The 144,179-nt window shown below is 44.6% G+C and overlaps 2 long non-coding RNA genes across 3 annotated transcripts; one reads left to right on the top strand and one right to left on the bottom strand.

The window, feature by feature from the left end:
* The first annotated feature begins 36,894 nt into the window (after positions 1 to 36,894).
* On the top strand, positions 36,895 to 102,150 carry LOC140191017 (uncharacterized). Of its 2 annotated transcripts, XR_011883744.1 has the most exons (5): positions 36,895 to 37,370; positions 46,891 to 47,164; positions 94,924 to 95,139; positions 101,715 to 101,909; positions 102,068 to 102,150. It is a non-coding gene; the product is annotated as an uncharacterized lncRNA (long non-coding RNA). The 2 variants fall into 2 exon arrangements; XR_011883745.1 differs by lacking the exon at positions 94,924 to 95,139.
* A 29,144-nt stretch (positions 102,151 to 131,294) lies between these two features.
* Positions 131,295 to 138,078, bottom strand: LOC140191218 (uncharacterized). The gene is made up of 3 exons (XR_011883789.1): positions 137,934 to 138,078; positions 133,466 to 133,562; positions 131,295 to 131,616 (listed from the first exon to the last, which is right to left on the bottom strand). It is a non-coding gene; the product is annotated as an uncharacterized lncRNA (long non-coding RNA).
* Between the last annotated feature and the right edge of the window lie 6,101 nt (positions 138,079 to 144,179).

The raw sequence follows: 144,179 nt of genomic DNA, 5'->3' as shown, positions 1-144,179 counted from the left end.
CATTTTATTAGAAGTTTTCAGGATGTTGCCAGGTAGATGGAGTGGAAACCATTTCCACTGGTTGGCAGACTTGGACTTCAGGGCAAGGTCTAAAATATTGTGCCTTGCCGTCAGCTCGAACCAGTCGGTCCATTCTCTTCTGATCTCTCTCATTAATAAGGCATTTTTGCCCACATAACCACAGCTCACTGGAACTTTTAGTTTGTTTTTTGCTTCATTCTCTGTAAACTCTAGATTCTGCTGTGCACGAAAATCCCAGGAGATCAGCGGTTTCTGAGATACTCAAACCACCCTATCTGACACCAACAGTTGTTCCATTGTTAAAGTCATTTAGATCACATTTCATCCCCATTCTGATGTTTGATCTGAACAACAACTGAACCTCTTGACCATGTCTGCATGCTTTTATGCATTGAGTTGCTGCCACATGATTGGCTGATTAGATATTTGCATTAACAAGTGGGGGTAAAGGAGGTACCTAATAGAGTAACATTGAGTGTAAATTGCTGAGATTCAAACTCATGCCCCTGGATTGACAGACTAAAACTTTTGCTTTTGTCCAACTATTTAACTACTATCAATCAGTATTCAATGAGGTTGTTTGATCAATAGGGACACCATGCTGGAGGACCTCAGCAGGTCAGGCAGCATCTGTGGAGGGAAATAAACAGTTGCCATTTCTGGTTGAGGCCCTTCATCAGGACTGGAAAGGAAGGGAGCAGAAGCTAGAAAAAAGGGGTACAAGCTGGGAGGTGAGAGTTCAGACCAGGTGAGGGGGACGGTGTGTGGATGGGGGAGGGGAGAATGAAGTAGGAAGCTGGGAGGTGATAGTTGGAAAAGATAAAGGGCTGAAGAAGAAGAACACTAATAGGAGGGGGCCATGGAAGAAAAGGCAGGAGGAGGGGAACCAGAGAAAGGAGATGGGCAGGCCAGGAAGGAGAAGAGAAGGGGCGAGAGTGTAAGCAGAATGGGAAATGGAAAAAGAAACAGATTGGTGGGTGGTGCTGGGGAAACAGAGAGGAACGCTCACTGGAAGTTAGAGAAATCAGTGTTCATCATATCGGGTTGGAGACCGTCCAAATGAAATAAGATGTTATGCTCCTCCAGCCTAAGGACTACCCTTGAAGACACTTGTGAGGGTAGTGTTTGGAAGGGTATCTGACTAACAGATGCCAGAAAATGAATGATGCCTGTACTAGTCCTGAGTGTAGTTGTGAAATAATCTGCGATTTGAGATTATAGGAGGGACCCGAGCACCCTCCCTGCCCTTTGCTAATCTCCACACAGGGTCCAATGTCCAAACTTGCTGCATGGTTTGCACGCAGTTTTCCAGTGAACAGTATTTACGTTCTTGCTTTGGCGTTGCTTGCTGTTGTGCTCTCAAATCTTCAGATTCCTCCCAACAACATATCAAATTCAGGTTCAAGTTTGTTGTTATTCGACTATATACACGTATACAGCTAAACGAAACAATATTGCTCAGGGACCAAGGTGCAAAATACAGTACATATATCACATATAGCATGTAACATAATATTAACACAATAATATTAGTGGATAAAAATGTCCATGTACAGGTTGATATAAAGTACATATTCAACATAGGGTTAAATATGCAACAATATACTGCTACTGGCACTGTAATAAGGAGTGTGTACTGGGTGTTCGGAAGTCTCAAAGCCTGGGGGAGAAAGCTGTTACCCAGTCTAACTGCTCTTGTTCTTATACTGCGGTACCTCCTGTCTGATGGTAGGAGGTCAAAGAGGTTGTAGTCTGTCGGGAGGGGTCTTTGACAATGCTGAGGGCTTGGCAAACGCTCTGCGAACACAGTGCTTTTGACACTTTATTATGTCAATTAGAAGGCAGCCTTTACACTCTGCAAATATAGCAGAGTAAATTTTGCATTATAACTCAGTCCAACACCCTGATTTGAACCACGCCCTTGTAACCATGCTGATGCAGTTCAGCATGATATCCACAGCTGCACTCTGTGGCGTCACTAATTGTGTATTATTGTATTGTTTCCATAGAGCAAATTTTGTGGTGAATTGCAACAGAAAACTGAACCATGTTATCTAGAGTCATAGAACACTACAGCACAGAAACATGTCCTTCCACCCATCTAGTCCATGCAGAACTATTATTCTCCCTAACCCCATTGACCTGTGTGGACCATAGGCCCTCATAGCTCTCCCATCCATGTACTTATCCAAATTTCCCTTAACTGTCAAAATCAAACCCATGTTCACAAATTCTGCTGGCAGCTCATTCCACATTTTCATCACCCTCAGAGTGAAGAAATTCCCCCTCATGTTCCCCTTAAGCATTTCACTTTTCACTCTTAATCCTTGACCTCTAGTTCCAATTTCACCCAAACTCAGTGGAAAAAGCCTGCTTGCATTTACCCTATTTATACCCCTCATAATACCTCCATGAAATCGTCCCTCATCCTCCTACGCTCTGGGAAATAAAGCTTTATCCTACTTAACCTTTCCCTATAACTCAGGTCCTCAATTCCTGGCAACATCCTTGTAAATTTGCCCTGCACTCTTTCAATCTTATTGATACCTTCCCTGTAGGTAGCTGACAAGAACTGCACACAATACTCGAAATTAGTCCTCACCAACGTTTTATGCAACATCAGCATAACATCCCAAATCCTGTACTCAATACTTTGATTTAAAAAGGTCACTGTGCTGGAACGTCTCTTTAGCTACCTGTGACACCACTTTCAAGGAATTATGGACCTGTATTGTCAGGACTCGGCCTGAAACATCGACTGCACCGCTTCCTAGAGATGCTGCCTGGCCTGCTGCGTTCACCAGCAACTTTGATGCGTGCCACCTTGTAGCAAAATCGATTTCACCAAGTCAGGCAGCACCTATGGAGGGAGATAAACAGTCAACATTTTGGGCTGAGACCCTTCATTCAGACTGGAAAGGAAGGAGCCAGAAGCCGGAATAAGGTGTGTGGAGGGGAAAGAGTACAGGCTGGCAGGTGATAGGTGAGACTAGGTGTGGGGGAAGGAGGGTGTGTCGGGGAGGGTAGATAATGTGAGAAGCTGGGAGAGGGCAGGTGGAAGAGGTAAGGGGCTGAAGAAGAAGGAATCTAATTGGAGAGGACAGTTGACCATGCAATAAAGGGAAGGAGGAAGGGAACTAAAGGGTTGTGATGGGCAGGTGTAGAGAAGCAAAGGGGTGAAAACCAGACTGGGGAATGGAAAAAGAGAAGGTCAGGTAGCTTTGAGGAAGCAGGGATTCTGCAGAAAGTCTTAGGCCGATTGGGAAATTGGGCAAAGAAGTGGTGGATGGAATATAGTCCAGGGAAGTGTATGGTCATACAGTTTGGTAGAAGGAATAAAGGCATGGACTATTTTATAAATGATGAGAAAGTTCATAAACCAGAGATGCAAAAGGACATGAGAGGATTCTCTAAAGGTTAACCCGCAGGTTGAGTCACTGTTTGCGTTCATTTTGAGAGGAGTAGAATATAAGAGTAAGGATGTAATGTTGAGGCTTCATCAGACATTGGTCAGACTACACTTGAGTATTATGAGCAGTTTTGGGCCTCTATCTTTGGAGAGAGTTCAGAGGAGGTTCATGAGAATGATTCTGAGAATGAAACGACTAACATATAAGGAGTGTTTGATGACTTTAGGTCTGTACTTGTTGGAGTTTAGAAGGACAAAGGGGGTGAGGCATCTCATTGAAACCAATTGAATACTGAAAGGCCTAGATAGAGTGGATGTGGAAAGGATGTTTCCTACAGTGGGTGAGTCTAGAACCAGAAGCCATAGCCTCAGAATAGAGATGAGGAGGAATTTCTTTAGCCAGTGGGTCATGAATCTGTGGATTTCATTGCCACGGGTGTCTATGGAGGGCAAGTCATTGAGCACAAGTTCTTGACTAGTCAGGGTGTCAGAGGTTACAGGTAGAAGGCAGAAGAATGGAACTGAGAGGGATAATAAATCATCCATAATGGAATAGCAGAGCAAACTTGATGGGCTGAATGGCCTATTTCTGCTCCTATGTCTTATGGTCTTATTAAGAAATGATACCATGATAAGACATGATCACACTGAACAGCACAGCAGAAATGAAGGGCCAAATAGCCTATTCCTGTTGCTATTTCTTATGCTCTTGCGTTAACTTACAGCAATTGGGACCATAAAGCGAACGAGCTAAATTGATCAGAAATCCAAGGCAATTGTGACCGTATAGCCTGTGTTTTTTTTGTAACATGATGTAGTATTCCAATTGGAATAATCTGATTTCTTTAGATAAAGCAGATGGCTTACGGACAAGGGGAACAGATTTAAAAGCTACAGCAAAGACGGATGTGAGAAGGATCATTTTATAAACAGTGTGGTTATGATCTGGAACTTACTGCTGAAGTGAATAGGCACTCAATAAAAATTATTTTCATTAAATTGGGGAAAGAGCAGGAAATGTTACAGTTTGGATTGTTCTGTTATGATCCAGCATGGATGTGATGGAGCAATTGTTTCTGCTGTATGCTGTAGCAATTCTAGGATTCTATGGTTAAAAAAAAAGGAACATCAAATGCCATGCTGAACACTGGTAATGGTATTTTTTGATGTACTATATAATAGCAACTAGTGTCTTAACTGGAATCAAGTTCTTGTTACATCATCTCTTGGCTCCCAGAACAGTTTTTATTTCCAACTTCCCATGCTCATTTTCAAACTGGCCATTGTCCTAATCTCTGTACCAGCCACAATCAAAGCTTGGAGTCAAAGTTCAAATAAATTTATTTTCAAATTACTTGTATGTCACCATATACTACCTTGAGATTCATTTTCTTGCAGGCATTCACAGTGGAACAAAGAAATACAACATAAAACATTGAGTGTGGGACTTCAGGCTCCTGTAGAGAGGAAATTAAGAACCTGGCGGCATGTTGCGAAGACAATAACCTATCCCTCAACGTCAGCAAGACAAAGGAATTGGTTGTTGACTTCAGAAGGAGTAGCGGACCGCACGACCCAATTTACATCGGTAGTGCGCAAGTGGAACAGGTCAAAGCATTAAGTTCCTCGGGGTCAATATCACAAATGACCTGACTTGGTCCAACCAAGCAGAGTTCACTGCCAAGAAGGCCCACCAGTGCCTTTACTTCCTGAGAAAACTAAAGAAATTTGGCCTGTCCCCTAAAACCCTCACTAATTTTTTATACACATCAAGGTTGCTGGTGAATGCAGCAGGCCAGGCAGCATCTCTAGGAAGAGGTACAGTCGACATTTCAGCCCAAAACGTTGACCGTACCTCTTCCTAGAGATGCTGCCTGGCCTGCTGCATTCACCAGCAACTTTGATGTGTGTAGCTTGAATTTCCAGCATCTGCAGAATTCCTCCTGTTTGCTAATTTTTTATAGATACACCGTAGAAAACATTCTTCTAGGGTGCATCACAACTTGGTATGGAAGTTGTCCTGTCCAAGACCAAAAGAAGCTAAAGAAGATCGTGAACACAGCCCAGCACATCACACAAACCAATCTTCCGTCCTTGGACTCACTTTACACCGCACGCTCTCGGAGCAGTGCTGCCAGGATAATCAAGGACACGACCCACCCAGCCAACACACTTTTTGTCCCTCTTCCCTCCGGGAGAAGGCTCAGGAGCTTGAAGACTCGTACGGCCAGATTTGGGAACAGCTTCTTTCCAACTGTGATAAGACTGCTGAACGGATCCTGACCTGGACCTGGGCCATACCCTCCAAATATCCAGACCTGCCTCTCGGTTTTTTTGCACTACCTTACTTTCCATTTTTCTATTTTCTATTTATGATTTATAATATAAATTTTTAATATTTACTAATTTTTTTTACTATTCTTAATATTTAATATTTATAATCCAGGGAGCGGGAAGCGCAGAATCAAATATTGCTGTGATGCTTGTACATTCTAGTATCAATTGTTTGGCGACAATAAAGTATAAAGTATAAACTACCTTCTCCCTGATGGTAGTAATGAGAAGAGGGCACATCCTGAGTGATGGATGCTGCTTTCTTGAGATGCCACCTGTTGAAAGTGTCCTTGATGGTGTGGAGGGTTGTGCCCATGACAGAACTGGCAGAGTCTATAGCCCCTGCGAGCTTCTTCAATCCTGCACACTGGCACCTTACCGGGCTGCAATGCACCAAGTTGGAATGCTCTCCACGTTACATCTATAGAAACTTGCAAGAGTCTTTAGTGACATAACAAACCTCCTCAAACTCCTAATGAGGTATATCAGCTGGCATGCCTTGTGATTGCAGCAATATATTGGGTCCAAGACAGAACCGCCGAGATGTTGATACCCTGGAACTTGAAGCTCCTCACACTTCCCACCACTGAACACTCAATGAGTGCTGGTATGTGTTCAGTTGACTTCCTTTTCCTGAAATCCACAATCAAATCTTCAGTTTTGCAACACCACTCAACCAGCCAATCTACCTAATTCCTGTATGTCTCCTTGCCACTCAGATTTTGCCAGTAACGGTGCTGTCATTGGTTTAAGCTGTGTCTAGTAACACAGTCATGAATCTAGAGAGGGTAAAGCAGTGGGCTGAGCACACATCTTTGAGATGCCACTGTATCGATTGTCAGCGAGGAGGAGATCTTTTTCCCGATCCATACTGACTGTGGTCTCCCAGTGAGGATGTTGAGGATCCATTTGCAGGGTGAAGTATAGGGGCATAAGTTTTGAAGTTTGTAGATTCGTACTGAGGAGATTGTGGTCGAATGCCGAGCTGTAATTAATAAACCACAGCCTGACCTAAGCTCTGCTGTTTTCAAGGTGCTCCAGGTCTGAGTGGACAGCCAGTGAGGGAGCATACACCTAGACCTCTTGTGGTGGTCCCAGGTCGTTCCTCAGGCGAGAGTTAATTCCAGGTTGGTCTTTTTTAAATAGAATGATCGCCTCTCAAAGTACTGTCATATGTTGAAAGATTGGAGCGACTGGGGTTGTATACACTGGAATGTAGAAGGATGAGAGGGGATCTGATTGAAACATATAAGATTATTAAGGGATTGGACACGCTAGAGGCAGGAAACATGTTCCCGATGTTGGGGGAGTTCAGAACCAGAGGCCATAGTTTAAGAATAAGGTGTAGACAATTTAGAACGAAGTTGAGGAAAAACTTTTTCACACAGAGGGTTATGGTTCTGTGGAATGCTCTGCCTCAAAAGGCAGTGGAGGCCAATTCTCTGGATTCTTTCAAAAAAGAGTTAGATAGAGCTCTTAAAGATAGCAGAGTGAAGGGATATGGGGAGAAGGCAGAAAAAGGGTGCTGATTGTGGATGATCAGCCATGATCACAGTGAATGGTGGTGCTGGCTCGAAGGGCTGAATGGCCTACTCCTGCACCTATTGGCTATTTACAGCAATAGAAAAGAGTGCTACCAGGCAATAGTCAGATTGTCCGGCTCTGTTGGGCACTGGTATGATTGCTGCCCTTTGGAAGCAAGTGGAAACCCTTGGCTACAGCAGTGAGGGGTGCAGGTGTCCTTGAACACTGCGGTTTTGGCACAGGTTTTCAATACCCTGTCAGTACACCTATGGAGTCTGACACCATTCCAAGGATTCACCCTCTTGAAGGATAGGGTGTTGCCAGATGCCACGGGGATTTGCACAGGTATAGTTTCATTCTCCTTTTCAAGGCCTGCAAAAATAGCAATGAGTTTATCGGCAAGAGAAGTTTCACTGCCATTTATGCTGTGTGATTCACCTTATAGGAGGTATTGGCATGCACACTCTACCACAGATGATGTGTATCCGAATGCTTCTCTCACTTCACATAGAATTGCATTTTTTTCCTCTCACGATGGCCTTCCATCAGTAATTCCTGGACTTCCAGCAGGGTTCTGGGTCGCCGCAGGTCTTGAATGCATCAGGAGGCCGCAAATCTCCTGGATCAACCAGGGCTTCTGGTTTGGGAAAAACTGATATGCCCTCAAAGGCACACACTCATCCATGCAGGTCTTAATAAAGAAGATGAATATTTATTAATAAAGAGCAAGAAGAAAATATTAAAAATTAAAAATTAGCTTTATTTATCACATTTAACCAAAGCATCAAGCATACAGTGAAAAGTATTGTTTGCATCATATCAGATCACCAAGTTTTGTGCTGGGTGGGGCCAGCCCACAACTGTTGTCATGCTTCTGGCACTAATATAGCATGCCCAAAATTTACTAACCCTAACCATACGTCTTTGGACTGTGGGAGGAACCCAGAGCACCTGGAGGAAACCCATGCAGTCACAGTGAGAACTTATAAACTCCTTACAGACAGTGCAGGAATCAAACCCTGATCAGTAAGGCCAGGTGAGGGGAAAGGTCGGTGGGAGGGAAGAATGAAATGAGAAGCTGGGAGGTACTGGGTTGAAAAGGTAAAGGGCTGGAGGAGAAAGAATCTGATAGGAGGGGAGACTTGTTTACTTATCACAACTGTACTTGCCCTGCCATTCATCAAGATTATAGCTGACCTACCTCAGCACCATTTTTCTACTCCATCCCTATAATCCTTCATTCTCTTAATGAGCAGGAAGTTCAATAACTGAATGAACTCAGTGACTCAGCCTCCATAGCTCATCCTGTGGATAAAGAAATTTCCTTAGTCTCTCCAACCTTATGTATTTCCCACATCGCATCTTCTTATTTATGGTTTTATGCTTTGTTTTTAATTTATTAAACACACTTACAATGTTACTGCAGGTCCTTGCCTCAAAGCTGCTTGTTCAGCCTGAACAGTATGATCAAACTATCCTCAAACTAACTCGCAAAGTTCTCTGTTTTTCTATGGTGCACCTTCAATTATTAATATTTTCAGGAAAAAAGAGACAGCTGGTGGGCTGGTGTCAAGAAAGAAATAAATTCATGCACTTATGTAGCATTAATCAAGCTGTTGAGAAGCTCCATTCTGTCAGGCATCCAGGACCAGACAAATGAGAGTGACGAGATTGCGATCAATATCCTTGTTGGTGATACTGTGGTTACATCTTGATACACAGGCAGCCTCAAAATAGCTGGCTTATCTTCAAGTTTAAGATGTCTTCTTGAAACCTCATTTACTGAGAATTCTGATGAATAAGATTCTGTTTGTTTCTGTTTACTTCAGTCCTTTAACCGGTAGAATTTTGGGTTTTGCTGCTTTGCAATTTTCACAGGCCAAGCTTGTTTGCTGATACTTCAGAGATCAACAGAGTGTCACTCAGAGGGCTGGACATTGATTATACAGAGACATTTAGCTAATTAAACACAGAGCTAAGCAGTCATCATTGGGGAGAGAGCAATGGTTCGATGGTTCCATTTAATATCAGAGAATGTACCACCTGAAATTCTTACTCTTTGCAGACATCCACTCAACAGAAGAAAAAGACCAAAAGATGAATGACGAGGAAAATGTTAGAACCCCAACGCCACACACCTCCCACGCACAAGCAGCAGCAAAATCTTCAGTCTGCCTCCTCCCTCCCCCTTCCCCTCCTGCCTCAGGAAAATGTTTCAGACCCCGCCCCACCCCCCCCACTACCACCACCTGCCATGCTAGGAATAGCAGAGCCCCAACGAGACCATGATCTGAAGTCCACTGTTCATCCCAATCGTTCGACATGCCATAGGCTCTCCCTCCCTCTGTCACTAACAAGAGAGAGAGAGGCATCGCTCCTGCCACAGCAAGAGGGGAGACAAGCAGCTCGCTCTTCCGATGTTACAGTCTGCGGCACTGCAGCGTACACTGCTGTCTCAATGGGTGATTTTTTAAAAAATGCTGAGTTATTACAGTTACTGGCATCCATTTAACCCATTTATGGATCTTAGAGATTGCAGCCAAGGTCAGTATTAATAGGCCATACTTAATCATTACTTGTGAAGGTGATGGGTGTGAGCTATCTGCTTAAACCATGGCTGTGTTTCTGGTGAAGATGCTTTTACGGTGTTGGGGAGGCAGTCCCGCTATTTAAACTAGTGACAAACCAAGACGGCAATCCTATTTTCACGCTTATATTTAAGATTACTGTATATTTATAGGTGAATCTTTGTCTGTACGGCCACACTCAGACTACTGCTTCTACACTGGGTTTTGCGCACAGTGGCCACCTGATTGTTAACACAAATATCTAATCAGCCTATCTTGTGGCAGCAACTCAATGCATAAAACCATGCAGGCGTGGTCTAGACGTTCAGTTGTTGTTCAGACTAACCATCCGAATGGGGAAGAATTGTCATCTACATGACTTGGACCATGGAATGAATGTTGGTGCCAGACAGGGTGGTTTGAGTATCTCAGAAGCTGCTGATCTCCTGAGATCTTCCAGCACAACAGAGTTTACAGAGAAAGGTGTGAAAAACAAAAAAAAACTTCCCGTGAGTGGCAAGTTTGTTGGAGAAAGTGCCTTGTCAATGAGAGAGGTCAGAGGAGAATGGCCAGGCTGGTTCAAGTTGACAGGAAGATGACAGTAACTCAAATAACAACGAGTTACAACAGTGGTGTGCAGAAGAGCATCCCTGACCACATAACATGTTGAACCTTGAAGTGGATGGGACACAGCAGCAGTATGAACATACACTCAATGGTCTCTTTATTAGACACAGGAGGTACCTAATAAAGTGTCCACTGTGCGTTAATTCAAGATTATATTTATAAGCTAATCTTTGGCCACGCTCAGACAGTTACTTGTACATTAACTTCTTATGTGATTGCATTTGCATTTACACTTGATTATGTTCTTATGATTGTTGTGTTTCTTTTTCTGCTGCATCGGATCCAGAGTAAGATTCATTCCATTGTCCTTTACGCTCATGTACAGAAAAATTTGAAAAAGCAGTCTTGAACCTTGAACCTCAAAGTCAGAATGGTGTGTGACTTGGAGCCTACAATTGGTGGTGTTCCCATGCATCTGCTGCCTTTGCTCTTCTTGGTGGCAGAGTTTGTGGTTTGGGAGGTGCTGCCAAAGAACATAACAAATAGATGCAGCCCATTTTCTAAATGACACACATTGCTGACAGGGTACTCTCATGGTGGTAGGATCAAACGCTTGGGGAGAGGGGATGAAGAACTAATGAAGCAGTATGATTCTTCTTGGATCATATCTAGCTTCTTTAAGTGTTCGAGTTGCTTTTGTGCAGGCAAGTGGAGTTTATTTCTTCATTTTCTGGCTTTTATTTTGTAGATGTTAGAGAAGTTTTGCAGCACACAGGATACACAGCCTCTGATCTGCTTTTATGTACACATGCTAGGAGCTGAGCCACTTAGATTAGATTAGATTAGCTTTATTCGTGGCATGTACACCAAAAATGAAACATACAAGGAAATGCATCGTTTTGTGTCAACGACCGACACAGTCCGAGGATGTGCTTGGGGAAGACCCAGAAGTGTCGCCATATGTTCTTTGTGCTAACATGCATGCCCGCAGCTCACTAGTCATAACCCGCATGTCTTTGGAGTGTGACATGAAATTGGAGCACCTGGAGGAAATTTCACGTGGCCACTGAGAGAACATTCAGAACTCCTTACAGACAGCAGAGTTTGGAGTTGGCAATGATGCTCTCGGTTGATCGCGGGAGAATTGGTAGATCTATTGTACACCGTGAAATTTGTTGCTTTGCAGCAGCAAAGCAAGACATAAAAATTGCTGTTAGTTATAAAGTTAAATAAATAGAGCAAAAGACAAATAATGAGTCATGTTTGTGGGATCGTGAACTGTTCAGAAATTTGATGGTGGAGGGGAAGAAGGTGCTCTTAAAACGTTGAGTGCAGATCCTGTACCTTCTTCCAGGGTTGGTGGTGCAAAGAGGCCATGTCTCAGATGGTGATGCTCCTTAATGATGGGTGCTACCTCTTGAACAAATATGGTACCTAGGGCAGAGTGTATCTCGGGGCTCTGCATTTCTTAATAGAATCACAGATGCATGCCATTTCTATAGTGAGCTTCCCCCCATTTTGTAACTATTTTAATTGGCAATTTGACAATTATATAATTTTTGTTAGGACCAGGAGTGGTATTACAGCTTGATGTTCAGACAGAAAATGCTGCAGGAACTTAGCAAGTCAGACAGCATCTGGTGGGACTTAAATTCTTTACTTCTTTCTTGTTTTTTATTCAGCATCAGTACAGAATAAAGCTGTTGCTATATTCCTCATCATGATGATGTAAGAAAGACCCTGCATAGCTTTAGCATACTTCAAAAACTTAGTGCACCCCAACGTCATTCGGAGTGTTGTCATTGTAATGTAGGGATGCACTTCTCTGCAGACCGTCACCTTGTCGTGCTGGAGAGGCTTATGAGTTCCTGAGATCCCAAGAGCGTTTCTGTCTGGGGCTTAGCTCCTGGTAGGGTCACCCGTGGTGGTAAGGTCAAGGAGAGAGGATCCAACCAAGACCTCACCGGTAGTGTTGGCAGGAGATGATGACACATCACAACAGCAGTGAAGGTGGAGGAAGGCCGCAGCAGTGAAGGGCCCCCAGTCGTCTTGCATTCCACACCACCAGACCCTGACCCTGACCCTGATCTCTCAAGGATCATGTGGGGCTGCCGATGCATCAGCCCTTCCATGTCAAGCAAAGTCACGCGGAACAATTCTCCATTAAGAAAATAACCCCTTAGGAGAACATCATACTTGTCTTGGGTGATCGCTCTGCTACTACTATAGGGATGCAGAAAGTACTCTGCTCATAACAATCTCCAACAGAATTGTTGTAAAGTGATACTGAGTTAAGGTCTCGCTGAATTTTCCCATTGAAACATATAGACTCTGCACTATCCTGTTGAATATTTTTAAAGTAGATACAGGGCATGTTAGATATAGAGGAAAGTCCTCTCTACATTACTGCATCAGATACTCCTGGGGTTGGTAGGGCATAGTTGCCAGCACAGATGTCACTGCACCCCCCCTCCATCGAATGTGCCAGTGGGTAGGCACTGCATAGGTGAGATATAATCTCCTTCTGCATTGCCCCATTCAAAGATTACCAGCGCAGGTATGCAATGGGCTAGGTATCATACAAAGTTCCCACTGTACTGTCCATTAAACATTCCAGCACAGATGGGTTAGATATAGTGCTAAACTCCCTCTGCGCTGTTTCATCAAACATTGCGAGGGAAAGTATAACATGGGTTACTTCCAAAGTCAGAGTCCATTTACACTGCTTCATCAAACATTGTCAGGGAATACCAGCATGGTGTTATGTACAGAGTCCAGATTCCACCACAGACTATCACACATTCCCAGGGAAGGTGCAAGATAGATTGAATCCAGAGTTGACTTTGATCTGTATTTTTTTTCAAATATTCAATATTGAAGTATAAATGGGATTACTGACATAATAAGACCATATGAGCATACAACATAAGAGCAGAATTAGGCCATTTGGTCCCTTGAGTCCATTCCACAATCTTATCATCGATTTATTTTCCCTCCGAACCTCATTCTCTTGTCTTCTCCCCATAACCTTTTGTTGGCCAGAAAAAAAGTACTGCCTACAAAACAGTGAATTCGAATGAATGGACTGTGGTAGTAGACAGGCCAATTTACTTTCTTCTGGCCAAGAGGTCGAAGGAATGGAGGCTGCTATTTTGTGAAGCTGCTCTGTGTTCTCCATTTTGTAAACTGGTTGTGCTTGGCTGAATCAGTGCTTTGAAGTAAAGACAATGATGCTCCAGGTAATCTGCTGGACTAGAAATGATTTCCAAATAAGAAGTTATACATGAGGTGTTCTTTGGTATGATGTAACATGCAGGTGGGGTCTGTGTCCGCCCTATGGGATTCGAGCTGGTTACTGGTTTGGTAGTTGATTTAGAACAAGGAGCCATAAATTACCAGTTCTCACTTGTGGAAAAGGGCAATAAACGGATGCTGGCTTGGACCAGAACCAATAAGAAGCTGACACAGGTCAGTCAGATGATCTGAGGCCAACAAGATTGAAATGCAACATTTGAACTGGTATAAAGGGAGAGGCTTCAACTGCGAGGCAGTGATAGCTCTGGAGAAGAGCCGTCGCAGGTACAGGTGTGAGCGACCCCACATCGGACACGTGAAGAGTGGATCGGGGCTACGAGGAACATTTGATCAGCGTAGTCTCTTTAGCCCGGGTGTTACCTTTTCTATTCTTTGACTATTCAGGAGAGTCAGGGAAACCCAGTGGGTATACGCACAGGTACTTAGTTTGCGCATTTATGTGCTCGTTATTTGAGACGTGAAGGTATTTGTCAGTAAATACAGATTCTCTCTGTGCCCAACTGGTTATTGTTACTTAGCCTTGTTAACACTTTGATACCCTTACTAATTAAGTATTTATCAACCTCCACTTTAAATATACCCAAAGATTTGGCCTCCACAGCCTTCAGTGGCAATTAGTTCCACAGGTTCACTACCCTCTCCCTCCTCACTTCTAAAATGACTTCCTTCTAATCTGAGGCTGTGCCTTCGGGTCCTAGACTTCCCCATTCTTGGATACATCCTCTCCACGTACGTGTTCCACTGTGGCATTCCAGCAACTTCTTCAGCAGGCACAAGCTTGGAATGGTTGACTACAGAGTAAAGCTACGCTCTCCAGTTAAATGCTCCTGGACAGGTACAGAATGAGTTAAGAGCTGCTTCCTTTATGCTGCTCAAATCATGTAACCATAGGAAAGTGCATGGAACCAAGCCATAACCATAGGAAAGCGCTCCAGAACGACTGTTCCATTTCCTGCCACTATAATTAAGAAATCACACAGCAACTGAACAAATTTGTGCCGTGGGACTACACTCGAAAACAACTGGATTTACATTTCTGCAGGACCTCATAGCCAGCAGAGGGAGAGACGTTCAGTGCATCTGCCTGAGCTGAGTTCACTGCCAGACCATGGTCAAGAAAGGGCACAGAACCCCTTATTGATCAGGAATGTTGTGCTGGGATATGATGCCATATTGAGTTCTGGTGAGGCTGCTGACAATGTTAAATCACAGAGTCGTAAAGTTGTGCCTCACCGAAGTGGGCCTTTCAACCCAGCTTGTGATGCCTCTCTTTGCTGATCCCACCTGTCTTCATCGAATTTGTTGCAGTGTCTTCACTGCGGTGGACAGGAGGGCTCTACCAACAGGTAATTAAAACTGCCCAACGCAACACCAGCGCCAGCCATAGATCTACCACCCCAAATCCTCCTGAAAGTACTGACTCTTTCTGGAATACTGTTCTTGCTGCTACAGGTGGCTCTGAACTTTTCCCTTGGGTATAGCTGCTTTGTGCAATCTCAGGTGCTTTCTTAAGGGGCCAGTTTCTTCTACCAGTCTGGACAGTCAGTGATAGCAGATGTGGAATTATAATATATGGCAACACTGTGGATGCACACACCAGATGGTGTTTGGGTTAGAAATACGGTTGTATCTGGGATGGAACCCCAAGATGCTAGTCCATGTGGATCAGTGCTACCCAGGGTATAAGATTATTCAGCGAATCATAAAGCAATAGAATAGCCATACAGTAGGCAGCTATTTGAGATGGGGTTCATGCACCAATGATTTCCTCCACTCCTCCAAGGTCCATATTTATTCTGTAGATTCACGTGTATTTTCCAGCCAGGAAACTGCCCACCATCAAGGACACCTATACAGAAGAAGGCTAGCAACATCATAAGTGATCCCACCCACCCTGCTCACAGGCTGTTTGTCCCACTCCCGTCAGGCTACGAGGCATCCAGCAAGCTCAGAAACAGTTACTTTCCCCAAGCCATCAGGCCAACCAACACCTACACCCACTAACTCACCCCACCACTCTCCCCATCACCACTACCTTATCACTTCCTGCAGGGGTCACAGCGATACTCTTGTACCTGGCCTCACTTTATGTACGCATATACAACCAGTGTATAAAGTAATCTTATCTGTTTATATTTATTGTGTTTTTTTATGCTGCATTGGATCTGGAGTAGTAATCATTTACACTTGCATACTGATGTACGACAATAAACTATCTTGAATTATCTCCATATCCCTTCACGCCTTCCCTATCTGAGTGCCTGTTCTTCTGCTTTTTAGACAGTGTAATTGCTTGTCTGTACCACCTTGTCTGGCAGCCTGTTCAATATACCCACCACCCTCTATGTGAAAAACCATGGCTAATTTGTAAGCCTCATTAATGATATTTCTTGCTCCTTATCACATTGCCACTTGGGGAGATTGCTGATGTGAAATTTGAGTCTCATTCTTGAATTGAACTGCACCTAAAAATTATCTAATTGCCTTTAAAACTCTATAGCTTGAAGTTCAAAGTGCAAAGTAAATTTATTATCAATGTACATATATGTCACCATATACCACCCTGAAGTTTATTTTCTTGCAGGAATTCACAGTAGAACAAAGAAATACAATAGAATTAATGAAAAACTACTCACAGAAACTACTCAATGTGCAAAAAGAGGCAACCTGCACAGATGCAAACGTAATAATAGCCATAATTAATTAATTAATTAATTAATCAATCAATCAATCAATCAATTAATTAATTAATTAAAAAAAAAAGAACGTAAGTTGTAGACTCCTTGAAACTGAGTGCACAGGTTGTGGAATCATACTGAGATTCAGATTCACATGTAGATTGTAACATACAGTGTCATGACTCATTTGTGTTAACAACCAACACAACCCAAGGAGTGTGCTAGGGGCTGCCCGCAAGCATCGCCTCACAAGTCTGTGCCAGCATGCCCACCACGATCAAGCAGGTCCACACAGGCAACAAGTATGACAACGACAAAAGCAAAACGAGTCCCTTTCCCATCCTCCTGTCCGGCCACCTACTCCCATGCCGACACACCTCCAACTAAGACAGGCCACCTCTGGCCCCCCACCACCAGTCCTTGGCCCCTGACTGTCAGCTCGGGGAACTTACAGTCTCTGGCCTGTAGGTAATACAGTAACTGCTTCTCTCTCTCTTAATCTACTTGCCATAGACATTTGAATCACCTGTACATCCTTGTTGGAGATATTTTGTGTGCATACTTGCCTCATCTCCTACTCTCTCTGCAGCTCTCTTCCAGAACGAGGGGTCACAGTTTGAGGATAAAGGGGAAGCCTTTTAGGACTGAGATGAGGAAAAACTTCTTCACACAGAGAGTGGTGAATCTGTGGAATTCTCTGCTACAGGAAACAGTTGAGGCCAGTTCATTGGCTATATTTAAGAGGGAGTTAGATATGGTCCTTGTGGCTACGGGGATCAGGGGGTATGGAGGGAAGGCTGGTGCAGGGTTCTGAGTTGGACGATCAGCCATGATCATAATAAATGGCGGTGCAGGCTCGAAGGGCTGAATGGCCTACTCCTGCACCTATTTTCTATGTTTCTATGTTTCTAACTCAAGACTATGCTGTTTTCTCTACAATTGGGCTCTGACTTCCTGAAACATTAACTGTTTCTCTTTCCGCGGATGCTGCTTGACTTGCCGAGCCTCTCTGATTTTATTTCAGATTCCCAGCACCTGGCGTCCTTTCATTTTCGACAGAATTGCTAAATTGGCTTTGAAGCTGAACCTCCCCTCAGGTTTCAGGCTGCAAAGATCAGCACTCAGGCAGGGGGCTGAGAAAGGAATGTCACTCCTGCGTGATACAACACATGGGAAGTCTTAACACACTGACACAGTGTGAAGTTACAAGCCTGCAACCAAAGCCAAAAGCAGCTGATTCACACTTGTTTAATTCTCTGCAGAAGTTGACTGTTGTAAACAGCCTCTGGTGTGTCAGAACCTCAATCTGTTCTCAGTCATCGTCCAGCACTGGTACTATAAATCCTAATACAACTTTTTATAAATCTTTTAAGAGCTAGAAGGCAGGTCAAAAGGACTTGTTTAAATGTTGCTAAGCTACAGTAACAAGGGGTCCAAGTACGTGAAATGGTACATGCACTCAATGGCCACTTAATTAGGTACCCCTTGTACTTAAAAGAAATTGCCACTGAGTGTACATTTGTGGTTATCTGCTGTTGTAGCTCATCCACTTCAAGGTCTGACATTTGTGCGTTCAGAGACGCTCTTCTGAGCATCGCTGTTGTAACGTGTGGTCACTTGAGTTACTGTCGCCTTCCCGTCAGCTTGAACTAGTTTGGTCAGTCTCCTCTGACCGTCCTCATTAACGAGACATTCTTACCCACAGAACTGCCACTCTCGAGATGATTTTTGTTTCTCTCGCCATTCTCTGTAAACTCTAGAAAATCCTGGAGATCAGCAGTTTCTGAGGTACTCAAACCACCTTGTCTGGCACCAACAATCATTCCACAGTCGAAGTCACTTAGATCACACTTCTTCCCCAGTCTGATGTTTAGTCTGATCAATGACTAACCCTCTTAACCATACTTTTATGCCACATGATTATCTTTTTAGACCTTTGCATGAACAAGCAGGTGTTTAGGTGCACCTAATAAAGTGTGTATTGAGCGTAACTTCGAGCCTTGTATTCAACACATCCAATCTGTTCCTTTGGTTATACTCCAGCTTTCTTCCACTCTGAACTTTAATTCATATGAGCAATGCATTCTATTCCCTTTTTCCCTCCTGTGTTTCTCCAGCATCCTCTCTGCTATTTCTCTCAACCACTCCCTGTGATACCAGTCCATCATTCTGATAACTCTTTCAGGGACGACGAGAAGGAGCAGTGTGATGCAACATAGAACACAGAACATAGGATAGCAAGCACAGTACAGGCCCTTTGCACCATAGAGTTGTGCTGACCCTTATATCTTACTCCAGATTTAACAGACCCAAATCAAAAGTTACGGATGAACCAGGAGATTCGTATTCTGCTGAGGGCTAGATCTGTAGCACTTAAGTCTGGTGATCCAAGACCATCCAAGAAGGCCATGTATGACTTCTGGAGGGCTTTCTTAAGGACTAAGGAACAATTCTGATTGGGGCTAGAGGTGGAATCGGATGCACATCAACTCTGGCAGAGTTTGCAGCCTACTACTTCCTTTGTAATCCAGGGAGTGTGAAGCGCAGATTCAAATATCGCTGTGAGGATTGTACGTTCTAGAACTAATTGTTTGGCAACAATAAAGTATAAAGTATTTAAAGTATTCAAAGCGAAACCTAATGTCTCAAATGGCAGTGATGCTTCATTCCAAGGTGAGCTCATTGCCTTTTCTGCACGCTTTGAAAGGGAGAATAAAATGACAGCTATGAAGGTACCTGCTCCAGTGAACACGTGGTCTTTGTCTCAGAGGCTGACATCGGATCCTCTTACAAGAGGGCGAGCCTGGTAGGGCTCTGAAAACCCGTGCCAACCAACTGGAGGTGTATTCAAAGACATCTTCAATCTCCCTTTGCTACAGTCAGAAGTTCCCAACTGCGTCAAAAGGGCAACAATCATATCAGTGTCCAAGAAGAGCAGGGTGATCTGCCATAATGACTACTGCCCAGTACTCTCACACCTATGATGATGAAGTTCTGTGAGAGGTTTGTCATGGCTAGTATCAACTCCAGTCTAAGCAAGCACCCACACCCACTGCAATTTGTCTATCACCACAGAAGGTTTACAGTGGACGTGCTCTCATTGGCTCTTCACGCAGCTTTGGATCACCTGGACCATACTAATACTTCTGTCAGGCTTCTGTTCATTGACTACAGCTCAGTGCTTAACACAATCGTTTCTACAGTTCTGATCAAAAAGCTGCAAAACCTGGGTCTCTGTACCTCCCTCTGAAACTGGATCCTGGATTTCCTCACTGAAAGACTATTGGAAATAACATCTCCTCCCTCCCGCTGATCAACACCGGCTCAGCTCAGGGAATTACGCTTAGCTCATGACTGTGCGTCTAGGCACAGCTCAAACAGCCAGGAAAAATTTGCTGATGACACATCTATTGTTGCCAGAATTTCAGATGGTGATGAGAAGGGGTGCAGGAGTGAGCTAGATCAGCTGGTTGAGTGGTGTTGCAGGAACAACTTGGCACTCGATGTCAGTAAGACTAAGTAATTGGTTGCAGACTTCATCCCTCGTACATTCTGATCAATCTCTGACATAACCAGATGTTATTTACAATAGGCCATTATGCCACAAGGACATATTTGGGGTGTGGGAAGAAACCAGAGGTCCCAGAAGAAGCCCAGATGGTAACAAAGACAACAAACCAACTCCACAGAGACAGGATCTGAGGTCAGGATGGAGCCATGGTCGCTAGGGCTGTGAGTTTATGTCACCAGGGGGATTTCCAGGATTTAGAGTCCGTGCTGATAACGGAACAATGCTACATTTCCACATGGAAATGGAAGAGTTCTCTGGAGAGAAACTACATATGCCTGTATTAGAACAGACACTCGCTGACTGGTCTTCTGCTGCTGTAGCCCATCCACTTCAAGGTTTGTGCCGTGCATTCATTGATGCTCTCCTGCACATCACTGTTGTAACACTTGGTTATTTGATTTTCTGTCAGCTTGACCCAATCTGGCCTTTTTTCTCCGATCTGCCTCACTGACAAGGCATTTCAGCTCGCAGAACTGCTGCTCGTCAGATGCTTTTTGTTTCTTGCGCCACTCTCTGTAAACTCTGAAGGCTGTTGTGCACGAAAGTCCCAAGAGATCAGTAGTTTCTGTGAAACTTCAGATCATCCCATCTGGCACCAACAATCATTCCATGGTCACTTAAATCACATTTCGTCTCTATTACAACGATTGGTCTGAACAGCAACGGAATCTCTTGACCATGCCCGCTTGCTTTTACGTATTGTTTTGCTGCCACAGGATTGGCTGATAAGATATTTGCATTTACAAGCAGGTACAATAAGGTGCACCACTGAGAGTGGACTATAGAGCAGTACCCTCCTACACAGCCCATAACCCTCCATTTTCCTTACATCCACCTGCCTACCTAACAGTCTCCTAAATGTCCCCAGTGTGACAGCCTTAACCATCATGAATAACGGTGAATTCTAGACACTTACCACTCTCTAAACATACCTCAGACATCTTCCATAAACGTTCCTCTACTCACCTTATAAGAGTACCCTCTGTATTCCATGTGGCCGTTGGCCTGCAACATCCAGCTGACAGCAGGTTCTGTTGATACCAGTAATGAAGGAAGATAAAGGTTTTTCATAATTTGCAAAGATTTCTTATCACATGTACATAGAACCATACAGTGAAGTGTGTTGGCTCTGTTTACAACCAGTACCACCTCAGGATGTGCGGGAGGCAGACTGCACGTGTCACCACACGTTCTGATGCCCACAGCGTTCAGCAGAACAACACAGGCAGCAACAACAAAAAGAGCAACAAAACAACAAGAACAAAACAAGCCCCTTTACTCTTCCCCCCCCCACAACCCCCCCCACAACCCCCCCCACACACACACACACGCACACACACACACACACACACACACACACACACACACACACACACGTGGGCCTCCATCCCCAGGACAGGCTGCCTCTGGGACTCTGACCTGGACTTGCAGACATTGGGCCTCCAACTTCCAGACACGCCCACCCAAAGATTTCAGACATAGGGCCTTGCTTCCAGACTTGTCGACTCCAGTCTTCGACCTTTGATGTAGATCTCAAGACTCAAAAAACACAAGACTTTGAAGACTGGTTCTTGAACTATGGATTTGCACAGACCACCAACCCCAGGCATCGCCAAGCTAGAGTGTTGCCCTGGCCCAAGCTCGCAAACTCAAAGACAATGGGCCTTTGGCCTTTGGACACGTCGACCAATAAGATGAACAAAGCTTCTACCAAGGTGAACAAAGGTATGGTGGTTTCGAATAACTGAACATGTAAAATGAAATAGAAAGAGAAAGGAAGACAGAAAATTGTGGATCATGCAAGGGACTTGGGAGTCCTTGTGCAGGATTCCCGAAAGGTTAATTTGCAGGTTGAGTCTGTGGTGAGGAAAGCAAATGCAATGTTAGCATTCATTTCAAGAGGACTGGAATATAAAAGCAAGGATGTAATGTTGAGACTTTATAACATACTGATGAGCCCTCATTTAGAGTACTGTGAATAGTTCTGAGCCTCTTATCTTAGAAAGGATGTGCTGAAACTGGAGAAGGTTCAAAGGAGGTTGACAAAAATGATTCCAGGATTGAATGGCTTGTCATATGAAGAGCATTTGATGGCTCTTGACCTGTATTCACTAAAATTCAGAAGATTGAGGGGTGGCCTCATTGAAACCTATTGAATGGTGAAAGGACTTGACAGAGTGGATGTGGAGATGATGCTTCCAATAGTGGGAGAGTCTTAGACCAGAATAGAGGGGCATTCTTTCAGAATGGAGGTGAGGAGAAATTTCTTTAGCCAGAGAATGGTTATTCTGTGGATTCTTTGCCACAGGCAGCTGTGGAGGCAAAGTCTTTACGTATATTTAAGGCAGAGGTTGATAGATTCTTGATTGGACAGGGCATGAAGATAGGAGATTGGGGCTGAGAGGACAGTTAGATAAGCCATGATGGAATAGCGGAGCAGACCCGATGGGCCAAATGGTCTAATTCTGCTCCTATATCTTATGGTCTTATGGTCTATTCCTGGTTAACGGATGGGTTCTGCTTTTACCACCCGCCCCAAGCTGATTTTGTCAGTGTGTCAGAAAATACACAAGGATCACCTGATATATCAACCGTGCCTCCAAAGTATTGTAATGAGTGCCTCATAAAAAACACATAAGACTGATAAGAAAGAACAATTGCTAGAAATGAGAGAGGGATGGTCCTCTTTCTGTTGTTTGTAGGAATGAATGTGCAGTATGTATATTTACTATATGTTGGACTTTTGAATTAATAATATTATAGCAAGTTGTTGGTAGATAGGGTGTCTGTAAATGGGGCATTCATAATCCAGGGATGGTCTGCACTGACAGCAGGTAAACTGAGTTACATTTTGTTTTCAAGGGGCTTTTAACTTTGGGCTTTGACTTCCAGACTTGTCGACTTGATACAGTTTTTCTTGATGCTCTTGGATTAATGTAAGTGTACAAAACCAGTTTTGATGAATTGCATTTGAAACTGCAGTTTTCTTTCAGTCTCACACCACATGAGCTCAAACAGGCAAAACCAGTTGAATGTCAGCACGGAAACACCCTTGACATCTCGGCAATCTGAGATTGAATGTTTGCTCAGGGGTGGAATGGCTGGAGATCTCTACGATGGCAGGAATTCAATGTTTAGGCCAATCAGCTGGCATTTCAGTTGCACACTAGGAGTTGAACTGGTCTATCTATATCCCTGACTCCTTCTATTCTTCCTCCTTCTTCCCTCTCCACTCTCAGCCTGTCAAATGTTTCGGTCCATTATATTTCCCCTTCCTATTTCCATACCAATATATCTGTAGTGCTACATGTAGGTTCAATTCAAAATTTAAGAGAAATTTGAATAGGTGCATGGATGACAAGGGTAAGGAGGGCCAGGGTTCAGGTGCAGGTTGATGGGGCTATTGATGGCAGACTAACAGTTCAGCACAGACTAGATAGGCTGCAGTGTTAACTTATTGTCTGTTGTGTTCTAGACAGTGTCCTTGGCCTCCTCCACTGCCACAGAGAGGCTAACCACAAACTGGAAGAACAGTACCGTATATTCAACTTATGCAGTATTAGAACATAGAATAGTACAGCACAGTACAGGCCCTTCAGCCCCCATTGTTGTGCCAACCCTCAAACCCTGCCTCCCATATAACCCCCACCTTAAATTCCTCCATATAACTGTCTAGTAGTCTCTTAAATTTCACTAGTGTATCTGCCTCCACCACTGACTCAGGCAGTGCATTCCACGCACCAACCACTCTCTGAGTAAAAAACCTTCCTCTAATATCCCCCATGAACTTCCCACCCCTTACCTTAAAGCCATGTCCTCTTGTATTGAGCAGTGGTGCCCTGGGGAAGAGGCGCTGGCTATCCACTCTATCTATTCCTCTTATTATCTTGTAAGCCTCTATCATGTCTCCTCTCATCCTCCTTCTCTCCAAAGCGTAACGCCCCAGCTCCCTTAATCTCTGATCATAATGCATACTCTCTAAACCAGGCAGCATCCTGGTAAATCTCCTCTGTACCCTTTCCAATGCTTCCACATCCTTCCTATAGTGAGGCAACCAGAACTGGACACAGTACTCCAAGTGTGGCCTAACCAGAGTTTTATAGAGCTGCATCATTACATCGCGACTCTTAAATTCTATCCCTCGACTTGTGAAAGCTAACACCCCATAAGCTTTCTTAACTACCCTATCTACCTGTGAGGCAACTTTCAGGGATCTGTGGACATGTACACCCAGATCCCTCTGCTCCTCCACACCACCAAGCATCCTGCCATTTACTTTGTACTCTGCCTTGGAGTTCGTCCTTCCAATATATTTCTGGTTACATGTATTCACACTATATGGGCTGGAGTGTGATCAGCAGGACCACAAGGGTAGCGGTGCTGGAAGGAAGAGGATAATGGGAACCATTAGGTGAGAGGTACGGAGCAGGTGGAACCATACGGGGAAGGGGATCCTGTGGGTGAAATATGGGGGCTGTAGGTGGGTGGGACCAGGAGAGAGAGTGGGAATGAATATAGGTGGAATGGGGTCTGGAGGGAGTGAGGGACAAGGAACAAAAACTGGAGGATCAGAAGCTGAGAGAGAAAAGGGATAAGTTACTTGGAATTGGAACATTCAATGCTCACTCCTTTGGGTTGTAGGGCTGTGTAGTAGCATGGAATATGTAGTGCTGTGCTTCTAATTTGTGTTGGATTTCCCCCTGGTAGTGGGGAAGGCCAAGGGTGGACAGGCTGGTGTGGGAATAGGACGAGCAATTGGAAGGGCAAGAAACCAGGAGCTCATAGAGTCACACATCAAAGTTGCTCGTGAATGCAGCAGGCCAGGCAGCATCTCTAGGAAGAGGTACAGTCGATGCTTCGGGCCGAGACCCTTCGTCAGGACTAACTGAAGGAAGAGCTAGTAAGAGATTTGAAAGTGGGAGGGGGAGGGGGAGATCCAAAATGATAGGAGAAGACAGGAGGGGGAGGGATGGAGCCAAGAGCTGGACAGGTGATTGGCAAAGGGGATATGAGAGGATCATGGGACAGGAGGCCCAGGGAGAAGGAAAAGGGGGAGGGGGGGGAACCCAGAGGATGGGCAAGGGGTATAGTCAGAGGGACAGAGGGAGAAAAAGGAGAGAGAGAGAAAGAATGTGTGTATATAAATAAATAACAGATGGGGTACGAGGGGGAGGTGGGGCATTAGGGAAGTTAGGGAAGTCAATGTTCATGCCATCAGGTTGGAGGCTACCCAGACGGAATATAAGGTGTTGTTCCTCCACCCTGAGTGTGGCTTCATCTTGACAGTAGAGGAGGCCGTGGATAGACATGTCAGAATGGGAATGGGACATAGAGTTATAGAGCACTGCAGCACAGAAGCAGGCCTTTTGGTCCATCTAAACCTTGCCAACTGTTTTTCTGTCTACTCCCATCGACCCACCCCTAGGTGATGGCCCTCCATAACCCTCTGATCCATGTACTTACCCAGACTGCTCAAGCTTTGCAACTGAAGCTGCGTCCACCACTTCCGCTGGCAGCTCATTGCAGACAGAATGGTGGTGCTCTGAAAATTAGATGCTCACTGTGTGCTTGTTTCTGCCGATGCAGAGGAGACCTGATCATCAGGAGATCTGAATGCACTAGATGAGGTTGAAGGAGTGGATGGAACCCCCTAGCTCTTCAGTTTAGCAGGCTCCTCTAACCTTACAGCACCCTCTAGGTCCCACATCTGCATAACAGCTGGGTTTTATGGTTGAGCGACTTGAACAGAACCTGAAGCTGTAGCTTCATCCAGGAGAAAAATGCCCCAGAGAGCCACCACAGGTCATGGGGAGAATGAAAAAATGTGGAAAATGAACTTTTTGATACCACTCACAGATCTGAACCCAAGTGAGAAAACCTGTTAGAATCTGACAAGGTTGATTGAGATGAATGGAGGCACTGACTAATATAATCATAAGGCCAGATCAGGTTAATTAAATGAACACTCACGATCCGCTGGAGGAACTCAGCAGGTCAGTCAGCACCAGTTGAAAAGATTAGTCGACGTTTCGGGCCGAAACCCTTCATCAGGACTGAAGGAAGAACTTTGGGGAGGGTTTGAAGAATGCTGGTAGTTGAAAAAAACAGTAATTTTTAAGACAAAGGGGTGGGGGAGGGGAAGCAGGGAGGTGATTGGCAGGAGAACAATAGTAGAAGGAGGCAGAACTATGAGGGAGGTGATGCGAAATAGGGATAGAGGAAGGGGGGGAGGGAATTCCCGGAAGTTGGAGAATTCTATGTTCATACCAAGGGGCTGGAGACTACCTGGACGGTATATGAGGTGTTGCTCCTCCAACCTGAGTTTAGCCTCATCATGGCAGTAGAGGAGGCCATGTATGGACATATTTGAATGGGAATGGGAAGCAGAGTTGAAGTGGGTGGCTACCGGGAGATCCTGTCTGTTGTGGCGGACGGAGCGGAGGTGCTCGACGAAGCGGTCCCCCAATCTGCGTCGGGTTTCACCGATGTAGAGGAGGCCGCACCGGGAGCACCAGATACAATAGATGACCCTAACAGACTCACAAGTGAAGTGTTGTCTCACCTGGAAGGACTGTTTGGGGCCCTGAATGGTGGCAAGAGAGGAGGTGTAGGGACAGTTGTAGCACTTACGCTTACAGGGATAAGTGCCGTGTGGGAGATCCGTGGGGATGGACGTGCGGATAAGTGAGTTGTGAAGGGATCGATCCCTGCGGAAAGTGGAGAGGGGTGGAGAGGGAAAGATGTGCTTAGTGGTGGGGTCCAGGTTAATTAAATGGCAATTATCAGATGCATATTTGTAATGTGGGTACAGTTGACTGCTTACAGAAGATGGAAGTGAATGCTAAATCTCAGTTAAACCATTGCCCATGGAAGTAATAGATGTGGGTGTATATTTTCCAACTGTGGGTGCAACTTACTTATGACAATCTCAAGCAGACGATAACTCAATTATGGTTTGTTTTTCAATTTTTCTGAGCTACTGTGGTCTATTTTCCATCTTCAGACTGGAGGGACCCATTCCTCTGTTGAGGTATCCAAATGGGTGTCCAACAGGAAATCCTGTAATTTTGCAGTGGTCAGAGTGAAGACGCTCGATGAAATGGGCCCCCAGTCTGCATCATGTCACACTGCTGGGAGCACTGGACACAATATTGAACCTGACAGCCTCACAGGTGAAGTGTTGGCTCACCTATTGCATTTTGTCTGCTGTGGATTCTCTAAAATCTTCTCACTAATCTCCAAAAGCCTCTTAATTGCCACTGTCATGCCTACTTCCATTACCACACCTAGTAGTACATTCCAGGCACCTACCACACTCCCTGTAACATTCCTGCCCTGCACATCTCCTTTAGAACTTGGAACAGAACAGTACAGACTTGGCCCTTTGACCCACAATGTTGCACCGAACTTTCAACTCACTCCACAATCAATCTTACCCTTTGCTCTTACCCCTCCATGCTTATCTCGGGGTCTCTTAAATGACCCTACTGTATCTGCCTCCGCTACCACAGTGGACACCTGTGTAAAAAAAACGTGCCCCATGACCTCTCCCCTCAACTGCCCTCCGCTCTCCTTAAACGAACATCCTCTGGTGTAGACTATTGCTGCCCTGGGAAAAAGGCTATCTCATAATCTTATACACCTCTTTCAAACACCCTCACATCTGAGACATGCCCTCTTCTCGTTACTACCATCCGGGAGGAGGGAGAGGAGCCTGGGAAACACCCTGCACGCTTTAGAAGCAGCATCTTCCCCTCCAGCATCAGATTTCTGAATGGCCCTTGTACCCTTGAACATGATCTCGCTGTTCCTCTTCTGCATTACTTAGATATATTTTCAAATTACTGTAACTCGTGAGTGACAATATACTGATTCTGATGGAGAGAAGGGCAAGTCAGAGAGGGGAGAAGGGAAGAAGGAGGGGAAACGGGACTGTGGGGATAGGACTACCGGGATCTGGCTTTGACCCAATGAGCTGAATGTAACGTAGTAAGTAAATAAACGATTTAACAAATACAGGAAGTTCAGTAAAGCAATGTAATACTGGCCAGATAATTTGTTTTTAGGAATGCTTTACTTTACTTTATTGTTGCCAAACAATTGATACTAGAACGTACAATCATCACAGCGATATTTGATTCTGCGCTTTGCGCTCCCTGGATTACAAATCGATAGTAAATATTAAAAAGTTAAATTATAAATCATAAATAGAAAATAGAAAAGGGAAAGTAAGGCAGTGCAAAAAGATACTGAGAGGCAGGTCCTGATATTTGGAGGGTACGGCCCAGATCCGGGTCTGGATCCGTTCAGCAGTCTTATCACAGTTGAAAAGAAGCTGTTCCCAAATCTGGCCGTACGAGTCTTCAAGCTCCTGAGCCTTCTCCTGGAGGGAAGAGGGACGAAAAGTGTGTTGGCTGGGTGGGTCATGTCCTTGATTATCCTGGCAGCACTGCTCCGACAGCGTGCGGTGTAAAGTGAGTCCAAGGACGGAAGATTGGTTTGTGTGATGTGCTGCTCCGTGTTACTACTGAGGGCTACTGAGGTGACTTTAAACTAGAATGGTTGGGGGGTGGGAATCAAATTAAAGAGGCTAGGCTAGAGTTCAGGGATATTCAATATTCAGGAGGGATAGACATGAAGGAAGGGGAGGTGGGGTGGCGTTGCTGATTAAAGAAGAGATTAACACAATAGAAAGGAAGGACATAAGCCGGGAAGATGTGGAATCGATATGGGTAGAGCTGCGTAACACTAAGGGGCAGAAGACACTGGTGGGAGTTGTGTACAAGCCACCTAACAGTAGTAGTGAGGTCGGAGATGGTATTAAACAGGAAATTAGAAATGTGTGCAATAAAGGAACAGCAGTTATAATGGGTGACTTCAATCTACATGTAGATTGGGTGAATCAAATTGGTAAAGGTGCTGAGGAAGAGGATTTCTTGGAATGTATGTGGGATGGTTTTTTGAACCAACATGTCGAGGAACCGACTAGAGAGCAGGCTATTCTGGACTGGGTTTTGAGCAATGAGGAAGGGTTAATTAGCAATCTTGTTGTGAGAGGCCCCTTGGGTAAGAGTGACTATAATATGGTGGAATTCTTCATTAAGATGGAGAGTGACATAGTTAATTCAGAAACAAAGGTTCTGAACTTAAAGAGGGGTAACTTTGAAGGTATGAGACGTGAATTATCTAAGATAGACTGGCAAATGACACTTAAAGGATTGACGGTGGATATGCAATGGCAAGCATTTAAAGGTTGCATGGATGAACTACAACAATTGTTCATCCCAGTTTGGCAAAAGAATAAATCAAGGAAGGTAGTGCACCCGTGGCTGACAAGAGAAATTAGGGATAGTATCAATTCCAAAGAAGAAGCATACAAATTAGCCAGAAAAAGTGGCTCACCTGAGGACTGGGAGAAATTCAGAGTTCAGCAGAGAAGGACAAAGGGCTTAATTAGGAAGGGGAAAAAAGATTATGAGAGAAAACTGGCAGGGAACATAAAAACTGACTGTAAAAGCTTTTATAGATATGTAAAAAGGAAAAGACTGGTAAAGACAAATGTAGGTCCCTTACAGACAGAAACAGGTGAATTGATTATGGGGAGCAAGGACATGGCAGACCAATTGAATAATTACTTTGGTTCTGTCTTCACTAAGGAGGACATAAATAATCTTCCAGAAATAGTAGGGGACAGAGGGTCCAGTGAGATGGAGGAACTGAGCAAAATACATGTTAGTAGGGAAGTGGTGTTAGGTAAATTGAAGGGATTGAAGGCAGATAAATCCCCAGGGCCAGATGGTCTGCATCCTAGAGTGCTTAAGGAAGTAGCCCAAGAAATAGTGGATGCATTAGTGATAATTTTTCAAAACTCGTTAGATTCTGGACTAGTTCCTGAGGATTGGAGGGTGGCTAATGTAACCCCACTTTTTAAAAGGAGGAAGAGAGAAACCGGGGAATTATAGACCGGTTAGCCTAACGTCGGTGGTGGGGAAACTGCTGGAGTCAGTTATCAAAGATGTGATAACAGCACATTTGGAAAGCGGTGAAATGATCGGACAAAGTCAGCATGGATTTGTGAAAGGAAAATCATGTCTGATGAATCTCATAGAATTTTTGGAGGATGTAACTAGTAGAGTGGATAGGGGAGAACCAGTGGATGTGATATATTTGGATTTTCAAAAGGCTTTTGACAAGGTCCCACACAGGAGATTAGTGTGCAAACTTAAAGCACACGGTATTGGGGGTAAGGTATTGATGTGGATGGAGAATTGGTTAGCAGACAGGAAGCAAAGAGTGGGAATAAACGGGACCTTTTCAGAATGGCAGGCGGTGACTAGTGGGGTACTGCAAGCCTCAGTGCTGGGACCCCAGTTGTTTACAATATATATTAATGACTTGGATGAGGGAATTAAATGCAGCATCTCCAAGTTTGCGGATGACACGAAGCTGGGTGGCAGTGTTAGCTGTGAGAAGGATGCTAAGAGGATGCAGAGTGACTTGGATAGGTTGGGTGAGCAGGCAAATTCATGGCAGATGCAATTTAATGTGGATAAATGTGAAGTTATCCACTTTGGTGGCAAAAATAGGAAAACAGATTATTATCTGAATGGTGGCCGATTAGGAAAAGGGGAGGTGCAACGAGACCTGGTTGTCATTATACACCAGTCATTGAAAGTGGGCATGTAGGTACAGCAGGCGGTGAAAAAGACGAATGGTATGCTGGCATTTATAGCGAGAGGATTTGAGTACAGGAGCAGGGAGGTACTACTGCAGTTGTACAAGGCCTTGGTGAGACCACACCTGGAGTATTGTGTGCAGTTTTGGTCCCCTAATCTGAGGAAAGACATCCTTGCCATAGAGGGAGTACAAAGAAGGTCCACCAGATTGATTCCTGGGATGGCAGGACTTTCATATGAAGAAAGACTGGATGAACTGGGCTTGTACTCGTTGGAATTTAGAAGATTGAGGGGGATCTGATTGAAACGTATAAAATCCTAAAGGGATTGGACAGGCTAGATGCAGGAAGATTGTTCCCGATGTTGGGGAAGTCCAGAACAAGGGGTCACAGTTTGAGGATAAAGGGGAAGCCTTTTAGGACCGAGATTAGGAAAAACTTCTTCACACAGAGAGTGGTGAATCTGTGGAATTCTCTGCCACAGGAAACAGTTGAGGCCAGTTCATTGGCTATACTTAAGAGGGATTTAGATATGGCCCTTGTGGCTACGGGGATCAGGGGGTATGGAGGGAAGGCTGGGGCAGGGTTCTGAGTTGGATGATCAGCCATGATCATAATAAATGGCGGTGCAGGCTCAAAGGGCCAAATGGCCTACTCCTGCACCTATTCTCTATGTTTCTATGTTTCTATGTGTTCACGATCTTCTGCAGCTTCTTTCGGTCCTGAACAGGACAACTTCCATACCAGGTTGTGATGCACCCTAGAAGAATGCTTTCTACCGTGCATCTATAAAAACTGGATGGATCATTATGTAGGATACATCATAATGTAGGATCACTACAGTCAGGGCACCACCAATAATTACTTTCTGGCAAGGCTGTTTTTTAAATGATTGTGACAACATCTCACTCGCCCCCCTCCCCACCCCATCCATCTGGAAAATACAGTAAACCAGAAAGTGCTACATCCACAGGGCCGTCAGCACTGCCAGGGACCCCTCCCAGGTGTCCCATAATCTCTTTGACCTTCTGCCATCATGCACAAGGTACAGCAGTATAGGAACAAGGACTGTTAGGCTGGGCAGCAGCTTCTTCCTCCAGGCTGCGAGACTTCTGAGCATCTTGCTACCATCTAGTACACGTTATTTATGACAGCGCCAGTAGCAGTATACTGTTGTATATTTAACTCTATGTCGCTTATGCACTTTATGTCAACTTGTACACCTACAAATGTTTTCATTGTCTGTTAGTATTATTTTATATGCTGTATGTGATATATGTACTGTGCTGTGCACCTTGGTCCCAGATGACCATTGTTTCGTTTAGCTGTATACATGTGTGTGGTTGCATGATAATAAGCTTGAACTAAAACTTGAACTACAGTACACCCAGCTGAAGGAGCAGGCAGGACTTGGTTTTCAGATCCTCACTTGAAGGTACTGTCTCTGAGAGCCCCTCAGATCTTAAGCTCTTGGTGTTAAAATTTGCTGAAAATATTCACCAGGTCAGGCAGTATCCTATGAAAGAGAAAGTTAATGTTTCAGACCAAAGTTCTGTCCTCAGCCCCCTCCTTTTATTTCAGACTTCCAATGCCTGCAGCTTTTTTTTAAATTTAATTTCCGTTTTTGTACTTGGAACAGGATTTCAACCTAGAGCCTTCTGACTCAGAGGCGACAGTGCTGCCCACTAAACCACAGTTGAAAGAAGGGGGTATTCATGGCCTTTGCTCCATCTGCTTATATTAAGCTGAACCTGATAAATCAGTCACACGGGGTAGACCTTACAAAGCAGAAGGAAGTTTCCTTTGCCACTCCAGTGTCCCAATCACTCTCCTATGTATGTTATTGGTCAGAAATAAACACTGGATTACAAGTATATAGAAACACCAGCACTGAATGTCGAAATCTATCCCTTTGTTTATGAAAGTGCAGTAAAAAAAATATTTTTCTTGTGGAATTAATTTTCTGCAATTTCTCATTGCGTTGGGGATTTTTTTTCCTGGTTTGAACACAACATCGCCAGCCTGTGAACATCTGGATATATCAGCTCAAGCTGTCAGTGCTGACTGAAGCTCTTACACATTCAGACGAGTTACTCTCTAACCACAGTAACACCAGGCATGGATCTTGCAGGCGTACCTGATCCAAACAAGGAATTCCAATGCACCAAATCACTTCCTTCCCACCCCCAATGTTGTGCACAGCATTCCAATGCCATCACATCACTTCCTATCGAGCTTCAGTGTGTAGTTATTCCGACACCAGCAGGGTCTGTCCAAGTGGTTACTCCCTGTCCAAGTGTGAGATGCTTCCTGTGAATCATATTTTCAGTTTGCATTACTTTTTGTAATTAACTCCTCCTTTTGTTCAGCACCCACCCCCTCCATTCCCCTGCCCTCCCCTGCCCTCCTCCCTCCCTCCACTTCCACCTCTCCCAGCTCATTATCTACCAGCAGGTACGCTAGCTCCTCTTCGTTTTGCGGCGGGCTGGTCTCGTAACTGTGCAGCAGGTTGGCGCCCAGAAGTGCGTCGTTGCAGCGATGGGAGTAGAACAATGCCCTGTGTGAAGCAGTTATTTTCTGATCTTATTCCTGTTTTCGCTTCTGTGTGTGTGAGATGATGCTTCCTATGGTGGAGGTTTGCGTAGTGAAGCAATGAGAGAGCAGAAGTCAATATCCCCAGTGAAAGAGTCAGAAAATCGTGCAAGCCTCATTTAATTCTGGGAGCCCTGTAGTAAAATCATAAGACATAGGCTCATGATGAGGGCATTTGGCCCATCAGGGCAGCACCACCATTCAATCATGGCTGACTTACTATCCCTATCAACCCTTTTCTCCTGCTTTCTCCCTGTAACTTTTGATGCCTTGACTAATCAAGAACCTATCAACCTCCGCTTCAAATACACCCAATGACTTGGCCTCTACAGCCATCTGTGACAATGAATTCCACGGATTCACCTCCCTCTGGCTCAGGAAATTCCTCATCTGTTTTAAAGGGCCATCTTTGTATTCTGAGTCTGCGCCCTCTGACCCTAGACTCTCCCACTATAGGAAACATCCTCACCATGTCTACCAACACACATCAAAGTTGCTGGTGAACGCAGCAGGCCAGGCAGCATCTCTAGGAAGAGGTACAGTCGACGTTTCGGGCCTGCTGCGTTCACCAGCAACTTTGATGTGTGCTGCTTGAATTTCCAGTGTCTGCAGAATTCCTCGTGCTCACTATGTCTGCTCTAGCTTTCAATACTTTTCAAGATTCAATCGGGTTTCCATTAGATCCCACCTCATTCTTCTAATCTCCAGTGAGTACAGGCCCAGATCCATCAAATACTCCTCATACTCCTCCCAATGTACAACAAGAATGTACAATAGTGCAAGTCATCCCTAAGAAACCAAGAAACCAAGCCTCCTGTGTTAATGAGACCCTATAACAGAATATCTCTTACAACAATACAAGTCTCCCGTACTGCTGCAAGCCTCTTATAATACAAAGTTGCTGAGAGAAGTGCAGGCCTTCGATAACAATCCAAGCCAATAAAAATGAAAATCCCCAATAATTGTACAGGCTTCCTTTACTGATGCCAATTTATAATATAAGACTACTTGGTAACTGTTTTTGGCTCTGATAATTATCAATATTATCATTGTGAACCAGTAATGAAAAAGTAAGCTTTTATAATGAGGGGCCCTGATATAACAGAGTAACTTCCAGTAGTACAAAGCTCCATTTATGGAGGAAGCTTTGGTAGCTTAAGTGTGACTTTCTGTTAATGGTTCTCCTCACAACAGACTTTGCTGTCAGCTGCCTTAGTTAACTGCCCAGTGAAGAAAAGAACACTCTGTTAACTACCCAGTGAAGAAAAGAACGTTCTGTTAACTGCCCAGTGAAGAAAAGAAAACTCTGTTAACTGCCCAGTGAAGAAAAGAACACTCTGTTAACTGCCCAGTGAAGAAGCTGCCTCTGTTAACTACCCAGTGAAGAAAAGAACGTTCTGTTAACTGCCCAGTGAAGAAAAGAACACTCTGTTAACTGCCCAGTGAAGAAGCTGCCTCTGTTAACTACCCAGTGAAGAAAAGAACGTTCTGTTAACTGCCCAGTGAAGAAAAGAAAACTCTGTTAACTGCCCAGTGAAGAAAAGAACACTCTGTTAACTGCCCAGTGAAGAAGCTGCCTCTGTTAACTGCCCAGTGAAGAAAAGAACATTCACCACGTAGACGCATTGCCTCACTTTCGCATTCCCATTCGCGAGTTCCAAATTTCACCCTTCATCTCTATCCTTCTCATGACTGTGATCTGCATTCCTGCAACGCTCCCAGACCTCAGCCTTCTCAAGCTCTGGCATCTCATGCAGCCCCTTTTAAATTCGCATTCCCACTGACAGGCATGAATTGGAATTCCCTTTCCCTCTCCGCCTCTCCACATAGGCCGGACTGTGGCTGCAGCCCCTTCCCTTCATCCATCTTTGTGCATAATGTGTGAGAGGGAAACCTATGTTTCATTCTTAGACAAAATGAAATTACTCAGTGTACCACAGCAATGATAGCTATGCATTAACTTAAAATATGCGAAACCTGCCCATGTTTTGGTGAACTGTGTGTGTACAAGGCTTGGAGTAAAAATTTTCTATTTTAGTTAAAATAAATAGGGAGAGGAAAATGTACCACTGGAATCTTCTGGAAATGAGTTTGGCTTTCCTTCAAGCGGTTAGGTGCCAGGAGTGAAACAGAACACATGCAAGCTTGCACTTGCACCTTGCACAGAAACAAATTGTAAGCAAGGTGCACCAGTCCCCACCTTGAGTCACCATGAAACGATGAAACACACCAGTTGTCCTGTTTTCATTGAACCAAGGTTTGCGTGCAATGCCTTGAAAACACTTTATTACTGTTGCTGGGAGTACATTTCTGCAGATTTCCCAAATCCGTCACTGACCATTTGACACAGGGAGTGTGTTCCCTAAAGATGAGCTTTTAGTGACCTAGTGTCACCAAGCTTCTGGGTGAGGTATGCAACTAAAGTTGCACTTGCTTTAATTTGAATGTATAATGTGTCACTAGGGCCGAATAGACTTGGCTGAGGCAAAATACAGTGCAGTGTAGGGAGGTGCATTATCATGCACTTGGATAGAAGGAATAAAGGCATAGACTATTTTCAAAATGGGGAGGAAATTCAGAAATCAGAGTTGCAAAGGGAATTGTGCTGGATTCAATAAAATCAATGATAGTGAAGACAAATGCAACGTTAGCCATTCCGTTTGAGAGGACTGGTCCATAAAAGCAAGGATGTAATGCTGAGGATTTATAGGGGACTGGCCCGACTGCGCTTGGAGCATTGGGAGCAGTTTTGTAGCCCTTACTGAAGAAAGGACGTGCTGCCATTGGAGAGGGTTCAGAGGAGGTTCACGGGAATGATCCCAGGAATGAAAGGGTTAACGTGAATATTTGATGGCTCTGAGTCTGCACTTGCTGGACTTTAGAGGAATGAAGGGGGTCTCAGTGAAGCTTATTGAATGGTGATAGGCCTAGATAGAGTGGATATGAAGAGAATGTTTCCTATAGGAGGAGACCAGAGGGCACAGCCTCAGAATACAAGGACATCCCTTCAGAACAGACATGAGGAGGGATTTCTTTAGCCGGAGGGTGGTGATTTGGTGGAATTCATTGCACAGATGGCTGTGGAGGCCAAGTCTTTAGGTATATTTAAAGTGGAGGTTGTTAGCTTCCTGTTTAGTCAGTGTCAAAGGTTACAGGGAAAAGGCAGGAGAATGGAGTTGAGAGGAATAATAAATCAGCCATGATGGACTGGCAGAGTAGACTCGATGGGCCAAATGGCCAAATTCTGCTCCTATGTGTTATGCTCTTATCATCTTAAAGCCAAGGTTTAGTGGCCTGGGTTAACAAATGTCACCGGGTTTCAGGGTGAGCTATGAAATTAAATTCATGCTCCCTTTAATTTGAACTTGTGTGTTGCTGAGTCCCACTAAGTACTGGCTCGGCGGCAGATCCTCTTTGCGATCTGAATTCAGGGGTAACGTAGCCACAAAGCTGCGTAAAAATATTCCGGGACTTTTCAGATTCCAGAAATACCTTCTGTGGCTCTGACTGGACGAGCCGCCCTTTCAATCCCTCTTCAGTTTTGTAGCTCCAACTGGCAGATCTTGTGGTAGATTCAGCATGTTTCTGCGAATGGAAAGGTGCCAAAGCCGAGCAGGAAACAAAGCCATAAAAGGAGAGGCCGGAGCTGCAGTGCTGAAGGGCGAGTTTCCTTCGTTCTTGCCTTGGCTTATCTCTCGCTGACAGGCAGGGAGTGGAGCTCCACACCTTAATTTCAACGGCATGCTTCCCTCTAAACCATTGCTCCCTTCCCCCGCACAGCCTCCCAGGCTTGTTCCTGCTTGTACGTACGTGGCTTTTCAATGTTGCAATAACTTTGCTGTGCTCAGTTTTCTTTTCCTCTTTAACCCTTCGCAGAGTTCATAGGCTGTTCGTTCGGCCTCTCGAGCTGAAAGCCTTCACGTAGGCCTTTAACTCCGTGCACACAGAGCGTGAAACACTACATCGCTGTAGCGTAGTGGCTAGTGCGTCACCTTGCGGCACCAGTGGCTCAGGTTCAAATCCCACCCCTGCCTGTAAGGAGTTTGTACGTCCTGTCCGTGACCGTGTGGGTTTCCTCCGGGTGCTCTGGTTCCCTCCACTGTCCACGGGTGTTAAGGTGAGTAGGTTAATTGGTCATATGGGTGTGATTGGACCGCACGGGCTCATTGAGGCGAAAGTGCCTGTGACTGTGCTGTATTTCTAAATAAATAAATAAGCCCACACCACAGGCTGTTCAGCCTGCAATGTTGTGCTGGCACTTTACCTTATCTAGCTCTTCCCTCCCACATAACTCTCCATTTTTCTATCATCCATGTGCCTAGCCTCTTAAATGTTCCAAATATATCTGCCTCTACAACCAGCCTCCAGCATTTTGTGTGTGTTGTTCCAGTATCTGTAGAATCCCTTGTGTCTGAAGTAACCCAGTCGTATTTGTCTTCACCTCTTCCCCTGGGCCTCGCTTTCCAGGTACAATAGACAATAGGTGCAGGAGTAGGCCATTTGGCCCTTCGAGCCAGCACCGCCATTCACTGTGATCATGGCTAATCATCCACAATCAGTATCCAGTTCCTGCCTTATCCCCATAACCTTTGATTCCGCTATCTTTAAGAGCTCTATCCATCTCTTTCTTGAAAGCATCCAGAGACTTGGCCTCCACAGCCTTCTGGGGCAGAGCATTCCATATATCCACCACTCTCTGGGTGAAAAGGTTTTTCCTCAACTCCATTCTAAATGGCCTACCCCTTATTGTTAAACTGTGGCCTCTGGTTCTGAGACTCACCCATCAGCGGGAACATGCTTCCTGCCTCCAGCGTGTCCAATCCCTTAATAATCTTATATATTTCAATAAGATCCCCTCTCAGCCTGCTAAATTCCAGAGTAAACAAGACCAGTCACTCCAATCTTTCGACATATGACAGTCCCGCCATCCCGGGAATTAACCTTGTGAACCTGCGCTGCACTCCCTCAATAGCAAGAATGTCCTTCCTCAAATTTGGAGGCCAAAACTGCACACAGTACTCCAGGTGTGGTTTCACCAGGGCCCTGTACAGCTGCAGAAGGACCTCTTTGCTCTTATACTCGATTCCCCTTGTTATGAAGGCCAGCATGCCATTAGCTTTCTTCACAGCCTGCTGTACTTGCATGCTTGCTTTCCGTGACTGATGTACAAGAACAGCTAGATCTTGTTGTGCTTCCCCTTTTCCTAACTTGACTCCATTTAGATAATAATCTGCCTTCCCGTTCTTACCACCAAAGTGGATAACTTCACATTTATCCACATTAAACTGCATCTGCCATGCATCTGCCCACTCACCCAACCTGTTCAAGTCACCCTGCATTCTCATAACATCCTCCTCACATTTCACACTGCCACCCAGCTTTGTGTCATTGGCAAATTTGCTAATGTTACTTTTAATTCCCTCATCTAAATCATTAATATATATTGTAAACAGCTGCAGTCCCAGCACTGAACCCTGCGGTACCCCACTGGTCACTGCCTGCCATTCCGAAAGGGACCCATTACTCGCTGCTCTTTGTTTTCTGTCAGCCAGCCAATTTTCAAACCATGTCAATCCAATTCAATCCAAGAGTACCTATCACTCTTTGTGTGAAAAAAAACTTTGCTGCTAAATCTCCTTTAAACCTTCTGCCTCTCACCTCAAGGCTAAATCCTCCAGTGTATTCAAAATGCAGAGATTGCAGTGTTCAGAAAAGATTCACGAGAATGATTCCAGGAATGAGAGGGTTACCGTATGAGGAACATCCGGCAACTCTTTGATTGTATTCCCTGGAGTTGAGGAGAATGAGGGGGGATCTCATAGAAACATTTTAAATGTTAAAAGGCCTGACAGATTAGATATGGCAAAGTTATTTCCCATGGTAGGGTATTCTAGGACAAGAGGGCAAGACTTCAGGATTGAAGGACGTCCTTTTAGAACTGAGATGCGGAGAAATTACTTTAGTCAGAGGGTGGTAAAATTGTGGAATTTGTTGCCACAAGTGGCTGTGGAGGCCACGTCATTGGGTGTATTTAAGGCAGAGAGAGATAGGTTCTTGATTAGCCAGGACATCAAAGAGTATAGGGAGAAAGCAGAGGAGTGGGGATGACTGGATGAAGTGGATCAGCCCATGATTGAATGGTGGAGCAGACTCGATGGGCAAATGGCTTACTTATGCTCCTAAATCTTATGGTCTTATGTTCTTATGGTCTGTCTAAAAGCCTCTAGAACATCCTGTTGTGTCCGCCCTGCCTCTGTGAGAGCTGCAGGGTCTTTTACAGATGGGGCATGGGACAAAGGGTGGATAGCTTGTGGGATGATGCAATATGTCAGTTGCATGCACCACACTTTTGATCCGCGGATTCAACATTCTCAGTCTAACCCTGAATTCTTCTCCAATCTGAGCAGTCAGGGGCCAGGCATTCTCAGGAGTCAGTGAGGAAGTTGCAATTTTTCAAGGATTTCCGGCATCCATGGTTAATTGATTTTAATTTCCGGTTCGAGCATCTGCCTGGAGCTCTCTCTGTTCCTCTGATGGTTCATGCAGGAACCTGCCCTGAAAAGAGTTTGAGGTGCAGTGAGGAGCCCCTGAAGCAATAAAGTCTTGTATATATGTCGCATTGTTAGCACAGCTTCACAAGGCAACAGTGAGCACGGCTGATCGGAAGGAGTAAAATTTCATAGTGTCTGCCACTATTTTTGGGTGTACAAAACCTCTTTATTATATTTATTTCAAAAATAAACCTTATTCATGAAAAATATACACCCAGAATACAAAAAGCAGTTTGTAAAACATACGAGGGGTGATTGATAAGTTTGTGGCCTAAGATAGAAGGAGTCAATTTTTGAAAGCCTAGCACATTTATTTTTCCTACATTTACACGCTTAGTCCAGCGGTCGTGGAGCATACGGATCCCTTCTTTATAGAAGTGGTCCACAAGCAGGGGTGATTGATAAATTTGTGGCCTACAGTAGATGGAGGTGAGTCATTAACTTCAAGCTTCCTGCATTTTCACTCAGAGTTGAACTGCATGTGCATGTAATGAGAACTGTATAACTTATTGTCTTCTACCTTAGGCCACGAACTTATCAATCACCCCTACTCTGGACCACTTCTACAAAGAAGGGATTCATATGCTCCACGACCACTGGACTAAGTGTGTACATGTAGGAGGGGACTATGTTGAAAAATAAGTGTGCTAGGTTTTCTAAAATTGACTCCTTCTACTCTAGGCTATGAACTTATCAATCACCCCTCATAGAACAGGCCCTCTGACTCACTTTGTTGGAACTAATTAAATTAGTAATCAAAGGCCCAACTAAACAATCAACCTGCATCGCTGGGTACGTTTTCGCCCATGCTGTCCACAGACTTGTACATTGCATACCGTCAGACTCGTCCCATCTTGTATCTCCAGGTGAACTGGAAGACAGGCAGGATAATTTCCCAGTTGGAGGAGCTGGGGGGACGGGCTACATGTGCACCAATGCAGCAGCCCTACACCTGATGACCAGGCCCTTCCCAGCATCTCTCCTACAAATTTTGCCTCACCTTGCCTGTCCGCTCCAGCCAGTTCTTGTCACACGACCCGCTCCCTCTGAATCAGATCCCCAGCAACTTCAGGTAGTCGGAACGGAAGGCGAATGGGGATGGCAGGCAGTTCAGGAAGAGAATGGCCTCACTCTTCCTGTGATTGGCTCGGTCTCCTGGTGCAAACTCATACTGGCTGACCAATTTGCAGACTGACTGTGGACCAGAGTAGAAAATGGTGACGCTGTCGACAAAACACTTTATAGTCGATGCAGTCCTTTCAAAGTGTCACTATGAGGAGTTAATAGAGGGTTGCATTGTCTGAAACAGTGCATTTGAGTCAGCATTCTAAAATGAAAGTACTGCTGCTGAATGTATGAAGATGTGAATGACAATATTCAAAGGAGAGGTTGTTTAGTCTCTATCTATGTCACAGTGAACACCATCTGAAAGATTAGCAGCTCATTGCTGTGTGCGTGATTTACTGTATGCAAATTAGCTGCTGTATCTGCATGTAAAGCAAGCGTCCTGTACTTCAAGAGTAAGCTGTCCAGAAAGAGCTTTGTGAAGGTGCGTGGATGTGAAGGATTGTCAATTCCTCATCCCTCTCCACCTCCACTGAACAAAAAAGAAATTCTTGCGTTACCATCAAAGTCCAGAGCCACTGCTTTATCAGAATTCCGGTTCACTGTTAATTTACAATTTCTTAAGGGTGGAACTCATTTGGCAACCTGGTTTGCTAATTGAACAGTTTCTTGGAATGGAGTTAGGATATTTTTAATAAAATTACAAAGAAGAGATAATCTGCAGACGCTGTAAATCCAAGGAACCCACACAAAAGGACGGAGGAACTCAGCATCTATGGAAAAGAGTACAGTTGATGTTGCTGGCCAAGGCCCTTCAGCAGGACTCAAATCTGTACCTTTATAAGATCCACAAACCTGCGTGTCCAGGTAGACCAATTGTTTCCTGCTTGTTCCTACCCTACTGAACTCTTCAGTAAAATTAGTGGTGTCAGGGACAGTGAAGAAGGTATCTAAGATACAGCAAGATCTTGATTACCTGGGGATATAGTTCAAGGAATGCCATAAAAGGGAAATGTTACGATAGTCATGAGGGATTTCAATATGCAGGTAGATTGAGAAAATCAGGTTGGTGCTGGATCCAAAGAGAGGGAATGTTTAGAAAGCCTAAGAGATGGCTTTTTAGAGCACCTTGTGGTTGAGCCCACTAGAGGAAAGGCTATTCTGGATTAGGTGTTGTGTAATGAACTGGATTGGATTAGGGAGCTTAAACTAAAGGAAACCTTAGGAGCCAGTGATCATAATATGACAGAAGTCACCTTGCAATTTGAGCAGGGCAAGCCAAAATCAGATGTATCAGTACTACAAGGGAATTATAGAGGCATGAGAGAAGAGCAAGCCAAAGTTGATTGGAAGAGTAAACTATGTGATGATGACACAACAGCAAAGAGTGTAGTTTCTAGGAGAAGCTCAGAAGGTGCATGATGGATACATCCCAAAGAAGAAGTATTCTTAAGGCAGGATGACGTAAATGTGGCTGACAAGGAAGTCAAAAACAATGTAAAACAGGGTAGCAGATACCAACAGAATCAACAAACTCATTCATAAGGCCAGTGATGTTGTGGGGATGGAACTGGACTCTCTGATGATGGTGTCTGAAAAGAGGACGCTGTCCAAGTTGCATGCCACCTTGGACAATGTCTCCCATCCACTACATAATGTACTGGGTGGGCACAGGAGTACATTCAGCCCGAGACTCATTCCACCGAGATGCAACACAGAACGTCATAGGAAGTCATTCCTGCCTGTGGCCATCAAACTTTACAACTCCTCCCTTGGAGGGTCAGACACCCTGAGCCAATAGGCTGGTCCTGGACTTATTTTCTGGCATAATTTACATATTACTATTTAATTATTTATCGTTTTATTACTATTTAATTATTTATGATGCAACTGTAACGAAAACCAATTTCCCCCGGGATCAATAAAGTATGACTATGACTACAAGCAAAAGAGAGGGCATATAATAGAGCAAAAATATTGGGAAGTTAGAGGATTGGGAAGCTTTAAAAACCACAAGGCATAAAAAAAATAAGGAGGGAAAAGATTAAATATGAAGATAAGCTTGCTAATAATATCAAAGAGGATACCAGAAGTTTTTTTTGGATATATAAAGAGTAAATGAGAAATGAGAATAGATATCAGACCACTGGAAAATGATGATGGAGAGGTAGTAATGGGTGAAGAAGGAAATGGCAGACAAATTAAATAAGTATTTTGCATCTGTCTTTGGTGTGGAAGACACTAGCAGTATGCCAGAAGTTCAAGTGTGTCAGGTGGCAGAAGTGTGTGCAATGATACTATTTCTTGAGAGAGGGTGCTTGGGAAGCTGAGAAGTCTGACGTGACCAGGACCAGATGGACTACACCCTAGGGTTGTGAAACAGGTGATTGGGAAGATTGTGGAGGCATTGGTAATGATCTTCCAAGAATTGATGGATTTGTGGCCAAGTTTGCAGATGTTACAAAGATAGGTGGAGGGACAGGTAGTGTTGAGGAAGCAGGGAGGCTGCAGAAGGACTTAGACAGATTAGGAGAATGGGCAAACAAGTGGCAGATGGAATACAGTGTTAGAAAGTGTATGGTCAGGCACTTTGGTAGGAAAAAAGATCAGACTATTTTCTAAAAGGGCAGAAAATTTAAAAATTTTAGGTGCAAAAGGGACTTGGGAGTCCTTGTGCAGGATTCCCTAAAGGTTAACTTGCAGGTTGAGTCAGTGGTGAGGAAGATGAATACCATGTTAGCATTCATTTGAAGAGGACTAAAAATATAAAAGCAAGGATGTAATGCTGAGGCTTTATAAGCATTGATGAGTCCTCAGTTGGAGTATTTTGAGAATTTTTGCACTCCTTTTCAGGTGTGCTGACATTGAAAAGGGTTTGGAGGAGATTCATGATAATGATTCCAGGAATTAAAGGGTTATCATATGGGGTGTCTGGGTCGGTACTTGCTGGAATTTAGAAGAATGGGAGGGAATCTCATTGACATCATGCCATCCTGGAGGCACCAAGTCCACCTGCAGCCGTACTCCTTAACACGTACTCTTGCAGCTTGGATGAGGCCTGTCTGAGGCTTTCCCACATGGACATCTCACTGTGCTAGAAAACCAGTAACTTTCAGACAGACCAAAGAGGGTTATTCACTGAGTTGATGATCTCAGGCATGCACTTATTGATGTTCACCAGTACAAGGTTGTCTATGGGCCAGTATTGTGTGAATGCCAGTGGGATATTTGACTGTAAACTACAATTTAGTATCTATGCAATCTATTCCTCATTTGTTTTCCATCCTCTATGCTTTCTCTCAGATCGTAGCCACTCCTTAGCCAAAGATGTTGATGCAAGATCAGATAATTTACTGATGTTTTTGTTCTTGGAAAGTCAGTCACCTTACCAACACAGCACTTTTTGCCCATCCCTTATTGACCCAAGGGGACTAAAGGAACATCTGCATTTTGTTGCAATGCAGGAAATCCAACAACCAGTTTATTCGCAGGAAACACCCATATTGCAAGAGTTTCTGCAGATGCTGGAAATCAAAAACAACATGCATAAAATGCTAAGGGAACTCAGCAGGTCAGGCAGCATCTATGGAGAGAAATAAAAAGTCGATGTTCCGGGCTGAAACCCTTCTTCAAGATTGGAAAGGAAGGAGGAAAGGAGGGGAAGGAGGGAAAGGAGGGGAAGGAGGGGAAGGGTGCAAGTTGGCAGGTGATAGGTGAGACCAGGTGAGGGGGAGCGGGGGGATGGTTGAAGTGGGAAGCTGGGAGGTGATAGATGAAAGCGGTGAAGGGTTGAAGAAGAAGGAGGCTGGTAGGAGAGGAGAGTGAACGATGGAGGAAAGAGGAGGAAAACCAGAGGGAGGCATTGATAAGAGGATGGGTAAGAGTAGAGCAAGAATGGAGACCGGAAAGGGAGAGAAGGTAGAGAGAGGAGGAATGACCTGAAGCTGGAGAAACTGATGTTCATGCTGTCAGGTTGGATGCTACCCTGATGGGATATGAGAATAGGAGCATTTGTATCGAACTGAGAAAGTAGAGTGGATATTGGTATGAGATTTCGTCTCAACAATAAAAATACTCTTTAAGCTAGGTCTTGTGCTCAGGTCTTGGCATGGAAGGTTAAGTTATGAGTATCCATTTACCTTAAGGCATGAACCTTGTCTACTGGGCTGTCATTGGTTGAAATTCACCATAAAGGTTCCAATAGCGAATGGCCTTTTGCCAGCAATAGGTCTGATCATCAAGGACCCATCGTCCAGGCCATGCTCTCTTCTCGCTGCTACCATCAGGAAGGAGGTACAGGAGCAGTATGTCCCAGACCACTAGGCTGAAGAATAGTTATTACCCTACAACAATCAGGCTCCTGAACTAATGTGGATAACTTTACTCACCTCAACTCTGAACTGACCATTGAACACAACCTTTCAACTCACTTTCAATGATTCTACAACTCATGTTCTTGATTGTATTTATTTATTGACTTACCTGTTATTTATTATTATTTATAATACTTATTCCCTTTATATTTGCACCATCTGTCAGTCTTTTTTGTGTGTAGTTTTTCATTGATCCAATTTTGCTTCTTTGTTCCACTGCGGATGCCTGTTAGAAAAGAAATCTCAGGGTAATATTTGGAGACAGAGACATACTTTGCTAATACACTTAACTTTGAACAAATAATAAAAAATTAACTTTGAACAGTAGATAGGGCCTCCTGTCTCACTGCTGGAATGTGAGGTGGGTTAAGAGGAGGTGTTGCGTGGGTGAGTGGGAGGAGGTGGCGAATGGGCTGATTTCCTCTAAGAATATGAGAGCTTCTCAGTTACACTAGTCTGGTGAACACACAGAGGAAGTAGGAGGTCCTGTCCACGACCCGTACTGCCAATACACTTGAAGACAGTAAAGAGAATGTAAGAGTGGGTGAGGTCATGGCAACATGCCCAGAGCATTTCTGGGAAAGTATTGGCAGCCTTCCCAGCACCAAGACCAACTCTGATTAGCAAAGCTGTTTGTCTTGGATTACTAATGATGTCTATACAACACGAATCCCTTTTTACACCTGATGTCTTTATATATATATATATAAACTCTCTCATGAGCCCAGTTCTTTAGATGTAAATTCAGAATATTCAATATATGTGACATACATTTACATATATGCCGTAAAATATTAAAATACCATCCAGAGGCCTTGGTCATTGATTAGAAGGCAGAAGCCCACATCTCACCATAGCAACTGAGGAACTTAAATTAATCTGGAATGATAGAGCTAAGCATCTGTAAAAGTGACTCTGAAAGTATCAGGTTGTTTAAAGACGCTCTAATTCACTAACTCCGTCTGCCATTCTTACCTGGTCTGGACTGCATGTGACTCATAACTCAGCAGCTCTGGGTTAATCCTTAATTATCTCCTGAGATCTGCTGGCAATCGGGGTGAGCAATAATAACAAAATTCTCATCTCAGTTTTGAACATTTAACAAATCAGAATGCAACCTCATTCCATTATGTTACCTATCCCAGAGGAAACAGGTTCAGAATACAAGGACAGACCCTTTAGAGCAGAATTGAGGAAAAATGTGTGTGTGATATTTACTTTTGTATATCCTAGTGAAAACATTGTATATGATATTTATATTATATTGTTTGACAAATTATGAGGGGTGTAGATAGGGTTAATGCAAGCAAGGCTTTTTCTACTGAGGTTGGGTGAAACTAGAACTAAAGGTCATAGGTTAAGAGTGAAAGGTGAAATAAGGGGAACATGAGGGGGGGGCTTCTTCACCCAGAAGGGTGGTGAGACTGTGGAACGAGCTACCAGAAGAAGTGGTGGATGAAGGGTTGATTTCAACATTTAAGAGAAATTTGGATAAGTACGTGGATGGGAGCTTTATGGAGGGCTATGGTTCAGATGTGGGTCAATTGGTCTAGGTATGGATGAGATGTGTCAAAGGACCTGTTTCTGTGTTGTAGTCCTCTGTGACTATGACAGACCTTGCAAACTAGGGATTTTCATTTCCTCCCAGAGGGCCGCTGACACATCCTACTACATCCAACAAAAGTAACATGGAAAAGTATTTCCTCTCAGAGGACCTGAGCCTATGAAAAAAGTCTGGTGGAAGCAGAGCCTTTGAATATTACTAAAGAGAGCGGAAGATAGATTCTTGATAAGCAACAGCGTGAAGCATAACCTCAAGTCAGCAGGAATGCAGAGAATGAATCCGCCATGGTCTTATTGAATGGCAGAACAGGAGTAGAAGGGCTGAGTGGCCTACTGTGCTCCAAATTTGAAATACACAGGTAACATATTCCTTTATTTAACATATCCAGTACCTGATGATATCTTTTTACACCCTGATTTTACCACCATAGTGATATATATGAAATAATGTTATTATCTTATATGTTAACTATTTTGAAATGCATATTTATTTATTTATTGACATACAGCGCAGAATAGGCCCTTCCGGCCCTGCGTGCCGCACCACCCAGCAGCCCGCCAATTTAATCCAAGCCTAATCACGGGACAACTTACAATGACCAATTAACCCACCAACTGGTACGTCTTTGGACTGTGGGAGCACCCGGAGGAAACCCACACAGTCACAGAAAGAACATACAAACTCCTTACAGGTAGTGGCAGGAATTGAACTCGGGTCGCTGGTACCGTAAAGCGTTGTGCTAACCACTGTGCTACCTTGCATATTGTATTTAGTATGTTCCCTGCTTAATTATACATTGCCACATAATTATCCAGAGGAAGATGATTTTTATAAAGTAATTTTCTGTAGACTGATGGGCTGAGAGAAAAAACTCTTGGCAACTTAATGTTTAGATTCATTCTCAGTTACTTAAATAATTGCTCATACGAAGAGATAAACAGTCTAATTCAGCCTGTTAACTTAACAGAAAGGAATTTGATCCAGTCATCAAAGACATTTTCCCTTGCAAAGGAAACCAAAACAGTAGACTGTAAATATGAGAAAGCCACTAATTACTAAAATAGGCAAGCTGACGGTCGTGCCTGAATTAAACAGTATGAGGAGAACATGCGGAGCTTGCTTGCTACTATAAGGAGTGGTCTGATCTAGACCTACTTAAGTGGAAAGCAGAGATTACTCATGGATGGCATAGTGTCACAGCTGGAGGAGCTGCTGTCTGAATCAGAATTAGGTTTATTATCAATGTCATATGTCATAAAATTTCTCTTCACCTGCCTATCACCTCTTTCCTGTGCCTCTCCTCCTTCCCTTTCTCCTAAACTTAACCCTCCTATCAGATCTTTCTTCTTCACCCTTTATCCTTTCCACCCTTCATCTCCCAGCTTCTCACTGCATCCATCCCTCCTCCACCCACCTGCCTTCCCCCTCACCTTGCCTCACCTATCAATTTCCAGCTTGTACTCCTCCCTTCCCTCACCTTCTTAACCTGGCTTCCTTTCCAGTCCTTTCCACAGATGCTACTGACCCGCCGAGTTCCTCCAGCATCTCGTATGCGTTATGTCGCGAAGCTTAGCGTTCTGCGGCAGCCCTCAAGTGCAAGATATAAAAAATATTATGTTACAATAAAAATATAAATAAACAAAAAGTGACAAAGAAATATGGCTAGGTCGTGTACGTGCACCGTTCAGAGTTCTGATGGGGAAGGAGCTGTTCCTAAAATGTTGAGTGTACGTCTTCTGGCTCCAGTAACTCTTCCCTGATGGTAGTAATGAGAGGAGGGCATGTCCTGGATTTTGGGAATCTATTGCTCAGTCCACCTACCCAGCTGATCAAGATCCCGCCGTCATTCCCGGTACTCCTTCTCACTGCCCATGTCACCACCTATTTCAGTGCCATCTGCAAGCTTACTGATTATTTTGCCAACCACTGTCAGAGTGAATGAGTACCCCCATGAAGGGTTGCACCATTTGTTGCTGCAAAAGAAAATAAAGTCTTTCTGGTCCTTTGGTGACTGTGAGTAGTTGGTGGAACTGGATACTCTTGGTGGAGACTGAAGGAAGTCAGGGGAAGGCCAGAGCACTGAGCACGACAATGATGTTATGATTCTGCAAACAACAGGAAGTCTGATATTAATCCTGAACCCTGGTTGGAAGGTCTGGTTGGCAGGTGTTAGTGATAAGAAGCTGGAACTGACAGTGTGAATGAACTATTTACGTGCTCAGAAAGTACCAGGCAATAAGAGAACCAGGGTGAATAACTTCACTTACCTCAACACAGAACTGACTCCACAATACTACTCAACTTCTCAATATTATTTATTTATTGTTCTTGCACAGTTCTTCTCTTTTGCACATTGGATGTTTTCCATTTTTGTGGGTAGTTTTTCATTAATTTGATTGTGTTTCCTTGTATCTACTGTGAATACCTACAAGAAAATGAATCTCAGGGTATTACGTGGTGACATATATGTACTTTGATAATAAATTTACTTTGAACTTTGAGGTGTTAGTGATAAGAAGCTGGGGTTTGACAGTGCAGATGAAGTGTTCAGAAAGTACCAGGCAATCAGAGAATCTTTATGACCTACTGGATTAATGCTAATATATGTGTGTGGGAAGAGGGAGTGATCCCACTTTAGATCAGTGGAAAGTGATACTTACTCTCAAACGTGCCAAACTGCATGTACTTAACTACAGGACTCAACACCCTACAGCTCAGTGCAAAGCACTGTTTCCTTGCCTCCTGGTTTGTATTGTAGAACTGTGTCTGCTGATCCATATAACCATATAACCATATAACAATTACAGCGCAGAAACAGGCCATCTTGGCCCTTGTAGTCCGTGCCGAACACTTACTCTCACCTAGTCCCACTGACCTGCACTCAGCCCATAACCCTCCATTCCTTTCCTGTCCATATAGCTATCCAATTTAACTTTAAATGACAACATCGAACCTGCCTCAACCACTTCTGCTGGAAGCTCGTTCCACACAGCTACCACTCTCTGGCTTGTGTTCTTAATCCGTTTTGATTCCAATATTCTTTACATTTACCTATAGCCTTGTTCCTCTCTGTTGCTAATAACATCATGCAAACATCTAATGTATCTGAGTTTCTAGGATTCAGAATTCCCCACAATTGTTGGCCATGGTTTCAGTTGCCAAGAATCCTTGGAACTTTCCCAGATTCTATCCCTTGCCCTTTGAAGACGATCACTTTCACTGAGTTATCCTTCTGTGTGACTCCTGTTGATTTTGTTTCCAAAGGTGTTGCTAGTAGGAGAGCTGTCTCACAGACCTAGCAACCCGTATTCAAATCTCACCTCAAGTGACAACCTCAGGTACTGACCTCAAATACTCAAGGCAAGGTGTGGAAATAAAGTGACGAGTCAGGTTCCGCAAGGGTTGCTACTTTTCACGTTACATGTTAATGATCTGGCTGGCAGAATTGGTGGCTTAGTAGCCAAATTTGCGAACGATACGAAGATAGGTGGAGAGTCAGGTGGTGTTAAGGAAGCAGGGAGTCTGAAGAAAAGACAGAGAGATTAGGAGAATGGGTGAAGATGTGGCACATGGAATGTAGCGTAGGGACATGTATGGTAATGCACTTCAGTTGAAGGAATAAAGGCATAGATTATTTTCTGAACAGGAAGGGAATTCAAAAGCTGGAAGTGCAAAGGGACTTGAATGTCCTAGTACAGAATTCCCTGAAGGTTAACTTGCAGATTGAGTCATTCATAAGGTAGGCAAATGTCACTTTAGCATTCATTTCAAGAGGACCAGAGTAGAAAAGCAAGGGTGTAATGCTGAGGCTTTATGAGGCCATATATGGAGTATTGTGAGCAGTTCTAGCCCCCTCATCTAAGAAAGAATGAACATAGAACATAGAAATTTACAGCATATTACAGGCCCTTCGGCCCACAGTGTTGTGCCAACCATGTAACTTACTCTAGAGACTGCCTAGAATTTCCCTAGCACATAGCCTTCTATTTTTCTAAGCTCCACGTACTTATCTAAGAGACTCTTAAAAGACCCTATTGGATCCACTTCCACCACTGTTGCCGGCGTGTATTCTATGCACCCACCACTATCTGTGTGAAAAACTTACTCCTGACATCCCCTCGGTACCTATTTCCAAGCACCTTAAAACTATGCCCCCTCGTGTTAGCCATTTCAGCCCTGGGAAAAAGCCTCTGACTATCTACGTGATCAATGCCCCTCATCATCTTATACACCTCTGTCAGGTCACTTCTCATCCTCCGTCGCTCCCAGGAGAAAAGGCCAAGTACACTCAACCTATTCTCATAAGGTACGCCCTCCAATCCAGACAACATCCTTGTAAATCTCCTCTGCACTCTCTCTATAGTCTCCACATCCTTCCTGTAGTGAGGTGACCAGAACTGAACACAGTACTCCAAGTGGGGTCTGACTAAGATCTTATATAGCTGTAACATTACCTCATGGCTCTTAAACTCAATCTTATGGTTGATGAATGCCAGCACACCATATGCCTTCTTAACAGCACTGTCCTGTCGACATGAACCCCAAGATCTCTCAGATCTTGCACACTGCCTAGAGTCTTACCATTTATTCTGTTTTCAAATTGGACCTACCAAAATGAACCACTTCACACTTATCTGGTTTCAAATCCATCTGCCACTTCTCAGCTCAGTTCTGCATTTTATCGATGTCCCGCTGTAACCTCTGACAATCCTCCAGACTATCCACAACACCCCCAACTTTTGTGTCATCAGAAAACTTATTAACCCACCCTTCTACTTCTTCATCCAGGTCACTTATAAAAATCACAAAAAGGAGGGGTCCCAGAACAGATCTCTGTGGAACAAATGTGCTGGCATTTGACGGGGTCCAGCCGCGTTTCACAAAAATGATCCCAGGAATAAAAGGGTTAATGTATGAGGAGCATCTGATGGCTCTGGGCTTTTCTTCACAGGAATTTAGGAGAGTGAGCGGAATCGCAATGAAACTTGTTGAATATCGAAAGGCCTAGATAGAGTAGACATGGAGTGGATGTTTCTTGCTGTGGGTGGGGGAGAGTGTAGAATGTCATGTGTGACGCCAAGCAGAGCTACCGGATGGATGATGCTAATGAGAGAGATAACGGAAGACAATGGAGAAACATTCAAAATGCTAATGAGAGAAGAGAGAGATTAATGAGAAAGAAACACAATTCAGATATTGACAGACCGTTTGCTTTGAACCTGAACTGTTTGAAGTTTGACGGACAGGTGATACCCCAGCAGGGGGATAAAAAGAGCAGGTTTGCTAAGGCACGACACACACCACGAGACCCTGGAAAGAGCAGCGTGCCCCCACAAGTTGGTGACAGTTTGGAGGACTGGTTCACGAGAATTGGTCAGAGGCTCACAGGGTGTAAAGGTACGATCGGTGGGAATCTGGGGTGTGTGTCTGCCCTTGCCTGGGTGCCAGGTTCACCGTGGAAGAATGATCATATCTGGAACGGAGGGGTCACAGTCGGTGACCACAGCGGGATCAGAAGACATCTAAAGGTCTGCCCGAAACCAACTGCATCTCTCACTCTCTCTCTCTCTCTCTCTCTCTCTCTCTCTCCAACGGTACAACAACAGCGATTACTTTGAACTGCACTAAACTGAACTGAACTCTGCTTCACTTAAGACTGATCATTTTACTCCTAGACTGCGATAGAGCTTGGTTGATTCCTATTACCCTATTTCTGTGTATATGTGTGTATAATCATTGCTAACTTGTTACATTTATATCCTTGCGATTAGTGTACTGTATTACTTATTCCTTTAATAAAACTTTATTAGTTCCTAGTAATCACAGACTCCAACGAGCGTTCCATTTCTGCTGGTTTGGCAACCCAGTTACGGGGTCTGTAACAAGAACTACAGGGCACAGCCTTGGAATTGAAGGCCATCTTTTTAAGACAGAGATGACGAGTGTTTTCTTTAGCTAGAGGGTAGTAAGTATGTGGAGGACAAGACAGTTCATATGCTTAAAGCAAAGGTTGGTAGGTTCTTGATTTGTAAGGGCGTCAAAGGTTACAGGAAGAAGGCAGAGGCTTGATATTGAGAAGGATAATAAATCAGCCAAGATTGAATAGTACAGCAGACAATGGGCTGAATGGCCTAATTCTGCTCCTGTGTCTTACGGTCTAATATCTGTGTGGAGATTGTGTGAACCCAGTGAGCTTCCTCTGGGTTCTCTAGTTTCTTCTCAAATTCCGTGGAGTTTGTAAATTGCCCCTTTGCCGGGGTTGCTCAGAAGGCGGGGAGAATGGGTTACAGAGACAATTACTGTGGAGGAGAACTGTGGTGTGAGCCAACACAGGTCATGTGGGTCTTCCTCTCTGCTGTATGATTCAGTGACATATAAAAACATGCTGGTGTTACGATCCATGTAGTTCTGCATAATATTGTTATAACTAATTGAAAGAAAGTACAATAAATCTTTTTAAAATGGCTTTGAATTTTCTCTAAAGGTTAAAGAACGATTGATCAGGATTTTAATTTTCATTTCCAAGAAACTCTGAGAAAACCCCTAGATTGTTTAGCAATGCTGCACATGAATACAAACGTGAAGAGGAAGCCAGGCTAGCCGATGTGGACTTGTTTGGATAGGCATTAGTCCACATAGTTTACATGGGACTGTGAGGGGCATGCCCAGGAACATTTTTGCCTTTGAACTTGCTGAACAAATATTTCAATAGCCTAAGCATCGAATCTCAGAAAAGAACAGCACAGAGGAGAGAGTGCATGGGCTCTGTCAAAGAGCTGTTCGTTTCCTGCCATATCCTTGATTGTGTTTCTGTCTGTTAAGGACTTACCCAAATCCCTTTTGGACATGTTTCCTTTCACAGCTTTATCACACATTGTTTGCCAAATGGAATAAGGCAGAGGGAGCCCTACAGTTCCTCAACCCTTTCCATGTTCAAAGAAGACCATGGCTGATACTCCACTCAACTTCTACTTTCCTTTCTGATCCCCATATCTCAGGATCAACCAGGAAGTGAGAAATCTGTCCATTGTAGCCTTCCAGTATATTCCAGGATATATAAATCATAGCCATATTAAAAAGAAATTAACCAGTTTATGTCATCAATAATTCATACCAGCTGAATGGATAAACTCCCTAACTTCATGCCTAAAGATCCAAAAGCTTATTCTAAGACAATGTGTTTTTGCTCATTCTAAGAAGTGCAGATTACAGGTTGTCCCAGGATAATTGAATGCATTCTGGCTTCACAGATGTTCACCTGTCAATTTTTTACTTTAAGTTGGAAAATACACAAAAATCACTTGTCTGGTAACTACACCTCCACAATATTGTAATGAAAGGCACCAAAAGCACAATAATGAATAATTACTGAAAGTGGTGGGGGAGGGGGGAGAGGGAACTACTCCTGCTGTTTGTAGGAATGAACGTATGTTGGACATTTCAATATAATACTATAATAGAAGTCTGTTAATATGTAGGACTGTCTGCATGTTGAACTTTCATTACCCAGGGACACTATGTGATCATTATTTTTTCTTAAAGAATAAATTAGGACTGTAATGATACATAAGGAGCTTATGCAGCTCATCAAGTCCATGCTAGCTCACTGTTGTCACATTTCTCATTCATTTAAGACAAATGTAGGTCCCCTACAGACAGAAACAGGTGAATTGATTATGGGGAGCAAGGACATGGCAGGCCAATTGAATAATTACTTTGGTTCTGTCTTCACTAAGGAGGACATAAATAATCTTCCAGAAATAGTAGGGGACAGAGGGTCCAGTGAGATGGAGGAACTGAGCGAAATACATGTTAGTAGGGAAGTGGTGTTAGGTAAATTGAAGGGATTAAAGGCGGATAAATCCCCAGGGCCAGATGGTCTGCATCCCAGAGTGCTTAAGGAATAGCCCGAGAAATAGTGGATGCATTAGTGATAATTTTTCAAAACTCTTTAGATTCTGGACTAGTTCCTGAGGATTGGAGGGTGGCTAACATAACCCCACTTTTTAAAAAAGGAGGGAGAGAGAAACCAGGGAATTATAGACCAGTTAGCCTAACATCGGTGGTGGGTAAACTGCTAGAGTCAGTTATCAAAGATGTGATAAAAGCACATTTGGAAAGCGGTGAAATCATCGGACAAAGTCAGCATGGATTTGTGAAAGGAAAATCATGTCTGGCAAATCTCATAGAATTTTTTGAGGATGTAGCTAGTAGAGTGGATAGGGGAGAACCAGTGGATGTGGTATATTTGGATTTTCAAAAGGCTTTTGACAAGGTCCCACACAGGAGATTAGTGTGCAAACTTAAAGCACCCGGTATTGGGGGTAAGGTATTGATGTGGATAGAGAATTGGTTGGCAGACAGGAAGCAAAGAGTGGGAATAAACGGGACCTTTTCAGAATGGCAGGCAGTGACTAGTGGGGTACTGCAAGGCTCAGTGCTGGGACCCCAGTTGTTTACAATATATATTAATGACTTGGATGAGGGAATTAAATGCAGCATCTCCAAGTTTGCGGATGACACGAAGCTGGGCGGCAGTGTTAGCTGTGAGAAGGATGCTAAGAGGATGCAGGGTGACTTGGATAGGTTAGGTGAGCGGGCAAATTCATGGCAGATGCAATTTAATGTGGATAAATGTGAAGTTATCCACTTTGGTGGCAAAAACAGGAAAACAGATTATTATCTGAATGGTGGCCGATTAGGAAAAGGGGAGGTGCAACGAGACCTGGTTGTCATTATACACCAGTCATTGAAAGTGGGCATGCAGGTACAGCAGGCGGTGAAAAAGGCGAATGGTATGCTGGCATTCATAGCAAGAAGATTTGAGTACAGGAGCAGGGAGGTACTACTGCAGTTGTACAAGGCCTTGGTGAGACCATACCTGGAGTATTGTGTGCAGTTTTGGTCCCCTAATCTGAGGAAAGACATCCTTGCCATAGAGGGAGTACAAAGAAGGTCCACCAGATTGATTCCTGGGATGGCAGGACTTTCATATGATGAAAGACTGGATGAACTAGGCTTATACTCGTTGGAATTTAGAAGATTGAGGGGGGATCTGATAGAAACGTATAAAATCCTAAAGGGATTGGACAGGCTAGATGCAGGAAGATTGTTCCCGATGTTGGGGAAGTCCAGAACGAGGGGTCACAGTTTGAGGATAAAGGGGAAACCTTTTAGGACCGAGATTAGGAAAAACTTCTTCACACAGAGAGTGGTGAATCTGTGGAATTCTCTGCCACAGGAAACAGTTGAGGCCAGTTTATTGGCTATATTTAAGAGGGAGTTAGATATGGCCCTTGTGGCTAAAGGGATCAGCGGGTATGGAGGGAAGGCTGGTCAGGGTTCTGAGTTGGATGATCAGCCATGATCATACTGAATGGCGGTGCAGGCTCAAAGGGCTGAATGGCCTACTCCTGCACCTATTTTCTATGTTTCTATGTTTCTATGATTCTCTGTTCTGGAAATACAGTTTCCTCAAATTCATGTGAGTTGTACTTTTTTCAATTCCCTGTGATTCTACTTCTGCCTCCCTTCAGCGGGCAGTTTCAAATCACAAACTACGTTCTACCCAGTGGTTTTCCTCACATTTAACCACCCCCTCCAGTCATAGTCCTGTTACCTAACTTCTCCCAATTTATCCTTTATAAAACGACCATGATCTTGTATACCTTAACCAGAGCTTATTTCTGCTTGGGAGAGAGATATGCCAGCTTCTCCATTCCAACCTAGCAAATGAAGTGACTTAGCCCTGCAGCTTTATCTGTGATCTTCACCTGCACCCTCTTTATGTCCTTCCTAAGATGTGATGGGCAGAGTGAGATGTAGCACTGCAGTTCTGGCCTTAGCTGTGGTATCTCCCTTCTGTTTCTTTTGCTGCTCAGACTTTTCTGTCCACTGTTATCAACGTTTCTACCATTGGAAACAATTCCTTTATTTTCTCTGTCTAAAGACCTTTAGCTATTATTTTCACATAATTAAAAATCCCATTATTTGCACTGCTCTGATCTTCCCCTGCACCTTATGCCACTTATTAATTGCTAAACCCTTCAAATGCTCCCTGTCATGTCAAGGAGAAAACATCCTTATTCATTTCCTGTTTCTATTTGTACAGAACAGGGTGATATTGAATGAAGACCAGAGATTTAGAGCCACTGGAGAGGCATTTAAATTAGTGTTTTCTTATTGAAAACAAGGAAGGACATTCGGCTGTTTTACTCTTCTCAAAGATTAAAGATTAGCTTTATTTGTCACATGTGCATGAAAACCTTCGGAAGTGTATAGTTTGCATTAAACCAAATGAGGGAGGATTGTGCTGGGCAGCCCACGAGTGTTGCCACGCTTTCACAGCTGACATAACATGCCTACAGCTCACTAACCATAACTGTACACCTTTAGAGTGTGGGAGAAAACTGGAGTACCTAGAGGAAGCCCATGGGCTTCATGGGGAACGTGCAGATTCCTGACAGACGGTGGCAGGAATTGAACTCCGACCTTGTAAAGCGCTGTGTTAGCCGCTGCTGTCCTGTGGATTTAAGTAAGAAGAAGGCATCTGTTAGTCTTGTGAGACCATGGATCTGCGCCTGGAAAGTCTTCACTCTCCAGGGCGCAGGCCTGGGCAGGTTGTATGGAAGACCGGCAGTCACCCATGCTGCAAGTCTCCCTCTCCACGACACCAGTGTTGTCCAAGGGAAGGACATCGGGACCCATGCAGCTTGGCACCAGTGTCGTCGCAGAGCACTGTGTGATTAAGTGCCTTGCTCAAGGACACAACACGTTCCCTGGGCTGGGGCTCAAGCTCACGACCTTCAGGTCACTAGTCCAATGCCTTAACCACTTGGCCACATGCCCATTAAGTATTTAATGGTTTATACATTGGAGCTACCTCGGAGAAAATTGTGCAGGTTGGTGGGAGGTAACCTAACCACTCTAATTTGGCACTAATGTGTGTTGCGTGAATACTACCTTGCTGTTTTGGTCTCTTTTTACAATATTCGTTCATTTATTTTCATATTTCTTATTGTAACCTACAGTAATTTTTAATGTATTGCACTGTACTATTCACTAGGACCTCCGGTCAAGATAGTGCCTGCATACAAAGCTCCTTCAGTCGACACCTTCTGGATAGATCATGAAAATATATATGCCTTTTACGTTTGTTGTTCATCTTGAATGTGATTCCGGAACCGTCAGAGCCTGCGATTTGCAGTTCAGAGATTGTTTGGATGTTTCAGCGCTCTGGCATCTCCGAGAAGACTCTGGGAGGCAGAGGCAAGGTGCGGGGACCTCGTGGTGAGGAGGCTGCAAGCTGATATTCGACTCCATTTCGCTGACTAAAGCTTCCATTGTTCGCTGATTGGAGCGATGAGGGAGATTGAAATGCCAGCTGCCTGGCTTTTTATCGGTGGTGAGATCACCCTGCTGTGGAGAGAGGAGACTGCCTTTCTATCACTGGTGAGATCACTCTGCTGTCAGAGAGGGGAGACTGCCTTTTTATTGCTGGTGAGATTGCTCTGCTATGGAGAGGGAGAATATTACCCAGGTTTTCCGCATTTTGGTTGCGGACTTGGACTGTGGATTTTTTTTCAGTCGTATGTGTTTTTGTGTTCTGTGTTTTTTGCCCAACCTTTCTCCTTTTTTTTGTGTGTGCAGGAGGGGGATTTGGTGGTTAATGTGCCTGTTCCATTTTTGTTCATTTTTTGTGGGAAGGAGGAAGGGTTTTCCAGTTGATGATTGTTCTGCATTTGCTTTTTTTTTAATTTCATGGCCATCTAGAGAAAAATTTCAGAGTTGTATACTTTGATAATAAATGAATCTTTGAACCTTTGAATAAGCTTCAGGCCGGAGACCTCAATAACTCCTTGTTGACTGGATCCTCGAATTCCTTACTTGCAGACAACAGACAGTTCAGATAGGCAACAACACCTCCTCCACAAACTCCAATGGCAGAGCTGTACCACAAGGCTGTGTGCTTAGGCCCCTGCTCTACTCACTTTATACTTATTACTGTGAGGCTAAGGTCAACTCCAGTGCCATGTCCCAATCAGTTAAGTTAGACAACCTCTCCTCCTCCACTCTCACCCTGAACACCAGCGTGCCTCAAGGCTGTGTGCTGAGCCCTCTTCTGTACTCCCTTTTCACCTATGACTGAGTTCCTGTACATGGTTCTAACTCCATAATCAGATTTGCAGACAACATCATGGTGGTTGGTCTGATCAGAGGGAATGATGAGACGGCCTACAGGGACGAGGTCCAGCACCTGGCCACGTGGTGTGCCGACAACAACCTGGCCCGTAACACCCAGAAGACCAAGGATACCATTTTGAACTTCAGGCATGCTAGGAGCCACACTCACATCCCCATCTACATCAACGAAGCTGTAGTGGAGCGTGTATCAAGCTTCAAATTCCTTGGTGTCCATATTTCCGAGGATCTCACCTGGTCCCTGAATTCCTCCATTCTGATCAAAAAGGCACAACAGAGCCTTTGTTTCCTGCGGAGCATCAAGAAAGCTCACCTCTGTCCCAGGATATTGATGGACTTTTACCGCTGTACCATTGACAGCATACTCACCAACTGCATCTCAGTGTGGCATGGCAATTGTCCCATATCGGACCACAAAGCACTCCAGCCTGTGGTGAAAACTGTCCAGCGGACTATCGGCACCCAATTGCCTACCACTGAGAACACCTACCATAAACGCTGCCTGGGCAGGGTGAAAAGCATTATCAAGGATGCATCTCTTCCTAACCATGGACTTTTTACTCTCCTCCCATCTGGTAGGCGCTACAGGAGCCTCCATTCCCACACCAGCAGGCATAGGAAGGGCTTCTTCCCTGAGGCTGTGACCCTGCTGAACTTCACATCACAGCGCTAAGCAGTATTGCACCCATATTGTACTGTCTCAGTACTTTTATATTTGTGTGCTGTAGCACTTACTTTCTATTCACAGTTATTTTGTAAATAACACTATCCTTTGCATTTCTGGTTAGATGCTAACTGCATTTCACTGGCTTTGTATCTGTACCCCGCACAATGACAATAAAGTTGAATCTAATCTAATCTAATGTTCAGGTTTGCTGATGATACCACTGTCATTGGTTGAATCAAAAGTGGTGATGAATCAGTAAGGAGGGAGTTTGAAAATCTGGTTGAGTGGTGCCACAACAACAGCCTCTCACTCAACGTCAGCAAAACCAAAGAGCTGATTATTAACTACAAGAGGAGGAAACCAAAGGTCTATGAACCTGTCCTCATTGGGGGATTCTGAGGTGGATAAGGTCAGCAACTTTAAACTCCTCAGCATTGTAATTTGAGAGGATTTGTCCTGGGAACAAGACATAAATGCCATTACAAAGAAAACACAGTAGTGCCTTTACTTTCTTAGAAGTTTGCGAAGTTTTGGCATGTCATTTAAAACTTTGGCATACTTCTATTGCCGTGTGGTGGAGAGCATCACAGGTTGCATCTGGTTACATCACAACTTGTTCTGGAAACACCAATGCACTTGAATGGAAAAGCCTACAAAAAGTATTGATAGAGCCCGGTCCATCATGGGTGAAGCCCTCCCCACCGTTCAGCATATCTACAAGGAGCATTGTTGCAACAAGGTGGCATCCATCATCAAGGACCCATACCATCCAGATCATGCCCTGGTCTCACTGCTCCCATTAGGAAAGAGATACGGAAGCCTCAAGACCCACAGCACTAGGCTGAGGAACAGTTATTGCCCCTCAACCATCAGGCTTTTGAACCAGAGGGTTAGCTTCCCTCAACTCCACTCAGCCCATTCACTGAACTATTCCCATAACTTATGGGCTCACTTTCAAGGACTCATCATCTCAGGTTCTTGTATTTATTGCTTGCTTGTTCGTTGTTTTATTTATTTATCTATCTACCTCTTTTTGTATTTGCACGGCTTGTTGTCTCGCACATTGCTGATTGTCCGTCCTGTTGGGTGAAGTTTTTCATTGAGTCTATTGTGGTATTTACTGTGAATGCCCACAAGAAAATGTATCTCAGGGTTGTATAGGGCGACATATGTCATTCTGATAATAAATTTACTGTGAGCTTTGAACTTTTCTGCCACAAACAACAAATTTCACAGCATATGTCAGTGATAATAAACCCGATTCTGACTCTGTATGGTGGAATTTGGAGAAATCTGAAGGAAATATAGTTCAAAATGCAAAGTAAATTTATTGTCAAAGTACATATATGTCACCATATACCATCCTGAGCTTTATTTTCTTGCGGGCATTCACAGTAAATACAAAGAAACACAAAGGGAGAATGACATGAGAGTAATGTAGATTTGGGATAAATGGGTACCTGATAGTTGGGACAGTCTTGGTTGACCAGAGGACGTGTTTCTATGCCTTATGACCCTAGCAGTCTATGGATCTGTAAATCTCACAGGACTGAGATCTGGGATGAAAGAGCTGACTTACGAGGAATGTTTGAGCAGTTTGGTTCTAAACTCATCTGACGTTAGGAGAATGAGATAAAAGTTGGAAGGGGCTATGATGAGCATAGGGATCAACATGGACCTGATGGAAAGAAAGGCCCACTTGTGTGAGGAATTTATTTGTAACTTAAGTGTTATTATGTTGATTGAAATAACTAAACAAGAGGAAAGCCTTATATGCAGCAAGTAATTATGTTGGGAATGGAGACATGGGAGTAACGCTGGAATGGAGCTAATTACAAAGGGCTGCAGGAACTCAGCAGGTCGGGCTATGAAGAGAAATGGAGAGTTGATGTTACGAGTTGAGATGTTTGATATGGACAGACATGATATGGAATAGACTGTTTCAAAGTGTCGTCATGCAGCTTCAGTTCAGTTGGATAATATACACTCGGTGGCCACTTTACTATGTACACCTGCATGTTAATACAAGTATCTATCCAGCCAATTATCTGGCAGTAACTCAATGTACAAAATACGCAGACGAGGTCAAGAGGTTCAGTTGTTGTTCAGATCAAACATCAGCAGAGGCAAGAAACGTGATCTATGTGAGTTTGGCTGTGTAATGATTGTTGCTACATAACCGGGTGGTCTGAGTTTCTCAGAAGCTGCTGCTGTCTTGGATTTTCACGCACAACAGTCTAGCGTTCAGAGAATGGCGTGGAAAACAAAATGTATCCAGTGAGTGGTGTTTCTGTGGGTCCCGAAGTTGAAGGACTGTCTGTGTGTGAGTGGATGTGTGGGTGGCTGGGAGAGAGGAAAGGGGATTTTTCTGCCTTTGTCATTTTGTTGCCTGTTGTTGTTCTACTGAACGTTGTGAGCATGCTATGTTGGCACTAGAATGTGTGGTGACTCTTGCGGACTGCCCCCACGGCAGACAACATTTGTATGCTAACATGTGCATGTGATAAATAAATCTGAATCTGAATGATTAATAAACTGAATGCAACATTGGCAGGTGTGTTCTGAAGCAATGAATTACGTGTAAGGGGTTTCTTCTTTTATGTTACTGTGAAGGCTAACAAAATGGCTTCTTTGTTATGTTATAATTAAAATGGCTTTTCTGTAATAATAACTGCGATGTAAGGAGTTCTCTCTCTCTCTGCTTGTTTGGGTTATATTATTGATAAGAGAGGGAACGAACCAATTGGGATAGATGTTATTCTTTCTTGTGTGTCTATAAGCTATTGTTTAGCGCGGGCTTTGAAGGAGAAGGCGCGATGGGGGCAGGGAGAGGAGACGCAATACTGTAAGCTGGGCGGCGGGACAGACCCCGAGTGGGAGTCCGAGGCCCAGGGTCTTCAGCGAGGAGAGGAGACGAAGACGGACTCGTGTGGAGCGTCTGGTCGACCACCGTAGTTGGTCCCAGGTGGTGGGTTGAGGTGGTCGGAGGGGATCGAGTGGTGGAAAGAAGATTCCATTACTTGTGCTCCAACTGTTGTGCACGAAGTGGTTGAATTTTGATTAAGTTTGGTGCCTTTTATTTTCCTTTTATATTTTATCTCTATTAATTACATAGTTCCAGTAAGATCTATAAAGTGTAATCATTTAATCGCATATGGTGTATTGTCTGTTATTTGGGCGGGGTGGGGTACATCAAACAGCATCCACACAAACTTGGTTACCCAGTTTGGCGGGGCCGAAGGCTGCTCCCCCTAGACGAAAGCGAGCTGAGTGAGCCCGAGGCTTACCAGGGGGCTACATAAGATTTAAAAAGTATCTCAGGGAAGATGCAAGTAGCAGAGGGTGTTCATAGCCACACCTGGCCACCATTGTGTTGGGGGAGTGGTGCACAAGAGTCAGAAGCTGGAGAAGGGCAAACAGATACCGGACTTGAGAACTGAAAATGATGGAAATGTCCAGAACAGCCAATAATAAGATGGGACTTCAGTTATGTATGAGGTAAAGTTCTTGGTAACACATGACAGATCAGACTTACCAGGTTGACAGATGTAAGGAAGTCTTTGATAACACTTAAAGACTAGTTTATTTGTCTCGTACCTTGAAACATACAGTGAAATGCATCATTTGACTCAATGATCAACACAGTCCAAGGATGCACTGGGGGCAGCCCACAAGTATAGATGTACATCCTGCACTAACACAGCATGCCTGCAATGTACCAAGGAGGGGGAGGGATGGAGCTAAGAGCTGGAAAGTTGATTGGCAAAAGGGATGTGAGAGGATCATGGGACGGGAGGCCTAGGGAGAAAGAAGGGGGGGAGTAGGCCCAGAGGATGGGTAAGGAGTATAGTGAGAGGGACAGAGGGAGAAAAAGGAGAGAGAGAGAAAATATATAATAATAATAATGATAAATAAACAACGGATGGGGTACAAGGGGGAGGTGGGGCATTAATGGAAGTTAGAGAAGTCAATGTTCATGCCATCAGGTTGGAGGCTACCCAGACGGAATATAAGGTGTTGTTCCTCCAATCTGAGTGTGGCTTCATCTTTACAGTAGAGGAGGCCATGGATAGACATGTCAGAATGGGAATGGGACATGGAATTAAAATGTGTGGCCACTGGGAGATCTTGCTTTCCCTGGCGGACAGAGCGTAGGCATTCAGCGAAATGGTCTCCCAGCCTGCGCTGGGTCTCGCCAATATACAGAAGGCCACATCGGGAGCACCGGATGCTGTACAATGTCTTTTCATTCTTACATTCACAGCCAATGCATTAAGTCGTGTTTTGTTACATTCCCGAAGACTGTTGTCACTCATGTGGCCCCCTGGGGTGATACACTACTGCAATAATTGTGGGGCTTCCTCACCCAACCCAGCCTCTCCCTGTTCAGTAGTGGACAAGCCCTATATTGAGCTCCCCCTCCACTGACCAGTTGTGGTGGCTGCACCAAGCATCAGTGCATCTCTGTCACGTACTCCGACAGCCTGGACTGTGCCAGTTCATCATGGACATCTCGATGTGCTGGCAGACTGACTGGCAAGTTTCGGGCAGACCAAAGGGCGTCTTTGATAGAGCTGGTGATCTTCCAGCAGCACTTGATGTCCATCTTTATGTATTCTTACGTGGGAGGGTGAGCAGCCAGAGGTCGTGGTCCATTAGGTACCAATGAAAAAGGTAGGAAAATTGACAAGTGACTTCAGGGAGTTAGATGTTAAGTTAAAGGTCAGGACCTCCAGGGTTGTGATCTCAGGATTGCTACCCATACCACATGCTAGTGAGGCCAGAACTAGGAAGAACATACAGTTCAACACGTGGCTAAGGAGTTGATGTAGGAGGGAGGGCATAAGATTTTTGTATCCTTGTCTTTTTTCCAGAGAAGATTAGCACCTGAACTGGATGGGGACAATTATCCCAGTGGGAAGGTTTGCTAGTGCCGCACGGGGGGGGCGGGGGGAGAAGGGGGAAGTTTTAAACTAGAGTTGCAGGGGGATGGGAACCAGAGTGTCAGAACAGTTAGTGGAGAAGTTGGGAAGACCTCAGACAAATTCAGGAATCAGTGACTGAGCACAGTGCAACTAATTTCCTGAGCTGCGTATATTTCAATGGAAGGAGTATTGCAGGAAATTCAGATGAGCTCAGGGCATGGATCAACACATGGGATTATCATACTGTAGCCATTAGTAAGACTTGGTTGCAGGAGGGACAGGACTGGCAGCTCAATATTCCAGGGTTCGGCTGTTTTAGACGCAACAGAGTGGGAGGGATTAAAGAGGACGGGGTGGCGTTACTAGCCTGAAAAAATGACGTGGCAGTGCTCTATCAGGAGAGACAGGAGAACTCATCTATTGAAGTTTTATGGTGGAACTAAGGAAAAAGAAAAGTATGACCATGTTAATGGGGCTATATTATAGACCATCCAAAGTCCGCGGGATTTAGTGGAAAAGATTTGTAACGAGATCACAGGCTGTTGCAAGGATCAAAGTTGTTAGAGAATGTGATGTTAACTTTTCACATATTGTCTGGGGTTTCCATACTGTAAAAGGATGAGATAGGATAGAGTTTGTCAAATGTGTTCAGCAAAGCTTCTTTATCAGTACATAGAAGTCCCAAAGAGAGAGTGTGCAATACTTGATCTCCTATAAGGGAATGAGCAGGGCAGGTGACAGAAGTTTGAGTAGGGGAACACTTTGCATTTAGTTATCATAAAGATGTACTGTGGAGTGCATTCTAACTGGCTGCATCGCTATCTAGAATGGGGAGGGGGTGGGGCTACTGCATGTGGTCAAAATATGCTGCAGAGAGCTCTAAACTTAGTTAGCTCCATCATGGGTACAAGCCTCCATGGTACCCAGTATGAATACTTTAATGTGAAAGGCCAATGTTCAAGTTGTGAAATACATTGTTGATGCCTAATTTGGAGAATTGTGTACAGTTTTGGTCACCTACCTACAGGAAAGATGTAAAAAAGAGCACAGAGAAAATTTACAAGGATGTTGCCAGGACTGAAGGACCTGGGTTATAAGGGAAGATCGAATAGGTTAGGGGCTTATTTCTTGGAATGTAGCAGATTGAGCAGATATTTGATAGAGGTTATACAAAATTACTGTATGAGATGTCTAGATAGGATAAACGCAAGCAGGCTTTTTCCACTGAGGTTGGGTGGAACTACAACTAGAAGTTATGCGTTAGGGCTGAAAGTTGAAAAGTTTAAGGGGAACATAAAGGGAAATTCCTTCTCTCAGAGGCTTGTGAGTGTGGAATGAGCTGCCAGCGCATGAAAGCTCAGTTTCAACGAGTAAGGGAAGTTTGGATGGGTACATAGATGGTAGGGGTATGGATGGCTATGATCTGGGTATAGGTCGAATGGAGTAGGCAGTTCAAAGTATCAACGGTCCAATTTAATGTCAAAGAAATGTATACAATATACGCCTTGAAAAGCTTTTTCTACACAAACATCCACGAAAACAAAGAAGTGCCCCAAAGAATGAACGACAGTTAAACCTGGTTTATACTTCTGCATAAACTGGACGCCGTAACCTACACAAGTGGCCTATGCACGTTGTGAGCATTTATACTTGTGCATTGGTGTGTCTGTGTCGCTCTGCAATTCGGGCACGTCGCGCATGCGCACTGACCTGCCTGCACAAGGCTTCATGGTCATGGTAGTCTCAGGGTAAACAAGACGCGAGCGTCTTTTTTCGTAAAAGCGAAATGTGTCCTCCATAATTTCGGAGGTCTGTAAAGCTTTATGGAAAGCATTGCAGCCGGAATTCCTTCCCTGCCCTTCAGTCGCCCAATGGGAACCTATTGCAGCGTAGGATGACATGCGATGCTACCAAGCGGGCCAATCACAGGTGTTGCGTTCTGCGTTGCCGCGACGTGCGGTTACGTCTTGGGAGAGGTGCGCGTAGCAGCAATGCAGGCTCTTGCGCAGGGTTCCGCGTCAGCTTTGTGTAGGATTTGCAGCGACGCAGACCTTGCAGCGATGCATTGATGCAGAAGTATAAACCAGGCTTTAAACGTAAGAACCCCAAAGTCCCCCCCAGCTCCTTTCTCTTCCGTGCATAAGCGGCAGCGAGCAACAATTCCCTTCCCCTCACCCCCACCGGCAAAAAAAGCAGGTATCGGCACCGCCACCGAGCACGCAAGTGTGAGCAAGGCAACAGCAAAGACACAGACTTGCAGTTACCCCAAAGACTTTGCGCTTCACCTGACATTCGACATACCACTGGCTCTCTCTCTCCCTAATAAGGGAGAAGGAGGTGTGTCCATTTTCTCAGCGAGCAGGGAGACATAGCAAACAACTTGATGGTTTATGGTGTTAAAAGTCCGTTACATCACTTTTTTCGAGCTCTGTGCCTGAAGATCGCAAAGATCCCAGGTCTTCGGGCATACAGCAGTAGATTTTACGACTCCCTCGATGACATACGGGTCTCCTGCTGTGACACCGACCCTCGATCCGCCCATCTCCAGAGCCCTGAGATGTTAGGCTTCCAAATCTGAGCTGGACTCTCAGGCCGAACCCTTGGTGTGCCAAACAATGGCCAGGCCTGAAACCCCAAGAAAGGGTGCCATTCCCGCAAAGAACTGAAGTTAGCGTATAACTCCAGGTCAGGGTCTTCAAAAGAGCCCTGAAAGGGAAAAATAAAGATATTAAAGATGTAAATAGAGCTGTTTCTGCAGATGCAAGCAAAGAAATCACCGTTTAAATGCTTCAGTGTGGACTAGATGGGCCGATGGGCTTGTTTCTGCGCTGAATTTTTCTGTGATTCAATATCTCTGGGAATAACGCATAGATCTGAAAAGTCCTCTGTCACGTAGCTGCTTGGGATCTAACCACTCTTTCGTATGGAGTGCTGGGATTATGGTGTCCTCTGATACTAGCTTTGACAGTCACTTCTGTACCTAATAAAGTGGCCTGCCAGTATATGTTTGTGCTCTTCTGCTGTCGTACCCCATCCTCTTCAAGATTCAACGTGTTGTGTTCAGAGGTGCTCTTCTGCACACCACTGTTATAATGTGTGGTTATTTAAGTTACCGTCGCCTTCCTGTCAGCTAGAACCAGTCTGGCCATTCTCCACTGACCTCTCCCACTAACAAGGCACTTTCTCCCTCAGAACTGCTGCTCGCTGGATGTTTTGTTTTCGCTTTCCACACCATTCTCTGTAAACTCTAGAGACTGTTGTGCATGGATGTCCCAGAGGGTCAGCAGTTTCTGAGATACTCAGACCACTCTGTCTGGCACCAACCATCATCTCGTGGTCAAAGTCATTTATGTCATGTTTCTACCCCGTTCTGGTGTTTGGTCTGAATGACAAAGAAACCTCTCGATAATGTCTGATTGCTTTTGTGCATTGAGTTACTACTACATGTTTGGCTGATCAGATATTTGCATTAACAAGTAGTACCCAATAAAGTAACCAATGGTTGTATATCTTCACTGAAAATGTACTCTATTATTATGATCATGAAACATACTCACACTTTTTGCATGTTTCATTTCGTTATTAATGCTACACCGCACTGTCTGGGCATTACCAGAAATGAGGCCACTATCACTTCAAGTCTCTTTGTGACTCACCTAAGGCTGTCGTACATTTAGCAATTGTGATACACCTTACTTTGTCCAATGGTGAACACTGACCCTTTGACGATATTTTGCGTGCCAGCTGCTGCCCCCCTTTTGTGTAAGTGATCACAGTCTTTGGTTTCATCGATTCCTTTTGTCGATCTTCGACTTCTGTAACTTCAGCAGGCTTTGCCCTTTCGACAAAAAAAAACTTTGCAGATGTCGTAAACCTGAAAAAAAATCAGCATGTCAGGCAGCATATGTGGGATGGAGAACATTAATGTTTCATGTTTGCAACCCTTCGGATCTAGGAAAGAAAGATGTTCATGTTAATTTTCAGTAATATTAAAAGTGTGAGGAACAAAGGGAATTTGTGTGATAGGACATCGAAAATAACTTAAATTCCATTCTCTTTGCCACTTTACCAGCACATTAGGGCTTCTTGTGTCAGGATAACATGTCGTTAATTATAAGGTGTGGGACTCCCTAGTGCGGATGTAATTAGATACAGTGAAAAACTTTGTTTTTCATGCCATCCATGCAGATAATTTCATTTCAATAGTCTATTGTGGTAATACAAGGGAAAACAGTAACAGAAAGCAGAATGAAATGTTACAGATTACAAAGTACCGTGCAGGCAGATAAAAAGACCATAAAGACGTATATTATGAGGGCAAGAGTCTATCATCTTCTGAGAAAGTGGAAAACAATAAATGCTTCAGATGCTAGACCCTTCATCATACCTGTGAAGGAGAAGAACAGATTAATGTAGGTATCAGGAAAGGTGGAGGGGGGCAATGAGTAGAAGAAATGGAATTTCTGTGATAGGGTGAGGTTATATGGGAGATAAGATCAGCCAAGGTTATATTTGGCACTATGGTTCTGCCTTACTGGAACTTGGGCCAGCAGGCATGACTGTACACAGACAGGGAAAAAAAGAGATGGTAGGCAGAAATGGTTCTTCTACAGACAGGAAAGATCGTAAGATATAGGAGCAAAATTAGGCCATTCAGCCCAGCGAGTCTGCTCCTCCATTCGATCATAATGTAAGAAAGAGCAAGTTATCCAAAATCGGAAAATCTAATAAAGAGTCCCAAACACAAGAAAATCTCTGGAAATCCAAAGCAAATGCTCGGCCCAAAACGTTGACTGTTTACTCATTGATGCTGCCTGGTGCACTGAGTTCCTTCAGCATTTTGTGTGTTTTGCTAATGGTGAGTCCTCTTGTTTTAATTTGGTTAAGCTAGATGTTGTGGATCAGTGAGTTCAGTAGTTAGGTGGCTTAACTGGATTAGTCGTAGAATGACGTACCTGTCCATGTGATTGAATCTCCCAGGGGAAGCTGGGGAATTAAACAGTTCATTAAGTAAACAAGAATGAAATAGGCAGTGTAAGTGAAAGAAAATTTATTGGAGGGGTTCATGATCATGATGGGTTTAGATAGGGGAAATAAAAACATTTTATTGGTGGATAATTTAAGGATTGGCAGACGGTGAATTAACTTGGGGAGAGTTTAATTAAATGCTTGGGCTGGAGGGATAGCGGGGTTCATTAATGAAGCCAGGGATTCTAGAGACTGGTATTGGGGCTTCAAGTGGAGGATCTCATTAAACAATCTGTTCAAATGGAAGGGTCTTAACAATGATTAGGTCATCTCCTACAGCTGACATTGGAGGATTATTGACAACTAGGTCTTCACCAATAATCGGGACATTGAGGGGGAGGTTTGTCATCAATCCTTTGGGCCTGGAAGAATGTCTCTTCCAATGACCCACTGAGGGGTTTGCCTTCACCTGTTTTAGGGAGCTTTATCAGGACCCAAAGACAAGGCCCTTCATTGAAGTAGGCCAGGAGGGGAAGGCCCCACTTAATTATATCATGCTGTGTTGAGGCCAAGGAACATAGGGCATCTCCAGGTAAATGGGCCTAATCCCATGTCCTGACGATTTTCAGCAGTAGTTATAGCTTGCAGAGTAGACTGGCTGTCAACTTATGGAACTAGAAGGATATTACCCTTCCAATAATGATTAGTACCTGGATGTTTTCACTATTGATTGAGGGGAGTAGACTGAGGCACTTTGTATCAATTCTGGGTCTGGAGAAGTTGTCCTCTGTAATGACTAGGCCTCGATGGGAGGTTATCAAGGCCCTAGGCCTGAAGGGAATTTTCTTTCTCAATGACTGGGCACCTGAAGGGAAGCCATTGGGGTGTGAAATGGGCTGTCTTATCAGTGATGTGATCTGGAGGAGGGGATCCCGCTTATGATGGTTTGGTGGGGAGTGTCCTCACCAATGATCTTTATCAATGAATGTGAAGCCTTCAGCAATGGTAGTGACCTAGACTGGGATTAGAGGAGGAAGGACAGCCATGACCTAAGCCTAGATGAGTATCCTCCATCAATGATATTGGAATGGAACAGAGATATCTATCAGCAGTTCAGAGTTTCCCTCATTCAAAAAGGCTTCATCGACGACCAAGGTGGTGGAGGGAAGACTCCCAGTTTGTAAGTTCTCTGAAGTCTTGCATCTTAATCAAGGTTCCGAGGCTGAAAAGGTTGGTCTCCATGAACAATGTGGGCTGGAAGGGAAGGGACTGCATCGATAACTGGGGCCTGGAGGTATCAGAGAGAGTGTACAAGCTCGTCAGAGACAGCAGCAGGAATCACACTCCGTTCTTACAGTTGGCACAGTAAAGTGTTGCAGTAACCTCTCCTCTACCATGCTGGCCTCAAGGTGGTTAAGGGAGAACAAAGTGGAAATAAAACAGAATGCAGAACATACTGTTACAGTTAACGTGAAAGAGCACGGCAGGTAGACAGACATATTTGCAGTGAATAGGTGAACTTGTCTACTATAACAGGCTGTCGAGGTCAAGTTATTGTTAAGGAGAAGGATCTGTAGATATTAAGGGTATGTGCAGAGAGCAGAGATATGATATAGAAATGGGGGAGTGGCCCCACTTTTGCAGAACAGGCTTGAAGGGACGTATTGCTTGCTCCTGCACCTATTTTGCTATGTTCCTACGTTGACAGATCACTTGGCAGCTATGAAAGATGCGACAAAATGCATATCTGGGTGCTGACTAAACCTTTCAGCACTTCTAGTTCTTTTCCCTGGACATCAACCATACATCACATACACGGTGTGATGTGTGATTGATCAGGTGCGGGGCATCACAGAGTGAAGAATCTTTTACCTGTTACTTATTGGAAGCTAGCTGCGGTTCTGAGGCTTAGATAGACCAAAGGTGCAAAATGCGATTTCTCTCCTCACCCACTTTGTTTCACCTTAAAAGAGATTACTCATCTTGTGGTACACTGAAGGGTTTTTCCTTCAGGGCTCAGTCTAGACAGTGACCACCAATAGCAGAAGTAGGTCACTTGGCTCTTCAAGCCTGCCCCGGTATTCATATGGCATTATCTCCTCCTCTGGTAGGACAACATAGAGGTGGTATGGTTAGTTTAATGCTATTACAGTACCAGCAATCAGGTTCAGTTTCTCCACTGTCTGTAAGGAGTTTGTATGTACTCCTGGCTGGTTTCCTCACACAGTCCAAAGGCATATGGATTATTAGGCTCCACCGTTCTAATGATCCCGAGCAGATTCAGAAACCGACTGCACCACCATCAGTGCAGATTCCAACAACCTCAGCTGCCTTCAGAGTGCTGATTGCATGACCCCCAACTCTGACTCGTGCCTTGGCCGACAGTGCTTCCAGGCCGGGACTTTATATTCTGCCGCTAGAGCCCCTGTCTCCCCTTCCCCCACCACCGCTCTGCAATCCCGTGTCTCTCAGATCTCACTGCCAGCTCTTGGGTCGTCGGAGATGCCATCTCCCTCTCATCCCACCTTCCCCTCTCCTCTAACATTACCAACTCCCTTCCCCCCTCTGATCCCAGCTCTCATCCATGCCGGGTCTTCACCATTCCTTCTGACCTTCCCCTCTCTGAGGCAGTATGTGCTGTCCTCAGAAAAGACCTCTCCTTCGTCCCCCTGTGCCCTCACCTCAGTAGAGGAGGCCATGTATGGACATATCTGAATGGGAATGTGAGGCAGAGTTGAAGTGGGTGGCAACCGGGAGATCCTGTCTGTTGTGGCGGAAGGAGCAGAGGTGCTCGATGAAGTGGTCCCCCAATCTGCGTCGGGTTTCACCGATGTAGAGGATGCAATAGATGACCCCAACAGACACACAAGTGAAGTGTTGCCTCACCTGGAAGGACTGTTTGGGGCCCTGAATGGTGGCAAGAGAGGAGGTGTAGGGACAGGTGTAGCACTTACGCTTACAGGGGTAAGTGGCGGGTGGGAGATCCGTGGGAAGGGGCGTGTGGACCTGGGAGTCGCGGAGGGAATGATCCCTGCGGAAAGCGGAGAGAGGTGGAGAGGGAAAGATGTGCTTAGTGGCAGGGCCCTGTTGAAGGTGGCAGAAGTTGCGGAGGATAATGTGCTGGATCCGGAGGCTGGCGGGGTGGAATGTGAGGACAAGAGGAACTCTGTCCCTGTTGTGGTGGCGGGAGGATGGGGTGAGGGCTGAAGTGCGGGAAATGGAGGAGATGCGGGTGAGGGCATCATTGATGACAGCAGAAGGGAAACTACGATCCTTAAAGAAAGAGGACATTTGAGACAGGATCTCCCGGTTGCCACCCACTTCAACTCTGCTTCACATTCCCATTCGGATATGTCCTTACATGGCCTCCTCTACTGCCATGATGAGACTAAACTCAGGCTGGAGGAGCAACACCTCATATACCGTCTAGGTAGTCTCCAGCTCTTTGGTATGAACATTGAATTCTCCAACTTCTGGTAATTCCCTCCCCCTCCCTTCCCCCATCCCAGTTTCACTCTGCCCCCTCCCCCAGCTGCCTAATACCTCCCTTACGGTTCCGCCTCCTTCTACTACCCATTGTGTTTTCCCCTATTCTTTCTTCACCTTTCCTGCCTATCCCCTCCCTGCCTCCCCTCCCCAACCTCTTTATCTTTCCCCTTACTGATTTTTCACCTGGAACCTACCAGCCTTCTCCTTCTCACCCTCCCTCCACCTTCTTTATAGGGCCTCTGCCCCTTCCCTCTTCAGTCCTGATGAAGGGTTCTGGCCCAAAACGTTGACGAATCTTTTCCACGGATGCTGTCCGACCTGCTGAGTTCCACCAGCGTGTTGTGAGTGTTGCTTTGACTCCAGCATCTGCAGAGTATTTTGTGTTTCTTTCTTCCATGGCTTTCTGTCCCCTCTGATGGGTCACTCCTTCTCCAGCCCTGTAGCTCTTTCACCAATCAACTTCCTGGCTCTTTACCTCACCCCTCTCCCCTTCCTGGTTTCACCTATGTCTTTTCCTCCCCTCCCCCCGCTTTCTAACTCTGACTACTCATCTTTTTCTCTTCAGTCCTGATGGTCCTGGCCCGATAAGTCTACTGTACACATTTCCATAGATGCTGCCTGGCCTGCTGAGTTTTGTGTGTGTTGCTTGGATTTCCAGTATCTGCTGATCTTCTCTTGTTTGTTATTGGATTGTTAGGCTAATTGTTCACAAGCATTTAATTTGGACAGCACAGGCTTGTTCGGCTGGAAGTACCTCTTACTGTGTTGTATCTCCAAAAAATAAATCAACAATTGAAGAAATGCTGGGGATAAAGAAAGGGAGCTTAACTTTATTGATTGGGGTGCTGAGTATCAAAGTTGGCAAGTCATTCTGCACCTGTATAAAACTCTAGTCAGGCAAAATTTGCAGCACTGTGTGTACAGGAAGGATGTGGAGGATTTGGAGAGGGTGCAGAAGTTCACCAGGATGTTCTCTGAACTAGAGAGAACTAACTATTAGGAGAGTTCAGATAAATATTGATCCTTCCCTTCCTTGGAGGCTGAAGGCATAGACAGGATATTCAGTTGGTCTTTTTACCCCCAGGTTGGAAATATCAATCACCACAGGGGCATAGCTTTTAGCCAAGAGGGGTAAAGTTTAAATGAGATTTAGGAGGTAAGTTTGCTTTATAGAGACTGGTAGATGCCTGGAATGCATGACCAGTGGTGGAGGGAGATGCAATAGCAATATCTAAAAGGAATTTGGACAGGCACGTGAATAGGCAGGGAATAGAGAGAGGACGGACCATGTGAAAGCAGATGGGGTTAGTTTGGACTGGCACCATGGTTGGCACAGCCGTTGTGGGGCAAAGGGCCTGCGGCTACACGGACTGTATTGTGCCAGTCCTCCGCAACTTCCAATTCCCTAGTCTTCCAATAAGTTATCAACTTCCTTTGTAAATACGTCAGTGATCCAGTAACCCAGGGAGGTTCTGAATTCCAAGGATACGCCATCATTTCCATTCATCATACACAGATGGACACTCCATTGACCATAAGACCATAAGACATAAAAGCAGAATTCGGCCATTTGACCCATCAAGTCTGCTCCACCATTCGATCATGGCTGATTTATTTTCCATCTCAACCCCATTCTAATGCCTTCTCCATATAACCTTTGATGCTCTTAGTAATCAAGAATCTATCGACCTCCACTTTAAATATACCCTCCACAGCTGAATGTGGAGAGGGTCAGTAAATTTCTGATTTGATGGAGAATGGACGTGAAAGCACAGAGGAACATCTGGAGAAATTTCTGAAACGCCCGTCCGCTGCTGTCGTGACTGTGTGCTCGGGAATCTTTCGGAGGGTAGGCCTCAAAATCCCCAGCCTTGCCTGCTTTTGGCGACCGAGAAAGAGGTCGAATCGCTCGGGCAGAGATGGCGCTCAGTACTTGGTGTCGGAGAGCTGATCAGAGCTGGAAGTTTTCGGATGACTCAGAGTCGGATTGTGGCCGGCATGGCAAGGAGTTTTTCTTCTTTCTCCCGTCTACGTGAGATGTGGGACATTTGAGAAACTTTGAACTTTACCGTGCTTGCAGACTTTCTTCATCAAGTTATGGTATTGTGCACTGTTGTAACTATATGTATAATTATGTGGTTTTGTCAGTTTTTTCAGTCTTGGTTTGTCCTGTGCTTTGTAATATCACACCGGAGGAAATAATGTATCATTTCTTAATGCGTGCATTACTAAATGACAATAAAAGGGGACTACGTGTCTTCATAATCTAAAAAAAAATTAATTACTGGGTGTCACTATCTCAGAGAACTTATCCTGGACCAATCATATAAATATAATTACAAAGAAAGCATGACAGCACCTCTACTTCCTCAGGAGCCTGCGTGATGGCCTGGTACGGGAACACCAATACCTTGGAGTGGAAAGTCCTACAAAAGGTAATGGATTCGGCACAGTACATCACACGTACAAGCCTCCCAATCATTGAGAACATCTAGATGAAATATTGCTGTAGAAAGACAGCACCCAGCATCAATGACCCTCACCAGCCAGGGCATGGCTCTTTTCTCGCTGCTGCCATCAGATAGAAGGTAAGAGTGCCTTAGGAGTCACACCAACAAGTTCAAGAGCAGTTATTACCCCTCAACCATCAGGCTCTTGAACAAAAAGGGGTAACTACACTTGCTTAAGGATTCTTTTATCTTGTTATTTCATGCTCATTTTTATTACTATTTATTTATATCTGCATTTGCAGTTTGTTGTCCATTGTTTACAGTTACTGTTCTATGAATTTGCTAAGTATGCCCACAGAAAAAGAATCTCAGAGTTGTATGTGGTGACATGTATATACTCTGATAATAAACTTTACTTTGAACTTTCAATTCCAAGAGATTCAGCACCCTCTGGCTAGATTATGAGGACACACAGTCCTCTTTTATTGTCATTTAGTAATGCATGTATTAAGAAATGATACAATGTTCCTCCAGTGTGATATCACAGAAACACAGGACAGACCAAGACTGAAAAACTGACAAAAACCACATAATTATAACATATAGTTACAACGGTGCAAACAATACGGTAATTTGATAGAGAACAGACCATGGGCACAGTAAAAAAAAAGTCTCAAGGTCTCTCGAAAGTCCCATTATCTCACGCAGACGGTAGAAGGAAGAAAAATCTCCTGGCCATGAGCTTCCAGCGCCGCAAACTTGCCGATGCAGCATCCTGGAAGCACCCGACCACAGCCGACTCTTGAGTCCATCCGAAAACTCCGAGCCTACGAACAGCTCTCCGACACGGTGCACCAAGCACCATCTCCGCCGAGCGCTTCGACCCCGGCCCCGGCAACAGGCAATAGGCAAAGCCGAGGATTTGGGGCCTTCCCCTCCGGAGATTCTCGATCGCACAGTAGCAGTGGCAGCGAACCGGGCATTTCAGAAGTTTCTCCAGATGTTCCTCCGTGCTTCTCACGTCTGTCTCCATCAAATCAGAATTGTGCTCGGCCCCTACTTACAAATACCGATATCATTCACCGGAGAGGCCGCGCGCGCTGTGTTGCGCCGCCATCTTCTCCTCCCTCAGGAAGAAATTCCTCCTCATTTCTGTTCTAATTTGACATCCTCTATTCTGATGCTATAACCTCTGGTCCGAGAAGCTCCCACTTTTGCAGGTTTCCTCTTAACATCAGCTCTAACATTGTCTCATTTTTGCTATGTTCTGTACCAGCAGTTATGGTTGAAATGACAATAAAAAGTGACTCAACTTGACTTGACTATCTAGGCCTTCCAATATTCGATAAGTTTCAGTGAGATCCCCTGTAAACTTTCTATGACATACAAATTGGTGACAGACATACAGCATTCAGAGGTAGGAGCACAATCATACTCTAATTTAGAAGAAACACACACAGAATGCTGGAGGAACACAACAGGTCAGACAGCATCTATGGAGGGGAATGAACAGTTAACGTTGTGGACCGTGACCCTTCATCCCTCCATGGATGCTCCCTGACCTGCTGGGCTCCTTCAGCATTTTGGGCATTTTGTTCCAGTTTTCTAGCATGTACAGAATCTCTTCAGTCTCTGTTCAGAAGAGGTATTTGACAGAACCATTTGGAATATCAGCCCATTGCTTCACTCCCTTCCTACAGCCCTGTAAAATAACTCTAATCAATAGAAATAGGGTGGTGTTTGTTCCACCATTCAGTAACATCTGTCTGGTCCAATCCACATGATATCCAAAAATATACCAATCTCAATTTTCAATTCATTCAGTGACTCAACATCTGCCACTCCTTGGGTAGGGATTTCCTTCTCTAAGAGAAGGAATTTCTTTCTTTAGCCAGAAAAATCCAGCTCACTGCTTCACCCTCTCGCTAGATGTAATACATCCCTCTGCTTCTCATAATTTCCAGGCTCCCTAGGGCCCTGTTCCAGTCTCTCCCACCCTACCAATCCGCTTGTCTCGTACACTCCTCTCATCTTCTCACCTCACTTTGAAGGAAGGGCTGACTTGGATATCAAGAGCTGACATTGAACCTTTGAAGAGGACACAACACACTTCAGGACCTGTGACGTATGCAACGATCGGAGGAACTTAGCAGGTCGGGCGGCATCTGTAGAAAGGAACAAACATTCGATATTTCAGGCTGAGATTCTTCATTAGGACTGGAAAGGAAGGGGGAAGAAGCCAGAATCTCCTGTGTTTATGACCAATGCGGTTGGAATATGGTATTGCATTGGCCAGTGGGCACAACACAAACTCCCAAAAGCAGATGTGTGACAGTAATAAATGTTTCTCTGTCTCCGCAGTTGCTGGCTGTTCCCAGACCTTTCTGTTCATAAATTTTTCCCTCGGTGTTGATATCAAATAGATGTTGGCACACTGGACTTCACCCGTCAGGGCAATGAGGATGCAGGCTGTGGTGTTATGTTGAAGTAGTACACGATATTGATGAGGTGGCATTTGGAATATTGTGTTCAGCTTTGGCCACTCTGCTACAGGCGTGAAGACGTTGTTCCATGACTGTAAGGTGGCCCAGGCCTGACCTTGTAATATCCCTTCAACCAGAGGCTGAGATCCCTTACTACTCCCTCAACATGGAGGGGGCAATGGAAAGGCAGCTAATGGGTGTAAGATGATTGCAGCTATGCTGAGATCTACAGACAATGGAGTGTGGGTAGCACTCATCTTTACCTCTGAAGACTATCGATTGAAGCTCCACTCCAGAACATCTAGTCTTATTCTTTTTCTGAGGCAGTACTGCAGAGACCATTGAGATGAACGAACCAATATTCCTGCCAGCGTTTGACCTCTTTTATGCAGAAGTGTTATATTGAAGAAGAGCAAACATTTCTTGGTAACCCAAGAGATGGCATAGACTGGAATCTGGAGCAGAATTTTTTTCCTCCAAAAATACTTTATTCAGAAATATTACAAAATAAAGTTAATTACATAAAAAACATTCATTGACTCTGAGTCCTTATTCAATAAATAAAGTTAGTTACAATAAAAATATGCGTTGACTCTCAGTCCAATGAAAGATGTTTACAATAAATCGTTCGTTGACTCTCAAACCTTAGTCAAGAATTAAGACTTATTTACAATAAAATTATTAATAATAAATAAACCAGCATTGGCTCTAATTCCTTTTCCAAAGTTCTTTAACAGTCTACACAATTCCACCCACTCCTGGGGCACCATGTTGATTCATCTGTCCACACCGCTAATGAGGGTTAGTCTCCTCCCCACCCGATCCCTCCCACTCCCACGGGTGACGAACCTTAAACTGTGGTCCTTCCCCACCGGGCCTTCGCGGTGGCCGCACCAAGCTTGAGTGCATCCCTCAGCACGTACTCCTGCAGGCGAGAGTGAGCCAGTCGGCAGCATTCAGTCACGGACATCTCCGTGTGCTGGTAGACCACCAAGTTTTGGGCAAAGCGCATCTTTCACCGAATTGATGATCTGCCAGCAGCACCGGATGTTTGTCTCCGTGTGCGTCCCTGGGAACAGCCCGTAGATCATGGAGTCCTTGGTAACGCAGCTGCTGGGCATGAATCTTAACACCGTCCCTTCCATCCTCCTCCACACCTTCTTCACGAACCCACAGTGTGCAAAGAGGTGAGCCACTGACTCCACCCCATTACAGTCCTCCTGTGGGCAGTGGGGTGCGGAGATGACATTCCGGGCATACAGGAGGGATCTGACTGGGAGGGCCCCTCTCACCGCCAGCCAGGCAAGGTCTTTGTGCCTGTTGGTGAGGTCTGGCGATGAGGCAATTTGCCAGATATACTGGACAGTCTGCTCAGGGAACCACCCCACTGTGTCCGTCACATCCTTCTCCTGCCCCGCCTGCAGGACATTACGTGTCGACCACTGTCTGATTGCCTTGTGGTCAAAGGACAGGTATGGAGGCACCAACCAGCTGACAGGGGTGTCGTGCTAGAAAGGGGCCAGACCCACCCTTCATAGCCAGGGCGACAGGTAAAACCTGGGCACACAGTGGTACTTTGTACCCAGGTATCTAGGATCCACACACAGCCTGATGCAGCCACACACGAAGCTGGCCATCAGGGTGAGGGCGACACTGGAGACGTTCTTGCCCCCACTGTCCAGGGACTTGTGCATGAAGGTCAGTGTTTCAAGTTTCTCCAAGTGATATAAGTGACATCAGTGACAACACATAATGGGGTATAGCTGTGCACAAATTAGGTCTTGTATTTCAGGTATTACGAGAGTGACTTTACTTCAGAGGGCGTATATAGTTAAGGCCTGAACTAAACCGTGGAGTGAGCTCAGGCATTTTGATACCTTAGCATTTACTCAAAGTTCAAATTTCAAAGTAAATTTATCATCAAAGTTTGTATATTGACCATATGCTACCCCAAGATTCATCACCTTTCAAGCATTTACAGCAGAACAAAGAAATATAATGGAATCAATTAAAAAAACTACACACAAAGACTGACAAACAACCAAGGTGCAAAAGAAGACAAAGAGTCAAATATCAATAGCCCTCCATTCCTTGCATGATCCTGTCTAAACGCCCCTTAAACAGTATTATTGTGTCTGCTTCCTCCAGCACAACTGACGGCATGGTCCAGATACTCATCACTCGCCTCTGTAAAAAAAATGTGCATCTTCTGCTCCCACCGTAAATACGTGTCCTCCATGTTTTTCCCTGAAAAAAAGATTCTAAGAAACTACCCCATCTACACTCTGTGGCCACTTTATTTGGTACAGTTGTACACCTGCTTGCTAATACATGTATCTAATCGGCCAATCACGTGGCAGCAACTCTTCTCACTATTACCGTCAGGAAGGGGGTACAGAAGCCTGAAGACACACACTCAGCGATTCAGGAACAGCTTCTTCCCCTCTGCCATCCGATTTCTAAATGGACATTGAACCCATGAACACTGCCTCACTTTTTTTTTAAATTATGAAGACATGCAGTCCTCTTTTACTGTAATTTAGTAATGCATGCATTAAGAAACGATACAATATTTCCTCCGGTGTGATATCGTAAAACACAGGACAGACCAAGACTGGAAAAACTAACAAAACCACATAATTATAACATATAGTTACAACAGTGCAACAATACTATAACTTGGTGAAGAACAGTCCATGAGCACAGTAAAAAAGTTCAAAGTCTCTCAAATACCCCACATCTCACGCAGACGGGAGAAGGAAGAAAAACTCTCCCTGCCATGCCCGACCACAATCCGACTCTGAGACGTCCGGAAACTTCGAGCCTCCGATCAGCCCTTTGACACCGAGTACCGAGCACCATCTCTAGCTGAGCGATTCGACCTCAATCTCAGTCACCAGCAGTAGGCAAAGCCGGGGATTTTGGGGCCTACCCTCCAGAGATTCTCAATCGTGCAGTAACAACAGCAGCAAACGGGCATTTCAGAAATTTCTCCAGATGTTCCTCTGTGTTTTCACGTCTGTCTCCATCAAATCAGAATTGTCCACGGCCCCTATTTAACGGATACGATATCATTTTCACCGTAGAGCTGCGCACGCGCGGCGCACTGTTTTCTCTCCTCCCGCCTCGATTTTATACTATTTCTGTTTTACTATTGTATTACTATGTTAAATTTAACAACTTAATATACATAAATATACTTCCTGTAATTGACTTACTTATTTTTCTATATTATCATGTATTGCCTTGTCCTGCTGCTGCTAAGTGAATGAATTTCATGACGTGTGCCAGTGATATTAAACATGATTCAGATTCTGATTCCCAAAAGCATACAGACATGGTCAATAGATTCGATTGTTGTTCAAACCCAACATCAGAATGGGGAACAAATGCGATCTATGTGACTTTGACTATAGAATGATTGTTAGTGCCAGAAGTGATATGGTTTGAGTATCTTAGAAACTGATGATCTCCTGAGATTTTCTCACACAACAGTGTCTAGAGTTTACAGAGAATGGTGCAGGAAACAGAAAAAAAAACACATCCAGTGAGCGGCAGTTCTGTAGGGTAAGACACCCTGCTAATGAGAGAGGTCAGAGGAGAATGGCCAGGATGGTTCAAGCTGACAGGAAGGCGACAGTAACTCAAATAACCACGTGTTACAACAGTGGTGTGCAGGAGAGTAGGAGAGTATCTCTAAACGCACAACACATTGAACCTTGAAGTGGATTAGCTGCAGTAGTAGAGAACCACCAACGTACACTCAGTGGCCATTTTATTAGGTACCTTGTGTGCCCAATGAGTGTATACCTCTCATAATTTAATAACCTCTGTCAGTTCTTCCTTCAGCCTCCAATATTCCCAAGTCATCGTAAAGGCCTAAATCATGGAACTTGCATTGGGTAGACTCTTGTATGTCATTGACCCTCAGTTGAGACATTTTAGGATCATGACAAGAGCTGCAAAACCCTCTTTGATCAGTCAGGCCCACTGTGTTCAAAGCTCAAATTTCAAAGTAAATTTATCATCAATGTACACATACGTCACCATATACTACCCTGAGATTCATTTTCTTGCAGGGCATTCACAGTAGAACAGGGAAACGCAGCAGAGCCAATGAAAAGCCACACACAAAGACGGGCAAACAGCCAATGTGCAAAAAAGGGCAAATGCAAAAATAAACAAATAATACAGATAAATAAGTAATTAAGTAAGACGGAGATCATGAGTTGTAGAAGACTTGAAAGTGAATCTATAGATTGTGTTCAGCTAACAGTTAAGTATTGAAATGGTGTGAAGTTATCAATGCTGGTTCAGGAGCTTTATGGTGAAGGGTAATAACTGCTCCTGAACCTGTTGTTGTGGTACCTAGTGCTCCTGTAATGGCAGTAGTGGGAAGTAAGCGTGGTCCAAACCACAAGCCCTTGCCTTCAATGCCTCCTTAACCATATAATCATATAACCATATAACAATTACAGCATGGAAACAGGCCATCGCAGCCCTTCTAGTCCGAGCCGAACTCTTACTCTCACCTAGTCCCACCGACCTGCACTCAGCCCATAACCCTCCACTCCTTTCCTGTCCATATAGCTGTCCAATTTAACTTTAAACAACGACATCGAACCTGCCTCAACCACTTCTGCTGGAAGCTTGTTCCACACAACTACCACTCTCTGAGTAAAGAAGTTCCCCCTCATGTTACCCCTGAACTTTTGCCCTTTAACTCTCAACTCATGTCCTCTTGTTTGAATCTCCCCCACTCTCTATGGAAAAAGCCTATCCACGTCAACTCTATCTATCCCCCTCATAATTTTAAATACTTCTATCGGGTCCCCCCTCAACTTTCTACGCTCCAAAGAATAAAGACCCAACTTGATCAACCTTTCTGCTTGATCAATCCTTGATTTCCTTGACCTCAGTCAGTTTGGTTTGGCAAAAACATCTTCACAATCAGCATCAGCACAGGAGGACCACAACTGTGTGACCAGCCCCTTGCTCTACTCACTTTATACTTATGGCTAAGAACAGCTTCAATGCCATATTTAAGTTTGCAGCTGGCACCCCTGTCATTGGCTAAATCTAAGGTGGTGATGAACCAACATGTAGGAGGGAGATTGAAAATCTGGCTGAGTGATGCCACAACAACATGGTCCGGATCGGGGTCTCTGTAAATTTACTTAGTTTATGTTACGATCCAGACCGTTGACTCCCTGTTTCCCTTTGGTTCCCTGTTTTCCCGTGTCCTTCGGCCTTGGCGATTAGAGGCAATTTACTCCCGGCTGAACCGGTAGTTTATGGTTTCCAGCTTTCAGCTGTTCGGGGCGAGAGCGTCTGCAAAGTCACCAAAGGTACGGCGTGTCAATGTCATCTGGCCGGAGCAAGCCTAGTCTCCGCCCAAAGCGAGTGCCGGTAATTTGCCTTTCCTCACCAGAGCACCCCTGTCAAGTTCCCTCGCCAAAGCAAGCCTGCAAAGTGTCCTCGCCGAGGTGGATCCGTCAGTTAACCTGCCGGAGGGAATCAAGAACCGCCGTCTACTGTTCCCGGGCCAAGTCGAGAGCTCGCCACTACCCAGAGGCTCCAAGTCAAGTCCTGTCCCTGGCGGCATTCAAGCACTAAGTCAAGTCCTGGTCCTGGCGGCATCCAAGTTCTGAGTCAAGTCCCGGTCCTGGCAGTCTGTTATTCCTGTCCTACCCCACTGTCTGAATCCCTTCTCTGCCCCTCTCACCTCTAGCCCTCGTCTACACCTTGGTCTTGTTCTATCGCCGGAGCTAGATAGGTACTGTCTGGTGTTCTTTCGTGTTGGTCTTGTCTTGTCCTCGCCTCCGTGGGGTAAGTCAGACCGTCTTGCCGTTGCCCCGCGGGGGGGTCATGTCTTGTCGTGTCTTGTCCTCGCATCCATGGGGTGAGTCAGGCCGTCTTGCTGTTGCCCCGCGGGAGGTCATGAGTCCTGGCCCTATGTCCTGTACCCAAGGAGAGGTCCCGACTATGTGTTCTGTGTATGTGTCCATGGTTCTATGTACCTGCTCTCCCGAGACCGAGGCTCTGTTTTTCCCTGTTCCTCCTCTCCCTAGCCCATGTCATGTCCATACCTGATTCTGGGGTCCGAGCCCAGGGCACAACCCAGGTACTGGGTCCTTGCTCAGTCTGTGGCTCGGAGTCCATACCGTGTCCTCTTCATGTCGCCGCCAGTTCTGGGATCTAATTCTGAGTCCTAGCCCAGACCCTTAGTCCCAGCCTAGTTGTAGTCCTGAGTCCTTGCCCAGTTCGCTATTCCTGCTTCTGCTTTGCTCTCCTGGTATCAAACAATAAACTCAATTCAATTAACCTCACAAGATGTGTCTTGCATTTGGGTCCACCCTTGCTCCCAATGCCCCACCACTGTGACACTCACTCAATGTCAGCAAGACCAAGGAGCTGGTTATTGACTACAAGAGGAGGAAAATGGAGGTCCTTGAGCCAGTCCTCATTGGAGGATCAGAGGTGGAGGAGACCAGCAGCTTTAAATTCCTTGGTGTTATCATTTCAGAGGATCTGTCCTGGGCCCAGCATGTAAATACCATTACAAAGAAAACAGACCAGTGTCTCTACTTCCTTAGAACTTTGTGAAGATTCAGCATAAGACTTTAACAAATTTCTATAGACGTGTCATGGAGAGTATATTGACCAGTTGCATCACAGCCTCCTATGGAAACACCAATGCCCTCGAATGGAAAATCCTACAAAAACTAATGGCTACAGCCCAGTCCTCAATGGGTAAAGCCCTCCCCACTATTGAGCACATCTACCCAGGAACGTTGTTGCAGGAATGCAGCATCCATCATCTAGGACCCCCACCATCCTGGCTATGCTCTTCTGTCGCTGCTGCCATCAGGAAGAAGGTACAGGAGCCTCAGGGCCCCACACCACCAGGTTCAGGAACAGTTGATAGCCCTCAACCATCAGGCTCTTGCACCAGAGGGGATAACTTCACCCATGTTCCCTCATCCCATCACAGAGATGTTCCCACAGCTTATGTACTCAGGTTCAAGGACTCTTTTCATTTCATCTTCTCAATATCATTTATTTACTTATTGTTGTTGTCTTTTACATATTTGTTTTTCATCCGCCCTGTTGCGTGCAGTCTTTCATTGATTGTTTTTCTTGGATATACTGGATACGCCATTAAGAAAATGAATCTCAGGGTTGTTTACATTGATATATATGCACTTTGAAAATGAATTTGCTTTGAACTTTGAACTTTGGTCTGGGCGGTGCAATACTTGATAATAGATGATACTTTTCTGTGGTGGCGCTCCTTAAAGATGCGCTTAATGGCAGGGAGAGCATTTCCTGTGATAGACTAAGCTGCATCCAACCCATTTTGTACGCCATTCGGCTCTTGGGCTTTGGTGTTTCCATACCAGGCCGTGATGCCACTAGTCAGGATGCTCTCCACTGTGTATTATAGAAGTTTGTCAAAGTTTTAGGTGAAACTCTGAATTCGCGCTAACTTCTAAGAAAGCAAACGCACTGCTGTGCATTCTTCATGAAGGGAATTATGAGCTGGTCCTAGGACAGATCTTCTGAACTACTAACAGCAAGGAATTTAAAGCTACAGACCCTCTCCACTTCTAATCCTCTAATGAGGACTGGCTCAAGGTTTTTTGGCTTCCTTCTCCTGTAGTCAATAATTTGATGCCTACAAGATTCAGCCCAGATTCTGGATCTGATAAAGTGTGTGTTCGGAGTTTAACTGATCAATGAACCACAAAATGGCATTCTAATATGTCATGTGAAAAGGTGGAGCTCCCTGCCATTCCCAGACACAGTTCCTGCCTGACCTCACAACCAGCACAAGTTTGTATTTTCATTTGCCAATGGAAACCAGTTGCCAAGGCAACAGTCTCAACAAAGAAAAGCAATCTCTTGTGTTAACCCCAAAAATAAACAGGAACTGAAAAGAAAATCTTCTACATCTATGAATTTTCCTCATGAAACATGTGGAACTTTAATGCTTTTGTGATGTTGCCGAGGAGAAATGGGACTGTCACAAAAAGGAAATGGCTGAAATGGCACAAGTAGACATCGGAAAAATCTCTGCTTGAAGGACAGAGAGATTTCAGGGTTAGGCTTCCATTCAGATTCAAATTTATTTATCACATGTGTATCAAAACATACAGTGAAATGCACTGTTTGTGTTAACAGCTAGCAGAAGCTAGGGATGTGCTGGTGACAGTCCGCAAGTGTTGCCACATGTGCCAGCACGAATGTAACACATCCACAACGTTCGGCAGAACAACACAGAACACAACAAGCAAGAAAACAACAGCAGTAAAATACACCCGTTCTTTCCTCCTACTCATCCACCCACACCGACAGTCCTCCAACCCCAGAACAGGCAGTGAGGTACAACATCTCCACAGACGCTGCCTGACCTGCTGAGTTGCTCCAACATTTTGTGCACATCAGTGAAAGTAAACCTGATTGTGGGCATGCACTTGGAAGAAGTCTAAAGCTTGGTCAAGAACACCTGATATAACAAAGGTAAATCCTAGGAATTAACATTGGATATTCACAGACAGCAACAGTGCCTTTATTTCCTGCGGAGCATCAAGAAAGCTCACCTCTGTCCCAGGTGCTGACGGACTTTTACCGCTGTACCATTGAGAGCATAACTGCATCCCAGTGTGGTATGGTAATTGTCCCGTATCGGACCGCAAAGCACTCCAGCATGTGGTGAAAACTGCCCAGCGGATTATCGGCACCCAATTGCCCGCCATTGAGAACATCTACCATAAGGCGCTGCCTGGGCAGGGCGAAAAGCATTATCAGGGATGCATCTCACCCTAACCATGGACTTTTTACTCTCCTCCTGTCCAGTAGGAGCTACAGGAACCTCTGCTCCTGCACCAGCAGGCACAGGAAGAGCTTCTTCCCTGAGGTTGTGACCCTGCTGAACCTCACATCACAGCGCTAAGCAGTATTGCACCCATATTGTACTGTCTCAGTACTTCTATATTTGTGTGCTGTAGCACTTACTTTTTGTTCACAGTTATTTTGTAAGTAACACTATTCTTTGCGTTTCTGGTTAGATGCTAACTGCATTTCACTGGCTTTGTATCTGTACTTGGCACAATGACAATAAAGTTGAATCTAATCTAATCTAATCTAATCCAATCTAATGTGCCAACTACAAACAGTCAACGCTTGCACTTCTCCACAGAGGCAACTGCTGACTACATCTGGGACTATTTCTTAACATTTGAAGAAAAAATTGGCTTGTTAACTTAAGACCTTGAAGAGGGTTATTTCTGCAGAAGTGATGCTTTGCAAATTGAGAGCACTGAATATTTCTGGGTTTAGTATGTTGTGATGCGTCTACTGTGGTAGTGTAGTTGGTAGTGCTTGTCGCTCTTGTTTTCAGCTTCCACCGCTGCTAGTGGTCTTGAGAAAAAGAGAACTGAATGTGTAAGTCTCTCCCTGCCAGCACAGAGCCTCTCTAACAACAAGCCTCGTGTGGCGCCTCCTCACTGGCGACACACGGAAACTGAACTCCTTTCTTACTCAGGCTGAACTACAGAGGACGATCAGGATGTCTGGCCCCCGCACACATAGCACGCAGGCCCACCAGAGTGTGGACACGTCTTGGTGCTCGTGAACCAGATCCCCAGTTATAGGTAAACAGCCCCACTGCCTGTGGGCAGACCCTTGGGAGAGCTACCTCCAGCAGCTCCTGCAGCCAAGCTGGTGCCAAATGTATTGCTTCACTTTTCTTTGGACTACTCCAAACCTTGATGACTCGTTTATATCTTCATATACCTCCATATCTTCTGCCCAGGCTTGGGCCATCCATAGCTCATACCCATTATCCTCCGAGAGAGATGGATGCTATTGTTATCATCATCAGTTGCAGAGAGCAGAATTATATTATTATAGGCATCCGTTAGTCTCATGAGACCATGGATTTGCGCCTTAGAAGGTTTCCAGGGCGCAGGCCTGGGCAAGGCTGTATGGAAGACCAGCAGTTGCCCATGCTGCAAGTCTCCCCTCTCCACGACACCGATGTTGTCCAAGGGAAGGGCATTAGGACCCATACAGGTTGGCACTGGTGTCGTCGCAGAGCAATGTGTGGTTACCTTGCTCAAGGACACACACGCTGCCTCAGCCAAGGCTCGAACTAGCGAACTTCAAATCACTAGACGAATGCCTTAACCACTTGGCCACGCGCCAACCCTTGAGCAGAATAAAGTTAGTAATACAGAAACATTTCAGTGAAGTAACATTTGCAATGGACCACCCAGCCTAGATCTGTAAAGGAAGTCACAAACTTGACTACAAATCTAGTGAGCGTGCCAAAGTGTTATTAGCATACAGCCAGGCCAGTCAACACATGGTGCTGAGTTTAACGTTTTCTCTCATTATGTGTGATGTTTACAAAATTGTCAGACCAGTTCCAGATCAATCATGAACACTTTGACCACACTGGAAGATCCCATCCGGGGCCAGGCAGCATAGGGGATGCGCATGCGACTGAAAGCATCCAGTCCCTGATGCCTGGTGTCCACAGCTGATAGGGGTGGTCCCACTCATCTAGTAGAGGACTATTCGAGGGCTGGAAGGCTGGCTGCTCCTGCTCTCTACTGATGGGGTGCTGCACTGACAGAGGTGCCTCTGTTAAGATGAGACATTTAAAAAAATAATGGTCTCAGATAGGCATTAAAGTTTCCATTCTTTATTTGAGAGAACATAGAGGAGTACAGCACAGTACAGGCCCTTTGGCCCTTGATATTGTACCGACTATTTAACCTACGCCAAGCTTAATCTACCCTAACCCCCTACATAGCTCTGCTATTTCCTTTCATCCGTGTCCCTATCCAACATTTTCGTAAATGTCACTAATGTATCTGCCCCTATTACCATCTCTGGCAAAGCACTTACCACTCTTCGTGTCAAAAGAGCTACCTCTAACGTTCCCCTACATTTTCCTCCAATCACCTTAAAAGTATGCTCTTTCATATTAGTCATTGCTGCCCTGGTAAAAAAAGGTGCTGGCTGTCACTCTGTCTATGTCTCTTGTAGTCTTGTACAACTCTATCAAGTTGCATTTCTAGAGCAAAAAGCCTCAGCCTGCTCAACCTTTCCTCATAAGGAGGCTTGTTAATTCAGGCAGCGCCCTGGTAAATCAAAATTAAAATCAAGTTTAATATCACCGGCATATGTCATGAAATTTGTTATCTTTGTGGCAGCAGTACAATACAATACATGATAATAGAGAGAAAAAAATAAGTAAGTCAATTATAATAAGTATATATACAATACGTATATTAAATTGTTAAATTAAAAATAGTGGAAAAAATACAAAAGAAAAGTAAAGTTGTGTTCATGGGTTCAATATTCAGTTAGGAATCAGATGGCAGAGGGGAAGAACACGATTACTTCCAGGACACCCTCAGTGCGATTTTGTTGCGGTACAGATCAACGGATATGATGAACTCTTCTCTGCACCCTCTCTGAAGCTTCCACATCTTCCCTAGAATGAGGTGACCAGAACTGAGTGCAATACTCCAAGTGTGGTCTAACAGTGGTTTTGTGGAACTGCAACATTACCTCACAGCTCTTGAATTCAATCCCCTGACTAATGAAGAGCAACACACCATACGCCTTCTTAGCAGCCCAATCAACTATGGACGTGGACCCCAAGATCCCTCTGTTGCTCCACACTGCTAAGAATCCTGCCATTAACCCAGTCTTCTGCCTTCAAGTTCAACCTTCCAAAGTGTATCACTTCACACTTCTCTGGTTTGAACTCCATTTGCCTCTTCTCGGCCCAGCTCTGCAACCTCATAACATCCCATTGTAACCTACGACAACCTTCTACACTATCCACGACACTACCATACTTTGTATCAGTTGAAAACCTACTAACCCACCCTAGGATCCTGCCATTCGTCCACACTGCTAAGAATAGCAGTTCTCACCAATGCCTTTGGGTAATATATAGTCCACAGTTAACATCATCAAAGCAGGTTGTTTGGTCCCAAACAGGTTGCTGTTTTTAGGAGCTTGTTGTGAAAGAACTAGCTGTCTCCTTTTCTAAATGAACTTAGTGACTACCAAAAATACCTTATTGATTGTTAAGTTCGGTGGGGCAAGGGGCAATTGTGAAACGTGCAAGTTTCAGATGCCCAGTGATGGTGGTCCATGTGTTTGCAACTTGTAAATTTTGTGGTTGGCTTGTGCGGACTGTTAACTTTCTCCCAGACACAGTCTTGGTTTTGTGTATTCTCGACATAAACACTATATCATCCAGGAAATGGACACATGGCGTTCTTTGAGTAACTGAATGATTTAATCACTGGTACTTTTGGAATTCAAGCCTAAAGCTTTCTCAAAATTGTTATTATACTTCCCACAACTGCAGTCTGAATTAAATTCACACCACCTACAGAAAGCCTGCACTCTGCACAGAGTTGAACGAGAATGAGAAAATGGGGCTTTTCATGGGAACTGGCAGTTTGAGGCCATTGGGCGTATCAAACAGACAGTGACGTCACAGTCATAGAGAGTGACATATGGTCAGAATGTTCTAACCAAAGAATTGTGAAAAGGGGGGAAGTGGGAAGTAAGAAGGCAGTAAGGAAGGAAATTTGAGATGACTGGCACAAACCTTGGTGCCACAGACCATAAGACCTTAAGATACTGTATAGAAGCAGAATTAGGGCACTTAGCCTATCACATCTGCTCTGCCATTCCATCGTAGCTAATTTATTATGCCCCTCAATGCTATTTTCCTGTCTTCTCCCTATAAACTATGACACCCTTAATAATTAAGACCTATTAATCTCCATTTTCAATATACCTAATGACTTGGCCTCCACAGCCATCTATGGCAACAGAATCCACAGATTCACCACCCTCTGCCTAAAGACATTCCTCCTCAACTTTGCTTGAAAAGGATGTCCTTGTATTCTGAGGCTGTTCCCTCTGGACCTGGACTCCCCACTATGCAGGAAACACCCTCTCCACATCCACTCTATCTCGGCCTTTCAGTACAGATGCCTCTGGCAATGTACTCCACAGATTCACCATCCTCTGGCTAAAGAAATTTTTCTTCATCTCTGTGATAAAGAGACACCCTTTTCTTCTGAGGCTGTGCCCTCTGGTCCTAGACTCCCTCATTATAGAAAACATCCTCTCCACTGCCACTCTAACTAGGCCTTTCAATGTTCGATAGATTTCAATGAGATTCTTCATCATTCTTCTGAACTCCAGAGAGGACAAGCCCCGAGCCAGCAAATGTTCATCCTACATTAACCCCTTCATTCCTGGGATCATTCTCATGAACCTTCTCTTGACCCTCTTCAATGCCAACCCACTCTATGGGGTGCAAAACTACTCACAAAGTGTGCTCTGACCAATGCCTTATAAAGCCCCAGCATTACAACTTTGCTTTTATAATTTAGCCTTGAAATGAATGGTAATAGAATGGATCAAGGCTTGGGCATGCGGGTAAATGGCAGACCAGTCAAAGACAGAGAGGGTAAAATGGGCAATAGTCAGAATTCAAAGAAATGGAAGTCACTTCAAGTTAGCACCAGCAGTGAAGAGAATGACCTTTGAACTACTAGATTGTGATGAAATTGTTTTCCTGGAAAGTGATTGCATTTGAGAAGGATATATTGCTGACACAGTGATGTGGCCAGTTCTTACTCTATAAATAAGCCACACATAGAAGCGTCATTTGCAAAATATATTTCAAAACACCAACTCACCTACGTGACTGGACAAAAGAAAAGCAAGACTTTAATGACTATAGTGTCTTTTGCATCTCTTTTGGATTGTGCAACAGCACCACAGATTCAGATTCAGTTATTTATAAGACCATAAGATATAGGAGCAGAAGGAGGCCATTCGGCCCTTCAAGTCTGCTCCGCCATTCAATCATGGGCTGATCCAATTCCTCCAGTCATCCCCACTCCCCTGCCCTCACCCCATACCCCTTGATGCCCTGGCTAATCAAGAACCTATCTATTTCTGCCTTAAATACACCCAATGACCTGGCCTCCACAGCCACCAGTGGCAACAAATTCCACAGATATACAACCCTCTGACTAAAGTAGTTTCTCCACATCTCAGTTCTAAATGGACGTCCTTCAATCCTGAAGTTATGCCCTCTTGTCCTAGAATCCCCTACCATGGGAAATAACTTTGCGATATCTAATCTGTTCAGGCCTTTTAACATTCGGAATGTTTCTATAAGATCCCCCCCTCATTCTCCTGAACTCCGGGGAACACAGCCCAAGAGCTGCCAGATGTTCCTCATACGGTAACCCTTTCATTCCTGGAATCATTCTTGTTAATCCTCTCTGAACCCTCTCCAATGTCAGTATATCCTTTCTAAAATAAGGAGCCCAAAACTGCACACAATACTCCAAGTATGGACTCACCAGTGCCTTATAGAGCCTCAACATCACATCACTGCTCTTATATTCTATACCTCTAGAAGTGAATGCCAACATTGCATTCACGTTCTTCACAACCAACTAAACCTGGAGGTTAACCTTTAGTGTATCTTGCACAAGGACTCCCAAGTCCCTTTGCATCTCTGCATTTTGAATTCTTTCCCCATCTAAATAATAGCCTGCCCGTTTATTTCTTCCACTAAAGTGCTTGAACATACACTTTCCAACATTGTACTTCATTTGCCGCTTCTTTGCCCATTGCCCTAAACTATCTAAGTCTCTCTGCAGGTTCTTTGTTTCCTCAGCACTACCCGCTCCTCCACCTATCTTTGTATCATCGGTAAATTTAGCCACAAATTCATTAATACCATAGTCCAAATCATTGACATACATCGTAAAAAGCAGCAGTCCCAACACCGACCACTGTGGAACTCCACTGGTAACCGGCAGCCATCCAGAGTAGGATCCCTTTATTCCCACTCTCTGTTTTCTGCCAACCAGCTGATGCTCCACCCATGCTTGTAACTTCCCCGTAGTTCCATGGGCTCTTATCTTGCTAAGCAGTCTCATGTGTGGCACCTTGTCAAAGGCCTTCTGAAAATCCAAATACACCATGTCTACTGAATCTCCTTTGTTTACCCTGCTTGTAACTTCCTCAAAGAATTGCAGTAGGCTTGTAAGACAGGATTTTCCTTTGGCCTATCTTGTCATGTGCCTCCAGGTACTCTGTAATCTCATCCTTAAAAATCGATTCCAACAACTTCCCAACCGTTGATGTCAGGCTAACAGGTCTATAGTTTCCTTTTTGCTGCCTCCCACCCTCCTGAAATAGCGGAGTAACATTGGCAATTTTCCAGTCATCCGGTACAATGCCAGAATCTATCGATTCTTGAAAGATCATCGTTAATTCCTGCGCAAACTCTACAGCTACATCCTTCAGACCCCGAGGGTGCATTCCATCAGGTCCAGGAGATTTATCCACCCTCAGACCATTAAGCTTCCTGAGCACCTTCTCAGTCATAATTTTCACTGCAGAAACTTCACTGTGAAGACTGATGCAAAATACACATTCAACTCCTCTGCCATCTCTGCATCTCTCATTACAATATCACCAGCATCATTTTGTATCACGTACATTGAAACGTACCGTGTAACGTGCCATCTGTGTTAACAACCAACACAGTCTAATAGTGCACTGGGGGCAGCCGGCAAGTATCAGCACACATTACAACGTTAACAAAGCATCTCCGCAATGTTCAGCAGAACAGCACAAGCAACAGCAACACAACAGCAGCAAAACAAACCCCTTCCTCTCTCCCAGCCACCCATCCGCTCACACACACAGTTCAGGCCACCACCCCCGTGAATGGCTACCTCCAGCCTCCAGCCTTCAGTGAACTCACAAATCGTAGACTTCTCCTGGTGGACTTGCAGACTCGCAGATAACAGGCTTTCAGCTTCTAAACACACTAACTTAGGGGCTTCAAACATTTGGCCTCAACATCCACGTTCACCAACTTCGGTCATCAACGTCTGGACTTTGATCTTCACTGTTGTCCCCAGGATATGCTGATCACAGGACCCTGAATTCTAGGCCTCAAACTCTGGACCCACATGGACATCCGACCCTGATGCCTCCTGCCATGGATCCCAGGATCCGCGGACGTGGGGATTCACCAGCCTGAATCCATGAGCGTGCCAATGTCAGCTATTTACCGTGAACGTTGTATACAGAGGGCCCAAAGCATTGTTGAGGATCCCTACCACCCATCCCACCATCTCTTTGACCCACGACCGTCAGGAAGGAGGTACAGGAGCATCAGGACTAGGACTGCCAGACTGGGTAACAGCTTCTTCCCTCAGGCTGTGAGATTAATGAACACCCTGACACCATTGAGGTCCTGTCACTGGGACAGCCAGCTGCTTATTGTTTACTGTACCGTTTAATGTTTACCTGTCCTGTGCACTTCATGTGTACTTTTGAAATACGAGGGGTGATTGATATGTTCGTGGCCTAAGGTAGAAGAAGTCTATTTTAGAAAACCTAGCACATTTATTTTTCAACATAGTCCCCTCCTACATTTACACACACAGTCCAGCAGTTGTCGAGCATACGCATCTTGGGCCTCCAGAAAGAGTCCACAGGTGGGTGATTGATAAGTTTGTGGCCTAAGGTAGAAGGAGATAAGTTATACAGCTCTTGTTACATGCACATGCAGTTCAACTCTTTGAGTGAAAATGCAGAAAGTTTGAAGTTAATAACTCATCTCCTTCTACCTTAGGCCACGAACTTATCAATCATCCCTGATGAGTTATTAACTTCAAACTTTCTGCGTAATCACTCAAAGAGTTGAACTGCATGTGCATGTAACAAGAGCTATATAACTCATCTCCTTCTGCTTTAGGCCACAAACTTATCAATCACCTCTCATGTATTTTATTACCTTACTTATGGTAATATTTTGTTTTATGTGTGTGATATATGTATTGTAGGTGTACTGTGGTCTGGAGGAACGTTGTTTCGATTGGTTGTATAAACATACCGTCAGGTGACAATAAACTTGAACCTGAAGTTAAGGGATAAACATTGGTAAAGAGAGTGTTGATGGTAACGCTCACAACACGCCGGAGGAAGTCAGCAGGTCGGAAAAGATCGCTCGACGTTTCGGGCCGGAACCCTTTGTCAGGACGGCGGTGCATGCACACAATGTATGTATATCTATTTCTCAAACGCACGCACTATCAGGCATATATCTGGACCATTGTTCACACTAAGGTAACTGAGGAATTTAAATTCAAATTAGTAGGGAAATCTGGAACATAAAATGTAAACTCCTCTCAGTAAGAGTAATCATGAATCAACAGGATTATTATAAAGCAAATACTGGCAGAAGCACACATACATGCACACAAAGTACACCAAATACAAACAGAGACAGACACACACACACACACGCACACGCACACACACACACACGCAAAGACAAATACTGAAACACACGTAAGTTAATATACAACTCCACACACATGAACACAAATAGGGGAACATGTATAAATGCATTTACACCTACACATACACACACAGACAAATACAGAAACACACATAAATTAATATACAACAACACACACAAAACACAAATACAGGAACATGTATAAATGCATACACATACACACACACACACACACACACGTACACACATACTTGCACTCACTCCTCACTCACACAAACACACACAAAATGCTGGAGGAACTCAGCAGGCCAGGCAGCATCTATGGAGAGGAATAGATGTTTGACACTTTGGGCCAACACCCTTCATCAGACAAGAAAGGAAGGGGGAAGATCGTCCAGAATACGAAGGTGTGGGAGGGGCTGCATACACACTTATAGGCGTATGCTAACACACAGTAACCACTTTACTAGGTACACCTGCTGATCAATACAAACACCTGTTCAGCCAATCATGTGGCAGCAATCAATCCATAAAAACATGCAGACCTAGTCAAGAGGTTCAGTTGTAACTTGGATTAAACATCAGAATGAGAAAGAGATGTGATCTAAATGACTGACTGTGAAATGATTGCTGGTGCCAGAAGGTGTGGTTTGACTGTCTCAGAAACTGCTGATCTCCTGGGATTTTCACCCACAACGGTTCTAGAGTTTGCAGAGAATGGTACAAAAAATATCCAGTGAGCGGTAGTTCTCTGGATATTAACGAGAGAGGTCAGAAGAGAATGACCAGACTGGAAGGAACTCAAATAACCATGCGTTACAACAGTGTGTGCAGAAGAGCATCTTTGAAAAGACTACACATTGAACCTTGAAGTGGATGGGCTACTGCAGCAGAAGACCATGAATCAAACACACAGTAGGTCAAGTGGACTAATTCTATTCCTTTGACTTATGGACTTATTACCCTTAGACTAGGTAGCTGAAAGAGGGCCTGATGATTCAACCAGACTGATTCCAGGAAGAGAGCCATGCTGGGGAAGGACAGTGGGTTCCCTTCTCTGATGTTATTGCAGGACAATTCAATGGTTTCATTGGCAGAAAAAGGATGTTCCTGCTGTCTGGGACTCTGGGAGGAGAGATCGCTGGGAAGAGCACACTTGGAGAGAGTCCAAATAGCACGGGATGGAGGAGAACAGGATACATGGAATATGACAGCGGAGTGACTGGATGGAAACTCCTGGACAGTAACAGAAAGTGAACATGGGTGGATGACTGGAAATCCAGACCAATCTTTGGAAAGGGAGCCAGGCGAGGCTTAGTGAGTTGATAAAAACTGAATTGAGAAAAATCCCAGTGACAGATTCAGTAAGTGAGATGGATGTCTGACACTGCTTTCAACCACCTACAAGGCCCCTAGAACAGTGGGAACGATGGTGCAAAACTGTTCCCCAGACAATGGCCCGAACTTCAGGTATGTTATTCACATTATTAAAACCACGGCTCGCAAGGACTGAGAACAGACAGTGTAATGGTTTGACTATGCATTCACACTCATTCTAAGGACAGATTGCATCGTTGCATTAGATTAGTTATAAAGAAACTCACAGTGAAGAGTTGTTTAGGCCACTCTCTCCCTTGCACTCTCACGGTCTGAGGTTAAAATTGTGAAAGCCTTCAATATTCAAATGAGATGCTGAAGTTATCGCCCCACATCCAAAGGATTTTTTTTATTTTCCTTTCTCCCATGGTCCACTCTCCTTTCCTATAAGATTCCTTCCTGAGGAAGGGTTTCTGCTCAAAATGGCAACTGTTTAGTCCTTTCCATAGATGCTGCCTGACCTGCAGAGTTCCTTGTTACCACACAAGTTTCCTCCAGGTGCTCTAGTTTCCCCCGACATTTCAAAGATGTACAAGTTAGGGTTAATAAACTATGGGCATGCTTTGCTGGCACTGGAAGCTTGGTGACACTCGTGGGCTGTCCAGCACAATCCTTACTGATTTGATTTGACACAAATGATGCAATTCACTGTATGTTTTGATATGTGACAAATAAAGCAAATCTATCTATCTATCTATCTATCTATCAATCGATCTATCTAACTTCACCCCACATCAGTCCACCAATCCTCTTTGTCTCCTGTATCACCACTCCCCCTCTCTTTATACCTGCCATTACCCCTCTTTACTCTCAATCCCGATGCAGGATTTTAACCTGAAACATTGATAATTCCTTTACCCTGCCTCCCCCACAGAAGCTGCTCCATCCACTATGTTCCTCATGCATATTGTTAACTGCATGTTGCAACACACACACACATACACAATCCTGGATGAGTTCACCAAGTCAGATAGCATCTTTGTAGTCCCTTGTGTCTTAATTCTGTAATCTTGCCCACCTTCCAAGTTTTCTGCATTTCTTCATCTCAAGATGTCCCTCCCCATTCTCTGTAGCAGCTCCTCTGGACCTCAGCTCTGAACGTACTTTGCTGAGCTCCTTCCTCTCTTTGACACCTGGCATAAAGTTAGCTTGTACCTTCTGCTTAACAATGTTAAATGTGTGAAAATCTTGAATATTCAAATAAAATGCTGATATTATAGTCCCACTTTCCATCCACACCCTAGGGAGTTTATTCAAAGCTCTTTTGTGCCTGTCCTACTTGGGACTACATGGGACACAAAATAAAAGGTTAGCTTTACTTGATGCATGTATATCGAAACATACAATGAAATGCATCTCTTTGTGTCAACAACCAACACAGTCAGAGGATTGTGCAGGGGCAGCCCGTAAGAGCTGGCACACTTCCTCTGCCAACGTAACATGCCCACGGTTCAGTCACCCTAACGCTAACCATAAATCTTTGGAATACGGGAGGAAATTGGAGCACCCAGAGGAAATGGGGAGAAAGTACAAGCTCCTTACAGACAGCACTGGGAATTGGTGATCCCTGGTGCAGTAAAGCGTTGTGTTAAAAATTATGCTACTGCGTTGAAGAACAAATGCTGCAGTAAATTATTGTTAATACATAATCTGACGTACGTTAAGGACACTTAGTAATCACAATAGCCCTTTGGGATTATACTGAGCTATTTCATCAGTACCAGCTCCCTGTATCCCCGCCATCATATTCTTGCAGACATGCCCATCGCTTCCCTTTGATTTGTTTGACACTTACCTCAACATGGATTAACTGATAACACCCTGTTAAAGTTGCAGAACATCTTTGGGATGTGGGAGGGAACTAGACCACTTTACATGGTCTCAGGGAAAGCATGCAAACTCCACACAGACAGTACCCAAGGCCAGGTTTGAACCTGGGACCCTGGAGCTGTGAGGCAGCTGTAAGAAATAGAAACCTAGTCTTTAGGACAGTCTAGGCACATACCTACTAAAGCGGCCACCTAATGCATGTTCATGGTCTACTCCTGCTGTCACTCATCCATTAGTTTCAGGAACTGTTGTTACCCCTCAACCTGGAACCAAAGGGGAGAACTTCACTCAAATTCACTTGCCCCATCACTGAAATGGTCCATATCCTACAGACTCACTTTCAAGCACTTTTCATCTCATGTTCTTGATACTTATTGCTTATTTATAAATTATTTTTATTTCTTTATTTTTGTATTTGCACACTGGTTGAATGCTGAAGTTGGTGTGATTTTCATTGATCCTATTATAGTTATTATTTTATTATGGATTTATTGAGTATGCCTGCAAGAAAATTAATTTCTGGGTTGTATATGGTGGTATATGCGCACTTTGATAGTAAATTCACTTTGACTTTTGAACTCGAGAGAATGCAGAACCATGAGTCACTGTTTAAAGTAAGGGATTATTCATTGAAAATAGTTAAAATGACATTTTATTTTTATTAAACTCTGTTCCTCAAAGGACTGTAGCAGTAGTGACTTTGGATAGTGTTAGAGAAAAGATAAATAAGTTATTGATAAGCAAGGGGATAAAAAGTTTATCACAGGGTAGCGAGGTGGGGATGGGTGTTGATGGTGTGTAGATTACAGGGAAGTGTCGGGGAATAGGGTGAATGGGGAATCTCTGAGAGATAGCGTCAATTTATGGGCTGAATGATCCCTACAAATTGTAGGAAAACAATGAGGAAATTTGGGTAGATAGAAATATCAGAAGAGCCAAAATGATGTTAAATTATGAGCTAGGACTGAAGGGCTGAGTGGCTTCCTCTTGTTTATATATTTATGGGCTCGGATATAAACAGGATTAGGTCTGTGAGTCTGATACTCATGTCTGATCATGTGACCCTATTGCCTAATAAGCCAAGTGGCTCTAAGTGGCTGAAAATCAACAACCGAGAATCCACGTTCCTTTTTAGGAAAGAATTCAAAAGAATAACAAATGTTTGAGAAGGGATATCTGTTCCTCTTTAATTGAGCCCATGCCCCTGAGTCAATTCCCTCCAGCCTGTTTTCTCACTCACTGTTCCTTCACACAATGATATTGGGTGTTAAATTGTACAGAAGTTGAGTGTGTTTGAAGAGATGTTGGTTGTCTAATAGAGGAAGCTCAGCAGAACATCCAAGTACCACAGAACCTAAAATATCTTCATGCCCAGCGGGTCAGGCAACACCTATGGAAGAGTACAGTCGATGTTTCATGCCGAGACCCTTCAACAGGACTGGAAGTTCCGGCCTGAAACGTCGATTGTACTTTTTTCCGTAGATGCTGCCAGGCCCTGTTGAGTTCCTTCCGCATTTCGGATTTCCAACATCTGCAGATTTTCTCTTGTTTGTGATATCTTCAAGCTCATCTTTCAACAGAATCACCCTATACATGCTTTAGCTCATCTGCTGTGAATATCTTGCCCGTGCTTTTGGTTTACCTCTTTCAAGACTCCACCTTCCCTTCAAAGATCCAAGGCTCTGCTCCCACGTGGGAGCTTCTTCTTCAGTGTTCCTTTGGGATAGAGGGTGACTCACTTCTACACCGGTTCTGTAGGTTTTGAGGTCAGTATTGAGGAACTTGACAGGGTAGGGTGGGAGGTGGTGAATTCTTTCAACCAGGATCCACATGTACGTTCAGGATCAGAATCAGGTTTGTTGTTTCTGTCTTATATGATGTGAAATTTGTTGTTTTGCAGCAGTGATACAGTGCAAATATATTAAATTACTATAAATTATGAAAGAAAGAAATATGAAAGAATTATGAAAGAAAGAAAGAAACAGAGGGAAGAAGTAGTTTCTGAATTGTTACCCCTCGTCCTGCTGACCCCCAATTAACTCTTGTTTTCCCAACCTGGTATTGCAGCCCTTCCATCTACCACAGAACCTCTTGTGATCACAGGACCTTGTTGGACGTTGTCAATGTGGAATGCTGCAGGTCTGATACACTGGTTGATTGGTGGGTGGCGTGGGAGCTGAGTGGCCTTGGTCGGGGTGAGGTCAAGGCCTCAGGCAGTGGTGTCGTCTGATAATTGCCACCCAGGAGAGCTGGTGCATTTCACCAGATTGCCGGAGGGCGTGTGGCGTTGCATCCATGTTAGAGTTGGTGCTGCCCCCAGTGTTTGCTCGTCAGAAGACAGGCCATATTGTGTTCAGCTGCAGACTGCTGCAACATTCATGGACTCGGGGACATGGATTAAATATTTTTTTTGTTTGACTGTATTTTACTGCTATCCTATATGTGCTATGTTTGCCTTGTGCTCTGTATGAATGTTGATACTGTTTTTGCACCTTGGTTCTGGAGTAACACTGATCCATTTGGTTGTATTCATTGGTGTTCATGTATGGCTGAATGACAAAAATGAACGAGCTTCAGCAACTGTCCTGTTGAGTTCTCAGAAACTCAGTGAGACCTCTGAACAGTCCAATAAGAATAGGACGGGCCTTGATTATAATGTAAAGGCTTTTAAGGAGCATGCTTAGTGGTCTCACCTTTTGAAACCTCAGTTAAAAAATATATGGAGGCAGATAGATGAAAATTTTAGCTTTTACTCATTGATTAACTGAGTTAGTAGTGGGTTGGATAATGAGTACTCCTCTCACTCCTTCTCTTCTCCTAACCCATCCTCATGACCTGCCCATCACCTCCCTCTGGTTCTTCACCTCCTGTCCTTTATTCAATGGGTCACTGTCCTTTCTTACCAGTTTCCTTCTTCTTCACCTCTTCTACTTATCACCTTCTTAGCTTCTTACTTCATCACCCCTCCCCCAACCGCCCACTTTCCCCTCACCTGATCTCACCTATCACCTGCCAACTTGTACTCCTTCCTCTCCACCGCCTTCTTATTTCAGCTTCTGCCTCTTCCTTTCCAGCCCTGATGAAAGGTCTCAGCCTGAAACGTCGACTGTTTGTCCCTCTCTGTAGGTGCTGCCTGACTTGCTGAATTCCTTGACCATCTTGTGTGCGTTGCTCAAGCTTTCCAGCGTCTGCAGAATCTCTTATGTCTCAGGAATCTCAGGTGTGTGGGTCTCGGCACAGATGTGATCTTCGTGTGCAAGGTTGGAGATCTGAAGAATCAGGTCAGAAGATCGCAGAAGCACAGAGAGAAGCTGACCACAGGTAAGTTGAGGCGAGCATGGGGGGCTGGGACTGATTCTTTTGAAAAAGGTGCTTGAAAGTATTTTTGTCTTCATGTTGATGCTCATTTCAACCTCCTGGACTAAAACCATTTCTACCCCCTCGCTCTCACTCCCCTTCCATTTGTTTGTTCCATGTAGCAACACCTGAAGACATCCTTGAAGAGACAACTGGAGAGAAAGTGGAGCCTTTGACTCAGTTAGACATCCGGATCACAATAAAGTTTAATATCAATGGCATATGTTGTGAAATTTATTGCCTTTGCATCAGCAGTACCATACAATACATAGTAACACAGAAAAAAACTGAATTAGAGTAAGTATATTAAATATTTAAATTAAATAAGTAGTGCAAGAATCAAAGTAAAAAAGTTAGTGTTCATGGGTTGAACATTCATTCAGAAATTGGATGGCAGAGGGGAGGAACCTGTTCCTGGTTCATTGAGTGTGTGCCTTCAGGCTGCTGTACTTACAACTTGATGTTAGCAATGAGAACAAGGCATGACCTGGGTGATGGGGTCCTTAATAGGAACAACAAGCACTTGGTCTTGTGCAGGTAAAGCCTCAGTCCTTTTTAGGAACTTTCCCTTTTGCAAAGAGGAGATCAGATAAATAAACCCCAGATCTTCTCCACAATTTCACATTTCAGGAGGGCTAGAATATGTACGCAAGGATGTAATGTTGAGAATTTATAAAGCACTGGTGAGGCCTCACTTGGAGTATTGTGAGCAGTTTTGGGCTCCTTATCTAAGAAAGGATGTGCTGACGTTGGAGAGGGTTCAAAGGAGGTTCATAAAAATGATTCCAGGATTGAAAGGCCTGTCCTATGAAGAGCGTTTGATGGCTCTAGGCCTGAAGAATGAGGGAGGGATGACCTCATTGAAATGCTTCGAATGTTGAAAAGTCTCAATAGAGTGGACGTGGAGAGGATGTTTCCTATGGTGGGGGAGTCTAAGACCAGAGGACACAGCCTTGGTATAGCGGGGTGTCCTTTTACAACAGAGATGAGGAGATGAGGAGGAGCATCTTTAGCCAGAGAGTGGTAAATCTGTGGTATTCTTTGCCACAGGTGACTGTGAAGGCCATCATTGAGTACATTTAAGGCAGAGGTTGTTAAGTTCTTGATTAGAGAAACACTTTCAGTACGCTGGATGAACTCAGCAAGTCGGGCAGCATCAGTTAGAAATGATGAGTCGATGTTTCGGGCCGGAACCCTTCGTCAGGACTGAAGAATGAAAGATGGGGAAGGATTTGAAGAATGCTTATAGCTTCAGTTGAAAGACCAGTAATTTGAAAGACAAAGGGGAAATTGATGTCATAGCCCTGAAAACAATGGGTGGTAAAAGAAGGAGGTGGAACCATGAGGGAGCTGGGGGAGGGGGTAGAGTGAAATAGGGATAGAGGAAGGGAGGGGGAGGGAATTACCGGAAGTTGGAGAATTCTGTGTTCATACCAGTGGGCTGGAGACTACCTAGACGGTATATGTGGTGTTGCTCCTCCGACCTGAGTTTAGTCTCATCATGGCATCTCATCCATTTATGGACATATCTGAATGGGAATGTGAAGCAGGGTTGAAGTGGGTGGCTACCGGGAGATCCTGTCTGTTGAGGAGGACGGAGTGGAGGTGCTCGATGAAGCGGTCCCCCAATCTGTGTCGGGTTTCACCGATGTAGAGGAGGCCGCACCGGGAGCACCGGATGCAATAGATGACCCCAACAGACTCACAAGTGAAGTGTTGCCTCACCTGGAAGGACTGTTTGGGGCCCTGAATGGTTGCAAGAGATGAGGCGTAGGGACAGGTGTAGCACTTACGCTTACAGGGATAAGTGTCGGGTGGGAGATCAGTGGGGATGGACGTGCGGATAAGGGAGTCGCGGAGGGACCGATCCCTGCGGAAGGCGGAGGGGTGGAGAGGGAAAGATGTGCTTAGTGGTGGGGTCCTGTTGAAGGTAGCGGAATTTGCGAAGGATAATGTGCTGGATCTGGAGGCTGGTGGGGTGGTAGGTGAGGACAAGGGGAACTCTGTCCCTGTTGTGGTTGCGGGAGGATGTGGTGAGGGCCGAAGTGCGGGAAATGGAGGAGATACGGGTGAGGGCATCATTGATGACGGTAGAAGGGAAACCACGATCCTTAAAGAAAGAGGATATTTGAGATGTCCTGGAACGGAAAACCTCATCCCCGGAGCAGATGCGGCGGAGACGGAGGAACTGGGAATAGGGAACGGCATTTTGCATGTGGTGGGGTGGGAAGAGGTAGTTATGAGAGTCAGTGGGTTTGTAGAAGATGTCGGTAGAGAGTCTGTCTCCAGAGATGGAGACCGAGGCATCGAGGAACGGGAGAGAAGTGTCCGAGATAGACCAAGTGAATTTGAGGGCTGGGTAGAAGTTCGAAGTAAAGTCAATGCGAGTTCCCATAGCTACACCCTTAGTCTGAAGAAAATGGGAAGAGCCAAAAGAGAAGTTATTAAGTTTGAGAACCAGTTCCGCCAACCAGAGGAGGGTAGTGGTGGTGAGGAACTGGTGAGATCTGTTATCCAGGGAGTAGTGGAGGGCTTTGAGGCCTTCTTGATAGGGAACGGAGGTGTATAAGGATTGGACATCCATAGTAAAAATGTATCGGCTGGGACCGGGGAATTGGAAATTATTGAAGAGGTAGAGGGCATGGGATGTATCCCGGATGTAGGTGGGGAGGGACTGAACTATGGGTGACAAAATGGAGTCCAGGTAGGCAGATACAAGTTCAGTTGGACAGGAGCAGGCAGAAACTATGGGTCTACCGGGACAGTCAGGCTTGTGTATCTTTGGGAGGAGGTACAACCTCAACATGAAGTTTGGATGCACACACATTACTTGACACAGCGACACACAAACCTCGGGGATACTTTTTCCCCCATTTCTGGGGACATGTTCATCGTAAACCATTGAACTCACTCCATGTTAGACTCTCCAGATAAACTAGAAGGCATTCCAGGTGCTTACCAACGCAGGGGAGAGGACAGGCCACACCTCTGCTCAGTACGGCACCTCTGAGGGAATATCACACCTGATGAATGAGTTCTTCACGGTTACTGACACAGAAGACCATTCCCACAGATCCAGTTTTTGTTCCACCTTCTCAGTCCGGTCCAGCCAATCTCAAGCTCTTCAGATCATCAGTGAAAATAACACCCTGCCCCACCACCACCAGCACCACCCCCACAGAGTTCCAACTTCCTGCAAAATTGACTTCCTGGTTTTTGATCCAAGTCTCGTGAAGCCTGAGGAATTCTGCTCCATCGTTCCTCATGGACACCAAGAGCTGATATCAAACAATTATGCACTTTGAATGCGCGACCTTTCGCCCAGCAACCTGCACTTGCTACGAGGTCGACAGAGAGACTTAAGCAGGTGAATAGTTAATGGTTCATTGGGCAATGGCCAATCAGAGCTGAGGTCTGAGTTTTAGTGATGACATTGACAGAGGGGGTTTATGATATGGACGTAATAGTTGGGCTGATTTGCGGGGCAGCAGGTGATATGGAGGCACAGCAGATAGTGCAGCTCCTTCACAGCTCCATCGGCTGGAACTTGTGTAACTATGGGAACTCGCATGGGACCCAGATACACCTGCCTCTTCGTTGGTTATGTGGAACAGTCTGTGCTCCAAACCTATTCTGGTACTGCTCCCCAACTTTTCCTTCGCTACATTGATGACTACATTGGTGCTGCTTCCTGCACCCATGCTGAGCTCGTCAATTTCATCGACTTTACCTCAAACTTCCACCCAGCCCTCAAATTCACTTGGTCTATCTCGGACACTTCTCTCCCCTTTCTCGACGTCTCGGTCTTAATCTCTAGGGACAGACTCTCCACTGACATCTTCTACAAACCCACTGACTCTCATAACTACCTCGTCTATACCTCTTCCCACCCCACCACATGCAAAAATGCCAATCCCTATTCCCAGTTCCTCCATCTCCGCCGCATCTGCTCCCAGGATGAGGCTTTCCGTTCCAGGACATCTCAAATGTCCTCTTTCTTTAAGGATCGTGGTTTCCCTTCTGTCGTCATCAATGATGCCCTCACCTGCATCTCCTCCATTTCCCGCACTTCGGCCCTCACCACATCCTCCCGCAACCACAACAGGGACAGAGTTCCCCTTGTCCTCACCTACCACCCGACCAGCCTCCGGATCCAGCACATTATCCTCCGCAACTTCCGCCACCTTCAACAGGACCCCACCACTAAGCACATCTTTACCTCTCCAACCCTCTCCACTTTCCGCAGGGATCCGTCCCTCCGCAACTCCCTTATCTGCATGTCTATCCCCACTGATCTCCCACCCGACACTTATCCCTGTAAGCGTAAGTGCTACACCTGTCCCTACACCTCCTCTCTTGCCACCATTCAGGGCCCCAAACAGTCCTTCCAGGTGAGGCAACAGTTCACTCTTGAGTCTGTTGGGGTCATCTATTGCACCCGGTGCTTCCGGTGCGGCCTCCTCTACATTGGTGAAACCCGACGCAGATTGGGACACTGCTTCGTCGAGCACTTCCACTCCGTGCACCACAACAGACAGGATCTCCCGGTAGCCACCCACTTCAACTCTGCTTCCCATTCCCATTCAGATATGTCCATACATGGCCTCCTCTACTGCCATGATGAGGCTAAACTCAGGTTGGAGGAGCAACACCTCATATACCGTCTAAGTAGTCTCCAGCCCCCTGGTACGAATGCAGAATTCTCCAACTTCCGGTAATTCCCTCTCCTCCCTTCCTCTATCCCTATTTCACTCTACCCCTTCCCCCAGCTCCCTCATGGTTCCACCTCCTTCTTCTACTACCTGTTGTTTTCAGGGCTATGACGTCAATGCTTCCCCTCCCCCACCCCTTTGTCTTTCAAATTACTGGTCTTTCAACTGAAGCTACAAGCATTCTTCAAATCCTTCCCCATCTTTCATTCTTCAGTCCTGACGAAGGGTTCCGGCCCGAAAAGTCGAATCATCATTTCTAACTGATGCTGCCCGACCTGCTGAGTTCATCCAGTGTACTGAAAATGTTGCTTTGATCACAGCATCTGCAGATTATTTTGTGATTAAGTTCTTGATTAGTCAGGGCATGATGGGATACGAGGAGAAGGCAGGAGATTGGGGCTGAGAGGGAAAATGGATCAGCCATGATAAAATGGTGCAGACTCGATGGGCCAAATGACCTAATTCTGCTCCTATTCTTTATGGTCATATGGGGACATACCTGAATGAATGCCATATTTCTGTACAACATAAGAAGCCATTTAGACCAAGTTATATTCTGGCCCTCAGACCCATCCCATCGATCCATTTCCCCACTTATTTCTCTATAAACTATTCTCTTTCATATGCCTATCAACCTAATTTTCCCAATCTAAGAGTGATTTACAGTCATTTACACCAGCCAGTATCTCCAGGATGTGGGAGGATACTGATTCACAATGGGAAACCTTCCTGGTCAGAGGGAGAGGATGAAAACTTCACACAGACAGCAACAGAAGTTGGAACTGAACCACAGCCGGTGCAGCTGTGAAGGAGCTGCACTACCTGCTGTGCCTCCATATCACCTGCTGCCCCGCAAATCAGCCCAGCTGTTACATCCATGTCATAAACCCCCTCTGTCAATGTCATCACTAAAACTCAGACCTCAGCCCTGATTGGCCATTGCCCAATGAACCATTAACTATTCACCTGCTTAAGTCTCTCTGTCGACCTCGTAGCAAGTGCAGGTTGCTGGGCGAAAGGTCGCGCATTCAAAGTGCATAATTGTTTGATATCAGCTCTTGGAGTCCACGAGGAACGATGGAGCAGAATTCCCCAGGCTTCACGAGAGGTGGATCAAAAACCGGGAAGTCAATTTTGCAGGAAGTTGGAACTCTGTGGGGGTGGTGTTGGTGGTGGTGGGGCAGGGTGTTATTTTCACTGATGATCTGAAGAGCTTGAGATTGGCTGGACCGGACTGAGAAGGTGGAACAAAAACTGGGTCTGTGGGAATGGTCTTCTGTGTCAGTAACCGTGAAGAACTCATTCATCAGGTGTGATATTCCCTCAGAGGTGCCGTACTGAGCAGAGGTGTGGCCTGTCCTCTCCCCTGCGTTGGTAAGCACCTGGAATGCCTTCTAGCTTATCTGGAGTCTAACATGGAGTGAGTTCAATGGTTTACGATGAACATGTCCCCAAGAATGGGGGAAAAAGTATTCCCAAGGTTTGTGTGTCGCTGTGTCAAGTAATGTGTGCATCCAAACTTCATGTTGAGGTTCTACCTGCACCAATGTTGTGGAGGATTGGTTTGGCTCTGTCACCACCCAATGGGCCAGCATCTGCACCCACCAACCTAGGGGCCTCAACCATTGGGCTTCAACCTCTGGATTTGCCATTCTCAGGGATTCAGCCTCTGGTCTTTGCCTTTGCACTTGCCAACCTCTGGGCTTTAAACCCAATATACAGCTGCAGAGTGGAAGCGATGGTCTCTTCCCCTTTGTAAACCATGGATTTGCTAAGAGAGTACAGAGACGAATACCAGGGTCTGTTAATTTGGTTCATCCCCAGCAGCTAATATCAGTGGACTCTAATTTACAGGCTACTCCATCGAGGTAGACAGCAAGTGCAGTTGGAAGGCCACGAGCTTGGTGAAAGAATCTTTTGCTCTGCCTGAAACTTGTTGGTCTACCAGCACAGAGAGATGTCCGTAAGGGAGCGCTGCTGTCTCATACAGACCAGACTGCAGAACCACGTGCTGAGGGACACACTGAAGTTTGGTGCATCCAATGCAAAGGTTCCGTGGGGAGGCTTGATGAGCTCCTGGCATTTGGGAAGGGATGTGGTTAGAGGGTTGGAGGAGGTTCACTTGGAGCATACTCCCTGGCATGGTTGGTCTCTTTGTGTCCCGTGGACACAATGGACTACTAAACAATAGCCAAGTGTCTTTAAGACCACCTGAGCTGCTCTCGTTACAAATCTTCTGCCCAGAACTTTGTTCACACTCTTTTAGCTGAGAACCAGAAAAAGAAATCAATTTAGCATCTCGCCCAGAGGCAGGCATCATGAATAGCCTGCTGCTTCATTACATTTAATTCCAGGGAGTAGTTGACTGAAACTCAATGAATCCGATGGCTAAACCTTATTAACCCAGCAAGCTGGCTGATTGCCTAGGTCTGTGCTATTTCTTAACCATGTAACTCTGTCCAAAAGTCTTTACTATATGTTGTCACCTCTATTAACACATATGGTTGCCATGGGAATCCGTTTTGTTGCATCAACAATGAATGCCATCTTTCTTTCTGTATTTCCTATTCAGACCGCAAGGCACTGGATTAAATTGCTCCCTTTGGCCTGCACTACACCTTTAAATCGTTAAATATTAATTGGCTGAAACACTGCTTGATTCCTAGCAACAGCCCATAGCAACCAAAGAGCCAGGACTGGATTCCCACAGTGTAGCAGTACCACAATCCTAAGGTGTTTTCATATCAGATGATAAAATGGTTCATCAGGCCAGGAAGTTCAAATAATTTAAACTCTTGTGTGTTATTCTGCTTTTGAAGTGGAGATTGCTATTTAAATAACTTGTCCTATCAGGGCAAATGGTTTAATTTGTGATAGGCAGATTATGAGGTCAGTTCAAGGTTAATTGCAGCTTTCTTCTTTCTAAAGATATCTTAAAATGATGTTGTACGGTCCGATGACTCTAGCTGATTCAGTCCTCTGATAACAATGATGAAACAAGTAGAACACTGTACAACAGTAGTGTGATGACTTTGGAAGTTTCGTAGTAACCACCATCCAATTATCATAAGTAACTGTGGGTACTATAAGGCCGTAAGACATGGCAGCAGAATCAGGCGATTTGGCTCATCGATTCTGCTCTGCCATTCCAACACGGCAGATACATTATCTCCTCCTCACAAGCGTATTCTCCTGTCTTCTCCCTGTAACCTTTGACATCTTTACTAATCAAGTAACTATTATCCTCTGTTTTAACTATAACCAGTCTTTGTCTCCACAGCCATCTGTGGCAATGAATTGCACAGATTCTTCACCCTCTGGCCAAAGAAATTCCTCCTCATCTCTGTTCTAAAGGAACATCTTGTTCTCTGAGGCTGTGCCCTCTGGTCCTAAACTTCTCCACTATAGGAAACATCCTCTCCACATCCACACCTATTTGACATGTTTCAGTAAGATCCATATCATTCTTCTAAACTCCAGTTCCAGAGCCATCAAACGCTCCTCATATATTAAGCTTTCCATTCCCGGAATCATTCTCATGAACCTTCTCTATAGGGTGATTATAGTTGGCCCATGGAGCATGTGATCGCTTCTTGTAACCCATCCCTTTCTGTATTATTTCCCAACCATGAAAGTTATCCTCCCTCAGATGAAAATTCAACTTCCTTTGAAAGCCCTGCTCTTCTGTCTGTTTCCAATAATCTTATCAGCATTCCATTCCATACTCCCTGTAATTTTCCTGCAGAATCTCCTTTATTCTTTGAACCATCTGCTAATGGTAATATCTTTGGGCTTTCCACACCTTACGAAAATCTCTCTTCAATTGAAGTCGAGTTTATTGCCATGTGCACAAGTACACTGAGGTACAGGTACAATAAAAAGCTTGCTTGCTGCACATCACAAGTACATAGGTACAGAGAACACACAGAATATGGATTATACATTATACAAGACAGAGAAGAGCAAAAATACCATAACATTGTCCAATATGAGATACCAATATGCAAAGTACCCAATATGAGATAAGTCCATGGTAATGTAAAAGGTAGTGTTACATTGTGAGGCCAGGTTAGGTCTTTATTCTTTGGAACGTAGAAGTTTGAGGGGGACTTGATAGAGGTATTTAAAATTATGAGGGGGATAGATAGAGTTAATGTGGATAGGCTTTTTCCATTGAGAGTGGGGGAGATTCAAACAAGAGGACATGAGTTGAGAATTAAAAGGCAAAGGTTTAGAGGTAACATGAGGGGGAACTTCTTTACTCAGAGAGTGGTAGCTGTGTGGAACGAGCTCCCAGCAGAAGTGGTTGAGGCAGGTTCGATGTTGTCGTTTAAAGTTAAATTGGACAGCTATATGGACAGGAAAGGAATGGAGGGTTATGGGGTGACTAGGTGAGAGTAGGAGTTCGGCACGGACTAGAAGGGCCGAGATGGCCTATTTCTGTGCTGTAATTGTTATATGGTTATATGGTTAGGACTGTGTGGGTCAGTTCAAGAATCTGATTGCTGTAGGAAAGTAACTGCTCCTGATCTTGGTGATGTGAGATTTTAGTCTTCTGTACCTTCTGCCTGATGATAGCAGTGAAAAGAGTTCATGAATCCAGATTGAAGATCTTATTGATGAAAGATGCTATATTCTTGAGTTAGCACCTCCTATAGGTGCAAAATGCTGGAGGAACTCAGCAGGTCAGGCAGCGTCAGTGGAGAGTTATAAACAGTTGACACTTTGGGCCAAGATTCTTCATCAGAATCTGTCCATTGATGCTCCCTGACCTGCTGAGTTTCTCTAGCATTTTGCATGTGTTGCTCTGGATTTCCAGCATCTGCAGAATCTTTTGTGCTCATCAACTCCCATCGATGCTGTGAGTGGTGTGGAGGGCTGTGCCTATGAAGGACTCAGGCAGTATCCACAACTCTCTGCAGCCACTTGCATTCCTGTGCAATGGACTTGCTTGACCAAGCCACGATATACCAACTCAAAATGCTTTCATTAGTTATTGAGAGTATTTGGTGACATGTCAAATCTCCTTAAGCTATTCATATTTTGAACAGACCGCAACTGCTTCAACCTGCTGTAGGTTTTGTGTTGGTCCACTGACTCCCCAGTGCTTTTTGATTATCGAGGCATAACTTTCCTCTCTACTAGTTTCAAGTCTGCTGCATTCTCACTCTACTTCCAGCAATATGTTGCAGCTGAATCCAAAACCCTAACATCAGTTCAGAAGGAAGTCTAACTGGGAAGAACCATACACTGCAGTCAAATTCCGAGCATGTGGGAATCAGCCAAGAACTGGATGAATGTTCCCAAAAATGAGCAGGAAGTCGGGTTATAAGAAATCCTTGCTGAAACACAGTCAGTGGCCAAACCGATGCAACTAAGCTCTTTGTGTATTGCAATAGTTTGCAGCAATCTTGTCTGGATTTCATGCGTAATGATTGGCTGACTGAGTCATCTGACTGAGGAGAATTGGTAAGACTTGGTTTGGGAATCAGAGAACAAAAAAATGGATTTATGGAAAAATATTAATGTTCAGAGACCAATACTTTAATATTCATTTGGCAGTTGTGCTCCTCAAGGCCAGTATATATTTCCTTCATTAAGTGACTTTGGTAGATAATGTTGAGAAGCTTTACATTACTTTCCATGTGCTGATAATACTCCCACTAAGGCTATTGTTGCAAAATATTGATGTTCACAAAAAAATCTTCTCACAGAGGGCGGAGAGACTCTAGATTCTCTACAACAGAGGCTAGATTTTTGGAAGGAGGGAGACACATTTTATGACAAATGAGGGAGGTTAGGGCTGTGGAGAACTGGCAGAGAGGAGGAATCAGAATGGGAATCAGGAATTAAATTCCAAAACAGTGCTGATAAGTGGCAAATATTCGCGAGCAGCTCCGGTGGGAATCATCAAATATTCCCGCTTAGGACTTCTTCAGCTGAAATCCATAGTCACAGCCGTGGCTACTGCAGTATGTAACATCATTTTCAGACGTTTAAAAAATCTGTTGATTCTCACAATCAGGTCACGAGTGCATTTCCCCTTTAAGAAAATGGAAACCGGCAATGTGCGCTGGTCTGCAGGCACAAATAAATCACAGAAGCCTTAGAGCCCCACTCCCAACTATCCTGCTGGCCAATATACAGTCTCCGGAAAATAAAACTGAAGTCTTCAGAGCGAGATTGCAGTACCGGGGGAACATCAGGGACTGCTGTATACTTTGGTTCTAGGAAACATGGCTCACCTCTGCCATTTTGGATACAGCACTGTAGCCCATGACTTCACCATCCTTTGCAAAGTCAGGTCAGTAGAGTGTTTTAAAGGTAGAGGAGTGGGAGTAAGCTTCATGATTAACTCATCACGCAGCACAGACATGACGGTTCTGTCTCAGTTCTCACCCTACCTAGAACACTTGGCAGTCAAGTACCATCTATTTTATCTGCTGAGGGAGCTTTTTGTCATCAGCCGGGTAGCAGTGTACATTCCATCTTAGGCCAATGTCAGGCAGGCACTAGAGGAGCTGAACACCATGATTAGCAGTCCACAAAACATTGCGTTCTGATGCCTTCCCTATCATTGCAGTGGAGTTCAACCAGGCCAGCTTGAAGAAGTCGCTGAACAACTGCCACCAACATATCACCTGTGGGTCAGCCAACTACTTGACCCACCATCCAGGGCATACTCACGTCTCCTTGCTGCCATCCAAAAGAAAGTAAAGGAGCTTCAGAACCCACACCACCAGGTTTAGGAACAGTTATCACCCCTCTACCAGCAGGTTCTTGACTCAGAGGGGATTTCACTTTGAGTTGATCTCATAACTTATAGACTTACTTTCAAGGTCTTGTCACCTCACATTTATTGCCTATTTATTATTATTATTATTATTAATTCTTGTTTTTTCTTTTTGTATTTGCATTTTGTTGTATTTTACACATTGGTTGTTTGTCTATGCTGCTGGGTGTGGTCTTTCATTGATGCTGTTGTGTTTCTTGTATTTACTGTGAGTGCCCACAAGAAAATGAATCTCAAGGTTGTGTATGGTGACATAAATATACATTGATAATAAATTTTCTTTGAACTTTGAACTCTGTTATACCACCATCAAGAACGTTTACCATGCCTTCCCACCCCCGCGCTTTGGGAGGTCCAGTCACCTGGCTGTACTCCTATCCCCAGTGTATTGGCAGAGACTAAAGACTGCAGCATCAGTTGTGAGGACCAAGTAGGCATGGTTATAGGAAGCAAAGGAGTGGTTACAGAACTACTTTGAGTTAGTGGATTGGACAATATTCAGAGATTCATCTTTGAATCTGAATAAACATACCACAGTTGTCACTGATTTCACCAAGACCTGTGTGGAAGGGTGTGTGCGTTCAAGAGCATACTGGATGCACCCAACCCAAAATCCATGTATGAACCAGGAAATTCGTAGTCTGCTGAGGGCTAGATCTGTGGCATTCAAGACTGCTGATTCAGAACCGTACAAGAAGTATAGGATGTAGGGGTACAGAAAGAATGTGCTGAAACAGGAGAGTGTTCAAAGGAAGGTCACAAAATGATTCTTGTCCAATGAAGAGCACTTGATGGATCTGGGCCTGTATTCACTGGACTTCAGAAGAGTGAGTGGGTGACCTCATTGAAACCTATTGAATAGCAAAAGGCCTCGATAGAGTGGATGTGGAAAGGATGCTTCCTTTGGTGGGAGAGTCTAGGACCAGAGGATGCAGACTCAGTATAGAGGAGCGTCCTTTCAGAACAGAGATGAAGAGGAATTTCTTTAGGCAGTGGATGGTGAGTCTATGGAATTCATTGCTACAGGCAGCTGTGGAGACCAAGTCTGCATGTATAAAGGCAGAGATTGATAGATTCTTGATTGGTCAGGGCATGAAGGGATGAGATTGGAGCAGAGAGGGAAAATAGAATCAGCCTTGATAAAATGCTGGAGCAGACTTGATGGGCCAAATGGCCTAATTCTGTTCCTATATCTTATGGTCTTATGGTTTACGTTCAGGTACAACTTAGGAAGGCAATTTTAAGAGTGAAAAAGACCATTCTGATTAAAGTTAGAGATGGAACTAGATGCACACCAGCTCTGTAAGAGTTTACAGGCCATTCCTTCCTATAAAGTAAAATCTAACATTGTGAATGGCTGTGATGCTCCACTCCTGGATGAGCTTCATGCCTTTTATGCACACCTTGAAAGGGAAAATAAAACTACACCTCAGTAAACTCCTGCAGCATCTGTCGCCCCTGTCTTTCCACTTGGTAGAGATTTTGGAGTTGCGCGTGTGACAGTGTGATACTGCAGGATGCAGGCCGGGTTTGGGCAGGATTCCATTCGTGAGATTTCCGTAGGCTGGAAATGAACGGCAACAGTGTTGCAGAGGATCACGAGGACAGTGGTGATAGGGAGTGAGCAGGTAGGTACAGCGGCCGTCAGCTGGCCTCTCTGACTCAACGAGTCTGCTCAGGGGTCCCCAGACCAATGTTGTTGCAGTTTGGGCGGGTGTAGGGGGTGCGGAGAAAAGGGACATGAACTGCACCATTCCCACCTGGGAGAAGGTGCCTGCAATCCATCAGCAGCCTGTAAATCCATTTCAGCCAGCTCCATCACGGGCACTGACCTACCCACTATCGAGAAGGACCACCGCCGCCCACGACATGGTCTCTTCTCATTACTATCATCAGGAAGAAGGCACAGGAATCTGAAGATACTTTGTCAGCATTTCAGGTTCTCCATCAGATTTTGAAACGATCTATGATACCATGAATACTATCTCACTACCTCACTATTTTTCTTGCTTTCAACATTACTTATAACAATGATAATCTGTACGTAGTAGAGTTCAGAAAAATGAGGGAGGAGGCATCTCATGAAAACCTATTGAATATTGAAAGGCCTTGATAGAGTAGATGTGGAGAAAATGTTTCCTATAGTGGGGGAGTCTAGCATCAGAGGGCACAGCCTCAGAATGCAAGGACTTCCCTTTAGAACAGAGATGAGGAGGAATTTCTTTAGCAAGAGGGTGGTGAATTTGTGGAATTCATTGCCGCAAATGGCCGTGGCAGCAAAGATATTGGGCACATTTAAAATGAAGGCTGGTAGTAAGGAGTTTAAAGGGTATGGGGAGAAGTAAGGGGAATGAGCTTGAGAAGGAAAATAAATCAGTAATGATTGATTGTCACAGCAGACTCGATGGGCCAAATGACCTACCTCTATTCTTTTGTCTTATGGTCCAAGGTGTTATAACAAGGGCCTCCCTACTCTCTGAATATGAAAGAGTTAATTTTATTAATGTGTAGAGAACTATGTCCACTCCCAGACCTCAACAATCCAGGTTATTCTCTCATTATCAGACTCTTACTTGCCATGTGTGATTAGATGCTGCATTCTCACATGTGCACAGGACCTAGAGGAAAAACAAACGTATCACTGCCTGTGCCTCAAACAATCAGATTCATTGACATTTTGAAACATATGTCGGGAAAAATTATCACACCTCTCAAAATTTTGAAGAGCATACCATCTCTCAATAGCCAGCTTCCAGATTTCTGCCCTCTGAAACATTGCACAGCAATCATTCCAGGAGGGGGTTAATCTAGCAGTGCTTTGGTCATGTGATTATTGAGCTATGACTACTTCAACATAGGGAAGATTCTTTTCCTTTTGGGCCTATTATAATTCTAGTGGAAAAATTCTGCAATGCCGTCTTTCCTTTGATATATCCTTTTCTTAATATACAGATTAGGATGTTGGGGGAAAATAAATGGGAAGTTTAGGGAGTTCAGAGCGTATTTGAATAGGAGAGTGTTGCGTAACAAACAAGGAACGGCTGACCACAGGCCGAAACACATCCTGCTTGCTCATACGTTGTAGTGCCGCCCACTACTAGCCTCTGAGGATTATCGTAAATTACTTCTTGTATGCTTCCTAGTTTCACAAAAGCTCTCGTTGCGGATTGCTGGCTCAAGTAAACAGTAAACCTTCGGCCTCCTCTGCTGATCAGATCTGACCCCCCTGTTTGAGAAGGATGCTTTTTTATGTCAGAGTTACTAATTTTGAAGTCAGTGATATCAATTCTTTTGGAAAGAAGAAAGCAGCTTTTTGTCTTTTTTTTAAAGGAATTTCAATGTGTTAGCTGCAGACGTCAGGTGCAGAGGCCTGGCAAATGACTATTCCTTCAGGAAGTGTTCTATTTTTGTTTTAAGATTAAGATTAGACCGTAATCTATTTTCTCCTTGTGAGCAGCTGGACTTTTGACAAAAATCGTAGATGTTGCTCCTCTCTTCCCAACAACCCCCTGCTGAGTCATCTGTCGTCATGATCAACGTACTTCAGTCCCGTCGACGGCTACTTACAGCTTCTCCACACTTTCTGTAGTACTGTCGCATTCTTTGTTCAGAGAGTCATTCAGAGCAGGACGGGACCTTCAGCCCACCAAGTCCATTCTAACCTTCTAGCACCCGTTCTTTTTCTAACCCTACCTTAACTTGATTTATTCTCCCTGCATTCCTATCATCTCCCTTCCAGATCTACCCACTTACCCACCCAACAGGGGCCATCTACAGTGGCACATTCACCCACACATTTTTTTTGGGTGTGTGTGGGGTGGGGGGGGAGAATGAGGGAGTGAACAGAACATCTGGAGGACACCTACGTAGTCACAAGGGGAGTGTGCACACTTTACATAGATGGTTCTGGGGTTGGACTCAGGTCCCTGGAGCTTTGAGGCAGCTGCACTACCACTTTAACTATACACCGTATTAAACACACAGCGGCCACTTTATAAGGTACAGCCCTACAAATATCTAGTCAGCCAATCACGTGGCAGTAACTCAATGTGTTTGGTGCGTGGCCAAGTGGTTAAGGCGTTCCTCTAGTGATTTGAAGGTCGCTAGTTCGAGCCTCAGCTGAGGCAGCATGAGTATCCTTGAGCAAGACACTTAACCACACGTTGCTCTGCGACGACACCGGTGCCAACCTGTATGGGTCCTAATGCCCTTCCCTTGGACAACGTCGGTGTCGTGGAGAGGGGAGACTTGCAGCATGGGCAACTGCTGGTCTTCCATACAACCTTGCCCAGGCCTGCGCCCTGGAAACCTTCCAAGGCACAAATCCATGGTCTCATGAGACTAACGGATGCCTAAAAAACTCAATGCAGAAAAGCATGCAGACATGGTCAAGAGGTTCAGTTGTTCCGACCAAACCTAGAATAGGGAAAAAATGTGATCCAAGTGATTTCAACTGCAGAATGACTGTGGGTGCCAGATGAGATGGTTTGTGTATCTCAGAAACTGTTGATCTCCTGGGACCTTTAGGCACAACAGTCTCTGGAATTTATAGTGAACAGTAAAAAAAAATACACACCCGGTGAGCAGCAGTTCTGCAGGCAAAAATGCCTTGTTAACGAAAGAGGTCAGAGGACAAAGGCCGGAATGGTTCAAGTTGACAGGAAGGCGACAGTAACTCAAATAACCACATTACAACTGTGGTGTGCAGACAAGTATCTCTGAACATGCAACGCAGCAAATCTTGAAGAAATGGGTGATCTAAAGGAGCAGGAGCCCATGAACAGGAGTCACCTAATTAAAAGCGGCCACTGAGTGTACATAGAATTGAGAAAAGTACAAAATAAAAATGAAGAAGCAGCAAAGGAACGATGGAGAGACAGAGGGACAAGACAGTGAGTTTGGCAGGTGGTGAAGAAATGACAATCAGGAGGCAGAGAGCAGATGGAGAACTTAAGGTAAGAAAACCCTTTGGAGACAGTGATCATAATATGGTAGAATTCACCCTGAAATTTGAGAGGGAGGAGGTAATGTCAAATGTATCAGAATTACAGTGGAGTAAAGGGAATTACAGAGGTATGAGAGGAGCTGGCCAAAGTTGATTGGAAGGAGACACTAACAAGGATGACGGCATAGCAGTTGTTTGGCTGTTTCTGGGAGCAATTTGGAATTCGGGATAGATATGTTCCAAACAAGAAGTATTCTAATGGCAGGATAATGCAACTGGGTTTGGCAAAGGAAGACAAGGCCAACATAGAAGCAAAAGGGAGAGCATATAATCTAGCAAAAATTAAATCGGAAGTTAGAGGATTGGGAAGCTTGTAAAAACCAACAGAAGGCAGCTAAAAAAGCTATGAGGAGGTTAGAGTAGATATCAGACCGCTTGAAACTATGCTGGAGAGGTAGTAACGAGGAACAAGGAAGTGGTAGATGAACTGAGTAAGTATTTTGCATCAGGATTCACCATGGAAGACGCTAGCAGTGTGTTTGAGGTACAAGAGTTTCGGGGCCAGTTGCTATTATTAGGGAGAAGGTGCTTGGGAAACTGAAAGATCTGAAGGTGGATAAGTTACCTGGACCAGATGGACTTACTCCAGGGTTCTGAAAGAGATAACTGAAGAGATTGTGGAGGCATTAAAAAGGATTTTGCAACAATCAATAGATCCTGGCATGGTTCCAGAGGACTAGAATATTGCTAATGTCACTCCACTCTTCTAGAAGTGAGGGAAGCAGAAGAAAGGAAATTATAGGCCACTCAGCTTGACCTCAGTGGTTGGGAAAACGTCGAAGCTGATTATTAAGGATGAGGTTTCCGGGTAATTGGAAGGACACGATAAAATAAGCCAAAGTCAACATGGTTTCTTACGGGAAAATCTTGCCTGACAAATCTGTTGGAATTCTTTGAGGAGATAACGAGCAGGACAGACAAACAAGAATCAGCTGATGTTGTGAAACTAGATTTTCAGAAGGCCTTCGACAAGGTGCTGAACATGAAACTGCTTTGTAAGATAAGAGCCCATGACATTACAGGAAAGATACTGGCATGGATAGATCTTTGGCTAATTGGCAGGGTGCTAAGAGTGGAAATAAAGGGAGCCTTTTCTAGCAGGCTGCTGATAACTAGTGGTGTTCTGCAGGGGTCTTTTTATGTTGTATGTCGATGATATGGATGACAGAATTGACGGCTTTGTGGCCAAATTCGCTAACAATATGAAGTTAAGTGGGGGGAGGGGCATGTACTGTCGAGGAAGCAGGGAGCCTGCAGAAGTACTGAGACAGATTAGGAGAATGGCAAAGAAGTGGCAGGTAGAATAGAGTGTTGGGAAGTGTACGGTCTTGCACTTTGATGGACAATTTTCTAAACGGGGAAAAAATTCAAAATTCTGATGTGCAAGGGGACTTGGGAGTCCTTGTGTAGGGTTCCCTAAAGGTTAACTTGCAGTTTGAGTCAGTGGTGAGGAAGGCAAATGCATTGTTAGCATTCATTTTGAGAGGACTAGAATATAAAAACAAGGATGTGATGCTAATACTTTATAAAGCTCTGGTTGGAGTACTGTGAACAGTTTTGGGCTGCTTTTCTAAGAAAGGATGTGCTGCCATTGAAAAGCATTCAAAGGAGGTTCATAAGAATAATTCCAGGAACAAAAGGTGCATTTGATGGCTCTGGGCTTGTACTCAGTGGAGTTTCGAAACCTATGGATTGTTGCAAGGCTTAGATGAAGTAGATGTGGAGAGGATGGTTCCTATAGCATGGGAGTCTAGGACCAGAGAAAACAGCCTCAGGATAGAGGGATGTCCATTTAAAGTGGAGTTGAGGAGGAATTTCTTTAGCCGGGGGGGGGCGAATCTGTGGAGTTTGTTGCCACATGCAGCTGTGGAGGCAGAGTCATTTGGTGGATTTAAGGGAGGGGCTGGTTCTTGGTTAGTCAGTGGTCAGAGTGTGCAGGGTTACAGGAAAAAGGCAGGAGAATGGGGTTGAGAGGGAAATTGATCAGTCGTGATTAAGTGTTGGAACAAACTCGAAGGGCCAAATGGCTTAATTCTGCTCCTATGTCTTATGATCTTATGATTGTGAGTCAGTGATCAATCCTGTGACAGATTGTGCAGGGTTGGTAAGGTCATCCACCAAGGATTCAGGAAATGAACCACAGTGTTTTGTTAAGAGTGGAAGAACAGGAAATGAGGAGGTGTTAAAGGACTGAATGTCAGAAACATGACCCTAAGAGCTAGTGTGTGGGTGCCTTTCCCCATCTCTTTATTTCTATATCTTATCACAACAAGAGAAAACCTGCAGATGCCGGAAAAGCAGAGATCAGTTCTGTGCAACTGCAGGATGGCTTGTGAGGCTCGGTGACCTCAGCAGCCATTATTTCCTCACCCTCTCTTTCACATGTCCTCTTTATTTATTTATTATTCAGTTATTTAGTAATACAGCACAGTAACAGGTCCTTTCAGCCCAATGAGTCCACTCTGCCCACTTACACCCATGTGAACAATTGAACTAATAACCCATAGTTCTATACAGCCTGGAATGATACTGGAGCACTTCGAGGAAGCCCATGCTGTCATGGGTAGAATCTACAAACGCCTCACAGACAGGGGTTGGAATTGAACTGGGCCACTGCCACTATAATAGATTTACATTAACTGCTTTGTTACCATATCACTATCTACTTGTTCTTTCTATTGCAACGTCGATCGTTTGACTGCCTTTGTTTCACTGATTCTGTTGTGTTTCTTTCTGTCTACTGTGAATACCCACAAGAGAATGAGTTTACTTTGAAAGTTGAGTTTTGAACTTTCTGTTTCGCCCTCTCTCTTTTCTCGAGTAACTGGAGGTGGAAAGCTCTTTGAGCCTGTTCTGTCATTCGCTCTTTCTCCAACACCATCTTCATCCCTCAATCTCAGCGTGTGTGAACCAGGATGAAAGAGTTGAATTGCCCTAATTTTGCACATATATAGTTCTGACATCTGGCTCCCCCTTCTTAAAGCTTCATTAAAAACGAATGAATAAACTCCAAGACCTTGACCTCAGTGCCTTCTCGTGTAATTGGATCCTTGATTTCCTTACTTGCACAGCCCAGTCAGTTCGGATTTCCAACGACTTCTCCTCCATAATCTCCATCACAGCCCCCTGCTCTGCTCACTTTACACTTCTGACCGTGTGGCTAAGCACAGCTTCAATACCATAGTCAGGCTTGCTGACGACACCACTGTCGTAGGCAGAAACAAAGGTGGTGATGAATCAGCATATAGGAAGGAGATTGAAAATCTGGCTGGGTGGTGCTATAACAGCCACCTCTTACACAATGTCAGCGAGACCAAGGAGCTGATTATTGACTTCAGGAAAAGGGAACCAGAGGTCCATGAGCCAGTCCTCATCGGAGGATCAGATGTGGAGAGGGTCAGCAAATTTAAATTCCTCAGTGCTATTATTTCGGAGGACCTATTCTTGGCACAGCATGTATGTGCAGTTTTGTGGAAATCATGGCAGCACCTCCGCTTCCTTAGGAGTTTGCAAAGATACGGCATGACATCTAAAACTCTGACAATTTTTTATCGATGTGTAATGGGGAATATATTGACTGGCCGCATCACAGCCTGGTATGAAAACACCAATGCCCTTGAATGGACAATCCTCACAATGCAGTGGATACAGCCCAGTCCATCAGAATCCGAATCAGGTTTATTATCACTGGATGTGTCGTGAAATTTGTTAACTTAGCAACAAAAGTAATATAGAAGAGAAAAAACAAAATAAAATAGTAATAATAATAATAATTAATAATAAGTAAATAAATAAATAAATTGCAGTATATGTACATTGAATAGATTAAAATCATGCAAAAAACAGAAATAATATAGATATAAAAAGTGAGGTAGCATTCAAGGGTTCAATGTCCATTTAGGAATCGGATGGCAGAGGGGAAGAAGCTGTTCCTGAATCGCTGAGTGTGTGCCTTCAGGTTTCTGTATCTCCTACCTGATGGTAACAGTGAGAAAAGGGCATGCCCTGGGTGCTGGAGGTCCTTAATAATGGACGCTGCCTTTCTGAGACACCGCTCTTTGAAGATGTCCTGGGTACTTTGTAGGCTAGTGCCCAAGATGGAGCTGACTAGATTTATAACCTTCTGCAGCTTCTTTCAGTCCTGTCCAGTAGCACCCCCATACCAGCCAGTGATGCAGCCTGTCAGAATGCTCTCCACGGTACATCTATAGAAGTTCTTGAGTGTATTTGTTGATATACCAAATCTCTTCAAACTCCTAATGAAGTATAGCCACTGTCCTGCTTTCTTTATCACTGCATCGATATGTTGGGACCAGGTTAGATCCTCAGAGATCTTGACACCCAGGAACTTGAAACTGCTCACTCTCTCCACTACAGATCCCTCTATGAGGATTGGTATGTGTTTGTTCATCTTATCCTTCCTGAAGTCCACAATCAGCTCTTTCATCTTACTGACGTTGAGTGCCAGGTTGTTGCTGTGACACCATTCCACTCGCTGGCATATCTCACTCCTGTAGGCCCTCTCCTCACCACCTGAGATTCTACCAACAATGGTTCTATCATCAGCAAATTTATAGATGGTATTTGAGCTATGCCTAGCCATACAGTCATGGGTATAGAGAGAGTAGAGCAGTGGGCTAAGCACACACCCCTGAGGTGCACCAGTGTTGGCAGTCAGTGAGGAGGAGATGTTATTGCCAGTCAGCACAGATTGTGGTCTTCCGATTAGGAAGTCGAGGATCCAATTGCAGAGGGAGGTACAGAGACCCAGGTTCTGCAACTTCTCAATCAGGATTGTGGGAATCATGGTATTAACTGCTGAGCTATAGTCAATGAACAGCATCCTGACATAGGTGTTTGTGTTGTCCAGGTGGTCTGAAGCTGTGCGAAGAGCCATTGAGATTGCATCTGCCGTTGACCAATTGTGGCCATAGGCAAGTTGCAATGGGTCCAGGTCTTTGCTGAGGCAGGAGTTCCGTCTAGTCATGACCAATTTCTCAAACCTCTCATGGGTACAGCTGTCCCCACGACTCAACAGATCTACATGAAACGGTGTTGCAAGAAAGCAGCATGCATCATCAGGGTCCCCCCCCAGCCAGGCCACGCTCTCTTCTAGCTGCTGCCATCAGGAAGAAGGTACAGGAGCCTCAGGATTCACACCACCAGGTTCAGGAACAATTATTACCCCTCAGCCATGAGGTTCACTCAACTTCATTTGTCCCGTCATTGAAATGTTCCCATACACTGCAAAATCCCTTTCCAGGACACTTCATCTCATGAACTTTATATTTATTGCTTAATGATTTATTCTTTTGGTATTTGCACGGTTTGTACATTGTTTGAATGCCCAAGTTAATGCGGTCTTTCATTGATTCTGTTATGATTATTATTCTATTATGGATTTATTGTGTATGCCCATACGAAAGTGAATCTCAGGGTGGTAGATGGTGACATGCATGTACTTTGATAATACATTTACTTTGAACTTTGAACTTTGAACCCAGTCACTTTGCTGTTTTAACCGGCTTTATTTTGTAGTCTATATACTCAAGTGAATGCCAATAGTTATGCAAGCTCTCTACATGATTTAAAGCCTTGAGTTTAGATCTTATTAGTGATAATAAACACAAGAGATTCTGCAAGTGCTGGCCACCCCCCCCCACCCCACCTTCTTATTCTGGCTTCTTCCCTCTCCTTTCCGGTCTTGATGAAATGTCTCGGCTCGAATCGGCAACTCTTTGTTCCTTTCCATTGATGCAGCCTGACCTGCTGAGTCCCTCTAGTCTGGGTGTTACCCTTATTAGTAATGAATGCAGACTGTTTGCATCCCAGCCCTGAGGTGTATTGTTCGAGCTTGACAGATCACTACAGTTGACCAATTCTCCGAACAGCTAAGGCGTTACTTCCACCTCCGTCCACTTTCGTCCCAAGAAGCAGCATCATTTTTTTTTCGATAGCTGATGGCACCCACACACTAGCTCTGAGGGTCATCCTTATGTACATTCAGTACTTTAACACCTCCTCAGTTCCTGATCTTCCACTCTTAACAAAACACTGCAGTTCCTTTCCTGAGTCCTTGGTGGATAGCCTTTCTGCCCTTGCACCATCTGTCATAGGACTGATCACCGACTCATAGTCATCTGCTCTCGATCTCCTGATGCCCACCTCCCGATGATCTCACTGCCCTGCTCTCTCTGTCTCCCGGCCATTTCTCTGCTGTTTCTTGTGTTACTTATTGCTTTATTTCTCACTGGCTGTCTTCATTTTTATTTTGCACTTTTCTCATTCTAAGCACACTCAGTGGCCACTTTATTAGGTACCTCCTGTGTGCGATCTTCTACCACTGTATCACATCCAATTCAAGGTTTGAGGTGTTGTGCGTTCGGAGATGATCTTCTGAACATAACTCTTGTATCACGTGATTACTGGAGTTATCTTGGCCTTCTTGTCAGCTTGAACCAATATGGCCATTCTCTTCTGACCTCTCTCATTAACAAGGCATTCTCACCCACAGAACTGCTGCTCACTGGATTTTTTTTCTTTCTCACACAATTCTCTGTAAACTCTGTTGTACATGAAGATCCCAGGAGATCAGCAGTTTCCGACATACTCAAACCACCCCATCTGGCACCAACAATCATTCCACAGTCAAAGTCACTTAGATCACATTTCTTCCCCATTCCGATATTTGGTCTGAACAACAACGGAAACTCTTGACCATTTCTGCATGCTTTTATGCATTGAGTTGCTGCCACAAGTTTGGCTGATCAGATATTTGCATTAATGAGCAGGTGTACTGATGGACCTAATAAAGTGACCGTTGAGTGTTTAAGGAAGGAATATGAACAAGAGCTGGGCACTACAGTAAGACCCTTGGGTCATTGGTGGAGCTGGGCTATTGGGTGTTAGGGTCATAGAGTCACTGAGTAACATAGCAAGTAACCAGGTCTTTGGGCTGAACTCATCCATACCAACCTAGGTGTCAATTTAAGCTATTCTTATTGACTGAGGTTTGTTCCCCATCCCTCCAATCTATGTATTATTCCATCAGTGTATTGAATTAGCATAAGGGAAAACCAATAAGAGAACGCACAGTAAAATGTTACAGGGGAAGTGCAGTGCTCTGTACATTACCATGCAAGGCCTTAATGAAGTAGGTTCCGAGTTCAGAAGTCCATCGTATCATACTGGGAAAATGTTCAGTAGCCTTATCACAGCAGGATAGAAGCTTTTCTTGAGCCAGGTGGTATGTGATTTTGGGCTCCTGCCCAACGGGAGGGTGGAGGGGAGAGAACGTCCAGGCTGGATGGGATCTTTGATTATATTGACTGCCTTTCCAAGGTTGTGAGAAGTACAAACAGAGTCCATAGATTTCCGTGATGTGCTGAGCTGTGTCCACAACTTGTTGTAGCTTCTTGTGGTCTTGGGTATCAGGCATCTGGATAGGATGCTTTCTATGGTGCATCGATAATATTATTGAAGGTCAAAGCGGACGTGCCGAATTTCTTTATATTCCTGAGGAAGTAGAGATGCTGGTGTACTTTCTTAGCTGTGGCACCTAGATGGCGGGACAAGATGGGGCCATTGCTGAGGTTTGCTCCTAGTAACCTGAAACTCTCAACCCTCTCAAGCCCAGCAACTTTGATGCGAACAGGAGCATGTACACTGTGCACTTCCTGAAGTCAATGGCCAACTCTCTTGTTTTGCTGATATTGAGGGAAAGGTTGTTGTCATGACGCCATGTCACTAGGCTCCCTATGTCCTTCCTGTACTTAGAGTCAACATTATTTAAAACCTGACCTACAACAATCTTATTGATTGAGCAGAATAATTGCCACATACATAGGTTATTTTTGTTACCTAAATGGTAAATGGTATTTGTTTTATTGAATGATTTATTATGTTTGTTTGACTAGAACAGAGTGTTTGAGAGGCAACTGACCTGCCTCTTATATACATTGGCTTAATCGTTCTGGAATTGTTTTTTTTTGGCACTATCCAGTGATAAGCATTTTGTGTATCTGTATGAGCTCCCATTTTTGTGGTTTCCTGAAGGATTTAGCGAGCTGGACTCCTGAGAATGCAGGTATGGCAGCAGTGGTCATTGCTGGAGTGGACGAGGCCAGATTGAAACTCTGAGCTGGATTGACACAGCGGGGCCTAGGCCCAAGAGCTGAAAATGAACAAATGTTTAGCTGATTTAAGCTTTGAGTCAGATTAAAGTGATCAAGGCTTCAAGGCTGAGGATGAAGGACACATTGGTGTTCAGCTCACTACTTCGCGAGGTTTACTCATTTTCAGGGCTGAACTGACTCGACAGGTATAGCCTGCAACCATTGGCACTCACCTTAGTGCTGAACTGTCTCCGGGACTGAGGCCTGCAGCCTTCGGGCTCCTGAACCGGCTTCACCCACCTCAGTGCTGAACTGTCTCCAGGACTGTGGACTGCAGACTTCAAGCTCCTGGACCGGATTTACTCACCTCAGCGCTAAACTAGCTCCGGGACTGAGGCCTGCAGCCTTCCGGCTCCTGGACCAGTTTCGCTCATCTCAGTACTGATCCTGCTCTGTGGCTGTGGACTCACTTTTGGGGAATCTGCGGCTCATGTTCTGTGTGTTATTTCTTTCTTTAATTGTTTGTACAATAAATTTGACCCATTGAGTATTGGTTGTGTAGTGATTTCGATGGGTTCTGTTGTGTTTCTTTGTTTTGTGGCTGTCTGCAAGAAGACGAATCTCAAGGTTGCCTATAGTATACAGTACATACTTTGATAGCAAATGTAAGTTGAACTCTATTGTTTTTTTGACCTAATAATGAAAGTTATAGGTCAGAAATTGGCAGTAATACATATACTGGTGGCTTACATTAGAAAGGCATAACAATAAAAATCTAAATATACTACCTCCAGCAAGAGACCTCTTCAAGTTACATCAAATCTCTCGCCAGATCCTTTCTCCTCACCAGACTAATATCCCACCCATTCTTCTGTTTAAAGTGACCACTGATTTTAAGTTGTGTAATGGCATCAAGCTTCTTGTGGTCATGGATGTCAAGCGAAACTGTCTCTTAGGCTGATGCAATAGACAACCTGGCCCAGATAATCTAGTGGGCCAGTACTGAAGGCAGCTGCACTGCGGGACTGGAGTTTGGGCCAGAGCATGTTGTCATGAGACATTGCATTTCTCTAGCGCCTTTCAGGAGGTTGCAAAGTGCATCACTGGGAAGCAGGAACTCTGCCTGACCTGACGACGAGTTTCAGGGTACAGGATAAAGGTCTCCTTCTTTCTCTAGAGAGAGAACAAACCCTGAAGAACTTACTTACTGCCTGTTAGGGCAGCTATGAAGATCCTCCATCTCTGGTGGTGTAGAGCACTTCCTTCATCACGTCAGTAGCTTCCCCTCGATTTTCACTACTGTCGGTCATGCAAGTCCCAGGTGGAGACTCAGGACTACTGTCACACTCAGCTGTAGAAGAATTCTTCATTGCTGTTTCCGTAACAGTCTTCTTTTACCAGTCAGGGTTGTTAGCCCCGAGCTGAACCCCCAAACCTGGAGGACTGGTGGACCACTCTTGGTCTGCTCTCTACCATTGGACCTGTTTGCATGGGTGAACCCACCAAGAGCCAAAGCATAAAGCCCTGACTCCAGTCAACATAGCGCTTTGAGTCATTGAGGCACACAAGCCTCCAAACCATGGCAAGGTTGTGGTCCTCTTAGAGCAAATCATGTGAGGCTGAGGGAAGAGAATAAACACCTCTTAGTGTTTAGTCCTTCTTGTGTAGTACCATCTATGGGCATTGGGTTTTGACCTGGATAAGGTCATGAGTGAATTTCCCCTCCTTCTCTCTATGACTGATTAACCTTTTACAAACAAATGCACCCAAATCTAGAAGACATTTGAAAGTCAACACTGACTTCAGTTTCGGGAAAGTGTAGTGGTGGGTGTGTCAAAGTCTGATGCAACAGGTCCATTTGAACTCTGGTAAGTGTTCAGAGCTGAACTTTGTCCCTGCTGTTTCAGCCAGTGCTTAGAGATGTGGAGTGATATCAAATGATAAATAACAGGCACAGAATAGTAAACGCACACTTAATGTGTCTGCAGAAGCCAGATTTTAGATTTCTGTACTATCATCTCAGGAAATCTCAAAGTGCTTTACAACTAATGTACTACTTCTGAACTGTCAATAGAGTCATTGCGACATAGACTAATTCAGCACAAAAACCGGTCTTTCAGTCCAACTCCCTGCAGACCAAGCCAACCTAAGCCAATCCCATTTGCTCATACTTTGCTTTTAATCTTCTAAGCTGTTCATATCCACGTACATGTCCAAGTATATTTTAAATATTGTTATTGCATGTCATCTAAAATTTTAACAAATGTCTACAGGTGTGTGTTTGAGAGTATGTTGACTGGTTGCATCTTGGCCTGGTATGAAAACACTAATGCCCCTGTACAGAAAAGCCTGCAAAATGTAAAGGATATGGCCTAGTTTATCACGGGTAAAGCTCTCCCCACCATTGAGCACATCTACGCAAGCGTGGTTGCAGGAAAGCAACATCCATCATCAGGGACCCCAGCAACCCAGGTCATGCTCTTTTCTTGCTGCTGCCGTCAGGAACAAGATACAGGAGCTTCAGAACAGCAGCTCCAGGCCCAGGAACAGTTATTACCCCTGCACCATCAGGCTCTAGAACCAGACAGGATAACTTCTCTCAACTTCAGTCACCCCATCATAGACATGTTCTCACAAACTATGGACTCACTTTCAATGGCTCTTCATCTGAGGTTCTTGATATTTATTATTTTTTCTCTCTTTCTTTTTGTATTTGTGAGTTGTTGCTTTTTTTTTGCACATTGGTTGCTGTCCATCCTGTTGGGTGCAGTCCTTCTCCTAGATGAGTTGCCAGCCACGGCAGAAGAATCCCTCTGCTTGAATCGACTGGTGCCAGTAGCCCTCACTCCCCTCCCCTTCCCTTTGCCCCTCCTCCTGTCACTGCAAATGGTTCCACTGGGCTTAGTAGATAGGCTACACATGAAGTTCAGGAGCTGACGTGGTTGTCAGAGGCTATTTGAGAGGCACGCCATTAAGAGCATTTAACAGGTGATGGGAGTTTGACCTCACTATCTGCCCCTCACCCCCACCCATCTATGACCGCCATAAGGAATCAATGACCCTTAGCCAACCTTCAAACACCCAGTTACGCAATCAGTTACTAATTCTTTGTTTTCTCTCCACATTCTGATTAATTGTCACCAGTTCCACTGCTCATCTTCACAGCAGGGTGGTTGAGTGATGGCCAAATTCACAGTGTGACATGGGAGGAAAGCAGAGCACCTGAAGGGAGCCCACATGCTCACACGGAGAACGCTCAGGTTCCGCTCCATTCACCTTCACACTGGGGGCAACTTGCAGTGGCCAATGAACCTGCCGACCCACATGTGGGAGGAGAGAAGGGCATGTGGAGAGGGAAACCCCCATGATTACAGGGGGAAAGTGGAAACTCCACACTGTGTCCATGGTCACGATTGAACCGTGGTCACCGGAGCTATGAAACAGAAACTGCTCTACAACCTGCACCACCGCCCCGCTCGCTTCGTCCAAGATTTGAAACTGTTTCTCCAAAGCTTTCTTGTGATCTGGTTGTGAGCTCTTTGGGGAGTCCCCTGCCACTTGCCCCTCAGTTCTGCTAACCTGGTTTTCTGATTATTTCATGCTGTGTTGTTGTGACGTAAATGATCAACATTTTGGCATGAGTAAATGCTTTCCAAGCTGTTTCCCTTCTTATCTTCTTGTTCTAGGTTCAAAAGCTTCCTATATAAACCCCATATATTTTACCATCTCTTCCCCTCCCTAGATTTCTGCCTGTTCCAGTCTCAGCAAGAACAATGAAGACACCAGTGAGGGCAAGAGGTGGATTCTGGAGCAATAAACAATGTGCTGGGGGAGCTCAGTGGGCAGTGTAAGGAATTAATGATATTTCAGGTCAAGACCATGCACCAGTTCCAATGCAAAGAGCTCCAGAATTCCTTTTCTCCTACAGATGTTGCTCAACTCACTGAGCTCCTCCTGAAGGTTGTTTGCTGCTTCAGTAGAATCAAATTGCATTTATATAGCATGTGTAATATATTGAAAGAATCAAAGATCCAAGATTCAAAGCAGATTTATTATCAAAGAATGTGTAAATTATGCGACCTTGAGAATTGTCTCCTTACAGGCAGCCGCGAAGCAAGAAACACAAAAGAATCCAATAAAAAAAATGAAGACCAACCCCCAATGAACCTTGGCAATTCAAGCACTCATCTGCATACCTTTTAGGCACTGTGAGAGTATGTGTCTCTACCACTGTCTCAGATAGTGCCTTCTATCTGAAAAGGTGCCAGATGCATGATCTGGGCGATAGGTATGTGTGTGTGTGTATATATATTTTTTATAGGCATCCGTTGGTCTCATGAGACCATGGATTTGTGCCTTGGAAAGTTTCTAGGGCGCAGACCTGGGCAAAGTTGTATGGAAGACCGGCAGTTGCCCATGCTGCAAGTCTCCCCTCTCCATGCCACTGATGTTGTCGAAGGGATGGGCATTGGGACTCATACAGCTTGGCACCGGTGTTGTTGCAGAGCAATGTGTGGTTAAGTGCCTTGCTCAGGGACACAACATGCTGCCTCAGCCAAGGCTCGAACTAGCAACCTTCAGATCACTAGACGAACGCCTTAACCACTTGGCCATGTGCCAACGCGCGCACACACACACACACACACACACACACACACACACACACACACACACACACATATATATATATATATATAAAATTTATACCATATCCATACTATATCCTCCATATAATTCTTTATTCTTTAGAGTTGTTGAATGTCATATGTTTGTAGCATGCAGCACCAACTCACCGCAGAAAAGCCTAAAATGTGTTAATATATGCGGCAAATAAAGTTTGTGCTTGATTGTTGATCCTTTTCAAGCATTTGTAAATTTGACCTGAGAAGCTTGTAAACATTGTTGGAACCAGAAAGCATCTGGTCTCTTGATACAACCAGCGAAGGGCTGATATACTTAAATTAACAATTACTGTTCATTACCAACATTACTTCATCTTCATACCGCTGATAGCCTTCAGCCAGGTGTGAAAACTCCCACAGGATAACTTCAAGGAAGAAGAAAGGAAAAGGAATGGTAATCATTGATAAATTCACAAGTAATGTTACTATAGGTGAATTCATGTACAGTTAGATACCACTTTATTAGCTCTACCTGTGTGAGGGCCTCCGTTGGTCAGAGTTGACCATGGATGTTGCATCCTAGCTGTCTAGATACATAAGGCTGGGCAGTACGATATGGAGAGCGCTGTTGCCCATGTAGCAAGCTTCCCCTCTCTGCACATCTGATGAACCCAAAGGAACAGCAGGGACCGATACAGTTTGCTACCAGAAGCATCACAAGAGTTGCCAGTCAACATTGAATTCAACATACGAGGAGTGATTGGTAAGTTCGTGGCCTCAGGTAGAAGGAGTCAATTTTAGAAAACCTAGCACATTTATTTTTCATCATAGTCCCCTCCTACATGTACACACTTAGTCCAGTGGTGGTGGAGCATACGGATCCCTTCTTTGTAGAAGTGGTCCACGGCAGGGGTGATTGATAAGTTCGTGGCCTGGGGTAGAAGGCAATGAATTATTAACTTCAAACTTTCTGCGTTATCACTCAAAGAGTTGAACTGCACGTGCATGCAACGAGAGCGTCCTGGACCTCCAGCTGGTCCACAGCAGGGTGTGATTGATAAGTTCGTACGTGCACATGCAGTTCAACTCTTTGTGTGAAAATGCAGAAAGTTTGAAGTTATTAACTCATCTCCTTCTACCTTAGGCCACGAATTTATCAATTACCCCAGTTGTGGACCACTTCTGGAGGTCCAAGATGCCGACTTCTACAAAGCCGTATGCTCCACGACTGCTGGACTATGTGTGTAAATGTAGGGAAAATAAATGTGTTAGGTTTTGTAAAATTGAGTCCATCTACCTTAGGCCACGAACTTATCAATCACCCCTCGTAGGACTGCCTTGGGGACTCCAGCTCTGGATGTTTCCCTCGGGGTTTACTCCCAAAGCCTTCCCCGTGAGTGGGTATAGCCGCAAGGCAGCGGAGGTTTGGGATCTGAGTTTTCCTTCTAGATGAGCTGCCAGCCATGGCTAATGAGCCCTATCTGCCTGAAGCCATTGGTTTTAAGGTACCAGTAACCTGCCTTTGCCCATTCTCCTCTCATTAGAAATTGTTCCACTAGGCTTAGTAGCTAAGCCACACATGAAGGCCAGGAGTTGGGCATGGATGTCAGAGGCTATTTGAGGTGCACACCATTGGGAGCATTTAATAGGTATACCTGCATGTTTATACAAATACCTATTCAGTCAGTCAAATGGCAGCAACTCAATGCATAAAAACATTTAGAAAGGGTCAAGAGGATCAGTTCTTGTTCAGACCAAATGACAGAATGGGGAAGAAATGTGATCTCAGTGACTTTGACCGTGGAAGGATTGTTGGTGCGCGAGTATCTCAGGAACTACTGACCTCCTATGATTTTCACACGCAGCATTCTCTATAGTTTGGTGCAAAAACACTACAACAACGAGTGGCAGTTGTGTGGTCAAAAACACCTCATTAATGAGAGAGGTCAGAGGAGAATGACCAGACTGGTTCAACCCGACAGAAAAGGCAACAATAACTTTAATAACCATCGAAGCTTGAACTGAATGAGCTTCAACATCAGAAGACCACATATACTCAGTGGCCACTTTGTTAGGTACAGGAGGTTAAAAAGAAATATGGCCACTAAGTGTATACTAAACATTGTAGTGTACGGGATTGTGCTGTGTGACCATTGTTCGCCAAATTTCCGACATATCATCACTTCATAATGACCTTATTTAGTTTCAAGTGGTTTAGAGGCTGTGAGAGGCCATCACGGATGTCCTTACTGAGAGTTGCTGAACTGGCATTACCTTTCTGTTTTCGCTTTGAGACTTTGGGCTTGAAATGCCTTGAGCCAGGACAACCACTGGTGCGTTTAGTTCACTGGCAGGAATTCCACTGCAGTTTCTAGGAATAGAAAGTGATAAGTGTTACTGCTCGCACCAATACCTGTTTCCCTTTCATTCTGAGGGTCTTATTTGAATCTAGCTCCAGTAGCGGCAGCTGTTCTGAGTCGAAGTGTGATGTAATCTCGGCATCTGGGTGATTAGTAACCAGCTCAGCTCCAAAGGCTTTTGGCAGCTTTGCATGAAAAGTAATAAAGAGTAAAATTTTAGAATATACACTCAGTGGCGACTTTATTAGGTACGGGAGCAGCAGCCGGTGTGGTCTTCTGCTGCTGTGGCTCAGCCACTCCATGTTTGATCTATTGTGTGTTCAGAGATGCTGTTCTGTACACACCACGGTTGTAATGTGTGGTTGTTTGAGTCAATGTCTCCTTCCTGTCAGCTTGAACCAGTCTGGCCATTCTCCTCCAACCTCTCTCATTTACAAGGCGTTTTCACCCACAGAGCTACAACTTGCTGATGGAGGGTCTCAGCCTGAAACCTCGACTGTTTACTCTTTTCCATAGATGCAGCTTGGCCCGCTGAGTTCCTCCAGCACTTTTGTGGGTGTTGCCACTCACTGAATGTATTTTTTGTTTCTCCCAACACCCTCTGTAAGCTCCAGAGATAGCTGCATGTGAAAATCCCAGGAGATCAGCAGTTTCTGAGATTCTCAAACCACCCTGTCTGGCACCAACAATCATTCCACGGTCAAAGTCACATAGATCTCATTTTCTCTCCATTCTGATGTTTGATCGGTACAATAAATGAACCTCTTGACCATGCCTGCATGCTTCTAAGCATTGAGTTTCTGCCACGTGATTGGCTGATTAGATATATTTGCATGAACAAGCGGGTGTAATAAGACTGCTGAACGGATCCTGACCCGGACCTGGGCCATACCCTCCAAATATCCAGACCTGCCTCTCAGTTTTTTTGCACTACCTTACTTTCCATTTTTCTATTTTCTATTTATGATTTATAATTTAAATTTTTAATATTTACTATCGATTTGTAATCCAGAAAATGGGAAACGCGGAACCAAATATCACTGTGATGGTTGTACATTCTAGTATCAATTGTTTGGGGACAATAAAGTATAAAGTACAGATGGACCAAATAAAGTGGCCACTTTTTGTATATCACATATTTTCTGATGCCAACAGAGCGATTACAAAAGACAAATAAAATTATTTACATTCAAAGTGTTTCAGAATCAGATTCATGAAAGGTTCACTTATCACTGACATATGTCGTGAAATCTGTTTTATGCAAATAGTAGAGAGGAATACATAAAATATTACTATAAGTTACAAATGGCATGTGGTGAGGTGATGTTCAGGGACTGTACAGAAAGCTAATGGTGGTGAGGACGGAGCTGTTTCAGAATCACTGAATATAGGTCTTCAGGCTCCTCTGTCCTGATGGTAGTAACAAGAAGAAAGCCCATTACAAATGTTGAGGGTCCTTAATGATGATTGCTGCCTTCTTGAGGTACTGTATTTTGAAGATGTCCTCAATGGTGGGGAGGCCAGTGCCCATGATGGAGTTGTCTGAGCCTTCAACCCTCCGCAGCTTTTTAAATCCTGTACAACGGTGCCTCCACACCACCCACTGTCTCGCCAAGATGTCCTCACTGTTGAAATGGGTTGTGCCTGTGATGGAGTTGGCTGTTTAGATCTTTCTGCAACCTCTTCCAATCCTATGGACTGAAGCCGCCATACTAGTCAGAACGCTCTCCACTGTACATCTATAAAAACTCGCTCTCCTTTGGTGACGTGCCAAAACTCCACAAGTTCCTAATGAAGAACAACCACTGGGGTCTTCCTCATGATGGCATCAATATGTTGTATCAATCACAGCCAATCAGTCATTTGTAAAGACTGATCATGACTGTATTGTCAGGAAATGTATAAGAGGCTTAACCCCAAACACAGAGAGGTGGAGAGGATTTAGCGGTGAGTGATAACATTAATAATTAACTGCAAAATAAGGAGCCATGTGGGACCACAAAATAAAAGAGAAGGGATTCATAATACAGGCGATGTAGCCATTCATGGCTTGAGTCTCAGGAGGGAGAAGGAGAACAGATGACTTCAGGGATGTGTGGTGCCCAGGAGGAGGCCAATCCCGCAGTAATGTGATTGCAGCGTGCTGGTTTCCCTTTTACTGAAGGTGATGGCTAAATCGTGGTATTTCTGGGAATTTGGTGAAGTTGAGGGTTTCCTCTGTCTCCACCGATTGACGGGGTGTGTGGGGGGGGGGGAGTGGTTTGATATCTGCTGATGTTGCATGCAGATAGCCGGGCAGGTGGACCCCCAACTCGGCAGTGAACCGGATGGCCAAGCGAAGTAAGGGTGGGGAGTGGAGACCCAAGATGAGAGGAGTCAATAAGGAGGAATTGGATGAAGTCATGGTGCTCTCTGATGCTCATGTGCACAGGCTGTACGTGTGCTCTGACCATCCTAGCCCCCAAGGAACAACCATCAACGCCCATGATGGAGAGGGGTGACAGACAAGCTTGGGGCAGAGTTCAAACTGAACACAAAGTCCGGTCCAAAAAGTTACCTACTGCACCGGATCCACCAAAGCCCCCTGCGTGCGTGGAGGAGGACAAAGAGAGAGAGGGAGTCAGGTTATGGTACTGGAATAAGAGGTGGAGGACGAACTTACCATTTAGAAGGGCCCTGGTCTCTACCTGGTGGTGTTGTTTCCAGATGCAGTGGGCATTAAAGAGTGGGTGATGAGCTGTCCGCAGAAAGTGCACAATTTGTTTTTCCACTGATGCTCAGACTCTTGAGGGGTTTGAGGGAGCTCTCCCTATCTGCATGGGTACTGGAGGCATTACCGATGAGGGCCCTGCAACCTGAAATGGTTCTGGGAACAGAGTTGGGGTTCTGGCTGGTGATCTGGAGGCTTGTTCCATAAAACACTTGTCAATACAGAAGTCCAGAGTGACAAGGCTTTCGAGGTCAGTGGGAATCTCCTGGGTCTACAGCTCATCCTTGAAGCACTCCAAGATGTCGTGCTGGTAATGGGCCCGCAGCTCTTCCGCATTCCAACTGTACCCTGCTGCTAGGGTCCTGAATTCCTCAAATAATCCAGCACCGCGAGTGTGCCTTGGTGCAGCCAAAGTGTCTGATAAACTGCCACCCTTCCACTGCTAGATGGAGGAAAGGCCTCCACACCTCAGCAGTGAATAGCTCATTTCAGAATCAGAATCAGGTTTATTATCACTGGCATGTGACATAAAATTTGTTAACAGCTGCAACAGTTCAATGCAATACATAATATAGAAGGAAAAACAAAATAATAATAATAAATAATTAAATCAATTATAGTATATGTATATTGAATAGATTAAAAATCATGCAACAAACAGAAAAATTATATGTTAAAAAAGTGAGGTAATGCCCAAAGCTTCAATGTCCATTTAGGAATCGGATGGCAGAGGGGAAGAAGCTGTTCCTGAATCGCTGAGTGTGTGCCTTCAGGCTTCTGTACCTCCTACCTGATGGTAACAGTGAGAAAAGGGCATGCCCTGGGTGCTGGAGGTCCTTAATAATGGACGCTGCCTTTCTGAGACACCGCTCCTTGAAGATGTCCTGAGTACTTTGTAGGCTAGTACCCAAGATGGAGCTGACTAGATTTACAACCTTGTGCAGCTTCTTTCTGTCCTGTGCAGTAGCAACCCCCCTCCCCATACCAGACAGTGATGCAGCCTGTCAGAATGCTCTCCATGGTACATCTATAGAAGTTTTTGAGTGTATTTGTTGACATACCAAATCTCTTCAAACTCGTAGTGAAGTATAGTCACTGTCTTGCCTTCTTCATAACCGCATCAATAAGTTGGGACAGGTTAGACCCTCAGAGATCTTGACACCCAGCATCTTGAAACTGCTCGCTCTCTCCACTTCAGATCCCTCTATGAGGATTGGTAGGTGTTCCTCCGTCTTACCCTTCCTGAAGCCCACAATCAGCTCTTTCATCTTACTGACATTGAGTGCCAGGTTGTTGCTGCGACACCACTCCACTAATTGGCATATCTCACTCCTGTGCGCCCTCTTCTCACCATTTGAGATTCTACCAACAATGGTTCTATCATCAGCAAATTTATAGATGGTATTTGAGCTGTGCCTACCCACACAGTCATGTGTATACGGAGAGTAGAGCAGTGGGCTAAGCACACACCCCTGAGGTGCACCAGTGTTGATCGTCAGCGAGGAGGAGATGTTATCACCAATCCGCACAGATTTATTGCAAATGGCAATTTTCTGTCCCAGTTAGTGGTGGCGCAGGTCAGAACTCACCCAGCAAGTGAGAGATGATGAAAGCTATCTTGGCTCAGTCTGTAAAACAGAAGAATGGTAGCAGCTCGAAGTGCAATACTCACAGGTATAGGATGTTGTGGCATTGTGTTGGTGATCCATCAGGCACTGGGATCCGGGGCTCTAACAGAGGAGGTTGACTGGTGCGGGGTCGCTGTAATGAAATGGAGAGTTGGTTGAGAGTGACCAACAGATAGCCAATGGTTTCCTGCCACTTCTGGACCATAGACTCGTTTCAGTGAACGACTTCCTTTAGGTGAGAAAACTGTTCTGGGTGAATCACTGTTTCACCCATCCTGTCAGGAAACGTAGAGGAGGTTTGACCCAAATGCAGCGTAACGGAGACAGTGTAGCAGTGGGTGATAACTCCAATAATAAACTACAAAATAACAAACCACAATAGGAAATAACAAGCCAAGAGGCAACAGATACTTAAAGTGACCAGGCAACAATGTAACAGAAGGCTTAAGCTGAAGAGGAGAAATATCTGGCGAGATTCTCAGACCTGAATACAACTCAGTGGTGCTGCAAAATTCTGCAAAATGACAAGTTTTAAGTTTGAGCAAGACAGATTAAGGCTTAGTCCTATTGTCCCTTACGGTCAAAAAAAATTCTAGCTTTGTAAGTTGAGGCAGTGGAAATTGGCCAGACCCCCTGAAGTTATACACTAGCTCAATGAGAACAGATACATCATATCTAAATAGGCAGCTGTCTCGGATGTGAGTCAGAAGTTTGTGGACTCAAGACTCCCTCCAGAGCACAAACTTTGTGCAATATTGAGGGAATCTTGCATTGTTGGAGGTGCTTTCCTGGGGTCTGACCATGTCTTCCCTTTTAATTTGTACTGTAACATTTCCAGGAAGAGTAGTGGATTTCTCCAACAATTCACGTCTACCAGTAAAAAGCAGAAGTGGACAGTGCTTCTCAATATTTCTTTAGTATTGTGATAGGTTAGTGTGCAGAATCTATACCCCAAATTTCCATTTTTAATCTTCTGGTAACTATTAACTTTTCTCAAGAGAAATGGTGATTCAATACAAGTTGTTTTGCACTTGGAGTCCTTATGCACAAGGGACTGGACTCTTTCTTCAGGGGACTTCCAGAGAGCAGGGTGGTGGAAATCCTTTTGCTTTTAACAAATAAAAGCTAAGCAAGCCTGTATTAACGAGTTCTGTAAGGAACATATAAATGTTTCAGCCTCCCCAGAAGCAGAGATGTTTCCAATTTAATTGAGACATGCCATTTTCCTGCTCATGTGCTCTGTCACAGCTTAAGGTGTTGTTAGAGCCTCTCAGTAGTCATGGCTCACTCCTGCTTTCCCTCTCTTAGGAAGAGTTTAGCCAATCCACTCTCAGTACTTTTGAGTCTCAGAATGATCTTACTTTCTAATGTGATAGACTGTAAACCATTTCTGCTGTAGCTAAATTGCACTAACTAGTCATCTGCTCAGGAATAAGATCCACAATTCGAGCTTTCATAGTTTATTTTAAAATGGATGTGATTACAATAAGCTGGAATACAATCAATGGAATCTAAGTTAATTATCCAAAACAAAACAATCGAATTTCTCCAGTGAATCCAAAGGTGAGAAGACCAGAGTCTTAGGTTCTGCACCACTAGGTTCAGGAACAGTTATTATTCTTCAACCAATAGGCTCCTGAACCAACATGGATGGCATTACTCACCTCAACACCGAACTGACTACACTGGTGGTCCAAATACACCACTGTGCAACTGGGTGTTGGGCTCCTTAACAAAAAGACTTCAGTCAGAATGCACAACCGCTCCTCCCTCCCCATTATCCTCAACGTGGGTGCCCTGCAGGGCTGAGCACTGAGCCCATTGCTGTACACTTTCATCATATATGCCTGCCCGGCCAAACGCCTGAGAAATCATATTGTCAAGTCCACTCCACACCTCCCACCACCACTACTTTCTAGTCAGTCACTTTATACACAGACAGTCCTCTGTCTAGCATCACCTTATGGACGTGCAAAGAATCTATGTATATCAGCTATCTTGTGTATTTATGCTCATTGTGTTTTTCTTTGGTGCCTCATCAGATCCAGAGTAACAATTATTTTGTTCTCCTTTACACTTACGTACTGGAAATAATCTTGAATCTTGAATCTTGAACTTATGAACTCGCTTTCAATGTCTCTACAACTTATGTTCTCAGTTTTATTTATTTACTTAATTATTACGATTAATTGTATTTTTTTGTATTTGCACAATTTGCCTTATTTTGCACACTGGTTGTCTGTCGGTCTTTGTCTGTAGTTTTTCATTGATTCTATTGTATTTCTTTGTCAATGCCTGCAAGAAAGCAAGTTGGGGTCAGTGAGTATAGTGAGTAGTGCTTGTCGCTCTCACTTTCAGCTTCCACCGCTGTCTATCAGTCTTGTGAAAAGGAGAGATGAATGTATAAGTCTTTCCTTGACTGTACATATCCTCTCCAACAGCACACCTGACGTGGTGCCTCCTCATTGGCGACCCACGGAAACTGAACTCCTTCCAGACTCAGTTTGAGGACAGGGAGGAGGTCTGACCCCTGCACACGTTGCAGTGTGTGAACGCGCCCTGGTGTTCGTGAACCAGATCCCCAGCTATGGGCAGCCTTGAGAGAGACAAAGGCTACGGGAGTAAACCCAGACAGCAAAACTGGAGTGAAGCCCCTAAGGCCGCTGGACGTCATTGAACATCTTTCCAGCAGCTCCTGCAGCCAAGCTGGTGCCAAACATATTGCTTCATAAGCTTTCCTTTGGACTACACCGGTGAGGCCAAGAGGGGGATTTTGATGACTGGGCATTTCAGGATCTCCACACCTTCAGCCCAGGCTTGTGATGATGATGATCAATACCCAATGTCTTTCAAGACAGAGGGACATCAAATACAACCACTTTGATAATAAATTGAACTTTGAACTTTGAAAATGAATTTCAGGGTGGTATATGTTGACATATACGTACTTTGATAATAAATTTACTCTGAACTTTGATTCAATATCTTTCAAACCCATTCAATTCTGTTCATCCATAACAGAATTGCAGAACTTACTTAGTGGGCTGGATGGCCTACTTCTATTCCCATGTCTTATGATCTGAATTCATGCAAAAAATAATTTGGATTCTGCATGATCTGCTGAGCTTTTGCTCACCTTATTGGAGTCACTAAGGGCACATTTTGTGACGTGACGAAGGTGAGTGATTGTTCCTCCTCCTACAATTTCTATCCGAGACCTTTGATATCAAACCTCTTCCCCTAACGTCTCTCACCAGCATCCAGCTAGCTGAGGGCACGGGAGTCGGAGAATCGCCAGTAATGGTTTCTCCTTCCTGCACCGTAACCTCCGGTGTACGTCATGTGCCAGCCCTTTGGCCCTGCTGTTCCTCATCGGCATACGGCCCCTTGACATCTGCCCAAAAGCATGGCTGTTGGTTGTCATATGTAAGCTTGCTGATGCCCAAATTCAGATTCAGGTTCATTCATTTATCACATGGACGTTGAAACGTGCAGTGAAATGAGGCATTTGCCTTCACCTGTGGATGTCCTCGGGGGGGGGGGTGGGGGCTGCCCAGTAGCATTGAATTAACTATTTCTTACACCCTTCACATATATGAGGAGTAAAAATCTTTACGTTACATCTCTGTCTAAATATGCAATGTGCAATCATAGTGATTTATAATAATTTATAATAAATAGAACAGTCAACGTAATATAGAATACACTCAGATCAGCGTGAGTTAATCAGTTTGGTGGCCTGGTGGAATAATCTGTCCCAGAACATGTTGGTTTTGGCCTTTATGCTGCCGTACTGTTTCTTGGACTGTAGCAGCTGGAGTAGATTGTGGTTGGGGTGACTCAGGTCCCCAATGATCCTCCGGGCCCTTTTTCCACACCTTTGTAAATATCCTGAATCATGGGGAGTTCACATCTACAGGTGCGCTGGGCTGTCCGCACCACTCTCTGCAGAGTTCTGCGATTAAGGGAGATACAGTTCCCATACCAGGCAGTGACGCTCTCAGTTGTGTCCCTGTAGAAAGTTCTAAGGATTTGGGGGCCCATACCAAAGTTGTTCAACTGTCTGAGGTGAAAAAGGCGCAGTTGTGCCTTTTTCACCACACAGCTGGTGTGTACAGACCACATGAGGTCCTCAGTGATGTGGATGCCGAGAAATTTAAAGCTGTTCACCCTCTCAACCCCAGATCCATTGATGTCAATAGGGGTTAGCCTGTCTCCATTCCTCCTGTAATCCACAACCAGCTCCTTTGTTTTTGTGTCATTGAAGGAGAGGTTGTTTTCTTGACACTACTGTGTTAGAGAGATGACTTCTTCCCTGTAGGCCACCTCGTTATTGTTTGAGATTAGGCCAATCTATGTAGTGTCATCAACAAATTTAATTCGCAGATTAGAGCTGTGGGTGGTGACACAGTCATGGGTATACAGGGAGTAGAGGAGGGGACTTAGTACTCAGCCCTGATGGGCTCCTGTATTGAGAGTCAGAAGGGTGGAGGTGAGGGAGCCCACTCTTACCACCTGCTGGCAATCTGACAATGCCAACATTGCATGCCCACAAGGTTTATCAGGACACTGCAGAACGCAGCAAAACAGAACACAACAAGCAACAAAACAGGAACAGCAAAACAAGCCATTCTACCTCCCTTCCTTGGGTTCACCTTAAATATTTCACCATTCACCGTTAACCTAAGACCTCTAGTTCTAGTCTCACCCAACCTCAGTGGAAAAGGGTTGGTGGTATGTAATGCTGTCAGACTTTTCTATCTTCTTGCCGAATTGGAGAAAGGAGAAGAGAGAATGACTAGGGTGGGAGGGTTGTGTTAGAGTTTCACCAGCATGTAGCTTGGAAGACAGCACCTTGGTTATGAGGAGAGACTGGATAGGCAGGGATACTGAAGGGGGATTTAATAGAGGTGCACATACATATAGCTAAGGTGTCTAAGACCTTTGCATAGTACTGTATTTGTCAACATGGAGTGGAGAGTGAGTTTGTAAATCTGGCAGGAGCAAAGGATGTCGGGAATGGCAACGGTGGGAGGGGTGTGGGGCAGTTGGCAGAGGAGTGCTGAGGCAGTGGGTGGCGCGGGTGAAGATACACCCAGCCCTGCGATACCAGGCAAGATCATTTGATTCCAAACAATTGGTTTATTGTTCATTACAGAATGTCTGTCTGGTGCTTCCTGCTCTCTCCTCTCTCCCTTCCCCTTTCACCAGCCATGGCTCCCCTTTCCCTGCCCCCCTTCCCACTCTCAGTTCTCAATACAGACCCATATCAGAATCAGGTTTATCATCACTTACAGATGCCATGAAATTTGTTTTACGTTTGCAGCAGCTGTACAGCACAATACGTAAATTACTACAGTACTATGCAAAGGTCTCGGGCACCCTAGCTGTATATATTGTAGGTGCTTTAGACTTCTGCACAGTACAGTTTCTTCCCGCATTCTGACGTTCTGTCTTGACCATGTTTGCATGCTTTTATATTGCTGCCATGTGATTGGCTGACAAGATATTTGCATTAACAGCGGGAATACCGATGTACCTAACAAAGCAGAAGACATTGAGCCAGTTACCTCACAAACAAGGTAACAATTGGCATGAATGGAAGTTTGGCTAGCAGACAATCTTTAAAAATTAACCATTAGGGATAGGAGGGTCAATTTATCAATGGCTTTGAGGAAAGAAGTGAATGTGCAGTAACCAGCTTTGCAAGAAATAAACATAGGTCGGGAGGCAAGTGGCACTGATGTAGTGGTAATAATGGTACTCTCCCATTAACTACCTGCTTGACAATTTCCTTTGTCTGTGTCTCAGTTTTTCTGTGATTAGTCCCACATGGAGTGTTTGGTGCCATATAAATGCAAGGTGTGAGGTAATTGAAAAGGGCAGGTGTGTTGACAAGGTATTTCGGAGTGTCGGCTGATTATTGTACTTTGCTTTCGTCTCTCCCTTCCACTCTCTGCTAGTTTAGTTGAGGTGTCAACCTGCTTCAACTAAATGAGCTTCAATACTGGGCCAAAAATGGCAACCCAGAGGGCTTTAACACAAGGTGTTTGTAAACAGACTACTCCAAGCTCCACACATCAAAGTTGCTGGTGAACGCAGCAGGCCAGGCAGCATCTCTAGGAAGAGGTGCAGTCGACGTTTCAGGCCGAGACCCTTCGTCAGGACTAACTGAAGGAAGAGTGAGTAAGAGATTTGAAAGTGGGAGGGGGAGGGGGAGATCAAAAATGATAGGAGAAGACAGGAGGCGGAGGGATGGAGCCAAGAGCTGGACAGGTGATAGGCAAAAG

Source organism: Mobula birostris, chromosome 32, assembly GCF_030028105.1.
Source record: "Mobula birostris isolate sMobBir1 chromosome 32, sMobBir1.hap1, whole genome shotgun sequence".
NCBI classification, from domain to species: Eukaryota; Metazoa; Chordata; class Chondrichthyes; order Myliobatiformes; family Myliobatidae; genus Mobula; species Mobula birostris.
The sequence above is the reverse complement of the archived record's forward strand: the minus strand, read 5'-3'. Positions and strand labels throughout refer to the sequence as shown.